At 41.4% G+C, this 101744-nt stretch overlaps 7 protein-coding genes and 1 non-coding gene across 10 annotated transcripts; 6 read left to right on the forward strand and 2 right to left on the reverse strand.

Annotated features, from left to right (window-relative positions):
• Positions 1–4508: 4508 nt before the first annotated feature.
• Positions 4509–14583, forward strand: atn1 (atrophin 1). The gene is made up of 9 exons (XM_073486166.1): positions 4509–4535; positions 5001–5102; positions 5480–5599; positions 5768–8610; positions 8760–8976; positions 9119–10628; positions 12888–13031; positions 13196–13376; positions 14415–14583. The coding sequence occupies exons 1-9, from the start codon at positions 4509–4511 to the stop codon at positions 14446–14448; spliced, it is 5178 nt and encodes a 1725-aa protein (XP_073342267.1). The 3' UTR covers positions 14449–14583.
• An 8666-nt stretch (positions 14584–23249) lies between these two features.
• Positions 23250–24808, reverse strand: LOC141012316 (uncharacterized). Its single transcript, XM_073485765.1, has 2 exons — positions 24575–24808; positions 23250–24482 (listed from the first exon to the last, which is right to left on the reverse strand). Exons 1-2 carry the CDS (start codon positions 24735–24737, stop codon positions 23806–23808), a joined length of 840 nt encoding a protein of 279 aa, XP_073341866.1. The 5' UTR covers positions 24738–24808; the 3' UTR covers positions 23250–23805.
• Positions 24809–26920: 2112 nt separating this feature from the next.
• On the reverse strand, positions 26921–31050 carry tpi1b (triosephosphate isomerase 1b). Its single transcript, XM_073485140.1, has 7 exons — positions 30855–31050; positions 28640–28763; positions 28356–28440; positions 28108–28240; positions 27887–27972; positions 27706–27793; positions 26921–27619 (listed from the first exon to the last, which is right to left on the reverse strand). Exons 1-7 carry the CDS (start codon positions 30961–30963, stop codon positions 27501–27503), a joined length of 744 nt encoding a protein of 247 aa, XP_073341241.1. The 5' UTR covers positions 30964–31050; the 3' UTR covers positions 26921–27500.
• A 2487-nt stretch (positions 31051–33537) lies between these two features.
• LOC141012698 (U7 small nuclear RNA) lies at positions 33538–33595 on the forward strand. The gene has a single exon (XR_012180402.1). It is a non-coding gene; the product is annotated as a U7 small nuclear RNA (small nuclear RNA).
• A 2566-nt stretch (positions 33596–36161) lies between these two features.
• Positions 36162–49427, forward strand: lpcat3 (lysophosphatidylcholine acyltransferase 3). The gene is given in 15 exon segments (XM_073485318.1): positions 36162–36329; positions 39394–39501; positions 41632–41738; positions 42245–42302; positions 42305–42337; positions 42557–42594; positions 43742–43810; positions 43812–43921; positions 44045–44153; positions 44238–44324; positions 44584–44747; positions 46531–46678; positions 47018–47173; positions 49050–49193; positions 49283–49427. Coding segments are annotated over 14 exon segments (1392 nt in total). The 5' UTR covers positions 36162–36244; the 3' UTR covers positions 49170–49193; positions 49283–49427.
• Positions 49428–55564: 6137 nt separating this feature from the next.
• clstn3 (calsyntenin 3) lies at positions 55565–83309 on the forward strand. The gene is made up of 18 exons (XM_073485325.1): positions 55565–55631; positions 58843–58965; positions 61271–61481; positions 61668–61876; positions 62997–63146; positions 65395–65580; positions 65666–65953; positions 67585–67697; positions 69718–69877; positions 70557–70616; positions 70739–70887; positions 73261–73409; positions 76550–76776; positions 76962–77123; positions 77868–78013; positions 78196–78331; positions 80078–80262; positions 81332–83309. Exons 1-18 carry the CDS (start codon positions 55565–55567, stop codon positions 81479–81481), a joined length of 2871 nt encoding a protein of 956 aa, XP_073341426.1. The 3' UTR covers positions 81482–83309.
• Positions 83310–85324: 2015 nt separating this feature from the next.
• pex5 (peroxisomal biogenesis factor 5) lies at positions 85325–97586 on the forward strand. Of its 2 annotated transcripts, XM_073485275.1 has the most exons (16): positions 85327–85556; positions 88302–88458; positions 88582–88620; positions 88793–88910; positions 89006–89152; positions 89372–89456; positions 90442–90532; positions 90781–90903; positions 92796–92879; positions 93199–93318; positions 93472–93615; positions 93805–93875; positions 94202–94423; positions 94581–94746; positions 94840–94997; positions 96274–97586. In XM_073485275.1, exons 2-16 carry the CDS (start codon positions 88345–88347, stop codon positions 96518–96520), a joined length of 1929 nt encoding a protein of 642 aa, XP_073341376.1. In that variant the 5' UTR covers positions 85327–85556; positions 88302–88344; the 3' UTR covers positions 96521–97586. The 2 variants fall into 2 exon arrangements, with proteins under 2 accessions (XP_073341377.1, XP_073341376.1); XM_073485276.1 differs by lacking the exon at positions 90781–90903 and having other exon boundaries at positions 85325–85556.
• A 1329-nt stretch (positions 97587–98915) lies between these two features.
• On the forward strand, positions 98916–101520 carry cdca3 (cell division cycle associated 3). Of its 2 annotated transcripts, none has more exons than XM_073485594.1 (6): positions 98916–98997; positions 99651–99801; positions 99884–100004; positions 100085–100987; positions 101061–101128; positions 101257–101520. In XM_073485594.1, the coding sequence occupies exons 2-6, from the start codon at positions 99670–99672 to the stop codon at positions 101347–101349; spliced, it is 1317 nt and encodes a 438-aa protein (XP_073341695.1). In that variant the 5' UTR covers positions 98916–98997; positions 99651–99669; the 3' UTR covers positions 101350–101520. The 2 variants fall into 2 exon arrangements, with proteins under 2 accessions (XP_073341695.1, XP_073341696.1); XM_073485595.1 differs by having other exon boundaries at positions 98943–98997; positions 99647–99801.
• Positions 101521–101744: the final 224 nt, after the last annotated feature.

Below are 101744 nucleotides of genomic sequence, written 5' to 3' on the forward strand. Positions count from 1 at the left end.
CTCCGGCCGGGTTGCCATGGTTACCACACAATAGGAGACGGGACAGGGGGCTGCGCGAGGGGGAGAGAGGGAGAGAACGACAGCAGCGGAGCGGAGGGGAGGAGGAGGAGGAGGAGGAGGAGGTCTGCAGAGCCGCTTGACTGGACACACCGCTGCAAGCTTTTCCCAGACAGACATGCAGACAGACAGACAAGACAGACAGACAGACAGACACACCACGATATAATTGTCTGTTCGTTAATTCATTAATTATCCCAAACGAGTTGGAGCTGTCTTTGTTAAGTCATTAAAACGCTCACACGGCCAGCTTCATATTTTCTGTTTCAGCTCGTTTTGGCGGTGAGGCCTGTGAGAACAAAGACCTCCAGGACATTTCTTCCTCCTCATCGCGAGAAAAGCCACATATTCAGCGTGAAGCCGAGCCTCTCCACACAGTAAAGGTGACTCTGGAGGGACCAGGCAACAGACACACACACACACACACACACACAGAGAGAGAGAGAGAGAGAGAGAGAGAGAGAGAGAGAGACCCTCCCTCTTGATCCCCTCCCTCTTCAGAGTTTTGGCCCTCTCTCTGCGCCTCTCTTCCTCCTCCTCCTCCTCCTCCTCCTCTTCAAGCCTCCCCCCTCACTCTCTCTCTCTCTCTCTCTCTCTCTCACTCACTCTCTCTCTCCTCATGCAAATCACGCCCTCTCCTCTCTCCCTTTCTCTCACCCGACGTGCATCCCTCTCTCCGGCTCACCCCTCCGCTAAAAAAAAAAAAATTGTGACTGTAAGACCGGAGAGGGGTAGCCTGTAAAAAAAAAAAAAAAGTGCAAGTCGTCTTAGAGGAAGAAGAGGGGGAGTAGGTAGGGTGGGAGAGGGGGGGCAACAAAAAAAAAAGAAAAAAGGGGGCGAAAGGGGGTGGGGAAGAGGCGAGGGTACGCATCAATTTGTAGTCTTCAGTTGGCACCCCAGTTTTCTCCCTGCAACGAATAGAAAGAGATTTTCTTCTTCTCCTCCTTCTCCTTCTTCTCCTTCTTCTTCTTCTTCTGCATTATTGTTATGATCGGAGCCCGTTGCAATATGAGCCAGCCCGAGCCTCTGTTGACAGACGCCTGGGCTGTGAGGTGTGCGTGTCAGCGTGCAACATAAAACGACAAAACAGAGGGAGAGAAAGGAAAAGGAAAGCAAAGGGAGAGTGAGAGTGAGAGCACGCATCGCTGGATATCATAGGTAAGGAGAAGGGGGGAAAAAATGGATGCTTATACTCTTGTGTTTTGGTAGCTATTCCTGCTGGCCACGTTTGTGCTCTCCCTCCCATGTTTTTTTTTTTTTTTTTTTTTTTTTTCCCTTTGTGCGTTAATTATCAGCATACTCCTGCGTTATGGCTAGATTATGTCCCGGTGAATTAATGCTAATAGAGTGCACGACGCGCACCCACATTCCTGCGAGCAAAAGGGGAGAGAGACACACAGAGAGACAGAGAGAGAGAGAGAGAGATTCGCCATTCCATATCATCTTTCTTTTTTAAGGTCTGGAAGAAACAGCCCTGCAGAGGCATCCATTCTGATTGTGAACATGTATGTGCTGCTGAACACGACTCCCCTCCGTCGTAGGTGGACCGTGTTCCGCCGAGGCTGTGCAGCAGCAGCAGCAGCAGCAGCCTCGGCCGGTCTCCTCTGCATGTGTATCAATAACATTCGCAGGAAGAAGAAAGAAGAAAGAGTCGTTGCAGTGCCCGCTCGCTGGTGATGTAAGCACAGCAACTGCATGCTGCTGCTTTGCATCACATGCAGTGGTCAATTTGTTGATAATGCATGTGCAGTGTAGGGCTGGTGTGTGTTGTTTACTGACCACAGACACCACAGACAGGCCAGTAGCTGCCACCTGTAACTGAGATGCATGATGTGCACAGTAACCCACCGGGCTCTGACTGTTTTCTACTCATTAAGCCGCTGCATCATCGCCTGTAAAGACATGTGCCATCTTCCATGCATATGAAGTGTGAGCAGTGATTGTGACAGTTAAGGTTCTGCTCTTAAGACTGATTGAATCGGTCACTGCAGCATGCACTAATAATTAATGCATAGCCATGTGTAGTGGAGCAGGGAGCTTGTCTGTAAAAATCTGTGTGTCGCTACTATGGAGTGTGCATCAGCTCACTAAATATATCCTTTTTTCATCCAGTGGTGTGCACTATTTATATCCTCATTCAATATACATGAGCCATTTTTTCATCATAGTGGTCCATGAATGAACGGATTAGACGAGGCCTCGCAAAGTAGTCCACCTATGTTGTCAGCATGGCACACCCAAATGGATAATGGATCTTGACATTGTACATTTCCCTAATGGTTGGCTGGCTGGGTAAATAAGCATGTGATTCTGGCGGCCATAACCAGGTCATGTGGGTTAACCACAAGTGGCTGTGGGTTTGGGCTGTTGTGGTGAAGGTGGAAGGAAGGAGGGGGGTGTGGCAGCATGTTCCCAAGATGTTTGCAGGAGTCTTCTGCAGACTGCCAACCAAAATGCAGTCCACCAATCAGCACCTTTTCTCTATCTGTTGTTTCAATGTCATACCACCCAAACCAGTGCATTCTCTTACTGTGAGTGGGCTAACCTTTTGTGCCTGTCGGTGAAGACAGAAGGCAGAGAGGAAACTGTCTTGAGTGCAGTTGTGCCAATACAGTGTGAAGCATGCTGGGAATTTAAATATTGTAACAGTGCTTTTGCAGTTCTAAACTCTGATCTTTTTTATAGTGTCACAAATTCTTGAATGCCACACTCGATGCTCGGCATGGGACAAAATGAAAATTTCATGTCACGATTACCCTGTCCAACATAACTACAATTCATGATATTATCCAGATAATCATCAAAATATTCTTAAAACTCTTATCAATTGTACTAAAACACACTGGAATCACTTTAACCTTACGTTTAGTTCAGAGACAAATATTTTTTTTGCATCACTGATAGGACACCAGGGTTCAGGACTACGACCATTTTGTCTCATGTTGCTACCATTTTTTTTTTACCATTTTTTACCAGTGCACTAAATTTTATAACTAGGACCACCAGTGCACTTGCATGTATGCCCCCTGTGATTCTGTTTTTAATATCATCATCATATATCATGTGAAACGGCAGTGTTTCTACTTTTGACGGTTTTTCCATGGCCGCCAGATCATTACATTTTTTTTTTAAATCACAAAAGAAAACAAAAGATTTCGTGACCAATCAGTATACAGTCATCAATACATAGTCTGTTAGTATATGTTGCTGCCCAGCGCTACTGAACTTTGTGAATTCATCCTCTAAAATGAAGAACATTGTTATTTCTGGAAATTGTCTATTTATTACCAAAGCATTTATCAGTGATTAAGTTAAGATGGCGGAGAATATGTTATGTTGCATGACGATTTAAGTGGTGCTTCTAAATTTTGTGCTGGTGCTCCTGAAATTTAAAGTAGAGAGCACCAGTGCTGCTAGTGGGAAAAGTTCGCCTGGAGCCCCTGGACACACACAGTGAAAAACAAACAATCAAATAATCTTAAATAAATAATCAGAGATCTTCCTGTGCAAATAAACCTCATCACCCTGTCGTTATTTAGTTTGGAATTTAACTGCAGGCCATGCCTTCAGCCATTGTGACAGGCTTAGGCAATTCAACATAAATCATGAAAGCAATATAGGACTGTACTGTACGCCGTCAGTGAGCTGGACGGCTTTGCAAGCCACTCGTGAGGATACTCACAATTACCGATCAACCTGCTGTGAGGGTTTTTTTATCACGATCCACGATAAAATCTTTTATTTTCCTATTCCTACTCAGTGCGGATAGCAAACGATAATGCTTATTGCTGCATCCTTCCATGCACTGATGAGTCATCTGCAGTTGGTTACACTACCTAACGTTACTAACGCTAGTTAACATTAACGTCGCTAATGCTAGCTAACATTAGGGCAGTACAGTATGCTAGGTGCATACTGTAGAACCCATTTTTTTTTACTTTTTTTCCCCACAAACTGGCAACTACCAAGACTTTTGATGCTGACAAAACATGGATACCACATGATTCCAACTGCCTTAGAGGCTGACAGACCTTGTCAGAATACTTACACAGAGATAAACAAAACAATTATTTCGGATTATTCTTTATTATGTCAGTGGACTTCATTTTTAAACTAACGTTAATTACTGTTGCTTTCTGAGAGAGGCACTGAGACGAGACACTCAAGAACGTGCCTTGTCCGCAACCAAGAGAGACGGGGAAGGTCTAATTTTTTACATGGCGTTACCCACTCACATGTGATCAATAAAAAAAAAGTGATTACTACATGTAAATTTCTACAAATTCTGCATAAAGCCTCTTTTTATTTATTAATGCCTTCTTTGTTTATGCTTCTTTACAGGTTTTGCTAGCTCTCATGGTGTAACAAACATCCCAGTCAGTCAGCAAACGGAACCAGTTCAGTCCTGGCAATGGCTTGTGTTTTAAAATGGATGTTTTAAAGAAGACATAATGAAAACACGGACACACAAAGAATCGGTATGAACAAGGCCTACGTCTTTTTTTTTTCACAATGATGTCAGGGAGTGTACCTGCTTCGTTCTTGTACTTTATGTAGTGCATATGGGAGTATGGCTGCATCATAATTAGTTCAATATGTGATAGTATTTCATAATGACCAGGATGACTAAGGTGTAATTTATTTGGTTTTGAGATTCCAGGTTCATATTTTGCTCTTTCTCCCTCTTCTCTCTGTCCTTCTGCCTTCTTTCTATTATGGCCTGTTCTTCTTTTCACCTCCCTCCCCTTTTTATTCTTGCTCTTCACTTGTTGTTGCCGCTGCTACATTCTGCCTTCAATTGAATGAACGTGACATTTCTTTGGCTTGTGTTAACTCTGTTTTTCTATCACTACATTTCTCTCTAACTCTACCCTGTTTTAACATTTAATTCCATTTCCCTCCCTTCCATATCTTCCTCCTTTGCTGGACTCTGGGTTCTGCAGATGCCCATGCGCAGTGGGCGACGGCGGGGGGCAAGCGAGGAGAGAAGGGGTAGACGCCCTCACCCCAGCCCCACTCGCCCCGAACGCAACGATAGGCAGACGGTTAGCGCCTTCCTCTTTTGTCTCCTTTCTTTCCTGTCATTGCTTTGGCCTTAAGTTTACAGGATAAGTGTGTACATGCAAGTCCAGGAGTCATTTAGAATAAAGAGCTGCCTCTGTGTATTGAATTTTGTGTGTGTGTGTGTGTGTGTGTGTGTGCGCTGTCGTATGAGTCATCAGTATGATTGCCACAGACATACCCTTGCAGTGTCAGTATTGTTCGATAGTGTGTTTTACAGCCTAGCACTTTGAAATCTTTTATGTTTGACATTGATGTTTTGCATGTGTGTGTGTGTGTGGCTTTGTTCTAAAAACAGTCATAGGCCTGTTAGGTATTCAAAGGCATCACTACAGAATTAAAAAGTCTTGTGTTGTTTTAGCAAAGAGGTGCTGGTGAGGAATTGGCTGGAAATCGCTTCAGTCGCAGATCACAAGGGCATGATTCATCAGAGAGTGAGGGGGAGGAACTTGTGTCTCCTCCAAAGAGGCAGAAAGTTCAGGTTTGTGTTACATTTCATCAACCTGTTATATAAAGACTAATTATGAAGCTTTGATTCAGCTAAATCACCCAAAAGGCTCAGTTAAGAGTTATATTCTTTGTTTCTACAAATACAGAAACAGCCAATAGTAGCACATTCACAAAATATACATTTTTACCTCATCCTCAGGATTCGGTCTCTACCCCAAACCCTCCAACATCAACACACTCGACTGAAAGCTCGGCTCCTTCCACTGTCCCACCTCCAACCTCAGTTGCCAGCCAATCACGTGAGAGTGACAATGAAGATGGCCAATCCCAGGGCAGCAGGAGCTCAGTTGTAGGGAGCCTGGCCAATAGCAGCAGTAGTCTGAGCAGTGGGCGAGATATAGACCAGGACAATCGTTCCTCATCCCCAAGTCTCTCTGCATCCCCTCTGGGTAGCCTGGACTCTGATTCTGATGGCCCCGACTCACCAAAGCAAGGAGAGAGGGAGAAAGGGAAGGAGGGAGGAGCGGGGAAGGTGACGGGAGAGGATAGAAGGGCACTACGAGAGGGGAGAGGTGAGGAGTCCTGTGGAGACGGAGAAAAGCGGGAAGTGGATGTACGAATTGAAGACTGTCCGTCTCTTAAGCCCCCCTCCACTCCGTGCTCTTCCTCTGGTCTGACTCCCTCTCTCCGTGGAGCAGGGGATTCATCAAATGACAGCAATAGTGGGAGGAAGTCCTATTTCTCCCTGGACTCCAAATTGATGTGTAAAGTCGAGTACGGTGGACCGGCTGGAGTTGACGGTGCACTCGGTGTCAGCAGAATGAATTCCAAAGCCAACACACAGTGTGTGACCAAGACAACTATCTCTGGAGGAGATTTTTCCCATAACAGCCCCAACCTTCCCCACTCTTTACCCCCTCCTCTTCCTCCTCCACCTGCGCTGAAGCCCTTGGAGCTTGGCGGACAAAACCTGCCTGCTGAGGTTAAGACGGAAAGAGACAAAATAGAAAAGGCAGACAAGCTCTTGGACAAGTCTCAGTCCACTCCTCCTTCTCTGTTGCCGCAGACCGGCCCACCGCCACAGTCCCAGCCTCAGACCCAACCCTCCACCCACCCTCCTCACCACTACGGCTCCACCAGCTGGCAGGGTGGCACAGCCACTGGTTGCCAGGGGAGCTGGGGCTACAGCCGTTACACTGGAAACCACCACCCACACCAACCACAGCACCAGCCCCCAGTGCAGCAGCAGCAACTCCCCTCTGTGTACAACCCTCCGTCCTCTCGCCACTCCTCCTCCCACCCCTCTTACCTCCCCCATCCTCACCCTCACCCCCACAGGGAGTACCTTCCCAGGTACGCTGGAGGGGGAGGGGACAGAGAGAGGGGTGCTGCAGGAGAGAGGGAGAGGGGAGTGAGGGGGGAGTGTGGGGGGAGGGAGATCAACAGGGAGTTCTCTGCTCCTATTGGCAACAGCAGCAACAATAGTAGTGGGGGCAATAGTAATAGTACTTGTGGTGGGATGGCTGGGTCCAACAGCATCCAAGGGAGGGAGTTTGGGGGACTTTCAGTGGGTCAGAACCGGGAGTTTCAAGGTTCTGGGAGAGATGGACCTACCTTGGGTCCTGAGAGAAGAGACTTTGGTCCAGCTTTCAGAGACAGAGAGCGAGAAAGGGAACGGGACCGAGACCGAGATGCAGGGAGGGAGTTTCCTCTGCCAAACCAAAACCAGAGTAGAGACTTTGGCCCCAATGGAACTGGAGGGGGGCATCCCAGAGACAAAGATGGAGGCAGATGGGTTGAGTTTGGGGGCCAGACAAGAGATGTAAGCAACAGTAACCCAAACAACAACTCCATCCCCCAGGGAAACCCCCCAAGTTCAACCAGCGGACTACCTGTCACCCCCATGCTAAACCGAGACCCACCTGCATCACCCCAAAACAACCCTAGTCACCCTTCCCATTCCTCCCTGCCCCCACACCCCCACCCACATCCCCCAAACTCATCCAACCGAGACTTCCCTCCTCCCATGGACCAGGCACAAACCCCCTCCTCTGGAGCAGACCACTTTCACAGAGAATACCCATCCACTGGAGGGAAAGATTTTCCTGCTGGGGCACCTCCTTCCACTGGCACAAATCGAGAGTACCTCAGCCCCCCTGGGGTGACTCCGAACCTCGGACGAGAGTATTCAGGGCCTGGAGGAGCCCATCACCCCCACCCACCTCACCCCCACTACCAGTCCAGGCCCAGAGACACAGAGAGAGACTCAAACCTGCGAGAGTCTGCACTGTACCAAAACCGCGGAGGCCCAAATCAGCCTCCTGCACTCTCTCCTTCCTCCTCTTCCAGCCATCATGGACACCCTCCAAATGCTCCTTATCCCCCTCCACCACCTCAAGCTCCTCTACCGCCACCTCAAACCTCCCACACCCAGCCACCTCCATCAGGTGTGGCACCCAATGTACGTCCCCCACATTATCAGTCCTCTAACCAGACTCCTCCAACACCTCTCTCTCCGTTGCCCAGCCCATCCACAAATCAGATGGGAGGCTTCTCATCTTTCCCCCCTGGCTCCTCCTCTGGACCCAACATGCCACTTCCTGGACAAGGTGTGTCATCCAGCTGTTCACCTGGATGTCGCCCTTCCCCTTTCCATGGCACTTTGAACAACCACCCTCCATTCAGTGGAACATACCACTCCAATGGGAATAGCGGCAGTAACATGGCTAACAGCAATAGCAACAGCAGCGCGCCCAATAGCAGCAATACCAACTCGCAATCGCTCTCGCCTCAGAATGTCTCAAAAGGACCTCCACCTCTTAGTAACTCAGCCAGCAACAACAGTATTTCGACCCCTGGCTCTAGTTCTTCACTCCCTGGTGGAGATGGACATTCGGATTCAGGCCCACTTCCAACACCTGTTATCAAAGAGGAACCAATAGAAGAAAGGGAAGAGAGTGAAAGCCCACCACCCGTGTTGAGAAGCCCTTCCCCTGAACCCAAACTTGTAGACATTCCCATCCACGCCAGCCAATCAGCACGGTAAAGTCCAAATTACATCTTGATTCTTTGTTCGGCCCTTCTTTATGTGATCAGATGTAATTAGCAGTAATGGTAACTGTTATGGTGGTGATTCTGACTCCTGATGGTTGCAGTAATGATCCACTAATTGCTGTGTCACTCTTGTCTAGGTTTCACAAGGTCCTTGACCGTGGCAGTGGGAATTCGTGTGCCCGCAGTGATGTCCTCTTTGTCCCACTGGACGGCTCCAAACTGTGGAAGAAGAGGAATGAGGTGATTGAGAGGGCACGCAGGGAGGTCGAGCAGCGGGCCAGAGATTTAAGAGAAAAAGAGAGGGAGCGAGAGAGGGAGCGCGAGCGTGAGAGGGAACTGGAACGACATCTACAGGTGTGCACATTTGAGCGTGATAATTATGTAGCGTGTCAGATTGAATGGATTTGATGTAGATTAAATTGATCATTTTAATGGATGGGGAGTAAAGCAGATCAGGGCAGATGTGATTTACTGTCTTTTACTGTTTTCTCTGCAGCAGCAGAAGGATGTCAATGCCGCTGCAGGGTGTCGCCAAGGCTCCTCTCTCTTCTTCCCCTCCTCGTCTTCAATCATCCTTGACCCTTCATCTTCTTCCTCGTCTTCTTCTGGGAACTCTGTCTCCCACCCTTCCGTTCACCCCCAGCATCATCCCTCACACCCGCATGCTCACCTTGCTCAAGCACACCATATCCACCCCTCCCTCGCTCACTCTATCCCCCACTCCCTCCTCCTGCCGTCCATGGGTGGGGCAACAACAGTGGTTGGCCCTCAGGGGGCACTAGGAATAGGTATAGGAGGTCCATATCTGGGCCCTGACACCCCAGCGCTGAGAACCCTGAGCGAGTATGCCCGCCCTCATGCTATGTCTCCACTAGGGGCAGCAAGCCGTGCCCAAGCACATCACCAACAAGTACACCACGGCCACCCCCATGTCCACCCCTCATTCTTCCTTCCTCAGTTCCAGAATCACACTTTAGGCCACCCGCACCACCTGCCTACTGATGCAGCTACAGCTGCAGCCATCTTGGGCTTTTTGTATGGTGGCAGCCTTGAAGGTGGTCCAGGTGTTGGAGGCCATGCTGGTGTAGCAGGAGGCCCAATACCTGGAGGGATCGGGGGTGCAGGGTTAGGAGGAGTCGGCTTTCCGCATGCAATGGCTGCACATCGAGAGCGAATAAAGCAGGGGTTTGAATTTAAGAGTGATGAGCGGGTTTACCCACCAGGGTCCATACCTGATCCTGCAGCTCTTGCCCTTGCTCACTCTCATTCTCATCATGCCCACGCCAATGCTCAAGCGCATGCACACTCTCTGCTCCTTGCAGGAGGTGCAGCAGGAGCTAATGAGGTATCACTCTATGGCACTCCTCCCCCACCTGCTCCCGCTGGCCCCCCGCACCTCCAGAACCCGGCTCTGGCACCAATAACTCGACCTCCCAACCCTCCTGCCCCTCAGTCCCTGTCCAATCCACCCCCTTCATCTCTCCTCCCACCCTCTCTCCCGTCTCACCCATCATCTGCACCCCCGGCTGCCCCCCCAGCCCCAGCAGGCCCCACTGCTCCTCCGCCAGCTCCACCTCCACCTCCACCTGCTCCACCGACCTCCAACGCCGCCTCACTCCATCACCCAGTCCCCCATTCTTCTTTTCCCAGCTCCCTGTCCTCTCATCTGCCACCCGCCCCTGCCCCAGCCGCTCCCCCTGAGACCTACCCCACTCCCACTCGCTCTCCTGCCTCTTATGAGCGAGAAAGAAGTGGAGAGAGGGAGCGGGAGAGGGAGAGAGACAGAGCAACTTTGCCAGCATTTGGGGACAGAGAGCGAGAAAGAGAAAGGGAGAGAGAAAGGGGGGGAAGTGGTGGAGGAGGAGGAGGAGGGGGAAGTGGAGGAGGATCAGGTGGAGGAGGTGGAGGAGAGAATCTGGGACGTCTCCAGATGTTAAACGTGACACCTCATCATCACCAGCATTCACACATCCACTCACATCTTCACCTGCACCAGCAAGACACAGGTACCCACTGTTACTAACAATGCTGTCATTGTCACTATCAACTGCCTTGTATTGTGTACTAAAAGTTAAAGGATAAGGTTAGCAATATTCTACAGACTATAGACCTCCATTATGGTTCAAAATCTATTCAAAACAAGTCTCAGAGCCATAACGTTGCACTAGATGACATCTTCCATCTTTACCCATACTGTGTTGCCGTGTACATTGGATTGACACACCAAATGTGTCCATATCTGCATCTGAAAATAATCCCAAAGAAATGCAGTATTTATTCCTCTTTGAGTAATATTTGCTTAAAACTAAAATGCCCAGCTGTTTTAGCATCTAACTAGATTTATGACACATTTTTTACCCATTTACACCTTCAGTTGGCACAGATGGGATTGGGGTTGTTTGCCACAGGAGTAGGAAAGTATTGAGAGACAGACTAACACATTGATGGTTTCAGGCTGCAGTCAAATAGTATTTTTTGCCCAGGAAGCAAATCATGGCAGCCATGATAAGAGCTGGTTCAGTTCTCTAAATGCAAAGGAGAGGTGCTTAAATACTTCCTTAATTATCTCCTTTAGCCAGGATCACACCTGACTTGGGCTGGGCATCAAGTTTCGATAGTTTTACGGCACCGACTGAAGTGCCTTGATACTATTGAGTATCGGAAAATGTCTTGTCATTCAGTACTAAATTTCAACACCTAAGGAGTTAATCTCATCAGCTACAGTGAGCCAGTAAGCATCCAGCATGCTTGTTGTGCCAGGATCTAATAGTGCTGGTGATTGGCTGTCTCGAGGCATGCAGGAAAGACACTCGGCTATGCCCAGAGATGTTGCTCACCACGTGTATGTGTAATGTAATCTTTTGTTAAAAGGTATTTCACAAAATTGGTATTGAAAAAAGTATTGTTCAGGAACAGGTATCGAAGTCAAGGTATCGATATCACACTGGTATAGATCAGCCTTTATGAAAGAAGAGGAGGTAATGCTGTCCCACAATTTCTTGCGGCCTTAATGTAAGTGCAGTCATATTAGCTTTGCACCACAATTGTCTTTTCCTCAGTTCTTATGAATTCTCCTTCACATAATTCCAGGACCTTGTAACATTTTCCATCAAAGTCCAGGAAAATTGTATAGGAAAAGACGTTAGGACGAAATATTTTTGACTACTCAACAGCAGCCTCTGTCTTTTCATCGGACTGTCTTTTGTGGACTGGAGGGATAAATATAAATAATAACACACTAAATGTCAGAGCACTTATCAAACCAAAGTACAAAGTGCTTTACATAAAAAAAACAAAAAGAAGCGCAAAAATCTTAAATAAAACAACATTAAAAAAAAGGAGGCAAATTAGATTAAATCAGGATGTTTTCCAGTAAAAGTACATTTTTAGAAGAGAAGACACTGAAAGAAGAAAATCAAAGAGGAAAGCCAGCCTTATCCTTTAACCGAAATTATTTTTGTGTTAGTCCAGTTCAGTATTGAAGAAATTACATGATTTTGAGTGATATTTTGATTTAGAGTTCACCCATTTGTTTAAGTTTACTCGTTTTATCGCATATATCTATATATAGATGTTTGTTAACTCAGATCTCAGTCTGCTAACACCAATCAACAGATTATGTCTGACAAATAAGAGAAGGTCTTTGTCTCTTTGATCAAACTCAAACATATTTGAAGTATAAATGTGCATATAATTATTGATGTTGCATTCGACGGAGGACCAAGAATGACATGGAAATAGTTATAAAGCAGTAATTTAAATCTGTAGTCTTAATTCAATTTGTGAATCCAGTTATCTAAAAAAGTTTTAGATAACTGCCATTATTTATTTATGAATCCATTCATGTATTTTAAAATGATGCACTTATTGGCTGTTTTGTGTTGTTTTTGTAAATCCCTTTTTAATAATGGATTCGTATTTAATTTGAAATTCTTTTTATTGCCAGTTTTCTTTTTATTGTCCATTAAAACAATAAATAATGAATTACTTTGTAATTTCTCGCTATTTTTTATTGCACAGTAAGTTAATAATTAATAAAAAAGGCTTTATCACTATTTCCTTGACACTTGTGGTCCTCTTTAGTAAACTGAATCCAGACTTCTGTAACTGTTCAACTGTTTATAATTTGTCAGCAAGAGTCTGACATCAATTAAATGCAGCATTAAAGTCTTTTCATGCCATGTTAATCATTGTTGTTTTGAATTTCACTGCTTGGACTCTTATTGAATATATCCTGTATTTCCTATTACATCATTGGCATCCAGCGACGGGCGGGGTTCACCCCCTGATGGACCCGTTGGCGTCGGGGTCTCCTTTGGCACGCCTCCCTTACCCAGGAGCCACACTAGGCACCCCCATCCTGGCTCACCCCCTCACTGACAGCGAGGTGCTCCGCCAACAGCTGTTCGGTGAGGAGAAGGCTCCTCGTCCATGTACTTGTTCAGTTTTTTTCTCTAAAAACTCCAGTGCTAAAAAAGTTTCTGAACAGACTTTTTGAATACGATGATGATGACTGACCTTGGTGCCGTTTTCTTTTTGTGTCCCCACCTGCTGTTTTTTCTTTTCTTTACAGGCGCTCCTTTCCGTGACCTGCCCCAGCCGTCCTCCCTCACTGGTCCAATGTCAGCAGCCCATCAGCTCCAGGCCATGCAGCAGGCCCAGAGCGCAGAGCTGCAGATCCAGAGACTGGCCCTGGAACAACAGTGGATCCATCACCATCACCACCACTCCCTCACCCAGGACGAGTATTACAGGTACAAACACTCTGTGTGTTTGTGTAACTGCCACTGTTAATGCAGTAGAGATTGAATATAGTCTTTAAGGTTTCCACTAACAATTGTTTTCATCCTCGATTCATCTGTGGATTGTTTTTTTCGATATCTGTTCGTACAAATCTTGAAAGTTTGGATAATGCGTAAGTTATGTTTTCAAGGTTAGGAACACACTTGAATTTGAATATACTCTTTGAAAAATGCTTGATTGTTAACATAAGCTGTAAACATTTCTACACAGCCACTCAAGAAGGGTTAGGGTTAGATCCAGTTTGTCGTCTCCTCCCATTGAAATTAGCAAAAATTAAATAAGCATACAACCAAAGTTAATATGAATATCTGGTCCAATAAACCAAGCTGCAACACTGCCCAAATACTGTACTTTTATGCATCCTTCACGTCAGCATGGATGTTAAGCAATACAACCACTAGAGGGCGCCGCTCAGAGTCAAATCAGTCACCTCCATTTTTCCTTCGCCACCGTCCAACCTCCTCTCATCTGTTCTGTTGTAAGTTTTTTTAAAAGATCTCACCAACTCACATAACTTTTAAAAAGAACTTCTTCCTCTTGTCCTGTGGTCCTGTCTTGTTTAACTATTGGCTACACTGCTACACTGCCCCCCACGACTACCGGAGGTACTGCTCCGAAATAAACGCAGAAGGCTCTGTTGGTATGCGTAAGTGTATCGAACGTTGACCATAAATGAGTCTTAAGATGTGACATTAAACGCTTCATTTTTTATTTGGGTACCTTGAAAGTGCTTAAATTTTGCTCTTAAAATGCTGTACAAACCCTGTTGTTAGAAAGCTGATGTAAGTTCTGATGTATTTAAGCTGTAAAAGGCAGCTTGGCTCCACGGCACAGGGGATGTTTTCTCTACTCATGAGTGAGAAATTTACATAATCTCTGTACATATTGGAATCCAACAAAATGCGATCTATGGATTCAAATAAAGCTTTCAAAGTGTGTCCCAAACTTTAAATTGCACTCTAACATTGTTTCTCCTTTGACCCCTCCAGTCACCTGAAGAAAGAAAGTGACAAGACCCTGTGAGGGAGGGGCACGACAAAGAGCAGCATGGAGAAAACCGAGGGAGAATGTGCGCAAAAGTAATACAACAGAAGCACTGAAAAACAATGAAGGAACAAAGACTCGAAACAAAAGCTGGACTAATGGACGGGGAACTGACTGAAGAAAACAAGAAGATTTTAAAGGATTAACAGAAGAGGGAGGAGGGCGTGAAAACGTCGCACACGGTCCCTGCTAACTGCACCATGTTGAAGGTCCAGGCTCCAGCGCTTCCCTGCATCATGTTCTCAAACTCCAGTCCTGTTTTGTATCGTGCACTGTACAGTATATTAGATGGGGGCGGCAATAGTGAAGTATGTGTAAAATACTTGATGCCAGAAGGAATGTGTAAATGAGTCTCTTTTATGTCATTGCATGTAGCTAGGCGCTTATTCTGAACTGGTGGAACTTTTGGTTCTATTTTTAGTAATTCCCCCCTCTTTTGTATCTGAGGGGCGTTCTATATGCATGAGACCAGCAATTTAGTGTTATGTTTATGATCAATAGTATTGTTATTATGATTAATGTTGTCTGTTTGTTGATAATGATATAATTATATATACAGTACATATTATTTGTATTATTTTTTTACATTTTCATGGTATGGCAGTCGGTTTTTATTTTTATTTTTTATTTTCAATTTACCTTGTGAAACAAGATGCAAATGAAGGCAAAAAAATCTGGAAATAAATTATAATCTTTTTTTGCTAGTCTCTTGCGTATTCATACTATTTTTTCCCGTTCTCTCACATACATTCATACTATTTGCCCTTTCTTTGTTTTATACAAGTCACTCATGCACAAAGCATATCAAATTCCTCACTCTCCTCCCCCTCCCCCTCTCTCTCTTCTCTCTTTCTGACTCCCCCTCTTTCTCTCCGTCCCTCCTCCTCCTCCTCCTCTCTTTGCTGAGTGTAGCTAATAGGAGACACATGGGATGAGTGTGAGACATGGGAGTTGAGTCGCTCCACTGAGCACCAGCCACCCTGTAGAGCGAGCATTCCTCACCACACTGTAAAAATGAAAAGAAACGAGAAAAAAAAAATATAAAGAGAGAAATGAAAAGGAGAAAGAGAGGAGGAGCTGTGAGAATGTGATTTACGGAGGCTGCTGAAGGCTCAGGGCTGTGTGTGTTCTCACCGTGTCCGGCTGGAGGAATCTCCTTCAAACGGACACGGATCAGTGATTACGGCCTTCGCGTTGCAAGACAGAATCACTGCTGGCTCGCACATTTGGCACATTTGGGGACACGTCGATCTGGATCAACAAACTTCACAATAATGCAGCTTTAATTTATTGTTTTAATGTCACACTTTGTCTGTTTAAATCATCTCACAGGGTGCCTAAAGTCTGTATCCCTTTTCTTGTAATAAAAACTCCTCACACAGAAGTGGTGTTGATTGATAGACCTATCTGTACGAACCGTCTCAGTCAGGATGGTGATATTAGACGTGCTTCAGTATGTGAAATATATACTGCACAGGGCAAGCCTTTGAGTTGGTATGTAGGTTGTGTGTCATTAAAAGTCACCTTGAATAAGTGTGTCAACATAATGTAAAGTATCTTTCAGCAGGACAAATCTGATTTCCCCCTCTGGTGACATCACATCTGGGGGATATTCTTAGCACCTCATCAGTCCTTCCTCAGGATGTTGTGAAAGGTGTGGATGAAAGATGAAAGACATCTGAACAATGCATTTCACCACAGCCTTTTCTTTTTTGGCAATTTTGGTGGGAAATGTAAAATAAAGGTTATTATTAGCAGCTGTTGTTTTCAAATCTGGGACAAATTTCTGCAAATAATTCTTATTTCTTTCATTTTGACCTACATATGAATGGTTTACTGCATAAGAATAATGCGCAGTGTCAAACTTTGAATCACAAGACCTCTCGGTACACCCCTGTGGTTTATGAAATAATGGCTAATTAATTGTGTGTCACTGGTGACAGACCCCGAGCTGATTGTAAAAACTACAGGTTGCCAGCTCTTTTGGTCCAACATGTGATACTAATTTGTGCAGATCAAACAAACAAGGCCACAGATCAACACCCGTCTTTTATTTTACAATGATTAAAGTCACAATCTCATCTGATCAGGGCCAGTTTTTCTCTGCAAGAGTTTCTAGTAATGTCGAAGTCATACAAGCCTAATAAAGTCTGAAATGTTCCCCCCAAACAATATGTACTCACCCATGGCCGTAATGATAATATAGATAGGTGAAGTCCAACATTTGTAATGTGGTCAGTAGAGTGTTGTAGGGATGATGAATTTTTGTTGGCTAACCTGGAAGTTAGCATCGCCCAGGTTCCCTCGACAATATGCCTATGGGATTTTTGAATTGGATTTTGGATTATTGCTGAAAATAATGTCTGTGACGAACACAAGTTTATGTAGTTACATGTTTCACTAGAAGTAAAAAGCTAATATTAAGCTACAAACAGATTACACTGCGGTCGCATGAATAACAAAGAATACCATGTCAGTTACGCAGGCAGTGATTTTCGTGGCCCTGTTAGCCTGCTGGACAAGAGTGGGACATGCGTGTTATTTTCTGACTGTGTGTTCTTGTCTGGTGTTAATGAGTTTTGCTTGTGGTTTTCTTGCGGTTGGTTTGTAAAAAAAAAAAACAGCAAGCTGTGGAGCTGATGCGGCGGATTGTGAGCCAGTGGCACTTTAGCTATAGAAAGTCCATTTACTCTGGCTGTCCTCCCGCTGCTCTGCCACCCAGCCTGTTTGCTCTACCTTACCTGCTTAACCTTAAGTGTAGCAGACAGGCTGAGTGAAGAGCAGCTCCGGAGGATGAGTGACCCCGACAGGAGCAGCAGAAGACCGTGGGAGAGGCATAACACAGCTCAGAAGGAGGGGAAGGAAAAACATATTGCAAGGGAACGCAAAAGTATTTCTAAAAAAAATTATTTCCTCCTTCGGGCTCTGTGGTATTTATTTCAGAATGATAGCAAAAAAGTTGTCTTTTGCTAGTTTAAACATGCCCAAACACTTAGCATGTTGATGCATTATGTGTCTAGGTATCATGTGCCCTTCATAGCTGCTGATAACTGTAAATGTATGAAAGCTCCGACAAGCTGTTCCAAATAAATTTAGAGTAAAACAAAAGTAACAGCAAAACGCCCTCACATTCATATTAAATCGTTGGGAGATGTACAAAACAAGTTAATACGAAGCTGATGGGATTCAGCTTTCCTCTTGTGCCATTACCCAAAGCTTCCTACAGACACGATAACTTATGTTTGGGTTTGATGCTAGCAAAGCGTACCTTGCACAAACGGTGATTCATTTAGCTCAGTCCCTGTCCCACAGCTCCCTCCAGCAAAAACATCTTCCTCTCTACACTTCCTCTTTTCCTTCAAGCTCTGTTCGGCCTCAGAGAGTTTTACACACTTTGCTGCCTCTTCTAGCGAACATATTTGTTCTACACCCATCTCTCTCCTCCTGCAGGAGCTGTCATACTTCATAAAGTTTGCCCTATAACCACCGCTAACCTTGTCCTGCTCTTGTGCGCCGACTGTAGCTGCTGCTCCGCTTCTCTTGTGGTCCATTTTAGCCCGGCTGACACAAGTAGCTGCTCCACTCCTGTTAGGCTGTCATCTCCAATTTTTACTGTTTACATTTAAGCTCTTCTGTTTGTGTCGTTCACTTAGATGCAGAATGTTGTCTTTGAGGGATACTTTCTCTGGTCAGTGAAACATTTTCTTGAGCAAATCTTCCATCGACAGACAAACTGCAAAGTGGCTCAAGTGCCCGCTGAGAAATGTCTGTTGCCTTTTTTCACCTCCTCTCACCCGCACAATCAATCCTCTCTGACCTCTTGCTCACTCAGCCTGGAGAAGACGATCTCGCAGGATCATCACGGGGAGCATTGCTGAGCATTCTGAAGTGGTTGTATTCAACATATGTGAGCAGAACTCTCTGCCCACAACTTGACGCTATAAAATGGTAGTCCACAAACCAGTGGGTGACGTCAGGGTGGTTACACAAATAACCTGCATGCAGCAGCTCCTTAACACAAGGAGGTGATGACTACGGTTTAAAACGAGTCATGATATCTGTTACATACTCATCTGCCGTGTGTTGAGGATCCCACTTTGAATTCCCTTGCCTTGTAAGTTTTCTTTTTGTCTTCTCTGGTGTCAAAGACACAAAGTAAGCTAAGCTAGGCTAGTCTAGCATGTTAGAAGAGGTGGGAGGCAACCGCCATTCCGACATACCGCCATTCCGACATTAGGCCCTAATTGTTGGAATGGCAACACTTAACCCTTTAATTAAACGTCCCATCATTCCGACATTTTTTGCCTCCTAAGGTCGGAATGGTGGTATTTATTTCTTTTTTAAACGTGTTGCCATTCCGACAAATCTTTTAAAAGGGTTAGGGTTAGGGTTAGGGTTACGGGTTAGCCTTGTCGGAATGCCGGGACAAAACTTTGTCGGAATGGCGGGACGTTTGCATGTCGGAATAGTGGTAAGTCGGAATGGTGACATGTCTGAATAGTACAATGTCGGAATAGTGGTATGTCGGAATGGCGGTCTGTCAGAATGGCAGCATGTAACCGAAGAGGCCCCCCAAGTGTAGAGAAGTATGGGTGGATGTTCTTGCAACACAACATTTACAATTAGAAAGAAGAACTGATATCTTCGGTGGGAATCTTCCAGCCCAGTCACCAGAAAAAAAGCTTGTCATTGTACGATTCTGCAATCTGCAGATGTGTTAAATTTGTACGTTTCATACATATCAAAGCACCATTTCTACAATATGTATTATTATTACTATATGGACTGACATTGGTATCAGGAGGAGGAGATGGTGGTGTCGTAGCAGCTTGGCGAGACAGCTGCCATGCAAGAGAAGAGTCAATTGTCAAGACCACTTCAGCGGGGAATTTTAGTGACCGGTCAGAATATTTTGCAGCCGTCTTTGGGGCAACAAAGCCAGATATTTTTAACCAAAACCCTAACCAAGTGGTTTTTGTGCCTAAACCTAACCAGGCCATAAACACAGCATTGTCACATTAAAGGAAAATGGAAACTGTACAGATTCATGATATCTGCATGATATAAAACATCGGATTTTAACACATGAAACATACAAATATCTGTGGTTTGCAGACTAATACAGTGCCAACATTTATTCTGGCAATTGGGTTGGGTCGACCAATATGGCTTTTTCAGGGCTGATACCGATTATTAGAAATCAAGGAGTCTGAAAACTGATATTTGGAACCGATATTTATTTGCGGTAAAAATTTAAATCTTTGTGTCAAAATTTCAAACAACCAGTGATGAAATAAACCAAAGTTCAATTTATTCAATATTTTTCAGCATTTCCATTTTCTGCTACTTTATACTTCCTCTCTACTACATTTATTTGATACATTTAGTTACTAGTTACTTTGCATATTCAGATTATTCAGTGTTTATAGGCTATTAATCGTGATGTGTTACCAATCGGATATTGTTACACATGCAGCTGGTGCCCCCTGCCCCTCAGACAGCTTGAGTCCGCCCCTGGTGTCTGTGAAGCCACACGGATATTTTTGCTCAAACTGAGTATAAGAGCACTCAAATTTGAAAACTCAAGACTATGGCTGTGTGGATCATTAACGCTTCTGTCATGTTGGGTTTGAATGTGGCGGAAAGTTGTCCGAGACTGTGTAGTCAGACATGAAAAACAGATGAAACCGAATGAATGTTTGGATAGCCTGATGTGCTTCTGGATTTGTGCTGAGGATGATAGGAACACATCGGAAGGTGAAAAAGGGATTTAATGCTGATGAATCCGTTCACAATCGCTCCTAATGAGCAAGGCCTGGACGATTCAAACAATCACAAGCTCAAGGTCAAAAGTATATTTATCAGACAAAAGCTTGAATAAACTGGTAAAGGAAAGTGTTAAAGAATGAATGTGATGAATATTCTTGATTAGAAAAATGAGACCATCCGTTCAAGTCATCTTTGCTTTTTTCCACATGATTTTAGGATGTTTAGAGCAACATTATTTGTTTCCTCAGATACCTGAAACGTTCTGTACCCATTTAATAGGAACACAGAGTGAAGGAGCCTCTTGGCCACAGAGTTAATGGGAAGCACATTGCTCTTTTGGAGACTTGATGTAAAGTCTATCTCTGGTATTTTCTGAATCATTCCACCAAACAGCAGAAGCTTCAGACTGGGTTGTGAAATTATACATTAAGGTCATCTCCCCTTTAAGGACACTTAACCTTTCAGTGTCTCCATACAGCCAGAGGTGAGCGACACTCCTGTCCTTGGTCTGGAGCACACAATTCATCTTTAATTTAATCCAGTTATCTTGCCATCATTTTAATTCTGCACACTTGTGGTGAGTGGTTTACTGCACAGAGCACCTGCAGGTACGACATGAGAGCTCTCAGAAAATCTCTCTTCAACGAGTGAGTGTACCCTGAAATAATAATCCAGTTCAACAAGATGTCCTACAACACTGTGAGATGTGAATGGAGTGTAAGCGCTGGCCACTTACCACGGTCATTATCTGCATCTCAAGACTAACATGACAAAGGAGTGTGTGAACTGTTGAAGTGTGTGTACTGGCTCCTTAAACCTGTGACCACAACCAGCTCTGTATACTGTATACCTTAACAACACTTTCATACTTTTACCTGCGAATGAGATTATTAAAGACTTGTATTTATACCACAAAACATTCATCTCTTCCACTTCAGCTGCTGCGTATATGAGCGCGGTAACCTTTCATTCCCAGTGATGGATGAATGGATGGATGGATGGATGGATAGATAGATAGATAGATAGATAGATAGATAGATAGATAGATAGATAGATAGATAGATAGATAGATAGATAGATAGATAGATAGAAGGAATCTGCTTTTCATATTGGTGCATAACAATAACATAGAAAATAAGTATGAATAGAAGATTGATAATAATATGAAAATATGAAATATGTCTGCAATTTTCAAGACTTTGAAACAGTTGTAGGAAAATCACAGGTGTTAAAATGGACTTGCATTTCTATCCAGTCTACTGAGCTCTTAAAGTGCCTCACAACACTTCACACATTCACACACACATTTATACACTGATGGCAGAGGCTGCCATGCAAGGTGCCGACCTGCTCATCAGCAGCAAACTATGGTTCAGTATTTTGCTCGAGGGTACTTCGACATGCAGCAGGGGGGATCAAACCAGCGACCTTTCAGGTACCAAACGACCCACTCTGCCTCCTGAGCTACAGTCACCCCCGTGTAACTAATAACATCTATGATGGCTCTGTTGTATTAAAGTCTTCCAGGGAGCAGCAGCATGATGGCGAGCCAGCGTGCTCATTACCAGGACCCTAAAACTAAAGCAGCTAAATGGAATTAACTCATCATTCATTCTGTCATTTACACTTGTTGCTTTTCCTCCTGTGCCATATCAAAAATATCTTCTGTTAAAAACACCTACACAAACCCAGAGTCTGAGCCAGTCAAGAGCCACGACTTTTAGGAGAGAAAAAAAAAAACTTTTACAGCCATGAGAGTATCGGCCAAGTGTGCCAGTGAGTTTGGACGTTACTGCAGGAACCATCAGCCAGGACAAACAGAGTGCTGCTACCAACCCACCTCCCAGAAGCTGCCAAGTTAAAATTAATTCATACTAATTAATACGACTGTGCTCCTTCAACCACCTGTTTCACTGCCTGCCCAAACTCATTAGCTCATAACTCCTAATACTGTCTGATGTGAGCCTTTCAGCAGAAGAGACACCGCTGCCAGCTTTCCCTTCAGTCCATCCACCACCGAGACCTTCAGAGGGTGGTGGGTTCACTGTCATATTTTTATGGCTACTGGGACACTTGAACAGAACACAACCACTGTTAATGTTGATAGTTACACTTGTGCCTTGTCATGTGAAGATTACTAACAGGACTATTTTCTGTCAGATTGCCGATAATAAAAACTAATTTAAAAATGTGCTGCTTTGGCTCTGATGCAACATCCTCTCACACAATGTCCCGCCCACAACCATATCTGATTGGTTACACGTCACAATTAATAGCCTATGAACACTGAATAATCTGAATCTGCAAAGTAACTAGTATCTAAATGTTACTAAAATGGAAATACTCAAATAAAGTACCTGAAAACTGTACTTAAAAGCAGCACTTGAGTAAATCGTATTTAGGTTTATTCCATCACTGGTTGTTTGAAATTTTGACACTAAGAATTTTTTTTCTTTCAGTGCAAATGAGTATCAGTCCCAAATATTGTTTTCCGTCTCCTTGATTTGTAATAATCAGTATCGGCCTTGAAGAAGCCGTATCAGTCGACCTCTTCTCCCAACGCTGCGTAATCTGAATTAATACATGATTTTGTATTTGTTGATTATATTTTGTGTTAATAAGATGAATCTGTAAAGTAAATAGAGCTGTCAGACAAATGTAGTGGAGCTTGTAGTGGAGACGCAGTATTAGCTAGTAGAAAATATACCTCAAAATTGTAAAGTACAGTACTTCGGTAGCTGTACTTAGTTACTTTCCACCACTGAGAATGGGGGATTAATGCCCTCATGTTTTACTATATTTACTGTAATATGTCCACTTATTAAGTGTACTCTCAGTTCCCAGTACAGGCTCAGTACATTCGACACTACAGTCTGTACACTGACAAGTACTCGAGATTGATGTAAAATTGTGAATGAAATGCTGTTACTGCCACCTACTGGATGACTGTGCTACTCCCCCTTCCTTATGTCTCTGCAGCAGCAAGCTGAGCACATTACACAACACCAAACTGAGTGTTTCGACTATTATTGGCATTTTTATTTTGTAAGAAAAACATTTAACGTATAAAATGTACTCATTCATTCATTTTCACATCATTTCCTGGAGCTGGTGTTAATGAACACAAGGCTCGATGAGGTCCATGCACATTTACCCACACGACAAAACATAGAAAACAGACGTTACATTCTTTGTTCACTTACACTGAAATGATAAAGGACTAACCTACAGTAACGACATTAACGTGCTGGACATTAGAGCTGCAACGACTGAGCGATTAATCGGCAACTATTTTGATAATTGATTAATCATTTAAATTTAATCTTAAGGGAAAAAAATTGCTTCCAGCTTCTTAAATGTGAACATTTTCTGATTTCTTTCCTCCGATATGACAGTAAACTGAATATCTTTGGGTTGTGGACAAAAGAAGACATTTGAAGATGTCATTTTGGGGTATGGCAAACACTGATTCTGACATTTTATAGACCGATATATGTATGTATAGATTAACTGACATTGAAAAATTAGTTACAGCTCTACTGGACATTAGAGTGTTTTCACTGAGAGTCATACAGGGATATTGTCTCTCTTGTGCACACTTCTCATGTGCCTGCCAAGAGACTCCATCCATTTGAAGGACTTCCCGCAGTAATTACAGATAAAGTGTTTCCCCTCAGTGTGGATCGTCTGGTGTCTGTTCAGAGCGCTCGTGGTGATAAAAGTCTTCCTGCATATTTCACATCTGTAAGGCCTCTCTCCTGTGTGAGTCCTGATGTGAGCTGCGAGGTGTGAGCAGTTACTGAAGCGCTTCTCACACACAGAGCAGCAGTAGGGCTTCTCTCTGCTCTCCTCGCCGCTGCTGCTGCTGTTGTTGTTGTGGTTGTGGTTGGAGTGGAAGGGTAAGGTGTGGTCCTGCAGGCTGCCTCTCAGACTGGAAGGAGATGAGATGAAGTCTTTAATGTCTGATTCGAGGCTCTCCAGCTGCTCTGCAGCATCATCGTGACCCATCCAGAAGTCCCTGTGGCTCTTCTGCTGCTGCTCCTTCTTCACCTGTGAGGCCTCTGGGTGCTCCTGTTCCATGCTGCTGCCTCCACCGTCCTCCTCCTCCTCCGGAGCCTCCACTGCAGGGACTGATTGATGGTGCTGCTGAGGAGGAGGAGGTGGTGGAGGAGGAGGAGGATGGTGATGGTGGTGATGGGTGTGCTGCTGCAGCTGGGCTCCGAGGCATCTATCCAACCTGGGCTCTGGGGAAGACAGATCATAAACATGCCATTTAAATAAAATCAACACAAATCTGCATGAGGTTTGGTTGCAAGCAGATTCAATTCAAACCAACCTGACTTGAGAAGCTTCAGCTGCATCCTGAGACGACTGATTTCTAAATCTTTTGACCGAGAAAGCTCCTCTTTGTACTCGGCTATCGTCTTCTCCACAGCTCCAAAGATCTCCTCCGCCGCTGCCGTCAGTCTGTCGGTGAGAAAAGCTCTCAGTGAAAGCATTTTTGCACGTTTCTAATGAGAATTAATAGCTTTTGGTTGCCCGAGGAGACGTATTCTTGCGGGTCCCTGAACGTCACGCTTCACTTGTAAACACGGACATGAGACAGAGCCACACTGAGGGGTCAGTGTGAGGCAGCACCGCCCTCTGCCGGACCGGCGTGCAACGGGAACACCCTTCTTCTTCAGTGGTGTTCAGGCTGCAGAGGGCCAAAATAACAGAAACACCTTACAAATGTTTGAACAGGCCTATAATATACACTCATCAAAATTAGTCAGGGAGATTTTAGTGCTTCACTTGATTGTGTATTCTGTGACATATCTGAATTTTTATGTTGTGTTTTGTCTCATTTGACTCTTATTGCATATCCATGCTCATGCATACATGCACCAATATCCCAAATAATTTTGAGTAGTGTAGTTTAACACGTTAACATAATATTTTTATTAAAAGCCTTACAAACTTTGTATATTTGAAGGGCCATTGTTTATAAATGAGGTTCCCAAATGAAAACTGCTTTGTGGCATCCACAAGGTTGAAATTGTAGGTTTGACATTACGGGTTGAAACAATCTTCCAGTGATATATATCCTGAAGTAACTAGGTTGCCAGAGTGGCTATTAATTTGTAAAAAAAAATTAATAATTACAAATGTGGCAATATGATAAGGTATTGATAAGGGTCCAATCCAATACTTGAGGCATTGTCTCATATTATTGAAGGGCCTTGTGTCAAAATCTAACTTAAAGACTTTAATAATAATAATTCATTAATAATTCATTCATTAATTTTAAATCATCAGACACATACAGCTACCCTGTGCATTTACAAGTCTTTGTAGGATTGTGTATGTATGTTAGGCACTCTATCCTAACTGATTAATGCTGTTATATGTGTTTTTGCTTGTTTTTTACGTGCAGTACAGTTTTGATGATATTGTCATCTTTTGCAGTGATGAATGTAACTAAGTACATTTCTTTCTTCGCCCAAAGGATACTAAGAGACAAGACCCACCCAGCCACAGTCTGTTCACCCTGCTGCCATCTGACAAAAGATACAGAAGTATCTGCTGCCATACCATCAGACAATCGAGCAGCTTCATCCCCCAGGCTGTCAGACTCCTGAACTCATCCTCAACACTCCACTGTCTAAAAATAGATGTAGCAGGACTCAAGGACTTTTTTTTCCTTCTTCTATTCCTGATTATTTGTGTAAAGTATAAGACATTGTACGCTATTTTCCAAAGGACTATTGTATTGAATTACATCACATCATATCGTATTTGTATTACATTGTCCCCCTCCTGCACATGCCTACAGCACTGTGCTGTTTCAACACAGTTGGAATATAAAGAAGACAAAGACACTGGGACGGACAAATATTTGGTTGAAACCAAGTGTTTGCTGAAGACAGACTGCAGACTGTGAAGGAAATCAAAAATGAGATTTTGACCTCAGCTCGGGCTGAACTAACCAACTGGTTGATGCTTCAGGAGAACAAATGGGAAAGACTGTTTTTGCTGGATCAATCTAAAAATCTAAATTCCTCATACATTTAGACCTAATAACACTTCTGAAGTGGGAATAAAACTGTTCCAACAAACAGGATGTGGTGATTAATATGCTCAGCATGCTCTCGGGTTTTATGTTACAGACTAATAAACATTGGTTTCTGTGTGCAAGTTTGTAATTAGCTGAGCTACAAGTTTCCCCTGAGACGTGAATCTTTCACTGCTGCTGTGCTTCTATTTGAGTTCAGAGATGAGATAAAAATAGCAGTTGAATGCTTCTCTGCATGGCATTGTCTTAACAGGAGTTCACTACTGTAACGAGACACTCTCTCCCCACCATCCTGGGAATACCACTGGGATTACCATCATCTGTATGTGAGCAGAGCAGCCTGAAGAGCAGTTAATAGTAGGTATTTCTATTAAGAAGGGTTCATTTATGTAGTTCAAGGCTAAAAGAAAATGTAAGAGCTGTTTCTTCTTTAAAATCCCTCTTAAAAATGAACTTTTCTCATGTTTTTATGTCTTTGTAAAGCTATTTTGTAAATTCTCCTTAAAAAGTTATAGATAAATAAAGTTCTTATAAAATATAGGGAATATGGGAGAGTTTCTGTAGAAGGTCTTGGGATAAAACTCATCGAGACAGAAGCAAAAGCAAAACAAGACACAACATACTACATCAGTCTCTAAACTGTTTATTATAATGTTTCCTTACAGCCTTCCCACCCTTCAACTCTTCGGCCAATATGATTAACATGTAATGGACACTTCCCTTCTCGGCAAAACAGCCAATCAGAAAGTGGATCATGCACGTCTACAGGGAGGTAAAAGCCACAGAACATCATAATCACACAAGAAAGAGACACACAGATATTAAAAAGACAAAATATATCTGATTGACATGAGCTGTGACACTGCTTACAAAAAAAAGTTCGTAAACTTTTCAAGTAAAGGCGCGGACTGGCCGTCCACCTCAAGGTGTAGTTGTCAGTCTTTGCAGCTTGAGCACTTGGTGTGGAAGTTAGTACGCACACGGGCTATTTCTCAGTGGGCTTAACTCTTTTCAGTGCAGTACAGTGTATGTGTCAACCTGTCCCTTTTCTTCGTGACAAAATATACCCAAGAAAGACAAAGGAAAAGGAGGGAATGACGTCATTACACGAATACTTTGAATAAAAAGGGGAAGAGGACTAAGTGCTGAGAGTGAGGGATGAATGGAGCCGGCCTCTGATCTCGCCTTGCTGCAGCTGCCGGAGTTTTTATGCCTTGGCGTTGATGATTTCGATGAACTCTGGCTTGAGAGACGCTCCGCCCACAAGGAAACCATCGACGTCCTTCTGGGAGGCAAGCTCCTTGCAGGTAGCACCGGTCACAGAGCCTAAAAAAAAAAAAAAACGGCTTTATAAAATTTGATGTGGAAAAAGAAAATGAGAAAATACAACTTATCTCATCATGCTGACTGACCTCCGTAGATGATCCTCACGGAGTTGGCTACAGCCTCAGACACATGTTTCTTCAGCCAGCCCCTCAGTTTGTCATGAACCTCCTGTGCCTGAAATCCCACACAGAAAACACACATTATGATGGTTTATAAGAGAAGATTGCCTTTTTTTTAAAATCATTTCCAGTGGTTTCTTATATTTACCTGCTGTGGGGAGGCGGTCTTGCCGGTGCCAATGGCCCACACAGGCTCATAGGCAAGCACGACCTTGCTCCAGTCCTTTACATTGTCTGTGAAAGAGACGTGTGATAAGACTCGAATTTCACAAGATGTCTGATATCCACCACACTCTCGCTTGCACAAACTATCCCTGAAAAGAACATTCAGACTCGCTTGTGAACATGGGGTTGTCAGGTGTCACGTACCTGCGATGACCTTGGTCTGTTCGAAGACGACCTTCTCGGTGATGCCGCCCTCCCTCTCGTCCAGCTTCTCGCCGATGCAGGCGATGACACCGAGACCACTCTCCAGAGCGTGGGCTGTCTTCTGACCAATGAGCTAACGCGACCCAAAAGAAAAGTGATGTGATTTGATGTGTTTCTTACTCATTGGGCACTCTTGCGTCAGCACAAACAATGACGAGGTGATAAAAGATAATATCGTCCAGAATTACCTCATCGCTCTCTCCGAAGACGTGGCGCCTCTCAGAGTGTCCCAGGATCACCCAGTTCACACCACAGTCCTTGATCATCGCAGGGCTGCAGACAGATTAGATTCAAACAATAAACACAAAATAATCAAACAGTTTTAATACTATGATATGAAATATTAACAAGATTTCATAGATGTGATTCAAGTCTGAGTCTTTTAATCTGCTATATGATGAAATTATCTCATCGATCCATCTTCATCGGCTCATTATCTTGTTATTTTCCTTCCAAAGGGAGAAAAACGCACCTGATCTCCCCAGTGAAGGCACCCTTGGCGACTTTGTAGCAGTTCTGAGCAGCCACGCCGAACTTGGCGTCCAGCTTGCTCCTGACAAAGTCCAGGTAGATTGAAGGAGCACCGCACACCACATCTGTGAACACAGAAGAAGAAGAAAACAAATGAGTGATATTCGTCATAAAACCAAATACGAAGACATTTTGACCAACGTAATTAATATCAATGATGTGACAGTAGTTTGGGATTCACTTTTGGTGTAATTCAGATGCAAAATGTGTGCTTTAACACCGACCTCTCAGTTAAAATGACAGCCTGTATAAACATTGGACAACCACCCTGAGCTGCTGCCAAGTACACAACTAAATATGCACTTCTTCCCACAGTAAGACAACACCAGGGGGACTAAAGGGACAAATTCGGCTCAGTCTTTTCCAGGGATGGGAGAATATAAGATTTTAATCACAGATTGCAATAAAATACACTCAGGATTAGTTAACTGTGGTGCTTGGGATAATCGTGAATATCTTCACATCAGTGACTTGAAGAAGCTGTCTAGTCCTATAAGGTCCTATATTATTTCTATCCATTTTATTTAAAACTGCACTCATTTTGCAGCATGAAATCTGCAAAGTAACTAGAAACTACAGTTATCACATAAATGTCAGGGAGTAAAAAGGAAAATATTTGTCTATACAGTGGAGTGGAAGTACAAAGTAGGAGAAAATGTGAATACTCAAGTGAACCATGAGTTCCTCAAAATTATACTGAAGTACTGTACATGAGTAAGCACATTTAATTATAATCCATTGCTGCTGACGTGTATTGTAGTGTCAACAGTTACAAAATGTTTGCCCTCATGTGCAGATTTCAACAGCAGTACAGTCTGCATAGGTCAAGCAGAGTACAGTACAGTCAAGACACTGACATTCAAATTGTAACTATATCTTGGGGTCACGAGAGTCTATATCAAAGGCCTCCTGTTATTATTGGTTTGGTAAAGGTCATACCTCTCCGGCCACACTCAAGCCTCCCTGCATTAAAGGTCTGAGTTCAGCCTCCTAAAGGTCGCCTACATGACTGCATTCTGCAGAGGTCGGAGGAAAGTCATGAGACTGCGTTTAAAAGGGTCAAACATAAGGAACATGTGCAGAAGAAGAGTCTGGGGAGGAAACAGCTGAACTTTGACTTTAAAAGCTGCACGGAGAGGCCAGTGGGAAAGGTCTGCTTGAGTTTCACACTGGCACTGTAAGGGGGTGGATTCATTAATGGAGCAAGGTCCAAGGATAGTCTGAACTGTGAGTGAGAGTTTGCTCGGGAGCAGATCAGACCTGTCACTGGTGTGCATGCACAACATTATGGTTGCATAACACCAGTTTGCAGGAGGAGCACACAGGAACAAACAGGCCAGGACACATTCAATGACTGCCTGTTGATGTTAACTTCCTGCAGAGTATCATGCACTGAATGAAAAAACAGCCCAAATTAAAAGAGGAATAGCAGCAGGAGTGTGAGTAGTCTCCAGTCTGGAGGAAGCAGACAGCAACAGGGCAAATGTCCCCTGCTGCATTCAAGTAGCGCTGGAAAATCGTAGACGAAACAAAAGAACAACTAAACAATAGATTTATCTGTTTTTTCCTGCGGCCTTCAGAGTGGTTTAACACTTCCGTGACCATGAAATTTGAAAGTTGGACAGCTAGGAAACCAAAACTTCCCATGAAGCTAACAACAGGCTAGTGTATCATCAGTCTGAGCTGTTAACGAGGAGCCTCACTTGAATGCACCCTACACTGTCACAGCAGAGGCTGAGCTGGCTGCTGGACTACGTGCCGCTGTAAACGCACACCCACCAGCACCACCATGACTGAAAACCCGTCATTTCTATTCATACATTTCTGTCTGTCCCGGGTTTGTGCCTCTTCAATGTCTTAGCTCGGTGCACAATCGAAAAACAGACAGAAGCAGACACTGAATGCAACTTCACGAGGGTATAAAATGGAGAAGATGTGAAGTGTGTGATGCTAATGGTGATATTGATTTATTGAATGACCGAGCCATTTTGAGTCTGGATGGAAAATCGGTTTACAAAAAAAAAAAAAGATGAAACAAAAAGAGGAGGAGTGGCTGTAGTAGCTAACAATGTGATTAAGACAATCGGAAAACAGGTGGCTAAAATTGTGAATTTTCTAAAGGAGGTTTGGTGAGGCGGTTGTCAAAATCCACGTACCGACATTGGGGTCCACCTTGGCTGCGTTCATGGTATGCATGAGCTCCCCAAGGCTCTTCTTGTCGCCGTTCAGCTTCCAGTTTCCGCCAACGAAGAATTTCCTGGTCATGATTGCGGTGTTGTTTTTTTTGCGGGTTTTGCTGAGAATTAAAACGGTACCAAGAGCCCACCAGGGTGCACTTCGTCTGGGGTAAGAGAGCGGACGTGAGAGAGCAGCTCAGAGTATTTATGATCATGGGAGAGTTGACCCCTCCTCTCGCTCGGCTCCATTGGTTTATGGCGGCACGCCCGCAAACGCATCTCCCCCTTTTGAGGAAGGGGAAGAGCAAAATGTCATGCTGCGTTCAGGTGCTTTGCGTAAAGCTTTCCCACATATGGATTAACCTGTTGGGAGGAGGGGGCTGAAAGAAGATTTTCTACTTAAGTAAAAGAAGTAATACCTCAGGGGAAAGTTCTGCGTTCAAGATTTTACATCTTAACATCTTCTTATCGTCCTTTATTGATTTTATTCTTCAATGTATTTCTATTTTTGGATTACTTTTTTGTTGTTTTTTTCCTCTCTCTTTCTTTTTCTGTGATTATGCCTGTTTTATCTCTTTTATTCCTTTTACTTGTAGTAATTCATACTGACATTTTACATTTTTACATTTTCTGTTCTTCCTCCTTGTTCTAACTCACCTTAGACTAGACTTCCTTGTGTTTGGCTTGACTGTTGAGTGCTTATTCTGTAATATCGTCCTGAGTTTCCTGCTTTTGCTTGTTTGTCAAAGCACTTTGTAAACTCTGTTTTTAAAGGTGCTATATGAATAAAGTTTTATTATTGTTTATTAGATTCTGTCTCATTTCCATCAGATTTTTTTTATATATGTGCAAAGTTACTAGTAACTACACTACTCAAAATGAGTTATGGATATTGGGATATGGGTGTATATACGCATGAGCATGGATATGCAATGAAAGTCAAAAGGAATGTGTTGCATTATCTTTGGGGACCAAAAATACATATAAAATATAAAAATAAAATATAAAATATAAAATAAAAATTCAGATATGTCACAGAATGAACAATCAAGTCAAACACTAAAATATCATAATATATCCATAACTCATTTTGAGTAGTATAAAGTTATGTAATAAATGTTTGCTTGCTCCATCATCATTGCACAAGACCCTCAACCCCAACTACCAACTGTGGTTGTACTACTGGGCAGCTTCCTGGTGCAAATGTGATTGCATGTTCCTGAAAGAGAGCATCACTCTCAGCGCCACCCCCCCACCCCCAACACCACCCCAGCCGCTGACCCATTTATAGTTACAGTGGGATTGGACCAAAGGTTGAGTTGGAAAGAAAAGAAAAGAAAGTTAACCCAATGGCAAATGTTGGCTGGGTACTTATTGCTGTTAAAAGACAAATGGCAAACGTAATTCCTTTTCATTATTAATCAACACAGACTTCAAAACAAATTGCATCACCGGTGTATAAAACATTTTCTATTATGCCCCTCACCTTGATTTTACCTGAAGTATCTATACTAGGCCAGTGACACATGCAAATCTTATTTTTATTATAATGTCAAAGGAAAGATTTTTTTAAAAACTGAAACATGTAGTAGCAAAAGCACAAAGGATGCATGAAAATGTCATGGAGAAAATGTAACTGGAGGGTATAATTGCAAGTACTTTTGCTTTCAAACATTAAAATAGTATTGTATTATATAGCATTGTATTTGTGCATGTTATATTATATTACGACGGGGATCTCAAATTCTCATATTCAATAGGAATGGCCTACAACAAAACAGTACAGTATGGTGTGTAAAGTAGATACAAGAAGTGGCCTCTTGCCAGCTGGGTCTGCTTTCTCTGAATGGCTGAGATGACAAAGTCTGGCATAAAGCCTAGACAACACAAACTGTCTTTGTTATGGTGTTTCTGCATCCGTGATTAACAGTGTTGGATTTGTTGCTCATATTAAATTAACATTCTTGCTGTTTTGTCATGATTTGGTAGACCTACAAAAGACAATTCAAATGGCATGTTAAGAGTTATTATTAAATAAGCAGCTATAGGGAATATTTTTAAATGATTGTCTGCCTGTCCTGCAACTGATGTCTGATTGTTGTGATGTAACCTGTGGTTATCAATTGACCTCAAGGGAAAGTAATCGAAGTTAATGTATTTCTGTTCACTACTCAACACTCCCTGCCACAGTGATATTGTATAATTTTAGCCGTATTTTTTTTGTAATATAACTCTTTTGACATTAGTATATCAAATTTCAATGCCAAACACAATAACACACGTTTATCACTAAAAATCGATCACAAATGCGATTGTGAGCCATGGCTCGATGCGAGAGCCACAATGATGCACGGTTTGATTGGCTGAAACGAAATAAATCCCGCCCCTTTTTTTCTCCCTGATCTAGTATGACGCCTTCTGATTAGAGGACATTCAGCCGAGCTTCGCATACCCATCCTGCACTGCGGTAAAAATGTCGGTTTTTACACAGATAAAGTTACATTTTATGAAGTTTGACGTGACGTTTGACAAAATTATACATTGAGTTTCGTTCAAATTGTTGTAAATTCGTCCACTTTCTTAAATAAATACAACTCAACACCATGACAAACAGTAGTTCGTTCCGTATACTAACACTGCCATTGGACATTGAACACATCAGGAATAATTTGCTCTTTTTAGATATTTCTCTAGCAGGTTTCTCTTAAAGAGAAGCCCCATATAACTGTTGAAAATAAAACTCATCCTATAATAGGAAATACTAAGATTCCTGTGCTCAAACTTTATGGATTAGATGTATTGACTGCGTGAAAGCACAGATCTTCCAAAACAACAGCAGACAAACAACCAAGTTATTTACAGCACAGTATGCAAAAACAGACATAAGCTTTATCTTTAAAACATCATCCATTGTATCATATGTTGTTAGGTGATAGTATGCATTGTATGTAAAAACTTTCTCTGTCAAATAGCCATCGACTATAGTACCCAACAACATGTCCTCTTGAAATGTAGTAGAGTACAAGTACAAACAATTATCTCTCTTTATAAGTCTTCTATTTTCATTATCACACAGACAGTTTATGTTTTGTCTTGTAAGTACTTTAAGTATTGTTTGTTGCTTTGCACCTACAGACCACAGCAAATTCCTTGTATGTGTAAACTTACTTTCCAATAAAAGCAATTCTGATTCTGATTCTGACATGAAATATGTTTTATTATTGGTGTTCTTACTTTCATGAGATGATATTTTATTCATAAACACATATAATCCAGAACTATTGATAAAACACGGGAATCAAAAAGCTAAAACTAAAATTATGTCATTGCATCCCTTTTAATGTAAAGTTTATTTAAGTTTTTGTTTTCTGTTTTTTTTTTTTACATTTTATACTGTATGTGTAAGTAGCCTATGACTATTTACACCTGTTTGACACAACATTAGTGTTAAAGGAGCACTATGTAGTTTAGGAGAAGAAATCAAAATTCAGAATTTTAATATTTACTATATTAATGAGATGATAATACAAACTCAGAACTTTTTTTTTTTTTTCTGTAAGTGAATAAACAAGCTGTTTCTCAGAGGAAAATAAGGTCCCAAGAACACTGTTTAAAGCTAGAAAGGTGGCAGGGTCCGCCACATATAAACAAAGTAAAACAGTATGAAACTGTGTTGTCCTTTAAGGTCAGTTTGTTTATTCAGTTTAATCAGTCATGAAAACAAAGGGAGTTTGTTTATGTAGTTTGTTTGGGCGTAAAAATAGAGCCTACAGAGAACTTATTCAGGACAGAGCCTACAGAGAACTTATTCAGGACTTTGTGGACTGGTGCCAGCGGAACCACCTCCAGCTCAACGCCGGGAAGACCAAAGAGCTGGTGGTGGATTTCCGCAGGCGCAAACAACCCTGCACACAAGTGGACATCCTGGGAACAGACATTGAGATGGTGACGTCTTACAAGTACCTGGGAGTTCACCTGAACAATAAACTGGACTGGACTGATCACACTGCAGCAACATACAAGAAAGGTCAGAGCAGACTCCATCTGCTGAGGAAGCTCAGGTCCTTTGGGGTGCAGGGGGCACTCCTGACAACTTTCTATGACTCTGTGGTGGCATCAGCCATTTTCTATGGAGTAGTCTGCTGGAGCAGCAGCATCTCGGCAGCAGATAGGAAGAGACTTGATAAACTTATCAAGAAGGCCAGCTCCATCCTGGGATGCCCTCTTGACCCAGTGCAGGTGGTGGGAGAGAGCAGGATGATGGACAAGCTGTCATCGCTGCTGGTGAAGGAGTCCCACCCCCTGCAGGTCACTATCACTGCACTGGTCAGCTCCTTCAGCGACAGGTTGATACATCCCAAGTGTGTGACGGAGAGGTATCGCAGGTCCTTCCTTCCTGCTGCTGTCAGACTATACAACCAGCACTGCTCCCAGTAGACCTCACATGTGCACTGTGCAATACTAAACTCTACACATATCCACACACTTTCTGGTTTGCACTAATTGGACAATTTTTTAATACCCATATTTATTATTTAATGTTTGTAAATAAAATACAAAACTGCTTATACTTACACTGTTCATATTATAAATACTATGTCATATTGTAAATACCAAGTTCATATTGTAAATACTATGTATATACGAGTTAATTCTATTTCTTATCTCTATTATATTCTTTATTTTTTACTTTTTATTATTGTTTAAGTGTGATACTGTCCTTTGGCTGCTGTGACTAAGGAATTTCCCCATTTGCGGGACAAATAAAGGATTTCTGATTCTGATTCTGATATAATTCAATGTAGATCTTTCTCTTCTGATTAAAATTTCTTCCCCAAAAGTAAATTTTAAAGGTGCTATTAGTAAGAAAAGTTGATTGTTGGTCCAAAGCGTCAGCATTTGACGAGCTGGGAACGAGACTTAAAAACAACTTGTCTTACAGATAGGACCTCTAATTAATGTTGTTCCCGCAACAAGCCACACGGAGGCACACTCACACCACTAACTATATCACATTTATGCTGAATACAGGGTTAATCTTCACACATTATCACGAACTAGTTAAGTGGGTTGCTAGCTGTATCGTTATGGCTGTGCTGCTACAGATAGCCTGCCTGTCAGCCCACAAGTCTAATCTTTAGCCGCGAATAGCGATAAAAGTGTGGTGCAGTGGGCCGGAGACGGGCGGGAGGGGAGGTGAGGTAGGAGGAGAAACACACGGTGTAACTTTCAAGGAGGTTGAACCGCGGAGGGGCTTTAAAAAGAGGAGTGTAGCCTGGATGTGTGTGTGTCTGTGTGTATGTGTGTCCGCCGTGAATCAGTAGAGTTCACTGAACCGTCGCGAGGAGACGTTTCCGCCCACAAGAAAGATGGCGGCTCCCTTACTGGAGGGTCTGTCGGAGTCCTTAGGTTCCCCGGAACCAGCGGTTCGACTCATTTTATCTATCTTAATCGGTGAGTTTCGCCTCACGAATCATTTACGGGTTGTTCTTCTAGCTAGCTGAGGTGACATGTGTCCCGGTGACACGTTTGAGTACTGAACCGCTGTCATAGCTGTGTGCAAGTGTTACACTCACTGCTAACATAACGCTCAGTCAGGTACTCACTGTGACACAGCTACAGGCTGCAAACCAGTTGTTCCGGTCCACTACTGTGTAGCTAGCTCAATAAGTATCCTCATAAATCAATGGCGGGCTTCCCTGTACGAACATATTGATTTCCAGAAAGCTTGTGACTAAAACGCCACTCACCTTTAGACGGCTAAGATTGTGTTTCCTGCAAAACATCACTACCAACGGCTAACTTGTGGTTGTTAAGTGTCATGATGACGGGATGAGGCTCGGTGTGGTGTCGTGTCAGCCAAGACTGCCATTAGCCCCTCATTGTGATTAATGTCCTACATGTTGGTGTTTGTGTAAAAAAGAAAAAAGACTATTAGGTCAAGTTAGCTTGGCATTTATAAAATGCAGACTAGCACAACACGCCCTCCTACATTTTGATGAAATAGTTTGTGGGCAGTAGGATTAACGTTAGCATAATTGTATGAGACCGGTGTTGCTGAAAATAATAGCTCCAATGTTGTTGGGGGAGGGAGACTCTTTGACAGGGTGAATGAGGACAGGCTGCCAAAACATGTCCCCCAACCCCTCCATTTTCCACTCAGTTGAGCAGAAGGGGAGACACACTCTGACGGGGTTAAAAAAAAGTTTGAAAAAAGGCCACAATTTGCAGTGAGTTTTCATGAAAGTGTACCAAGGTTAAGCTTGGGTCTCTGTTGTTTTATTGTAGTTTGTGACATGTAGTATTATGTGAGGACTACTGGGAGTCAGGGGTGTGGATGTGTGTGGTGGGGGAGGGTGTCCTCCATGCTGTCCTCTCTGAACTTTGTTCTGACACATGGACACGTCTTCTCACACACACAATACAACACACTGAGCGTAGCTATTCTAATCAGACTTTGGGCGGCTAATGCCTGAAACCTCTGTCAGCCCTGTTGCATGCAATTTATCCTAGTGTTGCCTAACGTGTCTTACACAATATTATACTCGTATAGTAACTGCCAGTTGCGGCCAAAATATCAGGTGGGTTTCAGTGCTTCCTCTGCTATAAATAACTTTGGTCCCCAACAGCTTTGCAAGAGCCACTACATCGTAATGCTCTGTGTGGACCTGATATTTGATACTAGATAGCTGCTGTACTATTTATTTAGAATAGGGGTCGACCGATTTGGCTTTTTTTTTTTAGGGCTTACACTTATACCGATTATGTGTGTCAAAAATTCGACCAGCCTGTGATGAAATGAACAAAGTACAATTTAGTCAATTACTGTTCTTAAGTACAATTTTCAGGTACTTAACTTGAGTTTTTCCATTTTCTGTGACTTTATACTTCCACTCTACTACATTTATTTGATAAGTTTAGTTACTAGTTACTTTGCAGATTCAAATTATTCAGTGTTTATAGGCTAGTAACTTTAACGTTTTACCAATCAGAGACTGTTAGCACACTTTTAAATTTGATTATTTTATCAACAATCTGACAGATCACGGACAGAGACCGATAATCGGAAAAATGCTGAATATCGGCCCGATAATTGGCTGAAAATGCACCACTACAGCCACCAATCAGTTTTAAAATAAGCTTGCTAGACTCTGTATCCAAGTCACTCAGATGATTAGCCCTGAAGCTACTCTGTACTTGTTAATTGGATTGCAAAAGTTTTTACAGGATAAGACTGGTGTAATTCTGTAATTCTCTAATGTCCACAAATCCCACGACAAGCAACATGGGGTTAAAGGATTAGTTCACCCAAAAAGGAAAATTCAGTCATCATCTACTCCTACCCCATGATGGAAAGTCTGGCAAAGTTTTGTAGTCCTCAAAACATTTCTGGAGCTTCACAGCAAAACGGCGTTGCAGCATTCTCCAAAACAACTGAAGTAGATGGGGATTTGTTTTAAAACATAAAAAAATACAACAACAAAAAAACAAACATAAAATGGCTCTGTACGGCTTATCTGGTGTAATCTAAGTCTCAAATTGATTTGAAAAGATGTTACCTTTAGGAGACTGCTGCAACACTGTTAGCTGTGAAACTCCAGAAATGTTTTGTATACGAAAATACGTCTACAAAACTTCACCTGACTTATGTGTGAGTTTATCTTTTAATCTGTCCCTCATTAATTTTGGACTTCCCTGGCCTGCCAATGGCATTCGCCCAAAAACGGATCATTACTACAGTATGTAGTTTCATTTTTCAGGCGTCTCCTAAAATAGCAGATCACTGCACGCAAACATTATTCAAGCAGGAGTTAGTGGTTTATTTACAGCTGAATATTTATAAACTAATATTAATATGCACTAGGGAATATTTATGTCAGCAGGATGGTGCATGTGGTTCGACGCCACATGAACTACAGTGCCCTCTTTCATCGTAGTGAAAGGACACGTCATCCAGTGCAGTGGTGTGACTGTGGCGTGCAAATTATGTCTATGGCAAAGAGGAATAAGGAGCTATATCAGGCTCTGGCTATGCTGACGCTGCTCATCGGATCAGTTCATTGTGTGATTTCATGAGATTTGTCGTCAGTAAGAAAAAATATAGAAAATGCCTCATCCTGTTTAGCTAACCCCAGTAGAAGAAGATGGAATTTGAAGAAGGTATTCAAATAAGTAATTACATTATGATGAGTCAAAATGTGAGTCAGACTGAACTGGCTGACCCTCTGTGAAAATAACTTTCACTGTGATCACTGGTGAGTGTTTGCCATTTCCACAATCCTTCTTAGAACAGTTATCTTTCTCCTTGAGATGCCAGATTTACAGCAGCACGTATGTACCAGTGGTGCTAATGTGCTAATGTGTGTGTGTGACAATAGGTTTCTACCACAAGGTCAATGTTGTTAGTATCAGGAGGTGTCAACAATGGCTCACATAGCTGATATGAAGACATGCTGTGGCTCCATTAACATTTTTGTTCTCGCTCTCTCTTTTTGTTCTCTCTTTTTCTACTCTGCAGGGTATCCCTTTGCTCTGCTGTACCGTCGGTTCTTGTTTTACCAGCCTGCCACAGTTATACACTTGTTCCATGCGTTCTCTGGACTGGCTCTAGCAGCATTCAACTTTGGTGAGATGAAGAGGGAGATTAAGGGCGTGTGTTTTTATTCAGCTGTGAAAAACAAAGAGATGATTATCACTTAGTATTTATTCCTTGAATTCTGTTCTGTTTAAATTCACAGCTACTTATAATAATGCATTGTGTGTATCAGTTCCTCCCTCATGAAGCATCTGTAAAGTCGAGTTTTATTTCACATTTTGAATTCTGCCTTGTGGTGCATTGCTGCATTTCTCATGTGTGTGCACGAGGCAAACAAAATGGGGAACCACTCATTAAAAACCTGTTTCATAGCACTACAAGCAGTCAGAAACTCCACAGACGGCCTTTAATTTAAAGGTCATATACCAGCTACACACTCTGAAGCTCAGGAGCTTTGCCCTACAGAAATGGGATAAAGTCATTGTTGTGCAAGTCTCACAAGTAAGTCTCAGGTCTTGGCTATGAAGTCCTGAGCCCCTAAACTTTGTGTTTTGAGTTCTAAACAAGTCAGTATGCGGCCTTCACCAAAATTTAATGCCCTTTAAACATGTTTAAACAGACTATCTGTGTGATAAATTTAAAGAATACTTAAAAAAAAAAAAGATTTATTACATTTAAACGAGCTATGTCATTTCTGAGCTGAAGTTTGTCTTCAGATCCGAAATGTGATAATCTGAGGTTTCGTCTTTTCTTTGTCTGCTGGTCTTCACTACCAAAACTCTTTCCCCTGCTGCTCGCAAAACACGATTGAAAGCTGTCAGATCAAGTCAAACGATATCTGTGCTTAGGAAAATGAACAATTCTCTGCACAGTTTGGGCTTCCGGAGGATATCAAATACATCCTACTGATATTAATTGCAGCATGAATACATTGCTACAGCTGAGTAAATCTTTTTTTAATGCTTCTTAAAGTGCCACCAGTTATCCAGACTTATTTTCATTAATGCATAGACTTTTTTGTTTTGAATCATGTTCATGGATTGCTTAGGGTTGATAAGTGAAGGATATGTGATATATTTGCAAGTTACATATTTAATGAAAAACTGTCTAAATGAAATGCTGGACTTCAACAGGAAGCCCTTTTGAATCATTTATTTTGGGATCATAAATGGCGGAGAGAAGTCTGTTTCACTTGGGTGAATCATCATCATCATTGTTGAATCATTTCGGGGAAGTGAATGTGGTGCTCTTTGACAAACTACGCCAGCAGGTTTGACAATTGACAAAAATTTTTTGTTTTTTGCATGTAGCTCAGACTCTTCCTGTTTTGAAGGCAATGTGATATATGTATGATCTTTCCAGATTTCCTGTTTTGTCCAACCAACAGTCTGAAAACCGAAAATATTTAAATTAGCGCTGCAAAGATTAAATAATCATTTTCCGAGAAAAATATGGCGTTTGCTTGTTCCAGCTCCTTTCTTTTTCTTCCTCCTGCTTGTCTTGCTTCATATTATAGTAGAAAGGATATCTGTGGGTTTTCATCTGTTGGCTGAATAAAACAAGCACATTTTGAATAGATTTCCATCAGCTTTCATGAATAATAACAGGCATATCTCACCGTTTCCTCGTATTTCATAGACAAAACATTTAATTGGTTATTCTGCTTTTCATTGTTTAGCTAAATCATTAGTTGCACCCCTGCATTCAGTTCAATTTACTATAATAGAGGACAGCAAATATTCCCATTTGAAAAGCTGAAACCACTTAAAAATGACATTTATTGTCAAAATAGTTTTCATCCAAACGACTATGATGACTAATCGCTTCATTAGAGTACACTTGTATTTGCCAAAGTGAAAACAATAGATGGGATGAATGGATGGAGCTTCCCCATGGCATGCTGGAGTAAACACAAACTGCTAACATTGATCTCTCTCTCTTTCCTTTGTTCTGTTATGGCTGCACTTGGATTTTACAGCAGGTCTGTTGCTTTATCTTTCTCCTGGTGGAATACTTATTTTGTCCTCCAAACCCTCTTTGAAAGCTCATTTTCAGGTCGCATGCGTATCGTGGATTTGCCTTGTTGTCCTGTCTCCATCTATGCTGATAAATACTGAACCGTGCAGGAAAAATGCCGTTGTCATGTCCACTCCTACAGGTCACACTTGACTGCACTCACCATCATCCCCACCCCCCCCCTTCTGTCCGTCTCTCTCCCAGGCTCTCAGCTCTATCACTCCGCAGTATGCATCCTTGTCCAATTCCTGATGCTGAGGCTCATGGGAAGGACGGTAACAACTGTCCTATGCAGCTTTACCTTTCAAATGGTGAGGAGTGCTGGTGTTTCCTCTCCCATTGCACCCAGGCTTACTTTATAGCCTTAGTTCCCTTTCGTCAGACTTTTACTGCAGTGGTGCACCTACTGCCCGCCAATTTGTCTGCACAGTCTAATATCTGATTTCTGCATCTGCATTCTGGGACTTTCTATAATTGCCTTGTCAAAGCCTGCACACTGTTTGTCTCATATATTAAAAGAGGCCACTTATAACTAAGGCCAGAAATGTTAAGATGTAGTCACATGCTTTCTGTGAGAATGCTGGAGCCATTATTTTTGCATGTATTTATTGCTTAGACTTTAAGAAGTACAGAAATGAAACCAGAAATATGCCCACTTGAGATTCCCTTGATAAGGGTACACTTCCTGTGGTTTGTTTTTGCAATTTCCTTGTTTTCTCCTAAGGTTTTCTGCCATGTAGAGCTGTTTCAAACATCTGATAATGCATAGTTTTGTTTATTGGATGTATTTTAATCCTCTCGTTCCATCTTCCTGTAGATATACCTGCTGGCAGGTTATTACTACACAGCGACCGAGGAGTATGACATCAAATGGACTAGCCTCATTGTGTCCTCACACTCAAACTTGTTGGTGAGTTGAATGCAGCTCCTCTTACGCTCCTCTGATGTTTCCTCATTTTGTTTGATTTGCCGTTGTTGCAATTTCCCTCTGTACTGTAGTGAACGATTAACACACTGATAGACTGCTCACATGGCCTTTAGCATGCTTTAATGTGTTCATTCAAGTGATCATGACAGCGTTAGTCACCCTAACATAGTTTCTGACACCAGTTGCATTTTCTGATTACAGGTTTGTCATTTGATTACTATGACGGCGGGAAGGAACCAGTGAGTTGGTTGATCTCTCTTTGCTTTTGCTTGCATGATCATCTGTCAATATGTTGATGTCGTCAGTCTTGGATTGCTGCTTGTTTGATTTTTACTCATTGTTTATTTGTTTATCTCTGTTAGTCTTTCTTATCACCATTTGTTGCTTCTTTTTCATTCTGTCATGTGTGAAAGAGAGGTCAATGTTTTCTTTGATTGAAAGAATATTCAAAAGTTTTCACCACCGATAAGTAGATGATCACTATGTATAAATGCACAGCAAGTACAGTCAGTATTTAGTTACCTGTGAAATACGTCACTTACTGCATAAGTGACGTATTTCGGATTATTTGGTTTGTCTGACCGCCGTTTCACAGCGCAAAGATATTACGTTTACTATTGGAGAAAAACAAAGAAAAGCTGAAAATATTCAGAAGTTGGAAGCAGAAAAATCTCATTTTTGGTTAAAAAATATATCAAAAGGTGTGTAGGAGAATAAATAAATTGCTATGTTGGCATGGAAACATAGCTATTAGCATAAATTGACAGTGTGTGGGAGCAGATTTTTGCTACTTTGACTGAAACGGCTCTGTGAAATATTAAAAGTCCTTCTCTAAACAATGCTTTATTTCAAAGACCAAAAAACTCAGACACTAACATAGCTCATTTTGTTAGAATAATAACTCTGTCTGTTGAACAGCTTCTCCTTTTTCCATTCTTTCACTCAGCTCATCTACAGTATGCTCGGTTCTTCTCTACTATAGCGAGTGTATCTGTGACAGCTGTTAATTTTCCCATCGGGTGCTTTATTTCATTTTTATTCTAATGAGTGTTTGTACTGTGCGTTTCTGTTTGTTTTATCTTTATCTGTTTATTAAATGTATATAAATCTGCCCTTATCCGGTTAATATTATCACTGTATCTGAAGTGTTTCAAATGAATGCTAAGGGTCACTCTTCAGCACACAGTTTATAGTCGGCAGCTAAATTCCAGTATTTAGTGCAGTCATGTTAAGATTATGGTCAAATGCTAAAAGAGTCCTTGTAACTAGAGTTCATCAACATGCTTTTGAAATGACTCCACTCCCTCCATCCATCTTTCATATTGCTCTTCTTGTTCTCTCTTGTTTTTCAACGTCTTCTTTTCTTCTCATTTCCGTAAACTCCAGTCCCAGCTGAGTTCAGAACAAAAGAAATCAGCCCTGCCGTCTGTGCCCTCTCTGCTCGAGGTGTACGGCTTTCTCCTACTTCTATGGAGGCTTCCTGGTGGGGCCCCAGTTTACACTGCGCAGCTACCAGAGGCTGGTGGCAGGGGAGCTCACTGACTGCCCTGGAGAGCCTCCTAACAGGTAAAATGATGGAACGAAAAATGAGTTGAAAGACTATAGTTATTATACTTCTGTCCCGTGTCTCTGCCCTTAACATTATTACCTTCCTCTCTCTCATCCTCATCTTGTTCCTTTCTCTTCCAGTGTTATACCGGCTGTGAAGAGGTTTGCTCTAGGTTTTCTCTGCCTAGTGATTTATGCAATATTTAGTCCCTATTATTCAGACAGCTACTACTTAACAGATGAGTATGAGGTGAGAACGACAATATGCTCAAAAAATAATCAGTGTATGCTTACTTTATTCGTCTGAAATGTAAATCTGTGTCCCTCTCCACAGGCTCAGCCCTTCTGGTATCGCTGTGTGTTTATTCTGCTTTGGGCTAAAGTCATTTTGTACAAATATGTCAGCTGTTGGGTTATAGCGGTAAGTAGCCTCTCGATCTGCAAATATGTGCTTGAAATGTGTTTTGAAAAAGTGGAGTTGTGCCTTGATGACAAACAGTCAACAGCCTAATATAAAGGAAGCTGTAACGACTATTAACAATGAAACACCGCCCTTTACATACCTTTGCATACACTCATCACACACACGTAATGGTACGGGCCCAGTTTTTCAGGATCGTGTGCTTCATGGTGTGACTTGGAACAAATGATGAGACTGATGTGTGTTTTGTGTGTTACAGGAGGGTGTATGTATATTAACTGGATTAGGTTACAATGGTGTCGTCGATGGAAAGCCCCAGTGGGACGCCTGTGCCAATATGAAGGTGTGGCTGTTTGAAACCACGCCACTTTTTGGAGGAACCATTTCTTCCTTCAACATCAACACAAATGCGTGGGCTGCCAGGTCAGTGTCGAGCCAGAAATCTGTGACGCTCTCTGGCTTGTATTCGAAGAGCGGCTGTAATGGTTAAATATTTACTCAGATGATAACAGTGAAGTATAGGGCTATGACAGTTCAGTCCAATATGCATATGTGCCCTCACAAGGGAGGAGTAGCCTGGAATCACACACGGCAAGGCCTCGCTTCATGGTTTGTTTTCACACCACAGGAATCACCACAGGGGAGGGAGCAGACATCCTCAGAAGGGTTTAAAAGTTTTAACTTTTCAGACAATTAAAGTTTTCCAGTAGGAGCATGTGACTCCATTTTTATGATGACTACAGTGAGCAAAGCAATTTATTGAACATACAGTTTATTACATGGTCCATTTCAGTTGAATGCATTAGCTACCTAAGCTCACTTTTACTTTCTATTATCCAAAACTGCATGAGAAATGGAGAGTGGAGGAGGGTAGTGATATCTTTCCAAAATGGAAATAAAATTCTCTCAAGTAACTAATAAGAACTTATATTTTATATTGTAAAGCTGTCATGCTCTTACTAGATAAAACACAGGCTTGACACTTAAAATGCTCCAATTGTTTGACCTACAAAGAAAACTATTTATAGTCACATATGCGCCACATTGGAGTTGTTATTCTCTCAGCACACATTTAAGCAGTTTAGCATTAAATGGGTAAAGTTAGGTTTTATATTTTTCTAAGCCTCCCTCCTCTGGAAGCCTGGTTGGAAAGAATAATAAAAATGCAAGCTTTTTATGAGGCATTTAAATTCATAAGACATACAGTAAGACAGAAGCCAGTGGGAATCTGATAAAGATGATGTTGGATATGTGGAGACGTTACATAAGAGGCAGGGTAATTCCAGTATTTTCAAACCTGGGCCTTATTTTTAGGAATTGGTAGAGCAGAAATGCAAAATGGCTGCCAAGTAATCCGTGAGGGTACCTGTGCCCGCCAAAGTATGTCACTGATAGGCTATGTTATGGAAAGGATCCCTATAGAGAAACCCCAAATTATGTTAAAAAAAGAGAGAAATAAAATGTGGCCCAGGTTAAAAAATACTGGAGGTTACCCTTAAAGTTTTCAGTATGCCTAGACACACACTAGTTTTGTCTGAAATACATTTAGAGCCGTTCCCAGTGGCCACTTGGTCAGGTGAAAGTCAGTGCTCAGCAATGAATTGTATAATCGACAGTCTCTACTCAAAGGCATTCATCGTGCTGTCCTCGGTTGTAAACTCGAAAATTGGCAGTAGTAGTTGTGTGAAGCATGAAGGAAGAGAGCTGAGAGGTTCAAATCCTGCACACTTTCGCACCTCAGCACCTGGCCAGCTGCTGCATTAAGAGAGGTTTGTCAGCGGCTCAGAGCTTTTCAACAGTAGTACTTCATGCACTGATTTGTCCGACCCTGCTTTCTGGAGCTAATGCTGCAGCTCATCACCAGTTAGCTGTTAGAAAAAACAAAACAAAACAAAAAAAACACCGTTTCAGTGATTGAACAGATAATGTGTGTATGCTCTTGTATAAGATATCATAACAGAAAGTTAGGGCCAGCACTGACTTCATGAGTACCCTCATAGAGGATGCAAAGTTGTTGAAATGTTTTAATATAACCTCAGTTGCTATGCAACAACAACTCCCAGGTAAGTGAGTGCTTGCCTTGTTGGCAGTGATAGCTGATGCATTGAGCATTTCTGACTGCCATTATCTAGATTCTGAGTAAAAAAGAGATGAGCATAACTCTGGGCTTGTTTTTCTCTCTTCTCGCTCTTTTTTATTTTTAAAGAAATGTCTTCAAGCGATTGAAGTTCCTGGGCAACAAGACCCTCTCCCATGTGGCCACACTCCTCTTTCTAACGATCTGGCATGGCCTTCACTCTGGATACATCCTGTGTTTCTCCATGGAGTTCTTCATCATCACTGTAGAGAGACAGGTAAGCTACAGATACAGAGCAAAAATGTGGGGATGAGTTGTCTAAAGATAATTATGTTTAGGAAGCTCAAACCATCTGGGTGTTTATTTCAGTAGGTGGTAAACTTGTTATTGCATTAATTTTATTTTCTTCATATAAACCCATTGTTCACTTTTTGAAAAGACAGTCTCTTGTTATTAAATAGCATATCACTATTGATCAAATGCACCTCACTGCTGAGTGTACCTGTAATTAAATATTGACTGCAGTCACAATCTGGCATCAGTTTATTATATAACCATTCTTTTATTGTATTACTGAAACCACTATGGGATATATTTCTGTGTTTGTGTGTGACAGGCCCTGGCACTAGTGAGGGACAGTCCCTTGCTGACGAAGCTGGCCAACAGCCCGCTCTACCCTCTCATCTATGTAGTCCAGCAGTTTTTCCACTGGCTCTTCATGGGCTACCCCCTGGTGCCATTCTGCCTCTTCACCTATGACAAATGGCTCAAGGTAACTCTCACGGATGATGTTGGTCATAGGATAAATATGGTTGGTCTCACTCATAAGCTTGAGTCCAGGTTGACACATCAGGGAAGAGGACCCTGTGTTAAGATAATATCCAGCGGTTGGGGTGTGTTGAAATACAATCCAAGGGCCTATTAAGTCAAATTTACAAAATGCAACCTTTGATTTGTAATATGAGATCATTTTGATTTGTTCAACTAGTCTAAACAAACACCGTACTTGCTTCCCACATAGGAGCGTTTTAGGAATCATTAACGTTCCTGTGGTTTGTGAGCGACAATCATTTGTGAAACAGGATGTTGCCACCATTTGTGATCTGAGTGTAAGTGGTGCTTCAGTGAGTTCGAATAATGGATGCATCAGTTAAAAGGCTTATCAGGCACCAAAAAAACTGCAGAGCTGTTTATGATACTATGAGAGAGGATTTAACAACTCAACAATGATTTTATATTTCGTCATGACGGATCAGGTCAAGTCAATTTTATTTATATAACCCCAAACTGCAGAGTTGGCTCAGTTTACAGCAACACCCTCTGTCCTTCATTCGAAAAAGAAAAATGACCAAAAAACGCCTCAGGAAGAGCAACAGGGAAGGCATCCTCCTTCCAGACATGCCACGATGTCATGTGTATAAAATCAAGTCAAATAGCGACAGTGAAATCACTACCATCACTACTTAATTACTAGCATGTATTTCACCAGGTGCAGTCAACATCATAAGTACGGTGTTCATGTTACAAAGCAATCTACCAGGATTGTGCACTTGCAGGCATTTGATTGGACAACAGGGCTTTGTTTTTGTTTTGTTTTGCTTCAACACTGTTGTGTTCAGTGAAAACAATGAGGGGGCTGCGTTTTTTTCATGCAAAGCTTTTGTCTTTTGGGACGCGGTTAAAGTTAGCTTACAAGAAAAAGCAACAAGAAGGGAGTCTTAAACATGGAGAAAATATAACAGGCAGCTTCTCAGGAACTGGAACAGGAATGGGTGGAACAATGTGTCGGGTTAGCTACTTCAGATGACCAGAGTTGGGAAAGTGGCTGGTATTTACAAACCGGGGCTTGCTGAGGGACCTGTGTGACCTGACAAGGGATTGAGGGACAGAAGTGCAGAGAGAAGCTGTGACAGGTGATTGACATGGGCAGGAAACTCTCTGATGGCAACTGATGGTGGACAGGTGGGGTGGAGACGGTCAGCAAGGGATTCAGACAGGACCCCGTGCAAATACGACAACTTGGTGGGCACATCCATAAAAATTCATACAAAGTCCATTTTTTTAACCACCCATATCTTACATACTGTAGCTACAACACACACACAGATATCTCTGTTTAAAATGTTTATCTCAAAGTAAACGAATGAGTACACACCTCAACATGCTTTCCTAGGTGGGACGGTGAACTCTTGTAGGCTGTGATGAAGTTTGTGTGCAGTAAACACTTCAGACATTTAAACAAATATGAATCTTTTGTCATTTCAAAATCTCAAACACTTCAGATATGGCCATAGACGCTCTAGTTGTGAGGAATCGTCATTTTCATCTGCCATTTCCATCATTAGTCATCATCAAGTTCAAATTAAAGTTTTCAGAAAATGCAGCAAACACTCTGAACTTGACTGACAGGCGTAGGAGTCGTTTACTGTGATTGTTTTTTCTCCTGTGATGAATGCAGTGTATAACCAGTTGCATTTTAGAATAGGAAAAAAAATGTATCTGCTGACTTCAACACTATGAGTAATGAGAACCTTCATAGAGATACTTGAACATTTTATTTTAGAACAGTATTCAAGTTGATGTAATTTGTTGCTGGGATGTTTCAGTGAGGATTTTAATTTGACTCTTTGTCACCTTTTGTTTTTCAGGTGTATTCGTCCATCTATTTCTGTGGACATGTATTCTTCCTCGTAGCCTTTTTAATCATGCCATACCTCCGTAAGGCGCTGGTGCCTAAGAAAGAACGGAGCCAGATAAAGCAGGATTAAAACTTGGTACTCAGACTTGGCATGGTAAGCAGTCAATAAAGTTGTTGTAAAGACAAATGATGAGCTGTGAATAAATGTTTTTAGTGTTTAAATATCTCCGTCTTTCCTTCCAGGTCCGTCTAAGGCTGTATATCCACTGAAGGGAACTGTGACTTTCAAGGAGCAGAAAGGAAAATATTTTAAGGCCTTTAGTAATATATATATCTATATATATATGTCCATGTAAAAATAAATTTCTATATATTTTTGTGTTTTAAATGGGAGGGTGTTTTTATAAACATTCGGAGAAATGTTTACAGGAAATGACCATCGTGCCACATGGGGTAATTGTGAGCCAATCAGGGGCGATTTCCTGTTTTTCTTTTTTTGTTGTTTCTCTCAATCTTTTTTTTTTTTTTTTAAAGAAATGTTGGACTTGTAGAACTTGAGAGACTTTACATGCTGTCGACACAGAATTGCACTCACCAGTCACGGGTTCAGAGTCTGTCATTGGCTCTGATGCGTTTTCTTTCTTTCTTTTTTTTTTTCATTTCTCTGTCTCACACCTAGCACCCACATTTAGCGGCAGCAGCCAGACTTCACAGGGGGTTTAAGCACAGAACCAACGTATGTGGCACTATAATGTAATAATACAAAATGCATACAGCTCTCTGCAAAAGACAGGTGATAATAATGATAATAACAATAATAATAACAACAATAATAATAATAATCAGGGGGGTTGTTTCTTGAAAATGGCTGCCAGTGGTTATACAAGCACTGTAAATCACACACTCGACACTAACCCCCAACTCAAAATGGCCTTGTATTAATGAATGTTTTTACAATTACATTTGTTTGGGTTTTAATTTGATTTGTGCTGGAAAAAAGACTTGATTTTATAGAGTTTTAGCAGCTTTTATGAAAAAAGAAAATTTTGTAGCTTTGGATAAGATTTCATGGAAAGAATTTGCATTGTTCTCCTGCCTTTCCTGGTTTGACGTTGCTGTTTATTTTCTTGCCGTGTCTCCTCTTCTCCCTCTGTTCAGTCCTCCGTCGGGCCTTGATTCAAGCCCGGCCCTTTAGAAAGAGACTTGCACACTGCCCAGCCATACAGTCACTACATTTAATCATTTTGGTTCATCTTATATTCATTCTGATCTTCATGAATACTTTTTGAAGCAAGGAACTGTCTCATTTTGAACTGGAAGCAAACAAAAAAAAAAAAGAGTCCACTTTTTTTTCACCTATGGCCTGTTCGAACAGCAGGTGGAGATTAAAAGAAGTGTGGAGAAGAAGCATCTCATCCAACTGTGGGGATGCCTCTTTATTTGTTTATTTACATTTTTTAGGGGGCTGGATTACCTGATCCATGACATGCTGGAGGAAGGCCCAGCACTGCTGCTGCTGCCGTCCTCTCGCTGACTAACACACACATGGAGAGGACGAACCTCACTGTAGCAACAGCCTAAATTTTAGTAATATTTATACATGACATGGTGATTATTAATTGATGTGAATTGCTATTTCAAGAGACTACTTTTTTGCCTTATTCCTACCAAATGTACAAAAGAAGACATGGGATTGAGGAGGAGAAGGGAGGGTGGGGGTGGGAGTGATTTTCAAATACAATTTTATAATGTTCATTAAAATGCTGCATTTCAAGCAAGTACCCTGTGGTGTTACTGTGTGTCTGGACAACTGTCATGATATCTACAGGATTTATATACACTATTTTTTCAGCATAGTTGTATTTTGTGCCTGCACCATGTTTCTTTGACTGAATGAAATGCTGCATTTATGAACCATGTTTGCATCGCGGGGAGGAGATTGGTGTGGATGGCGGTTGTACAAAGTCTGAGGTCGGGACACGGGCATCCAGTCAGTGATAAGCTTCAGGCAACAAAAGCTCTTGAAGGAGCAGATGTAAGAAATGTAAAGTAAAGGTGCAGTATGTGAAAATTGGCCACCTGTCAAATCCAATAAGATGAGTGGTGGCATATCACCAGAGTAACCGCTAACTGCTGCTGCATTAGCTAATAAGTGCTGTCCACCATGTAGCTAGCGGTCGTATTAGCCGAATGTTGGTTTCATTCACAATCATACTATCACCTCTCAAGGTACCGATGTGGCTATGGGCTAGCTGGTTAGCATGCCAACTTCAACAGATATCCCTGCAACACAATACATACCTCTTTGAGATGATGTTAAAGCTGTTATTTGGTCACATTCTGTCAATAATGTTGATTTTTGAATGTTTTAAACTAAACTATAACTATCACACCTTTAAAACACTCAAAAAATTAGCTAAAAATATCAACAGAAGGTGATCGTGCTTTACAGCAACCGAACCGGAAAAAATGTCAGCTTATTGGGTTTATGCACCAACGCAAGCGAGATTGCCAAACAGTTTCAAACGATTTGGTGCCGCTGCAAACAGCATTCTAATAAATATCATAGAGGAGGATATCACGCTAATACACAGGATTACCGAGAAAGGTGTGGTTATTCAGAAATGAGTTGTTGAACTCACATTTTTGTTCAAATGCTCTGGTGGGATGACCTGACGACATCATGTTGCGGCACTCTATATCGAGCCCTAAAAGAAGTTGGTGTTGTGAAACCACGTGCAGTAGAAGTAGAACCTGGGGGGAAAGGCATTTTAAATGTTTTTAAACCTTTATAAGTGTTTTTTAAAATCAGATTTGATGAGCGATTCTGTCTCTCTGTCTCTGTGATCATTAAAGTGAAGTTCTGGCTCTCTCCCCATTCATTTAGATAGGGGCCTGGTCTTGTTAGCTTGTAATAACTGCCCGGGGCTGTTATTAAAATGGCTGCCGAGTGGAGAGTTGCCTATTAGGACTTTGGTGATAGTCCGATAGTAAACAACACTAACACTCCCCCAGTGCTCCAAGCTCACACAATTAATACATCCGCATCGATTAGGCCTGATTGAATAGTTATCGACTAAATAAATTCAGATTCAGACAACGTCTTTAATCCCTCCAGGGTCAATTTGTTTGAACAACTTGCCTTGCACAAAATAAATAAGAATAAAATACAATAAATTATGCTAAGGAGTTCAGTGGAATAAAGAAATCTGTAATAAAGAGAAGATGCTAATAAATAGCTTGCTCATTAATTAAAAAAAATAAACATAAAAAACAGTAAAATCAATAAGAAATAAAATTTAAAAAAACATCTCCAGCGAATTAAAAAGACGTACCACAGAGGGAATGAAAGATTTGGAGTCGCGGTTAGTTTTACCAGCAGTAAAACGTAATGGCGCCGTGACGGTAACAGGAAATTCACCAACAAGAACATGTCGAGGAGAAGCTAAAACGCTTCCTGGAGGATCTGTTGATTGCAAAAAGAGATCAAGTCCCTTTGTGTCTCTTCTGTGATCATACAACAGATTTTAACAACGTTGGTCAGACAAATGCCAACGACTTTCAGGCCCGGGGCTAGCTGGTTAGCATGCTAACTCCACTCCATGCTGTGGTAGTGGAGGTGGCCTACGACATTACTTATCACCCACCTACAGTGCTGTACTGAGTTCCCTCCCCAGACAGCTTAACAACCATTCACACCTGGGCTCACCTAGCCTAAGCAGCCCACATGAAGGACAGTTGGGACAACGACCCACAAGTGGCCCTAACGACTCTGAAACTTAGAGTGCACAAGTGTCCTTAACGACTCTGTAAGGACACACTCACACACGGGTTAAAAGCCTGCAACTCCCATCCAGTTAGTTGGAACTGAAGAGGTGAAACGTCTTCAAGAAACTGTATTGCCTACGATACAGCACTTCGAATTATCATGACCTGGATTACTGAGAACCTTCATCAACTCTAAGCCTGTGGTAACAACAGAGCTTATTTCAGGCATTTAACTGAAAACCAATTAAAAAACTCAAAGACTTTGAAACGAGGGGAGCAGATGTACAAAAACGCTAACCAGATTACCGGGTTTTAGGACTAGAAACTACACCACAATTTTTAGGTACATTTTTGAATGTTTTGAACAAAAAAAATCTTACATATTGCACTTTTAATCTGTAGGATTTACTTTGGTTAAGGTAGGTTATAACCAGTGTTGGGGGTAATGCATTACAAAAGCGGTAACGGAGTAATATAACGCGTCACTAATAATATTTCAGTAATATGCTACAGTAATGTCACGTAATGCGTTACAATCCACTTTACTGACCGAAGTGAAGCGTTTATTGTTGTTTTTTTAAGAATCCATCCACACCAACATGACGATGATGTTTCTGTGTGACTGAAATGAGCCGTATTTCATGGCCTGATGACGAAGCCTAATCCTCTGATGAGCATTTTAATTTACATTCATGAATCACATATGCCCATGCACCCCTTAGTCTGTGGATTATAATAAAAAGGCATAGAAAGAGATTTTTGTCTTGTCATGTCATTATAGGGCTGCATTATAGAAGGTATAGGTCTGTTGTGTTTCATATGGCTGAGCCTACAATTAAAAATATTTATTCCCATCTCATAATATATCAGACTTTGATCCTTTGTCTGCCTGCTCGTCCCTGTGTCCAAGGCCATTTGTTTATTTAAAAAGATCTCGGCTATTTAATTGTTCTATATCGATTATTTGTCACAAAAAAGTAGTGTTTTTGTTATGCAGACAGTAATTTTGTAAAGTAATGCATTACTTTAAAATGAAGGTAACTAGTAATATATAGTGTATTGCATTTTTAACAACACTGCCCAACACTGACTGTTAAAAATCAGTTCTTGAAACAGTGATGAAATGTGACCTTTAGGATTCACGAACCAGGACGCGGATGTGTTCACGTCGTGCTCGGTGTCACGAAATGATTGCAGAAATCGTGCAGATGTGCACGAAATCCTCCGCGTTACATCTCTCCGCTGCTTTTTTTAACAAGCTGCCCGTCCCGTTGCGTTCATGTGCCTGACAGGAGCACGGGGCGAAAAAGGGGTGATATGACGTCATTTTGCAGTCTGGTTGATTACGGAGAAGCCTGAGCGCGAGGAAGTAGAGACAATTAATATTTAGGAGGGCAAAAAAAAAAAAAAAGGTGTGAAATGTGTCGTCAAACAGGCCTGGACCTGTAAAGCAACGTGATGAGATGAATTGCTGTGTTGAGGTCTGAGTCACTCTGAATGTGCAGCAAGAAATAAAAAAAAAAACTAAAAAAAAACTAAAAAAAAAAAAAAAAAACAGCCAGAGCAGCAGTCTGGTGCTGAGCTGGTGGGGGCCGGGGGAGAGAGAGAGATAGAGCGGGAGAAGGACGCAGTGTGGGCGGGTTAAGAAACGCCGAGAGGGAGGGGACGCCAGCGTAATATTCCCACCGTTTTCTCCTCTCCTCCGTAGAGCCGAGAAAACAAGGGCATCCATCGCGTCTCTCAACCTTCCTCACGTCCAACACCGGGCTGAAACGCAGCTACACCTTCCTCTCCTCCGACTCTCCGTCTTTTAGGAGTGTCCGTGTGTCCTCTCCTCTCCACCTGGAGGTTTTGTTTCCAGCCTGCGGGGGATTGCCGAGCCGAGCGGCAGGGGCGTGAGAGGCGGATGCTGCGAGCGTAGAGGCAGGGTACCAACCAGGAGCATCACCGCACTCACCACGGTAATGTGAAAATAGAGAGACAAAATGTCAGGCTCGAGCTCCAGCTAACCTTCATTTCTGCGACATGTCCTCTCCCGACTTTGGTATCAAGGCTCTCAACATGGCTTTCATGGAGGGAAGCTTGGTTATGTGTGTCAATACCAATGGGCTGATTATTGTCGCATAGCATGTTTCTACTGTGTGGCCTGAGCAACCTGTGCACAGATGAATCTCCTGTTATGTGTATTTTTTTTTCTCCACGTATTCTTCCTACAGTGTATGTTGTCCTGTAGCCTACCAAGGACTGCAGCACTGAGGTGGGGGGGAAAAAAACGTAGAGGCTTGTTATGTCAATGAGAGCTGAAAACCCCCCTTAGGATTCATTTTTCAGCTGTGGCCACTGCCACCAGACAGCAGCTGCATTTTTCTTTTTTCTTTTACAAACCACAATTAAAACATGGGAAAACACCCACACAGCCACATTGCAAAACCTACTCTAGCATGCTCCATATATTCAAGGCTCTGGCCGCCTGACAGAAATCCACAGAGCGGGGACAATTATGGATTATGCTGATTGAATCTGCAGCTGCAAAATTTCATTACAGGGGCCTCTCTTACCTGTGTAGGGTGCACACATGTCACATGTGTTTTTTTGCGCAGACAGCGAGGTAAAAAATGTGCACCATCAAATAGGCCTGATCTGTTTCTGTCTCTCTCTCTGTTTTGTACCTGATCAGTTGTTGATGCATGTACTGTGTTCCTCCCCCCTTCTTCCTCACCCCACCCTTCTACCTTTTCCTTTCCTTTCCTCCCTCAGATGGACAGAATGAATTTTCTCTCCTTCTTCCTCCTTTGCTTGACTTCGGTTGCAAATGGCAACAAAGGTCAGTTCCTCATCCTTTCGACTGTTAATTGTGAAGTGTTGAGATGATGGTTCAGATTGCCATGGGAGCACGCAGATCTGGCTGCTTTGCCCTGAAATGCTCCTGATGACTGTATTTCTATCCCTCATGATCACATATATGTTTCCACATTTTCTGTTGCGTGACCCGGCGTGTGTGCATGTGTGCCTGTTTCGCCAGTGCTGTGACTCTGAGAGGATGATAAATCTGTTTCCTCCTCCGTAGCAGATTTATCATCCAGGATAACCGTGACTCTGATTCAACATCATTGTTCCAATGATTATCATGCCGGGCGAAGGCGAACGAGACAGACAGCGTGGAGGGAGGATGTCAGAGGAGGAAGGTAGAGGAGGACGAGGAGATTGAAGGAGAGATGGGGTGTCAGAGAGAGGAGGGAGAGAGACAGAGGAGAAGGAGCTGTGACAGGAGAGGACGTGGCCGAAAAGACGCAGGCTGATAAGGAGGGAGGAGGAGGAGGAGGTGGTGGTGGTGGTGGTGGAGAGGTGGTGGTACGTGAGATCAGGTGACATGAGGGGAAAAGAAAAGCACGAGATACCGGCGCATTTGTGTGTAGATACATATGTGTTTGTGTGACGAGGAGGGGTGGGTGGAGCCATAGAGTGACAGAGAGAGGAAGAGTGCCAGGAGAGACAGACAGAGATGGAACGGGATGCCTCTCAATCTGTAATCCCGGATGTAATCCACGGGCCTGATGCTCAGATTAATGCTATATAGCAGAGCAGGGGAGGGAGGGAGGGAGGGAGGGGGGGAGGGAGGAGATCATCCGAGGGGACGGAGAGAGGGAGATAAATGACCAAAAAAGAGACATGGCAGTGGACTGTGGTAATAGAGGAGGAGGAGGAGGAGACAGTGTCAGGCTAGACCTTGAGAGGAGACGATGAATACCTCTGATTAGGGCTGGGTATCGACCCTCAACCACTTTTTGATAGCAACAATAATTTGGCCGTTCATCAAAAGCATGAAAAGCGTGGTCAGTTTTGATTTACTTATTCTGTGATCATGATTTTTTTTTGCCAATTTCAGAGCGTTTTATTCAGGCCAAGTTCTTGCATAGTCATTCTTTACTCAAGGAAAAGAAGCAAGGACTGCGACTAAGAGTTATCTACTAAATATTTTCCATATTAATCATTTGATTTATAAAAAGTCACAAAATAGGGAAAAATGCCTGTTAGAGCTTCAGTTCACAGGGCTGCAGATGAACTTTTGGTGCATCAAATAACACATTTTAATTTAATGTAACAAATTATGTAAATTTGATTTGATTGTTAACAAGACTAAATGTTCAGAGATTTAAATCACAGCGCGCACAACAAGAAATAAACAGTAACAAAAGTATTTTTTTACATTTGGTAATCTGACTTGCTGAATATCAGGTGCACCGGTGCGACCAATGACAATGTGTGGTCACACTTGACAGATATCTGGGCGCCTTTGCAACCAAAATAGCGGCACCCCGGAGCCCTGGTTAATGTCCTCAACGACCAAATGTACAAAAACCCAGAGATGTTTACTGAATTATCACAAAAGATGAATAAAAGCAGCAAATCCTCACTTCTGAAGAGAGTCAGCTTGCTTCAAAAAATACTTAAATGATTTAAAACCATGAGATATCATTTTCTGTCAAATCTTCTCGATCAATCATCTATTTGTTTCGGGTCAAAAACTGGCAAAACCTAAATGTAAGACAAACCCATTACAAGTAAAAGTCCTTTATCGAAAGTTTTACTTTTTAGTCTTATCAGCAATATTTGCTTAAAGAGCAGCTTAACACCCCATTTTAGATTCAACTAGCACTCATTATGCAGCAGAATGGCCTCTTTCAGAGTGCTGTATTACATTATTACACTATTAGATTTTTATTACTGATTGTTACTCAGTAAGGTTTAAATTAAGCTAATTTAATAGCTATGTCAGTCAAATAAATGCTGTAGAGTACAAAGTACAATATTTTCTTCTGGAATGTGATGGAATAGATTTTTAAAGTAGAATTAAATACTCAAGTAAAATACCTCCAAAGTGTGCTTAAATGCAATACTTTAGTAGTTGTACTGGTATGAAAAGGGTATTAAAGGTATCAAGCTATGGTACAAGATCGTCAAAAACTCATATTGTGATTATTGTGACAAATAATTGAATTGCGATATGATTCAAAATTAGTTGAGGTGTCTGTTCTTATGGAAAAATACATTTGTCGGTAAGGACGTCTCTGCAGCTCTATAGTACTTCATTATAATGATGTTTTGTGTTACATTTTACATTTACCAAAAATTGCTTGTGTTTTGTATATTGCACTCGGTCATATTGCAATAATATTTCAATTCACTGTGCAACCGTAAGCTAAGGTATCAAAAAAAGTATTGCATCGACTCTATAATTGTAACAATTCAAGCGATACCCAGCCCCGTCTTTGAAGAGATAAAAGTTCGATCAGATTCACAACTTGCAGTATTTTCCTCTGTTGACTCTTTCCTCACAGACGAGACGTTGAAATTAGTTCCGGTCTGATTTTCTGGAAAATTCACTGTGTAGACAACAAAGCAATTGCTTAACACAAGTCTTGTGCCGCTGTCTGATTTCAAACTCTGTAGCTTCAGCGTTCAGAGATTGAGGACAACAGAAGGGAGGCACTCGGGCTTTTGTTTTTGCTCTTTGCTGGAGTGTAAAATCGTCATCCTTCTGGCTCATTAACTTGGCCTTTGATCATTCAGCACAGAACATTCAGCACAAGGATGAATAATTAATCCGCAATTAAAGGTTAAATTCACAGTAAACCTCAGGCATTTGCTTTTTGACTCGGCTGTGTTTCTATTGTGTGGCGCCTGTGGCAGGTCAGTTTGCATGATTGATATGAGCAATACACCTCTCTGTGTGTGTGATAAGGTGAAATCTGACTGGCTTTAATTACACTGCCAACCAGGGAGGTGTGCAGAGTTGCGTTTGACATGAGGTCTACATGGAGAAAGGAAGAAACGGGGAGATTCTGTGAGGGTGTGAATGTGATTAAACAGTGTCTTCGTGGTCACACACATGCATACATTGTGTTTTTATCCCACTCATGCACACTCTCACCACGTCCTCGCCCATAATGGAGTGTTAAAAATAGACACGTTGGTTCCTTCTAATTGCTCCATTTAACCCGAAGCCTCTTTGGTCTCTTCTCTGTGCCGTTCAGCCAATAAGCACAAGCCATGGATCGAGACAGAGTACCAGGGGATCGTCATGGAGAACGACAACACCGTGCTGCTCAACCCCCCTCTCTTTGCCCTGGACAAAGATGCTCCACTGCACTACGCTGGTAACACCAACAGCAACAAACAGCATGGAAGAATATAGGATGAGAGAGCTGGCAAGAAATATGCTCACAAATATTTGACCTATTCCGTGAACATCCAGAGAACTGTGAAAAATAGGTCAAATCGAGTGCTCGCCGAGCCAAAATTGAAAATTATCTCACCAGGCCGCGCTCGGGCTTTAATAGTAAACATGAGAGAAGTTTGGAGCTATCAGACTGCTGCCATTTGCAGCCATATTTCCCAACAGACGGTCTAAATATTAAAAAGGCAATGTATTCAGTCACAGAGTCCACTATTTTTAGACCATCATAGTGTAATTCAACCCTTCATCTCAGCAGCGCTCTGCCTCTGCAGCCTGATGAAATAAGGTTATCGCCTTCGTGCTCCTGGAAATAACCGTGTTCAGTCAAATTATAATAGATCAACTAGAATTACTCAAGCGCTCCCTGAAATTTATTGGGCTCGTGTCAAGAAGGAAGTAGAAAATTAGGTGTTTGAGCAAAGAACTTTCCTTACCTTCAACCTATATGTCAGCCGGGAAAGATAAGCGGCTACACTGAGGGTTTTATTTTGAGTCTCAAATGCAATCTATTTTATTCTTTTCTTATTATAATTGCCACATAAAAGGAACCCTCTAGATATCTGTCTGCCCTCCTCTGATATCCTGAGGAGAATGATATGACTTTAAATCTACTGAATGTAAGAATAAATTGTCACGATAAGTTCAATAATGATAGATGGCTGATATTTCCTTCTTCTCTGCTCAAACTGTGGGCATTTCGACTGGACTGTGGGCTGATTGGATTTCTGGTGATATGTCACTGGTTGCTGTAGCTGTTATAATAATGACAGTAACCTTTATTTTTATAGCACTCTTCTTCACAGAGAAAAAGTGAAAAATAAGTTTAAAATAGCACAATGAGTGGGACAATAAAAAGAGGAAATTTCATTGCACAGAAAGACAGAAAATACTGGATTTTTCAAGGAATAACTGAGGCAGCGAGATGAATTTTAATAGGAAGTTCCAAAGTCTAGGAGGCGCTGACAGGAAATGTTTGAGTCTAGACTGCAGAGTTTTGCAGCAGGATCTAAGGTTGAGTGCAGGTATGTTTGGGCACAAACTCAGAAATGTTTGCTGGATCCAGAGTGCTTTAAAAATAATGAGGAAAAGGTAAAAAAAATCAATTCGAAAGTCAACTGGAAGCCGGCGCAAATAGGGTTGTATAATCTCTCTCAGGCAGGCTTTGCCACTTGAGCTACAATAATCAATTCAAAGGAAAATAAAAGAATAGGCGAGCAAGTTTATGTATATGGCATCATTCAGACACAAAGCAACTCAAAGCGCTTAACAGGGCCACACATACATATTGAAAGACAATACAAAGACAAAACAATAAGCAAAAATAAACAAATAAATAGTAGAAATTGCATTTATAAGACAATAAAAACAAAAGTAAGCCAATTAAAAGTTACACAAAGAAGTTATGAATCGTATTACTGGAGGCCCCAGTAAACAGTGTTTTTTAAGCTCCGATTTAAATGAGCCAATAGCTTTTGCAGATCTCAGGCATTCAGGAAGATTGCCTCTCGGGTGGGGGGCTTAAAAATTAAAAGTTGCTTCACGTTGCTTGGTTTTGATCCTGGGAACACAGAGTAAACCTGAAACCTGTCCCAGGTGACCCGGTGTTTGAGTTAAAGAATGATAAACAACAGCAGTGTTGTAAAAAGTACCCAAAAGTTATACTCAAAATATAACTGAAAGTTAACCTTCCGAAAAGTACTTGAGTCTTAAAAGTACTCAAGAATCGAAACAAAATTTTCTGGTAATTAAAGGACTTAATTATTAAAAATACAAATAAAAGTAAATTAAGCTTATCTTTACATGTATGCATATATGTAATGCTCAATATGCTCGAACGATAATCAGGTCGAATATCCAGCATTTTTATTATCGGAATTATCTGAATCAGTGCTTTCTTTAATCTGATTGTCAATAAAAGTAACTAGAAACTATCAAGTTAATCCAGTGAGTAAAAAGCACAGTATTTACCTCCAGAAGGTAGTAGAGTGGAAGAATAAAGTAACAAAAAGAAAATACTCAAGTACAAGTACCTCAAGTACATCAAACTTGTGCTTAGGTACAGTACTTGAGTGAATATGCTTTGCTACTTTCAATCATTGAACATAAGAAAGTTAAGACAAAGTTGTATTATTAGACCGGATATTTTAGACTATTTATTTAAAACTACAATACAAACGAACTTGGAGTCATTGTGTTTATATTTCCTCCCTCACATCGTCTTCCAGGTGAAATCTGTGGCTTCCGGGTTCATAATGGCCCCTCGGGTTCAGGGTCGGTCCAGTTTGAAGCCGTGGTTCTGGACCGCTCTACCGGCGAGGGTCTGGTCCGCTCCAAGGAGCCACTGGACTGCGAGAGCCAGCGGGAGCACAGCTTCACCATCCAGGCCTACGACTGCGGAGAGGGACCTGATGGAGTCAACAGCAAGAAATCCCACAAGTCAGTCTCGTCTCTGTCCTCTGAAGATATTTAATGTTTGAAACAATAATTACAGTTTCTATCTGAGGTTTCTCTGGCTGTGCGCTACAAAGACCATCCGGCCATCTCTACTTCCTGTTGTGACAATCATCCATCTCTCTCTCCCCCCTCTGCTTTTGTTTTGCTTCCCACTCCTCCTCCCCTCAGGGCCACCGTTCATGTTCGTGTGAACGACGTCAATGAGTTCTCCCCCGTGTTTGTCGAGCGTCGCTACGAGGCTTCGGTCCCAGAAGGGCGCCTGTTTGACCGAATCGTGCGTGTGGAGGCTCTGGATGCCGACTGCTCCCCGCAGTACAGCCAGATTTGCTTCTACGACATCATCACTCCCAATGTGCCCTTCGCTATTGACAACGATGGTGAGATATGTTTTATCTTGTAGCACTAAATCAGCGGGCGTTGGGAGTCGCAGACCTATTAATATTTCTCTCTCTGTGCTACAGAAATACAATAACCCCACCAGTCACAGCTTTATTTTTCCTTTTATGCCGTCTGTGCTATCAGCTCTCTGTAGAATCACTAAATTCAATATTCAGTTCAGTATTCAGCAGCGGATGTCCTCTATACAAAAAACACACACACACACACAGCAGACACTGCTGAGATATTGATGTCTGCATTGAGACAGAGTGAGTGTTTAATTCCTCTCACAGGTAGAAACCAAAAGATGTTAAAATAGACTTGGCGTGGGCGGACCTTTGTTCTGCCTCTGCATAAACTCCGCAGCAGCTGGTTGGTTTAATATAGCATCCTTTTGTTCCTACCTGCTCGTAGATTCCCAAAATTCTTCCTTGTGGTTGTGTGTTCATTGACTGGCTGGTGGGAGATCAATTGTAATGTGACACAGCAGCAGAGGGGGTCCCTGCTTTAGGATGACTCTGCAGAATCGCCCTGTTTGGACTTGGAGAGTTTGGCGGATTGAGGATGAGCAGCTCCTTTCTGTTTTTGGGTCAGGCTGGCACAGCAGCACAGAGACCTTTTGTTCCAACCTTGTTCAGATGCTGTGGGCTTGTCATTGTCTATTTTCTTTTTCTCCATACTTTGTCTCTTCTGCTGCTGCCTCCGTCTCTTTCATCCTTCTGTTTCTCCTCTCGCCATGTCACAGCATCTTCTGTCTTACCTATTGTTTGACAGCTGGCATGCTGAGCGCTGTCAGCCTATCACAGTTACTCGCTGTTACCTTTATCTCTTTAAAACAGGAGAAGCCCTTCAGTTTTCGTCTTGTTCTGCACAATTCATCTCCCACTGTTTTTGCTTTATCTCTTTCTAATCCTGAACATAGTGCGCCGGGCAGGATAGTGGGTTTTTTTAATGTGTTCGTGCGGCGTGAGATGCTTTATCAATGATCTTCATTTGTTCTGGGCTTTCAATTACGTAAGTGTGTTGTTGATGACTAACGCCGTCTATTTCTGTTTCCCTTTTATTCTTTGTTTCATTTTTTCCTCGTCCTTTCTTTCTTTGTCTCTCTCTGTCTCCTAGGTAACATTAAGAACACCGAACCATTGGATTCGAAGCGTCAGCGTGTTCACACCTTCTGGGTGACAGCCTTCGACTGCGGAAAGAACCGTGCTCAGGCTGATGCTCAGGTTGTTGTCACGGTCAAGCCGTCCTGCAAACCCGGCTGGATGGGTAAACAGTGTTATATACATATGGATAACTCTCATGAGGCTTCAGGAGATGTGTTTTAGTCTCTTTATCTGTTGTTTCTCCTTTCAACTATCACTTTTAGCTGGAATGTGCGTGGGCTGCCGGTTGGATGATTCACCTTTGCATGTTTATATCAAGAGCTGAGTTTTAAAGCGGTAGCCATGCCACCAAGTTATATCAAGGGGAGGCAATTAATTAAACTGTGATAATGTATTTATACATAAGCATACATACGACTGCTACACTTCCCCTGACACTAGATTCCTCTGCAGGATGAGCAGGCACCGTTTATTGGCAGCCTTTCTGGTTTGTGGATCTCATTCTTTTTTTTTTTTTTTACTTACCTTTTAATATGTCAGTGACCAGATGCTTTGACATTTCATCTGGGGGGATGAACGAAAGATCTTCTTTTCCTCAAGGGTGTTATTTTGTAGAAAAGTGGTGGGAACGTAAGTGCTAAGAACATAAGTGCTTAAGAGAAAATAATCTCTTAAAATAATCTTCGACATATCTGATTTTAGAAAGAGAGAGAAAAAAGGAGACATTAGAAACTTCTTAAGCAAGCTACACTTCAGCCTGAAAAGCTGCTATAATTGTTGTCTTAGCTAACTTCCTGTCCGTTTTGCAGTTAGCAAACCCGTCCTTCCTCTTTACGTCACCACATGAACAGGCAGTGATAATCGCAAACAGGAAGATCCTGCTCTCTGCATGTACAGACTCCGTCCTGATTTGATAAAGTGACCAAACACTCTGTAACAGTGATTACTGTTGGGATATAGAGCTATTTCACACTTATTTATTTGAAATTATATCACTTACAGCAGCTTTAATATGTCTGCAAACCTCAGGCTATTCTAGCTAGCTTGCTATCTGTCTGATCAGTCCATCCAATGTATTAGGTTGTGATTTAACAGTATATGTTGATCGCATCTATTATCTAATGCACAAAAACAGTTTTCCTGGACATGTTGTCTCGTAATGTGATTTATTAATTTTGTCATAATTTCACACCACAATCAGCAGCAGCCAGTTACAAATGAAGGTGCTGATAGAGAGAGCTGAAAAAGCATTCTCATAGTTGACATTTCTTGGCGCTTGCGAACATTCTTTAATAAATTATGTCTTTAAAAAGGGAAAATCAGCCATTTCCTTTTCATTTCTTTTCCTGAATTGTCAGTTCTTAGAGAATGAGAGACTGTATGAATATGTGTCAGGTAAGTTGTTTTAGTATGAAACTGACTGAATAACTTCACATAATCTGATGTCGCCATGTTGGGGTTGTTTCTACATCATAATTAATGTTGCTCCATAGCCGTCATTGCAACTGACTAATCAGGTTTTTATAATGTCAAAGCTTTGCAGCTCGGGGAGTATTTTAGCTGCCTAAACCCAACCAAATTGCAACAGTAAACTGAAAACAAAAATGAAAGCGAATGTGGTGTTACAATTTAGTTAAAGGTTGTGAGGTCCCAGATGAGTGATCCAAAAACCAAGAATCACAAAAAAAACAACAACCAAGAAGCGTAAATCCCAAAAATACAACAAAAAAACTAAAACAAAGTATCAACCAAGAGGAGCAAAGTACAACTCAGGAAAAAACAAGAGGAACAAAAAAACAGAAACATACCACGAGGTAAAACTGGGTGACGCTGGAGAACACTGGTGGGAACAGGCTCAAGTGAAACACACAGGACGAACTGACAAAGACAGAATGGAGCACACAGGCTTAAATACAGACAAAACTAAGGGGGGGATGAGGTGCAGGTGGAGTGAGGCGGAGAAACATAGGTGAGGGAAATGAACGGAAAAACACTGGAAGGAGGGAAAGGCTAAAGAGGGAGATGAAGAGCAGGTGTGGAGGGAAAGCAAACTGGTGAGGACTGCAGGAAAATAGGAGGGGGAAACAGAACACTGGAGAAAGGGCAAAAGACAACACAAAACCAGAAAACACCTATGAAACACACACACACACAATGAAACCAACATCCTCGCTACAACATCATACTCCTAATGTGTACTTTGTTGCTTTTATCTAGTTGAAATGATGGTCCTGGAGCAACACTAATCATGATGTCATTGGAATAACACCAACACACCGATATCAGATTAACCGAATAACCTCATCGCAATAACAGGACTCCCATACTTCATAAATGTTGTCTTTGAAGCCTTAGTTTATGCACTATATGCTCCCTGTCAGGTTATGATTGTGTCATATCAAATTTTCCAGGATGGACCAAGCGTGTGGAGTACACTCCTGGGTCAGGGAGCATCCCCCTGTTCCCCAGCCTGCACCTGGAGACCTGTGAAGAGACAGTGTGGAACATCCAGGCCACCGTAGAGCTCCAGACCGGCCACATCGGGAAGGGCTGCGACAGAGACAGCTACTCTGACAGATCTGTGCGACGTCTGTGTGGTGAGTTCTGTTTTATAGATGAAAACGTGAATATTCAGCGGGCAGGATCATTTTCTTATGAACATCCTCTCTCTGTTTCCTTCAGGTGCTGTCAGAGGTGAGGTAGACCTCCTCCCACCTCCGTCACCTGCTGCCAACTGGACCTCCGCTCTGCCCACTCTGCCTTCTTCTGATTCATCTCTGGTCTTCTCCTTCAACGGGTCCAACCACGTCGCCGTGGTGCCGGATTCGGTCGTCTCAGCGTTATCGGGCGACCACTTCACCCTGCAGCTGTGGATGCGAAGGGGTGGAGCCAACATCCAGCCTTCGACCACTCAGACCCGAGGAAATCGCAAAGAGGAGGAGACGATTGTGTGCAGCACCGTCAAGAACGGTACGTGATATATTAGAGGAGACAACAAAAGCTTTTACCTAATAGATATTATCATGAAGACATTAAGACAAGTATTTTTTGTATTACAAGTTTTCTGAAATTTTATTTTTAAATATGCAAATGTAGAGCCCGACCAATACTGGATTTTTGGGGCCAAAAGTTCTCACAGACAGAATTTGATATCTCTTTTTATCAATTTATAAACCAGAGAATATTGTCAGCAGCCTCAAAGAATCAATGTTTGCCATGTTTTGAGGTATACAATGTAATATTAATCAGGCTATACATGATGTATGAACAAACCTCTCTGTAAAAACCTCCAGAATATAGATAGGAATAAAACTTTCAAGTTTGGTTTATGTAAATAATACGAGGGCTCAGCCCAAATATTCGACTATTCGGATATTTGTTCTATAGGTAGATATGCAGTTAAATAAAGGGCAAAATACAAAATAGCTGTTATCAAACCTTGTTAAAACCAAACCGTTCGGGATTATAAACATAAGTAAAACACACAAAACCTTTTGGAAAATTTATTTTTATTCAATAACAAATAACACTGGTAACAACAATACTATAGGAATCCTTCACAATCAATGCCTTTAATTAAACTGAAAGCCACCATCTTGGTTGAGAACAGAGAAATGTCTTGCTAAGTCCTTCTTGAGTCTTTCGCAGCACTCCCTCCCCTCCCACCGGAAAATTTGAATATTCACTTTTGATTACGACTAAAGCTCCAGAGCCAAAAAAGTGGTCTATGGGACAGCCCCAAATGTTACTGAAGTGGAGATTTCTGTCTCAGAAAAAAACTCATTTTGAGAAAACAGCCTTTAAAGATAAGTTTTGTAAAATTCCACAACAGGGTAAAAAGTGTCATTTGTCGATGTCACTGTGAAACAGTGAGGCGATGATTTTTTGTACTACAAATGTTCTGATATTTTGTTTTTTTTTGATTTGGCAATATGATTAAATAGGCACTAACTTACATAAATTCCCAGAAAAGAAATCTGAACTAAAATGGACACATGAATGTGTATTTTGGACGTTTTATTTCCACTAGCCTGACAGCAAAATATCCTAAAATTTCAAACTTGACCATTGCATGAAAAAACAATGTCTTCACCACCGTATCTTCCTTTAAAGGAGCGTTTTTGAGAATGTAGCAGGCAGTTTCAGTAAGGAAAGTTAAAAAATGCAACTTTTTCAATCTCATAGCAAACTCCCAGAAGGTTACCCCCCCCTCAAATCCTCAGAACAGCAGGAGGGAAAAAAGTTTTTAGTTTTAAGAACTACTATAGTATCAAGGTGCTCTTGAGAGAGACACTAAAACCCAGCTGCTCCACTTGAGCAGCCAAGTGGACAGCAGAAGAACAGTAAAACACTGTAATTGTGCCAGGCAGAATATCGCGTGCATCACATGACTGTTTGACTTTGTTGGTTGCAGAGCTTCCTTCGGTAAATACGGATACAAAATTCACAGGTGAGAGAGATATAACAAAGATTAAAATCTATATTAAACTCATTTTATTCCTCACTGTGGTTATTCTCTGAGGAAATGCCTGCTGAAGTTGAGACGGTTTGACAAGACCGCACTGACCCACCAATTATTTTCTGTTCCTTTTGCTCTGCAGACGACTCGTTCTCCCACTATTCCCTCTCCGTCCACGGCTGCCGCCTCTCTCTCTTCTACTGGCCCGACGTCTCCGCCGCACGGCCTGTCAAGTTCTTGTGGAAACTGGAGCAGGTACTGTGGGAACTGCAACTCTGAGCTTTGATGTTCTCACACTTGCACTTGTTTCTTCTGTATTTACACCTTGAAATTAAGCTGAAATGGAGGCAATGCAACATCATCCAGTAATACAAAAACATGGGAACAACAAAAGAGCATCAATTGCAGCATTATAAGTACTTTCATCTACTTTCAAATGATATATTTATCTGGAAAACATTCATTTTATCCTGATAAACGGTTTCTTTTCTTACTAAATTCAGTGATATTTAGTTCCCAGGAAGAAGGACAACAATAAACAAAATGGGATTCATTTTCTTTATAATTCAGACTGTGTCAACATCTCATCCGAGCACATTAAGATGCTTCTGACATGAATTATAAACAACACAGTTCTCAGCCTCATATTTGTATTTTGTCATCCGAAACGTGTACGTAAAGGTTAACAGTGATTCATGCATGCAGCGGTGCAGAATACAAGAAAAATGTGCATGTAAAATGGTTCCAAGTGACCTATTTTGAATATTGCTCATGTGGCAAAGTTATATACCTGCATGTGTGTGAGTGTGTGTTGTTTGTTGTGGGGATTTTTTTTTTTTTTGGGGGGGGGGGGGGGGTTGGTTTTAAAGGGGGTTTGTTTTGACTGAAGCCACTGGTCCCAGACATATTGAGGCAGCATGGATTAAAGGATGCTGAGCTGATACAGAGAAGATTTGTCAAATCCGTCTGTCTGATATCTTATTACCCCGGTCCTCCTCTTCTGCCCCTATGTCAGATTAACTCCCCCATCTTTCCTCTTTGTATTGCTTCTGATATCTATAGAGAAAGCTCAAACAAATGTGTACTGGGATTAACACTGATGGTGGAATTCAACTGAGTGCATTTACTTAAGTGCAGTTTTGAAATACCTGTGTTTTACTTGAGTATTTCTATTTTATGGTACTATATACCATGGGCTTCTCCTTGTGTTACAAAGTGGTGAGGACAAAAGGTCTGTGTTGAAATGGTCTGTGCAATTTTAGGGGGGATTTAATAAGGTCCGATGTAGATGCATTACATCTACAGCTACAACAGCATCACAATGTCAACATCATGTCTACTGTAGAGAGCACAAGTGATTTCCAATATCACTGCCCTAAAATATAAAAAAAGAAACAAATGAGAAAGTCCACACAATTAATACATACATGAAAAAAATTCAAGTAGTTTGTAGTGTACTTCAAATACCAGGTTAGAATTTTGTGCTAATTTCGCACCAGAATCAGCAGCAGCCAGTTTCAGCAGGCACTGATGGAGACGAAAGCGTTTTCATTTAATAACTTAACATTTGTTATAACGAGCTGTTCAATTCGTTTCGCTCATTTTCAACAAAGTGGTGGGTCCAGTGGAAATTAGATCTCCGTCAAACAGGTGTATGACAGTAGGCTACATCCATACACCGTATTTGTCTGACTGCTTCAGTAACATGTTACATTTCAGATTAAGATGTAGTATAAGAAACAAGATCAGTTTGTAAAATGCAACATATAATAAAAGACTAAACTCGTGGGGTTGTGTGAATATTTAGTCAATAGTCATCCCTACAATATTGTCGCAGTATCAAGATCGAGGTATTTGGTGAAGGATATCCTGATATTTGATTTTGTCGGCCAGTCTTAGCAATAATGAGGTGCTTTTGAGGTGATTTCAAAATATTGAGATCCATATCTTGTATTGCGATATAGCTTGAAAACATTGTGATATTATTTTAAGGCCATATCGTCCAGCCCGAGTATGAATGCAGGATTTGGATTGTTTAGATATTTTCACATCGTTGTCTTCGCATTTTTAAGTAAAAGATCTAAATACTTCTTCTGATACCAGGGCTCCAGGGTGTGACTGTTTTGTTTGCACATGCGCCCAAAAATCTGTGCAGCTCCACATTTTCATTGGTTGCACTGGTACCACTGGTTCTTGTCTTGAGCCCTGAATACTGACCACCAACTGTTTCCTTTGTTCAGTCTCACGTTGACCTCATCTTATCTCCGTCAAACAGGTGTGTGACAGTGAGTGGCATCATCTTTCACTCAGCGTCCAGTTCCCCTCGGTGACCCTGTACGTCGATGGCGTGACCTTCGACCCTGCCCTCATCCATGACAACGGAGCCATCCCCAACCCCGCCCCCCGCCAGAGGATGTTCATCGGCGCCTGCTGGGGTAAAGAAATTCATCTTCAGTGAATCCATGACTGACATACATTTTATCCCAGCTTAATGATGGATTTTGACAGAAATGAATGCAAGCAGAGCAGAGACACACATCAACAAAGATAGCAGGCTGACATTTTCTGGCATAAGCACCAGCAACTCATAAACCCTCACAAGGCACCTTAAGACAATCGTCCGAGACGTCTCGCCCTTTGCTTCCTCACTCCACTCCTTAATTTTCCTGATGCATTTTGTCTTTGAGGGCTAATAATATAACTGACTTATCAATTATTCAGGGCAGCAGAACAACACGAGGGCCAGACAGCTATCAGCCACTTATACCCAGACCGCTGGTTAAACTGGGAAACTCTGGCTGCCAATTAGCAGTGAAACACGCACACACACACATATTTACAGCCTTTCACTCCACATTGGAAGTCGCTCTGCTGCCTGCTTGGCAACAGCTGCTGCTGGATAATGAGGAGATGGTGCATTTTTGAATAACATCTACAGTTTTTCCTTGCTTGCATTTTCTCACTCGTGCCTGCTGGTGTTATTATTATATATTTCATTATTCCTGTCAATCTCTGGCACTTCCTCTCACTTTCTTTTCATACCTCACTACATTTTCCTATTTTCCTCTGTGTGCCTTACTGTTTTCTCTTTGTCTGTTCCCCTTTTCCCTGCAGAGCCTGAGGAGAAGCAGAAGGAGATACTAAACAACACCATCCCAGAGGGTAAAGACTCAGGTGACCTCCCTGTTTTCATGCTGTTGTCAGTGGCAGAGTTGATGTTGCTGTGTCATTGTTTCCAATATTTGCATATTGAAATATTAGTGTGGTATTCATGCTGGACTGTCTCTGGTGTTTAGTGAAGTATGTGGGTGGTTACCACGGCCTGTTGTCCGGAGTGACGGTGCGTCCAGGTAGCGTGGAGCCTCACAGTGTGGTCGAGTGTCTGTACGCCTGCAGGGAGGGCCTAGACTTCGGAGACCTGGAGACTCTGGGCTCTGGCATGAAGGTAAAGCCTCAGAGAACTAAAGACTGCCTCACTATAGAGAGTGGATGTGTAATGAGTCACTGAACATTTGTCTCAGACATTCAAAATGAAACCATGTTGCACCACTCTTTTCTAGTACATCGTGCTTTATTCACCAAACATTTTGAGCCATCTTCAAAACCAAATTACTTTCTAGAATAAAATAAACCAAACACAGTGTTTGCTTTAGGGGATATATGTGTGTGTATATATATATATATATATATATATATATATATATATATATATATATATATATATATATATATATATATATATGTATATATATATATATGTATATATATATATATGTATGTATATATATATATATATATGTATATATATATATATATATATATATATATATATATATATATATATAGCTGCACATTGGTGGTAGCTGCAGGTTTCTATCCTTTATTTGTTACCATGCAGTGGCTGTTAAAAATATCTAAATCAGCTAGATCGGGATTTTTATTAAAATCCGCATCTCACTCATAGATACCAGCCACCTAATTATGCCTGATTTTTTTTTTTCATCAAGATCCATTGATTATTCCCTAAGATATTAACAAAAATGTCGAAAAATGCCCAAACTCACAATGTAAACTACAGTGAGAAAAAAATTCTGTATCCTTTCCTTTATCCGGATCCGCATCAAAAGTTAATGGGCTCTATTCTGGGCTGAGACTCATCCTCCATCCAAGTTTCATGGAAAACCGTTCAGTAGTTTTTGTGTAATCCTGCTGACAAACCAACAAACAAACAGAGATGGGAGAAAACTAATAACCTACTTGGTGGAGGTAACTGTAAATACAAAACATACAATATTATAACCAACTATTCAAAAATTGCTCTTTACAAAATAGAATTCACCCAAAGATCTTAGTGACTTAAATCAAGTAATATAGCATAGCAATAGTGTGTTAAGAATAATATGAACAATTGCATGAAATTCATATTTGTATGACAAATGTGTGTGTATTCAATTCTTTTTTATTATGGATAACCCTTAAACAATTTGGTTTACCATACCACACCCCTCATTTAAAATGTGTATTACTGCTGAGTTTAAGATCTATGGGTTCAGATATAGCTCCTCATTTAACTGACTGAAAGAGCCCAATCATAGAAATCCAAATGCAAACATCCCCGCATTGAGAACCCCTGTAAATTGAAATCTCAATTTTTTTTTTATCATACAGTATACACATCATCGCTTGTTCCATATCTGCAAGCAGCTTTGAAGTCACAGTTCAGTGTGTTTTATTATTTTAAAAGTCAAGTCGCTTCGCATTTGTCTGAAGTGAGCAATTTGTGCTTCAGCAAGCTTAAAGGCCAAATTTGTTAGAAAGTAGATTTTTGAGTCTCATTCCCAACTCGTCAAATACTCTGTGGGATTGTAGGGCGGGTCAGTTTTTGACGAGTTGGGAATGAGGCTCCAAAATCAATTTTTGTTACAAATAGGACCTTTAAACATACACACACATATGTGTGCACACACACACACACACACACACACACACACACACACACACACACACACACACACAAAGCATAAAAACATGCTATATTAAATAGAGACATACATCAGTTGACATAAACTGGGGACTGTTGCCTTCCGCCTCTGATCCACCAGGGAAGGTAGTAACAGAGCCACAACAGAGGCAAGACGACCTCTGTGCAAATGGAAAAGCCGGAAAAAAGAGAAATGTCCCACACTTCAACCCACAAGACAAAGTTACAAGACCAAACAACAGTAATGTGGTAGGGCCAGGCGGCTCCCGCAGTTGACTGGCGATGATCATGTGAGGTGAATTCGAGCAAGAAAACTTTAACTCACATGTTTTTGTCGCTGTGTTGTTGGAAAAGTCACCGCAACAGTCAGCCCTTCCGACCGAGTCTTCAGTGATCTTCCCCCAGAAAAACAGCATCCCTCTCAGCGAGTGAGAGCCAGACAGGGTTACTGATAGCAATTATGTGATGCAATTGAGAACAGTCCAACGCTACAAATATATATAACTGCAGCTCGATTTTAAAAAAAGAGCATGATTGTCACTGGAATGCAATGTTTCAACCTTCATTTGAACACCTGATTATTGTATAAGACAGAAATAAGACTTCAACTGCAGCACAAATTGTTTTGTTGCCAGATGTGTTTCTAACCTCCTCTAGTGGTGACTTATATTAATAGTGTTTCAGCTAAAGCTATCATTTCTTTGCTGTTGATTCAAGGAGATTAACCCTTTCCTAAGTTTCCCTTTCTCTTTTATTCTCTTGTATTTTGGAGCCTTGGTAACATGATGTGTTTATGTAAATGAATGGGAACTTCAAGCTTGTTCTTTGTCGTTGCAGGTCCATGTGAACCCCAGCCAGTCAGTTTTAGTGCTGGAGGGTGACGACATTGAGAGCTTTAACCGTGCGGTGCAGCAGGTCACCTACAGGAACTCTCTACGCTTCGCCACCCCCGGAGTCCGACCCCTCAAACTGACCACCTCGCTCAGGTACAAAAACACACACATACATAAACACGAATAGATATGAGCTCAGCTATAGAAGAGGCGGAGATGCTGATTCACATTAACTCATTTATGTTGATTGAAAGTCTTTCTGTGAAATGCAGGAAACTAACTAAACCAGACTTAAGGAAATATAAATGATCACACTGTAAGTCACAAATCATCCATCAGACACTTGCTAACAGTTTGCTGAGAATCTGAGAGTCACTCTGCAGCAGTCAAATCAGATCTCACACTCTGCCGCTGCGCACCCTCTGACGCCTCCTCTTGAACTCATCAAACATGGACCTTGCCTCAGTGGTGATAAGAGCTGGTGCAGCATGAAAGAGGTGATTATATAGAGAATATGTCAAAGCAAGAGATAACAAGGAATATCTTATCTCTTGCTCATTCAGTCAGCAAGACAGAGGTGAAAAATTCAATCAGCCTGGTTTTATAGTAACTCAGGTTGTTGAAGGATTAACTTCGAGAAGCTGTTTCGCTGCCGTCATCTGTCATCATCATGTTAGTCTCTCACCTTCACCTGGAGAAAAAACATACTCTTCCTGCTAAGATGTTTTTTCTGTATCCTTAATGGTGCCGGACAGACTGACAGCACCAGGCTGTTCAGCTCCTAAACAATCCCTGACTCCCTGCTTCTGTCTGCATCACACTGAATCACATGGCTGTGAAAATAAAAAGCACACAAACTCTGTTTCCGGGTCAGTGCTCAACCATGCTTAACAACTGCGAGCTGGCTCTCTGGCTTTAGCAGTCACTTTTAGCTGATGAAATATTAATTCACCCTGGGAAGCACAGCGAGCGCATATACTACGTGCTATATTGTGTATTTATACCTAAACTAGCTGCATGATGACAAATCAGATCTCGTCAAACTCTCAGGCTGTGCAGATATTCTTGTCTTTGTCTTTAGGGGCTGTTGTTTTTTTGTCGAATGGTTATAAGATAAAGATGATTACCAGGCTACAAGTCGGTGCTGGAGGGTGTTTTCCCCACCTACTTTTTTTTTTTTTTTAAGATCTCAGCAATTCAAGGTCATGGACAGATTTTTTTCCCTTGGTTTCAGCTCAAGTGTACCAGAGTTTTTTTTTTCCTCCAGCGTGTTTTATTGCGTGTGTGAAGATTAGACTGATTTGTGGCCAGGAGTTACCCAGATGGCTGAACAGCAGGCCCTTCTGGAGAGGCCGATAGAAGCAGCTGCTCACTCTGATAGTGGAAATGTAACACACAAATGCACACAAACACACACGCACACACACTTGCACACACTTTGCTTAATCCCCTTTCAAATGCGATGCTGAATTATAGTGCAGATGAATAAATATATGTAAGCAGCCTGTTATCAATCTGATTTGCTCTCCCTTTTCTGGCAGGAAAATTAAATTTGTAACAGCAGAGCTACTGGGGTTTGACATTTGCTATTTCCAGTGTCGCAACGGAGCCGTTGTTCGCCACAGTTATGGTGAAATTAGGGAACTACATTGAGAAAACACTGCACTGGATTTAGAGCTTTTTGTACACGATCATCGTGCCAACTTTCCTTAGTCACTCAGCCACAGTGTTGCTGATTTGAGAGTCTAAAGGCATGCAAGTGGTACTTTGAGTTAAACGCTAACATCAGGATGCTAACACTGAGAATAATGGTGTTCAGCATGTATAATGTTTTAATGTTTTGATAACATGTACGGTGCAGTTGAGGCTGGTGGAAAGTTTGGACAAATCTAAATTTTGACCAGATGATGGCGCTAGATGACAAATGAAAAGGGGAACTGAGCCAGTTTTACACATCAAAGTCTGGTTACAGATTTTTGGGATTACCCATAGACAGCTAATAATGGTCAGCAGGGGGCGACTCATACTGGTTGCAAAAAAGAAGTCTGACTCTATGTAAGCTTATGAGAAAATGACCTTACTTTTAACTTGATTTATCACATCAGTAAACAGTTTCCTGATGACTTTATAGTCTCAATCACTAATTTCAAGTCATCTGCAGTACAGCATGATGTTATTTTTTAAAATGTATAGTAGAGTAAAACTTTAATGTCCCAGTGGGGCAATTTGCTATACAGACAGTTGTCACACACAAATACATAATACATCAGCCACATAAACAAGTCGAGATCCACATCACTTGCACTATCACCATAGATCATGGAGGTTATAGTTTGTTTAAAAAGCCAATAGCCGATGGAATAAAAGATCATCTGTATCTGTAACTCAAAGTATAAAGGATGCAGAGGGTCAATTTAGAGTAAAATAGATGATAAAGCAGGGTGTGCTTTAGCGCTATGATCTACAATTTGCTACCACTGTCAGATCCAATCAGGAAATCTTCCCCAGCTCCACCCTCTCATCCAAATATGGTCACTTAGGGCTCCAAAAAAACAAATGGAGACGCTGTAATGCCAAACTATGGCTGATGTTTTCACCAATGGCTTATACTTGGGATTACCGTGTATGTGTAAAAGAAAGTTGCATGAAAATATTTTCTTAGCTCCAGATAAAGCTGCGCAAAGTCTGATAAATTGACAAGTTTGAAAACAGGGTGTTGATGTAAAAAGAAGTGAACTCACTAAACCTCACTAAGCCTGCTCTTCTTCTCTGCTTGAGGCTACGTTAGCTGACACGAGCGTAACTCACCCGAATCTCCAGCCGAACAGTTGGAGGTCGACAGGGTTGTGATAAGGAGGAAGAATGCGTGGGATAATCTCTGCTTCTGCTGCACTGATTTAGATTTTTTTTTTAAACTGTCCTTTGTGAGTCTGACGATGTTGTAGAGGTGCAATGCTAATCAGTAAAAAAAATATTGAAAGGATTACCAAAGTTGTTTAATTCACCCTGAGGATTCACTGGAAAACAAAATTGCCAACCTCAAGATGGGGCTGGAGGAAAACCCAGGCGATCACCAAAGTCAGTAAAGTTCATGGCAATCCATTTAATAGCTTCATAGTTATTTTAGTCTGGACCAAAGTGGTAGACCAATCTTAAGAGCCAGATGGCTTGCATGGCAGAAAAACTGCAAAGTTGCTCCCACAGACACCGCAGACAGCTGAGTGATCAAACCAATGACATTTTTCACATCTCCTTTGTCTTTCTGACACGCACACTTCCTTCCTCCCTGCCAGATGTTTCAACGAGGAGAGCTGCCTGTCCCTCAAGCAGCTGGAAGGATACCTGGTGGTCCTCCAGCCTGACGCCCCTCAGATCTCTTTGTCCGGCGTCGGCCCTCATCTGGCCCGGCCTGCCCCTGAGTTTGAAGGCCCCCGTGGCGTCCCCCTTTTCCCTGAGCTCCGGATCGTCTGCTCCTTGTCTCATGCTGTCAACACGGCTGCACAGGGGATGGAGGGTGGAGGTGAGTCAGGTATTAAGTAACCCCAGTGCTTCATCTATGAGCTAATTTAAGAGATTTTTTGTCTCATATCACCTGTTCTTACCACTTTCTGTATAAGGAAATGAGAGACCATCTGTGGTCTGCCTCCTTTGCTCCTTAAATTTGGGTAATGAAGTCCTCATTTGTCTCCTTTCACCTCCTCTTAGCTCTGATGTCCGATGCCGTCGCTCACACTTTGGATGGCTGTGAGGTCCAGCCACTGGGGGAGGAGCTAAACCCAGAGAGGGAGGAGCTTCTGGTGGACATGGATGTTGTGCGAGAGAGGGGACTGGAAATCATCAATACCACAGCTTATATTGCCATCACAGGTACTCTGCATGAAGACGTTCTGCACATTTTAAAACTGTCATAGAAAACCACTCCTTTTTCTAACTAAGAAAGCATCATCAACATCAGAATTATCTTGTCCTGGAAAAGACAGGCAGCAATAACAATGAGTTGCAGATAAACAACATAAAACAGATGCCACAAAATATGTCTGAAGAATCTGGATTTAATAATTTGCTGTTGTTTGTTTGTGTCTCTTCTTTATGAAGCCCCTGAAGTATGACTATAACATTAAATATTCATAACTTGATGAGCGACAATGAGAGTTAAAGGTCAGAAAAACATTTTAGTTTAACAATCACTCAAACTTTGCTTCATCAGGAGCGTGTGGATGTGGTTTTATCAGAACTGATTAACAGACAGAAGCAAACAGCCCCATGAATGTCATCACATTAGATTCAAATATCACTAAATAGGTGACATCGCCTTCTTCCGATGAGTCGGGTCCAATTAAAAAACTGTGAGGAAAGCAAAATCATTTACAATGACTGAAACTAGGTTTTCAAGGCCTTTGAAACTTCTTCACTCAGTTCTTTAAAAGTCATGATAGATTCCCAATGACCTCAAACAGTGATGTGATCCATCCCAAACAGCCACTCCCATCTGTCAATAAATAGCTGCAGACTCCTTTTTCCTCCTCCTCCTTGTGTCCACAGTTTTCATTTCAGTATTGACTCCCTGTCTCCTTTTTTATTCTATTCTCTTTTGTTTCTGTGCTCCTTCAGGTGCTGAATCCATCTCTGTGTACGAGGACGTCCTTCGCTCAGTACGCTACCGACTGGCCAAAGGCTCAGCCCGCTTTGAGAGGCGGTTCCGCCTGTCCTGCTCTGAGATGAATGGCAGATACACCAGCAATGAGTTGACTCTGGAGGTTAGAGGACTCATCATTCACACAACACCTCTGGGACTGACAGAAAGATAGACATATCCTTTAGTTTTGAGCATGGAACTTCTTGACCGGAGCAGAATATGCATAACCTTGGATTTTTTAAGTACCATATTCTTCAAGCCACAAACCCAGTGAGGTCACTCTTGCTTCCTCTCTGTTTTAAGGTGAACTTCCTGCACTCTCTGGACAGTCTGTACCACCCCTCCCACCTTCTGGCCTCCCAGCAGCAGTTTCTCCATCCATCCCACCATGCTGGAGAGCTGAGTGGACACACCCTGCCCAATCCACACCGCAACTCAGGTGACATTTCCCTCTCATCAGCTTTTCCTGACCTGTTACATTTGTTATTACGGCACCTTCCTAGAACAGTGGTGTAATGTGATGTCACAGTAAAACTCAAAGGAAAGATATAAAATACAGTCACAATGTAAGAGTGATGGATTAGGGTAGCCTAATGGTTGGGGCTCGTACCACATGGCTGCAACGTCCGCCTTTTGATTCCCAACCAGAGACCTTTACACAATGTCCCTCACATTGTGTCCTGTCTCTTGCTGAACTGTGACTATCAAATTAAGGCAAAAATGCCAAAAAGATTATCTTAAAAAAGAAGGAATTGATAGAAATGAAAATAAATAAGTAGCTAAGTCCAATATCTTGAGCTGCTTTTTGAAGGTGTTTGCACTGTTTTATGTTATTAAAGCTTTAGACCTCAAATAGCAACATGGAGCTGTTTTTCTATGAGTGGGTTCATGCTTTGTTTATCTCATGCACACACATGCACACATGTGCTGTGACACACAAGCCTACCAATGATGTAACACTATTCCACTGATCAACAGGTGGCAGTAACAGGCAATGATATGCTGCAATGCACCAGAAGACTGCACACCAGTGACTGTGGATGTAAACATGTCAGGATATAAAATACTTAAAGAATCAGCTTTGACACATTTGTTAGATCAACACACCCACAGTGACTTTGTGTGTGTAACACTGGAAACCAAACTTTAACGTTTGTTCGCAAGAAAACTCCAGTGTCCAAAGGGAGAGTTCAGAGATTGGGAGCTGCAACCTCAAATTTAATGTCTTCTTCAGTTGCCTTGGGCAAAGAACAACCATCAAACCCAAATCAAAAGACCACAGAGACCTACTGGTGATAAATGGCTGCAGCAGAACTTTAATGCAGTGATATCAATAGTTGTGTAATGTCCTGCTACACCTCTGGTGTTTCATATGTGCAGTAACTGCAGCTACGCAGCTGATAGGATTAACAGGTTGAATAATGTTCTGTCTTACAGCAAATACTAGATTCAAAATGTACCCTTAAACAGCTGGTTAGTTCAGATAATTGTGCTATTTTTCATACATTAATACTTAGACTGGGGCAATTTTTTCTAATTAACTCATGAATTGGGTCAACATATGTTTAAACTTCACAACGAGAGGAAAACAGTTTGGATTCCCATTGGATATGAAGGAAAATTAGAGAGAAGTTTACTGAACAAAAATGTCCTTTCAAGGACTTCCCTACATTGTCAATGTCACTTAGCCCCAAACCCACTTCATGCTGTTAATCCTTAAAGATATTCTCCACACATGTATTAAGACACGCATAGAAATTCTCTCATTTGTGCCAGACTTATTTAGGGAAAAAGTATAATTGCCACATTAAAATCCTCAAAATGGCACCTACTCCTTCTCTCTCATTAAAAATTCCGATATATATGTAATTATGTTTCATTTCCCAAGTTTCACTGCAAGATGAACACAAGATGATTTGCTGAAATAAACTGCAGTTCTTGAGTTGGTTGTAATAAGGAACCTCTCACCAAGTGCAATGATGTGGCTCACTTGTGTATTTAATGTTTGTTGAAACACAATGGAGCTCAGAGTACAGGGCAACAGAGGAATACGCTACATCAGGCTTTCACTGTCCAGACAATACTTGTAGAGTCAATACATTGTTGGTTTTGTTATTTTAATTTGTCAACAATAAGATTGTTTTATGACATAATAATCACTGTGTTTTTGTTGTTTTTTGTACAGTGGTGCCAGGAGCAGCCACCGTCATCATAATGGTGTGTGTGGGTTTCCTGGTTGTCATGGTGATCCTTGGTGTGTTCCGAATTCGTTCCATCCATCGCCGTGGCGAGGGTGCCAGGGGCGGGGCTAAGGAGGGTAGCAGCCAATGGGATGACTCTGCCCTCACCATCATCGTCAATCCTATGGAGGTATAAAAAAAACAAAGTTATCAACCTGAAAATGATATGATCGTAATAAATGACCACACCTGTCAAACGGTGATTCTGGTGTTTTTACACCTGGGCCTTATTTTATTTTTATTTTTTTTACATATTTTGGGGTCTAATTGAGAAATAGAAGAAGTTTTGGAATTGCTGCACCAGAAAACAGCTGTTATATCGCTCTGTTCAAAGCCACCAAACTCCATTGACAAAAACAGTTATTTTACCTCGCGGAGAGTTGTTGTTTTAAACACCAAAGTCACACAACAGATTTAGATGTTCTGTAAGGTAACATCTTAGAAAGGTAATATTGCTGTTTTTGTTAATGGAGTCTGGTAGCCTTGAACAGAGCGGTCCAACGGCTGTTTCGGGTTACAAAAGGGATCTTACTCTTTAACAAATAGGTCTATCTCTGTAGGGATTCTTTCTATAGAATAACAATCTTTTAACCAGAAAACAGCTGTTATATCGCTTTGTTCAAAGCCACCAAACTCCATTGAAATCATTGGTAATTTTACCTTGCAGAACACAAAAGTTGCTCATCCATCACTGCCTCGATTGGTTAGTTTGTTGGTGTTTTAAACAACAAAGTCAAACAATAACACAACAGATTGTGCTGTTCTGTAAAGTAAAATTGCTGTTTTTGTCAATGTAGTCTGGTGGCCTTGAACAGAGGGATCCGACTTCTGTTTCTGGTTACATATACGATCTTACTCATTGCCAAGGACTATCTCTGTAGCGATTCTTTCTATAGAATAACAATCTTTATGCAATCAGAAAACAGCTGTTACAGTATATCACTCTGTTCAAAGCTACCCAACTCCATTGACAAAGACAGTAATTTTACATCACAGAAGACAGGAGTTGCTGGTCTGCCCTTCCTCAATCGGTTAGATAGTTTTGTGTTATTGTGTGACTTTGGTGTTCAAACACGATAGCTATCACTTCCGAGTACTGGCTTCCAGCTGCAGCATTTAGTCATTTAGACTTTAGTTCAAAAATGCCAGAATTAGTCTTTAACCTCCTGTTTTCATCCACACGTCTCTCTTTCTCACAGTCCTATGAATCTCGCATGGGCATCTCTGCTGACACGGAGGGGGAGGGGGAGGAGGACGAGGAGGTAGCGGAGTCACCTGACGATGCCAGCGACGACCAGAGAATCATCATCAAGAAGGAGGGGAGGGACGGCAACGCCCGCCGCTACTGAGCCACACGTGTCTCTGCACCAGTTCTCATGGAAACCACAAACCGGATCACCAGTCACACACTCCAACACTTCTAATATCAACGACTGCTGACACCACTAGTATAAGGAATGTATGCTTACAAACACTACGCACAACACAGTCACTGTAATACTCTTGACACTCAACGCCATATGTGACCTATAGCCAACAATGGGCTGTTGTTCTCCACCTAAATGTTCAATGGCACAATGTATACAGTTAATGTAATTTAATCGCCTGAGCAAACCCCACCAAAATTGTTTGTGGTGCACCAGTTCTAAATCACAAGATGGTAATGTGTCTGTATAGTGTAATACTGGTTGAATGAGACTACTTTTGTTTAAAAAAAAAAAAAGATTGTATTCTATCTTTTGTTATTGAACACAGAATGAAATCTTTACAAAATGAAAACAATCCACAACATGCCGGCCTTGAACAGATCTGTAGGCAAAGACACAAAGCCTTGATCCCGACACGTCTCCGCACTCCCTTATTAGACTGACTCGAGAAGTCTGTGCACAAGCTCTTCCCTCCGTCTTTGCATCCTCTCGCCGCATATTCCTCAACCAGAGTGAAGACAGTGAGGTCAGGCATTACGGCCACTCATAAAAAACTAAAATCCACTATGCTTGCAGGTATTTTTTTGGTATTGTGTCTACTTTAGCGCTTCAGCTCCTGACTATACTTTACATGGGGCTGATGATAAGATGAGAAGATTTGAGGACTATCAACCATACACCTCATAATTTACACAAGTTGAAAGAGAATAAAAGCCTCCAGGTGTTCAGCCAAATTGGAGTCTTTGCAAAGTTTCAGCTTGTGCCACTAAATGACAAAACATCACCATCTACAATAAACCAGACCTCTGACTCCCTCCCCTCACAGTGACCGCTGGAATGTGACTCTCACTGCACTGTTTCACTCACTGCACACTGCTCTTACAATAACTACAAGACGTCACATGCAAACACACACAGAAAACACACACAAACACACTCCATGACGCTACCCCTGCTGTTTCCAGAATGTCAGCTCAGCTTGGGCAGTTTTGATTGTATTGATTGTAATGAATTTTTCTGTACATACAATGATGAATATTATGATATTATTGTTATTACTATTATTATTGCAGCCACTCTTTTTCTGCACACTTTGCGAGGGAGCAGATTCTGATTTTCTTTTCCCCATTTGAGTAAATCACCTTTACAGCACCAGAAAACAGTATAATAATAATAATAATAGTAGTAGTGATAAGGATGATAATCCCTGGCTTGATGAGTGTCTCTTAATTTGTGTGTAATATTGTTGTAATTTAAGAACTTGTCAATATCTGAATCACAGAAAAAGGAGGGCACATTGTTGTGATGCTTAGATACGTCTCACTCATTTTATCTCTCACGCTTCCAGGTCATTTTTTTGACATTTCAAAACCTTTTTTTTCTTCTTTTTATTCCCTCCATAAATTATCTTTGGTTCAATGAATGTACAACTGTGTGCTTCTCCTCACCTTCCCCTCCTGCCTCCCGCCTCTTTCCTTCACCTCTCCCTCTGTGTCTCTTGCTGTCTGTCTGTGTAGCCTATCAATGTGCAGTGCTAAACCTGTCAGTAAATAAAGCCTGTCGTTTTTGAGTGTGATGTTAAGAAGGAATAAACATTGCATTGATTAATAACTTATATTATTACTATGTTACTATCGAAACATTACCTGTAATTATTGATACGATGATGACATGGATTATGCTGACTAATTGTTATTGAGAACTGTCAGAAAACATTACAAAATTCATAATAAAAACACTATATGACGTCTCCACGAGAGAGCTTTCTTGTCAGAGGGTTCTCACTGAAATGACACTAATAATGTAAAACTGTTAAAAAGTGATCATATGTCATATGTGAAAAGTAACTTAGAAGTTCACATATTTTTTTAAATCTACAATATCATGATATCACGTATGATTAGGCCCATAACAAATGTCATGCAACTTTATTATATTTCAGTATATGGAGTACAAAATGACTAAATGTACAGTAGCAGAATGCAGCTAACAAAGTTTACTCATTTACTGCACATATGTAAAATTTTGAGGTACTTGTAGTATACTCAAGTATTTTAATTTTTGCTACTTAATACATCCACTAACATTACAGAAGGAAATATTGTACTTTTTACTGACAGCTGGAGTTACAAGTTACGTTTCAGTTTAAGACACCAACATAATAGTCTTATAAAGTATAAATCACTGTTTTAGATTGAACTAACAAGGTTTATATGAAGTACCTAAAACAAACTCTACTAGGTTGAGCAATAAAATGCTGCTTATGTTAGAAGTTTAACTAAAGGTAACAACAGCTACAACATTATACGAATACGTAAAGGTGTCACTTGCGTTGAAGAGCGGAGGCGACATGAGGGCTAAAGGCTATTGACAATCTACAGTAGTTAGAAAAACTTGTCACAAGTTATGTTTCAATATAAGCAGGGTTAGTAGTACTCTTATGAAATTATACAATTCAAGGACTGTTCAAGCACTTTTCATGGGCAAAATATTTCAAATAATTTACACAGATATTCACATTTACTACTCTAACCCAGCACGGTACTCAAGGGGGTCACTATGTTGAAAAGCGGTGGGGGACATAAGGGTTTGATAAAAAAAGTGTGGTCTTCAACACACACGATTTTAGGCAAAGTAATGAGGAGATTGCAGGTCAGAGTAGATAATTAAAGCAGTTAAAAACTGCATAATGGTGCATCAAAATTAATTCAGTCTCATTTGTTAGTTTTTTTGCCTAGGGGTTCAGGTCCACCCTGTGGCCCTTTGCTGCATGTCGTCTCCTCTCTCTCTCCCATTACCTGTTGCAGCTGGTCGAGTTAAAGATCATTTTAACATCTTTTTATATCTTTTTCAAAATGGCCATTTTGTCATAGGCCATTCCTATTGATTATGAGAAATTGAGGTCCCAGTCATAATATAATATAACATGCACAAATACCATACTATATATTTATTTTTTAATGTTTGAAGGCAAAAATACTTGCAATTATACCCTCCTCATTCACTATTTCCCAAGATGTTTTCATGTCACCATTGTGCTTCTGCTACTACGTGTTTCAATGATTTTTTTGAATCCTTCCTGTGACATTATAATAAATTAAATTAGCATGTTCTCCATTAATAATAATATATTAATACTAGACTTTTGACCTTTAAAGATTTTGCCTTGTATAGATACTTTCAAACATGTTTCTTTAGGTAAAATGCGGTGAGGGAAACAATAAAAAATGTTTTTATACACCAGTGCTGCAATTTGTTTTAAAGGAATTAAGTTTGCCATTTGTCTTTTAACAGCAATAAGTACCCAGCCAACATTTGCCACTGGGTTCACTTTCTTTTCTTTTCAACTTAACCTTTGTTTCTATCCCACTGTAACAATAAGTGGGTCAGGGGCCCGGGGTCATCAATGGCCCAGAGGTCCAACGTGTCAAATGGGGAGACTGGTAGCCTATTTTGATTTTTGCATTCAGGACTTTTACTTACAATTACTTATTTGTACATCGTTGAATAATGAATGAAAAGAATAAATGAAAAAAAGAATAATAAGAGGTTTTTGTTTGTTTCATTACGGGGGGTTTCTGGTTTGGCACCTGGCAACTGCACGCCTGATTTGTTGGACTTTGATCGCCTGCGCAATATCTTTTGTGTGTTTTTTTTTTACGTAGATCGGTCTGCGTCTGTTTCACTACGTTCTGTTTTTTTCAAGCCCCGACATCTTCTTACGTAAGCACGTTCACGAATACGAAACCGGCGTACGGGTACGAGACACTCCGGGCGAACGGTGAAGGGTTTTGTGGGTCATGGAGGAGGAAGGTAAATAAAAAGAGACGCGCTTGTGACACGCCGCGGCTGCTTTTGGACGGTTACCGGGAGGTTTGACACTGCGGCAACTTTTGCTGTGATTCGGTGGTTTAAAAAAACAGACGGAGGAGGCAGACAAGCGGAGCGGAGCGGAGAGGAGGGACTGTCGGTTCGGCTACAGCAGCGGCTGTCGGCGGTGAGATGAACATCATGCTACCCCGTCTATTCATGCCTCTGTGGCTTCATACTACAGGAATGATGTCCGCACTTAGCCCTACAGTAGCCAGATAGCACTGTATGCTAACACTAGCCGCGCTCGCTATTGTTGTAAGGGTCGTTATTTCTTAAAATCTTCTTCCTTTGTCTCGCTGTTTAACGAGCTACATAAGGAAATAAACGTCACGTAGAGAGCGATTTACCAAGCTAACGTTGCTGCTCGTAGCTGAAGCCACAGCTTGCTAGCTTCGTGCAAAACAAAGCTACCATTGCTCCCAGTCTGGTTAACTGCTTTGACACATGACAGCAGTCTGACAGTTTAAAAACCTGTGCGTGTGTGTGAGAGAGAGAGAGCTGGCAGGGAGTTGCCTTCAGGTGTGCACGGTGTAATACTTGTACTCACTCAATAAAAGTAGGATATGTGTGAATTTGCGGGACAAAAGCGTACCTTCCTCCAAAGGTAATGTGTTGGGAGGTTTGTGACGCTGAAGTGAGCGAGTAGACAGGTGTCACAGTGGCCTGTCTATCTGTGATAGTGTGCGTATTAATATCTGTGTCTAATCCTCTTACTTTGACCCTAATCATCATACAGCAGCTGTTTGAGTGAGTAGGAATAAAATATCATTTCATCTGTGTACTAAACCATAAGAGCCCACCTGTGGATCAGACTCTTTTATGATGTTTTGTGGTGCTAGAGTAGTCCTCAGTTGAGTGGAGTGCACAGGGAATTAAATCTCTATTCCTGACTGTTCATTATGGAAATTGTTGCTATTACGTATCCCTCCAGAGGGGTTAGAGAAGTTGAGTAGGCCAGCATGTACAGCAGTTTGTCAGCTGTTCATCTCTGAGCCTGGATGTGGGTCAGTGAGTTGAGCAGCAGGATTTCATCCATGACAACGTATAGTTTTTTTTTTCAGTAATGCAGCTAGGAACTAAATCACTGTCATAAGGATTTTTCTTTTGTTATTGTTTTACTCCTGGAAGATCAGGTGAGTGATCATCAGATAAATGAGGACCAAATAGGACATAATGACAGTATAATATTGGTGCTGTGTAATGACGACAGTTTTGGTTGTATGGCTGTGCAAATAATGGAAGCATTATCAAAATCGTAATATGGCCTAGTGTAATATCCAAATCGCAGGAGCTGCAATTTTTTGATTAAGGTAAAACCTGTGACAAAACAGCATTATGATTAAGTACGGGAGTGTTGCAGAGATGCCCTGACCTACAAATCCTGTTCTCCGATTGTGCTTATTTGGTATAGACTATGGAAAAAACAATATGCATTTTTAGAGCTAATACTGATTATTAGTAATCAAGGACACCGATTTACATTTGCAGTAAAAATAAAAATCATATTGTCAAAAACTAGAATAAAGAGTGATGGTATGTAACTAAGTACAATTTACTCAAATACTGTACCTAAGTTCAGTTTTAAGGTACTTTAACCATTTTCTGCACCTATACTTCCACTCCTCTGAATTTAATTGATAACTTAAGCTACAAGTAGGGTTGCAATGTTATGAGATTTTTTAACGTTACGAGAACCCTCAAAGAAAATATCACGGTTTCAAGGTATAAGGGTATTTGGTATTTCACAATTATTATCCTTTTAGGAATGAAAATAGAAGGTTTTTTTTTAGTTGAATAAACAATTATAATTTCTCAAAATATAATGTCCTGACAGACATTAAAAATGTATATAATTTAAGTTTATATCAAGTTTCATAAGATCTATACGTTAAAATTCGATTTTTAAAATTTTAAAATTTTATTTTATTTTTTTCATTCTAGTCAAATAAATACCCAGGGTTTGTCAAGCCATTTGTGACTTGGAAAGATTAAGAGTTTTTTTTCTACAATACTCTTTAGGTTATTTAACAAAGGTGCACAAGTAGATGTTGCCTAAATAAAATAGTCAGAAATTGTCAAAATTGTTATTTGAATTAGGAAATATCTCATTAAAGAACAAGATAACAACATGCCCAGACTTTGAGTTGCAGTTTTTTTTGACACTCACTGCTATGGACATATTTTGTTGGCCGTACCAAAGACGAGTTGAAGTTCAATACCCAGCGCTACATGATAATAATTATAGGCTTGTTTTTAGTAATAACAATATGGTGATGTGAATGTCTTGTTCACACAGAAAAGGCTGGAGTGCAGTCAGAGTGCTAATATGTAATATGCAGTGAATGCCTGTGCCTGCCGGCCCATCACATCCACATTATTAATGGTTCACCCTCAGCTGGGAAATGACCCGAAAAACAGCAGATGGAGCTTGAATTTGGTTACGTGACATGAGCTTATCTGTGCAGTGTGAACACACTCAAGATTTCACCTTGCTTGGCCTGTCAGCTCTTAAAGAGGCCAAAAACAATTACATATGTTTTAAATGGATTATTATGATTATATTGACATGTATTGCAATTGCGATGTGAGTCACGGCTGTAGTTGGAATGGTAATTTTTGCGTTTACTTTTCACTGAAAAGGATGACAATGATGATGTTGTGAGGATCAACACGTTTCCTTACGTCTGGAGAATATGATTTGTAGGCTGGGGCATCCCTGTAGCAACCACAACATAACACTGTGAACTTTACCTGTTGGAGTTTCTTGAATTTATCACACTGTTGACCGATCTGTCTTGAAAACAAATTGGATTTTGCACAATCATCCAAAACAGAAATTGAGAAATGCATCTGCTCATTCTCTTCTCAGTTCTCAGGTGGTCTGATTGGGTTTGCCTCGTCCTTGTGTTGCCATGGCGATGCGGGAGTTGGTGGAGGCAGAATGTGGGGGAGCCAATCCCCTCATGAAGTTGACCAGTCACATGACCAAGGAAGGGGGGGCATGGCGGCACCGCTCAACACCTACAGTGAGTAATTTGTAGATATCCATTTAAATATCTCTATTACAAAGTGTACATATTTGAGTCTTGCTTGACAACAGACATGGCACTAGTTTTTCTGTTACCTCTTTTTTCCATATTTTCTCACAGATTCCCCCCGCTGCTATAGAAATTGCAACTGAAGAAGAGGTCAGTGCTTCTGTTCCTTTTCATATTCAGTGTATTTTGTTGACTACAATACTGTATTGTAGCCATTCAGATGTGCTTCTCTGTGTATACTGGATGCCTTCTCTTCATATAGTCTCTAAAAAGTAGAATAATCCTTCGTAGCTGTTGTAACATGCTTTTATTTTGGCACCAGCTGGTGAATGAGTTCCTTCAGGCGCCCCCACGACCCCCACACACATTTGACATGGGTCAGCTGTTGGAGGAAATGCAGCAGATTGACCAACAGAGCTACAGACAAGCTCCACAGAGAGGCATGTATTTCTGGATTCTAACGTTTCAGGTATTTTCTTTAGTGTTTGTATGACTGTTTTCAGCATTTTAAGCACCACGTATTTCTATGCGATAGCTCCAGATGTGGCAGCGTTGGCCCTCTCTGGTGACTGGGCAGCCGAGTTCCTCTCAGGTCCTGACGCTGCCGCCGCACCGGGGCTCACTGCACTTGGTGATGCAGCAGACGCTGATTGGACGAGGGAATTTATCGCTGAGGCTGCAGGTAGCTTGAGTTTCCTTTAGTTGCTCTTTGTTGCTAACCTGTGTTTCACTCTGGAAACGCACACTTTGCTTGATGTGCATGTCATCATCAATCTGTCATGTGTCATCACTTTCTACTGAGATCAGAGTAAATTTGCCTTGGATAAATCCTTTGATTTTTGCCTCGTATGTCATTTTTACAATCTGCCTATCTGTGTTTTTTTTTTTTCCTATGCTCCAGATCCTGGACGCTGGGCAGAGGAGTATCTGGAGCAGTCGGAAGAGAAGTTGTGGCTGGGAGATCTGGGAGACAAGGAGAACGAATGGTTAGAACAGAGAATGGAGGACATGGATAGAAAATGTTCATAGTACGCAGATGAAAAATAGCTTTTATCAGGGGTCTTCAATGTTTTTCAAGCCAAGGAGCCCTTAGCTGATAGTGAGACGGAGGAGGGATCCCCTGTTACATAAATTGTATACAGTATATTGTATAAAATTATATTTGCATATGGAACTGGGCCTACAATAACATGTAGGGCGGCCTATAGTGCCAAATATAAACAAGTCGGCTTTTATCAGACATATTCTTGTCAAAGAACAACGTTCTTCCATCAAACAATAACTTGGCTGCCCCCCTGCAGTAACTGTTGAAGACTCAGTTTTGAATAATTGGCTACTTCAGTCACACTACAATAAATATGTAGTATACTGTAGTTAAGCCACTTGTGTGGGGAGTGAAAGAGGATAGTAGCAGAGGCAGACAAAGGATAGCAGATTTGAATGCGTGTCTGAACCTTAATAATGTTATTGTCTTCTTGTCGGGCAGATGTTTCTGTTGAATTTAAATTTTTCAAACAATTCATCCTTGTCTGTGACAATATTGAAAAGGCTATCTGAACCAGAGCTGAAAGTTGTTGTATAGAATAACAGCCTTACAGATGTCTAATCATCAGCATAGTGCACTGACCTCAAAAATGCAAAGTACAGCCTTCAGCCTGAATTGATTTGTTCTGGTGTACATATGCAGAATAAATACTGTTTCTTCTTGTATTTATGTAATTTAAGAGAGCATGATGCACATTTATTAACATAAGCCTTTTGGTCCATCATGTAAATGTTCCAGATTAAGCCATTCACGCTAATTTTCATCTGCAGTCCCTGACAGCTTGATGGCATATAAAAACATTAAAGGAAAACACACAAGAGCCCATTATCTCAACATAACTTAACAAAAAGTAAAGAAATGACATGACATTATCTCTGAATTCCTTACAGTATAATATTAACAGTTCTTTGTTGTTAATCTGACAGGACAAAGGAGTATCAACCAGGAGAGGAGCTGAGGCAGACAGCCAATGAGCTTGTCTCAAAGGTTGATGACCCCAAGTTACAAAACACAGAGGTGAGCAACGACTTAATGTTTACCTGACAGCTGTTGGATCCTCTTTTAATCATGTGTCATTCCTTTTTACATATCTATCTCCATATCTTTTCTCTTTTTCATTAACATTTTTGTATAGTAGTTCCCTGGGAGCAACTTGTTGGTTTGGAAAGAAACTAGCAGTATGTTGGTATAAACCTGACCAATTAGTAATGGTTAATGGTGAATGCTTTTTTGTTTTTGCTGTCATTTTTTTCGTTGTTGTGTAGTTCCTGCGATTCATTAGGCAGATTGGCGAGGGCAGTGTGACAGTGGAGAGCAGAACAGACAAACAGCTCACAGATAAAGCTCAGGCCGAGGAGGCTCAGAACTGGGCCTCCAACCTCAACCAGGTACGAGTCTCTGCCCACTGAGGAGGGGATGGTTGCAACTGGGAATACATTGGGGAAGCACATTGGTTCACTTCTGCACAGTATAGGCAACGCCATGTGACTCATCACCCCAGTATCTAATGCAGAGTAACATTTTCCAAAAATCTAACCAAAAGCAGCCACTCAGCTCCCTGTAATATGAAGCTCATGGCTGCACAGCATTGCTGATGGAATTTGTTCAGCAAACAGACGACTCTGCTTTTCTTCTTATGCATTTAGTTTTTAATGTGTACAGTCAAGCTGTGGTTATTCCCATCTTGAGTCAGTTTTCCTTCAGTTTTTTGTTTTACTGGGGTAAAACTCGGGTACTTGTAAGCGATTACTTTGACCTCATTCAGTTCAAGCAGAAAAAGGCTGTTGCCATATATATATGTGGAAGCCCATTTCCGCCAAGAAAAGAAAAAAATAGATCAAAGGTTAGATCTAAAACTATATTTCAGTACTTTCAATAAGTTTAAAATATAACACAATAAGTCACAATTTTAACTTACTAATCAAACATTGTGATATATTAAGTGACGTAAAGTCATTTCAAGTTATTTTGATTGTGATTTGTATCAGAATAGTCAGAATTTTTTACTTTTACTTACTAGTGTAAAGAGGTCAGAACGCCAGCAACACTTGCAGTATATAGAATTAAAGCCTGACTGATACTTGTATTTGTATATCGGCCGATACACACACATTTTTCACAATGATCCCTCAAATGTGGCTATGAAACACCCTCTGACATATGAGATATTTAATGAAGGCAGGATGTTTTTCAGTTGAACAGTTAACTTTAATGTCTAAACATCAGTGCACTGAAACAGTAAACTTGGACTTTAATAATTATAAATGAACCGAAGCATCTTTCTCTGCATTAACATCTTTGAAAAGAGTTTTTGTATTAGCGCCTATAGGGCAACATGCATGCCGGTACGGGTAGATCTGTGATAGGCCAATATTGGCTGATAAGTGTTGCTGGAGTTTTGACCTCTTTAGATTTTTTTCCGTTCTCCCTGAGCCAGAAACCCCTAATCTGAAAACTTGTCATGTCCAACTTTTTATGTATTTTCTTTTTCTCATCCTGGCAGAAATGGGCTTCCATATTATACTATGTATGTGTAGCTCTCAGTCCTGTTTTTGATGAATATCTGTTCACCATGGCTCCATTGTACTTTATTGCCCTCTAACTTTGACATGTACTTTTCCATTTTTTGACCTCCGAACTCTCGGCTTGCCATTCCTGCAATTAAAAACCGCCATTCATCTACTCCTCCTCCTACTAAAATTACTCCTACTCCGCCCACCCTTCCGAAAAAACCTCCTCACCAACTGCTCCTCCCTCCTCAAAACATTGCCCCATTCCCCACTGCCATCCCCTCCCGCCATAGTTCCTGACGGAGACAGGGGGAGGGAGTCTTCCCTTGGAACCCCCAGCGAGGAATGAGAAGATTGAGAAAGTTAAAGCTAAACAAGCAGAGCAGTGGGCCAAGGTCGTCAGGCAGGTAGGACCTCTGTGGTCGTGACAGCGATAGGTTTTTTATTTTTAGCTGCAATTACTGCTATATTTAAGTTTTAGCAACACAAACCTTAAAATAACAGCAACATGTATTTATTGTGTTGCTGTTGAGTGCATTTTCTAAGTGAATGACAATCAGGAGGTAATTAGGAAGAAATGTAAGAAAGGAGTAGGAGAAAATAAGCTTTTTCTTTGTTATTTCTTCTTTCATTTTTTTCCTCCTTTTCATTCACTTCCCTCTATATTTTTCCTGTTTTAAAATCCACATCCGCAGCTCTAATAACAGTTTTCATCGCCAGCAACTGCTGACTCAAGTCAGTCACTGTTACTGCTCTTCATTGCTATTCAGGTGTCAGAGGAATCGGCTGAAGCCTGGGTGGATGAGTTCGCCACATCAGGACCGGATTTCCAAGAAGCTAAAGCTGCTGTGGAGGTGAGGCGAGAATCAATGAGCCAAACCTGAAGTGCAGTGGTATCTGTAGATGCACACCGGTGTCCTGGAAGATAAATGTTTGGGAATCTGGAAACTTTCCTAAACACAAATTGTCTATCAAGGAGCCCTTGAGAAAGTAACTTAATCCTCTTTGAGAAATATACAACCACTGTTTTTCTCTCTTGACTTATGCTACAAAACTCCATCAGTACACTCTCATCAGTCCCTTGGAAAAGTAAAGGTCGAATATGTCTATAATACAGGATGATATATAATGTGAGGGGACTGAAGTAATGATGTATATCTGTCATGTTGTCAGAGTGATGTGGATTTCTGGGAGAAGCTGCAGCAGGAGTGGGAGGAGATGGCTAAGAGGGATGCAGAGAGCCATCCCTGGCTGTCTGACTTCGATCAGCTACTCAGCTCTTCTTATGACAAGGTAGCTGTCAACCCGCTTAGATCAGACATCTGCTAAGAAATCTGTTTACATGTTTGAGGATTTGATGTGTAAAAGTACATGACATGCCGTACGTTGGACAGTCTACATACACATGCTCTGAGCAGCCTGCACGTTTCCCCGTGTTTGCCCCAGGGGTATCAGTTTGAAGAGGAAAACCCCTACTTATCCCACCCGGACCCTTTGTCAGAGGGAGTGAAGAGGATGGAGGCAGGGGACATCCCAGGCGCCGTGCGATTCTTTGAAAGTGCTGTACAGAGAGAACCAGACAACCAGCTGGTGAGCCTGTGGTTTCATTTACATTTTCTTTGATCATCCTAAATCATATATCATAAATTATAAATGTAAGAACGGCCCCTAAAAGTCTTCTTACTTTTGATTTCACTCACGTTTGTTTCCCCACAGAATGACGTTGTAATTACCCTTTTGTGTGTGTGTGCGTACATTTTCTTCTTATGAAAATTGCAGGCTTGGCAATATCTGGGAACATGTCAGGCAGAGAATGAGCAAGAATTTGCTGCCATCAGCGCCCTCCGCAGGTAGGAAATCAGAATTGCAAAATGCTGCCTTAAACCATCCAGATGCAAAACAGACATTGTGTTTGGTAAAATTTGGAGGCAAAATATAATATATAGTCATCTGTTTTCTTTTAGACATTGTTTGGAAGTTATAGTTACCTTTTTAATAGTAGCTTAATAATGATGCTAAGCTGCCTAAAAAGCAAAAAAGTCAATAATGGAAATAAAGTCTATCCTGATACCTAATTAATACAAGTGTACAGTGACCTTAAAGCTCAGGTACGACGAGATTATGTTGGTTCCTGTGATTGTTTCCCTATTCTCATTGCCTCTTCTTCTTTCACTAGATGTATAGAGCTGAAGAACGACAACCTGACAGCTCTGATGGCGTTGGCTGTCAGTTTCACTAACGAATCGCTGCACAGGCAGGCCTGTGAGACTCTTCGCGACTGGCTGAAGCACAATCCTAAATACCGTTCTGTGTGGGAGCAGACTGAGCGCGAACGCCAACAGGATGGTGCCAGAGAAAGGGACAAGGAGAGGGAGAGGTTCGGGTCACTGCTGCCAGAGTGAGTATCACACACACATGTGGGATTCAGAATAATTTGGGGTTTAAAACGAAACAGAGATCCAGCATCCAGTGATCCTCAGATGTTTGTAATGATAGAAATATCTTCTTACTCTCTTGTGTTCACCCCTTTTTTTCTTTTTGTTTCTCCTGCACAGATCTTTGTTCACTGATGTCCAGACCCTGTACCTGCATGCAGCTAACTCTGACCCCGCCCAGGTGGACCCTCAGCTGCAGTGTGGTCTGGGAGTTCTCTTCAACCTCAGCGGGGAGTACGACAAGGCGGTGGACTGTTTCAGCGCCGCTCTCTCTGTCACACCACAGGTTGGTGTAGAAGTGCTGAGATCCTATCATCTGTCTACAAACAGCCTGCTGTTTGTTTCTGAGCGCTCTCTTCCTTTCTTTTGTCTCCATCAGGACTACCTGCTGTGGAATAAATTGGGTGCTACACTCGCTAATGGAAGCCGCTCAGAGGAGGCGGTAGCCGCCTACAGGAGAGCTCTGGAACTGCAGCCCGGTTTTGTACGCAGTCGCTACAACTTGGGAATCAGCTGTGTCAACCTAGGAGCACACAGGTGAGGAAGTCTTTGGTCTGTATGTGTGTGTTTTGTCTGAAAAAGGGTTGAAATAAACAAATGCCCCCCCACACTGCCAGACTCCAATATCCACATATTTAATGCACCAAAGTAGTGACGTTTCAAGCACTACTGCTATTCATCAGTCTGAAGAGCAGCTCACTTTTGACCCAGCTCCAGACCGTTAATGGTTTGGATGTGTTTGCATACTCCTATTTGTATCAGGTTTTAGCTTTAAAAGGGATGTGTATGGACGCAGTTACCATATTTACATTAATTAAATGGATTCCATGAATAATTACACTCCTTTTAGACCAAAAGAAAACATTGGATAAAAGAAGGACACTACGCTACCCATTTCTGTAATAGTTTTATAATTACTGAGTGGCCTGGTAAAGCTTAGGTTGTTGCGATGTGACTTATTTTATACCTTTGTGTAAAATAGGTAAAATGAACATTACATTTGCCCTATGCAAATGGAAAGACTAAAGGTTTGAAGTGAAATTGATCACTTGATGAACATACAGCTGCTTAGATCAAGCCTTTCTTTTTGCAAACATAGGGCATTAAAAATTGAAATCACAAAAACAATCTGCCTTACTTGTGTTACTATTAAGGAACAAAACACCATCATGTTTTTTTCTGTTTTAGTTTCAAATTCAATACTAGCAAATTATTTTTAAACTTGTGTTACTTTGAACTGGACTTGATTGTGCTTTCTTGCTGAATTTGCTGATATATTGGAACCTAACAAACCCTGGTGCAGTGCAATAGCTTTTACTTCCACTAGATGGCATCAGCAGTTTTGTAAAATCGACTCAGTTGCCAGTTTATTTGATAAACCTAGTGTTAACAAAACAACAAAAACAATGCTGTTTAATATTACAGCTCTAAAATAAATCCAACTTATGAATATGTAAATATTTTTGTTGAAAATGTTTCAGAGAGGGGATAATTTATATGATTCCTACGGGTACTGGAAATCCTTGAAAACGCTTGAATTGTAGTGTGGTGTTTTAAGGTTTGAAAAGTGCTTGTATGTAGGATAAAGCGCTTGAAAATGGTAACCGTATTACATTCATAATAAGTTGTTTCATGTTTGCTAATTTTTATGATTATTGTATTTACTTATTACATATTATATTTTATATTATTCGAGCTGTTTAGACAGAAAAAACTGTATTAATTTATTTTAATTAATGTCAGATACTATTTAAATGTAGTCATGATTATCTGTTGTTCATCCTGTCCTGTTCTTTTTCTCCTGTCTCTTCAGAGAGGCAGTGGAGCACTTCCTCGAAGCTCTGTCTCTTCAGCGCCAGGCCGCCGGAGACGGAGCGAGAGCTGCGAGGGGGCCTGGAGGTGCCGCAGCCACCATGATGTCTGACAACATCTGGTCCACCCTGCGCATGGCTCTCAGCATGATGGGAGAGAGCTCTCTGTACGCTGCTGCTGACCGCCGGGACTTGGACACGTTGCTGGCTCACTTCTGCCAGAGAGAGGTGGAAGGTGGGACTGAATGAAGGCCAGCCAGGGGGAGGGGGTTTATTGAGTGTGAGTGTGTTTTGCTGGGCGGTAAATGTTTGGGTGACTGAATGAAGCGGAATCAGAGAGGTAACGGTTTCAAAGATATGGAGGAAGAAGACACTGTGAATTATCCAACATCCTAGAGACATCATCTTGTGGTCGTGTGCACTTAAAGGACTTTTATCAAGTTTGCAGTATTAGTCTCTACCTGAAGGATGCAGCCAGCGGTAATACAGTCATGTCGCTGTATTTTACATGTTTGACAGTCCTCACATTTCCTCCTGAGAACTGCGTTTCATCAAATATCACAATGATTTGAAATGTGTTCTCAATGAAGAAAGTGATGATGTAGAATGAGTGAATCTATTCTGTATTCAGCCGTGTGGACTGTTACGTTTGTCATGACATTCAGTGCTCTTACAGTCTTTCTCAACAGCAGGTTGTACGTTAAACTTAGTACTTAAACTATACTTAGTACGGTTATGTAGATTAAAGGTACAGTATGGCTGTAACATTGAATAGAGAAGAGTACAAGTGCTCCGTAGAGAAGGATTAGGCCGGTCCAGAGATCAGACACTAAACAGAAGTGCTACAGCAGCTTTCTTTTTTTATACTTTATTTAATTTTTTAGTAATCAAATATCAACCAGGATGATGAACTGACAACCAGCGGGACTGTTACTGTTATGAAAAGGTGTGTGTGTGTGTGTGTGTGTGTGTGTGTGTGTGTGTGTGTGTGTGTGTGTGTGTGTGTGTGTGTGTGTGTGTGTGTGTGTGTGTGTACAGTATGTGTGTGTGTGTTTTGGGTTGGGTGGGGGATATTAATCGTGTAACGGATGATAAGATCATATAATTGTAATATCATTGAGAATGATTTCTCTGGGCTCCTCCCTCTCTTTTTTTCATATCGCTCTTGTAAAACAATTTTGCTCCATTGTAAAATAATGCTAAATGCCATATTGTGTATTGTAACATAATTGTTGCACTATAATTGTTTTCAGGCTAGTTAAATCCTGACTGCAATGTTTAATATAATATTCAGCAATAAAGCTTTGATTCCAGACATCTGTTGGTGATTTTTTTTTTTCAATCGGTAAACAAAACAGCTTGGCTCGAGTGACAAAGAAGTATGAGGCGCTGAACAGAGACCTCTTTAACAAATCTGATAACAAATAACAGATGGGATGGCAGATGATGTTTAAAGTTGGAAACACTTGTACTAAGAATGTAAATCAAAACTAGTTTGTTTTGAATAATGACAATTATATAATAGGATTATTAGTTACAGCTGTGCATATATGAATCCTGATGTGTGCCACCAGTTAATAAGTTGAATTTAATTTAAATAAATACATTTTAAAAGGCTTTTACATTTTTATGTGTTATTATAATTATTAATTATTCTATTGCTGCTGTATGAGTTGGGTACACAGGACAGTTTGAGTGGTGGTGTTTATAATATTTTGTCCACCTTATTTATATACCATAAAGTAGACTAAAAAAATGTCAGCTCTTTCAGAAAATGTCCTAATTTGATGATGTATTTGACTGTTACATATTATTATTATTAGAAAAAAAATGAGATGATTTTTTTTTTCATTATGCATTTTGAATAAAAAAGTCGAAAAGTCTAGAATAAACTCTACATTTCAAGTTAAAGTCAACCTTCTGAGACAATATGCTTTAGTGGCTGGTTGATGACTTGAATGATGTTAGATTGATAATAACACAATCTTATTGATGATGATATACATATGTATATATGTATGCCGTTGCGTCACTTCAAAAACTGGATATAGTAATGGAAGAGACCTCTCTTTTTTTTCCTCAACCCTTGGCCCTAATACTCTTCCATACATATATGCATGTGCATGGATATGTGATAAATGAAATGTGTAGCATTATTAAAGTGAAACACAAAAATATCTCATTATCCCTGACTAATTTTGAGTAGGGTAATTCTATGCAATAAAAGTCTATTCCTCTTGAACACTCTAGCCTCCATATTTATGTCAAGATGGTGTCAAAAAGAAACATTTTGCAATATGCTTTTCCACAAATAATGTAGAAAATATATGTTGATGATAATAATATTCTTGATGTATTCTTGTTCTTTGTGGTGTACCTCTATTAAATCTTCAGGCAGTTTTTTCAGGGAGGGGCACTGTTCCAACCTAACATTTCATTTTCCTGCCTCAGACAGACACACGTGATAAACAAAGCATTCACTTGCACGACTGCAGCTTTCAAACTGTGTTATCAGCAGCACACCACGCCCCGTTTAAGAACGCTGCCCTCTGAGCCAATCAGCGCCGAGGAGCCGGAGAGGTCGCGCACGCTGATTGGCTCATTCAAAAATAACATGCACGCAGCCCCGCCATTTAAATGTTTTAAAAGTCGTGTGTGTTTCTCCGTTTAACACCAGTGTGGAGTAAGTGAAAAGAGGTTCAGCATCACCTTTGTCTTCGTGAAAGGTAGGCCAGAGAATATATTTTAAACTGCACACTGATGTTAGTTAACGTAGTCTGAACTCAAATCATATGAAACTCATGACGGTCAGTGTTACTATCACAATGATGCGTCTTGTTTTGATTTTAAGACAGAAAGTGAGAGGCTGGGTTCAGACAAGCTAACGCTAAATTAGCTTGTTGTTGACTGGCTAACAGCTCCTGTAGGTTAAGCTTCGCTGTTGGCGTGTATATTATTTGTTAATGTACATAGACGTGTGAATACAAGTATGTAAACATTTGAATTTATGTTTTGTACCAGTGTTGAACGAGGTGAATTTAGTTTTTACATTAGTTATGTATCATAATATAGGTTTACAGGCACTCATTTAACGCTGCGTTATTAAAAACGAGCCACACGTATTGCCCAACAGTGTTTTGTTTTATTAACTTGTTTTTTTAACTTGTTTATACGTTATTGTATGTAAGTTTTCATTGTTTGGAAATTTGCTGGTTGGATTTTATTCACAAATGACAAGAAAATCCTTTTAGTATCTTATCTGTAATTTTTCCACTAGTGTTGTTTTATACTTGGATGATGTTTTTGTGTGTATTTCGTGACCTTATATTGTTTTTCTCTGTCTAAAAACTGTATTCTGTTTTATTTTCCTCTGAGCCAGTTCACATTTAATAAGAGTCATGGGATCCAGTGAGAGCAAGATGACTGCATGTGCACCAGTAAAACCAGAGCCGGCCATCAAAAACAGTCGAGTCGGTGAGCTGATAGATCCACGCTCTCCTTCAACAGGAATCGACCGTACACCCATTCAGGTAGGTTACCAATCATACTGTAAGCTTTGGGGGAAGGGCGAATATGTAAAATAGCTGAACCATTACAAATAATGTTTCCCAGGTTGGTGTGCTTGTGCCCAAAGCTGTAAATGAAGTAAAAAGTGAATGTCCACTGGCATTCACTGATCCCCGCTCGCCTTCTGTCGGTATTAGCCGCACCCCTGTCAGAGAAGTCATGAGAGGTAATTATTTGTTAAAGAATACTTTCAGTTTGACTTTTCTGACCTCCATAATGTCCTGTAACACTTTCTGTTCTTCACAGCAACAGTTGGGTCCTTTACTCGCCGCCTGGGCATGCTTTTCCATAACGAGACTGAAGGCAAAGCCCCCGAGAAACGCTTCAGTGATGTCGTGGAGGAGGAGGTCTTAAAGGATGAAGAGCTTGCTTCCACTGAGCCCCTCCTGACTCCTCACTCTATCCGCAACTTTGGCTCCCTGGCTGAGCACGCTAACCTTCTGGCCACCCCAGTAATGCCCCCTCTGCAAAGTGAGGGTAGCTCAAGCCCCTTTGTGCTTCTTGGCGAGCCCCAAGTGGAGCTGGAGCTGGAAACTGAGGGAGACTTTAGCCTGGAGGAGGCAGAAGAAGCAAAAGAGTCTCCTCTTCATAAGAGGCTGAGCATGAGCCTGATAACCTGTCATGATGGAGCAACTTCAACCCAGATCTTTGCTGAGGTGCACCGTGACTGTGCTACATCCCCAGTGCCTAGTGTGGTGATGGAGCCACTCAAGGATGGTGTGGATCATTCTTATGCCCTTCCTTCTATCACTGTTGAAACTGAGACCCCTGTTGAGCCTTCCCTGCCCGCTGATACTGATGATTCCCCAGTTCAGGTGTCCACAGCACAGTCGGAGGAAGTAGAGCAAACCCCATCTTCTGAGGAAACGAAGGAGCTTGTTAAAGAATCGTCTTTGCAGTCTGCTCCCGCCCCAGAGCCACCGACTGTCCCCAGCTCAGAGCAGCCACAGCTCCACGCTGGCATCCGCTGCCCCACCATCGACCCAAAGAGCCCCAGTCAGGTGGTGTTCAAGCCCCAGTGGTTGGGCAAAGGTTTTGGCGCCACTGGGCTGAAAACTAGAGGAGGCTCCTCTCCTCTTGCTGTCCGCTTGGCCGTGAAGAACGTAACCAATGAAAACAAAGGCCAGTCTGGAAAACGGAAGCAGAAAGGTGTGTAGTTTGTGGCGTCTTGTGATCTATGATGACATGACGTTTTTGTTTGACATTTCTTTTTCTTTTCAAGGTACTGAAGGCCGCTCCCCACTGCAGATCCTTAAGGAAACAAACTCGCCCAGGGACAAACGTTCTCAGGTACCATATACAAGCATTCTTATTTACAGAATCTTAATGTGGACTACAGTATATCGCTTTGTTTTTTTGTAAGGTGATATTGATTAATTTGGTGTCAGCTGAGGTAATGTTTGCTCCCAACTTTCCAGATGAAGCTGAAGGTGTCCACCCCAGATAAGCAGAGACTCGGACAGATGGACCGCAGGGTGCTGGCAGTGTCTCTGGATAAGGAGAACAGATGATCAACTGCAGCCACGTGTACAGAATCCTGCCACTTTTATATCTCTTAAAACAAGCTTTTATCTGTACAGCTTTCTTTTTTCTGTGTGTATATTACTTTAACTTCCACTTCCAGCTGTTTTCTGCCCTGTTTTGTCATCTTGTAAATATAAATAAAATTATTTGCATACACACTTCAGTTTTAAATCATTTGTAGTGATTTGTTAACTATTGTTTCTCTTGTGTTTTCTCATGTTTTTGAGATACTTTTGAGATTTTTTTATATCTTGATTTCTTCCACACCTAAATTGTAACATTTCTAGTCTTTTATTTATGCACAAAGAGAATAAAGGCTCAAGAATAAATATTTGTTCATTTTGCAGATCTTGTGTGTCATGCAGCTGCACTAGTTTTTGGT

Source organism: Pagrus major, chromosome 17, assembly GCF_040436345.1.
Source record: "Pagrus major chromosome 17, Pma_NU_1.0".
Lineage (NCBI taxonomy): Eukaryota > Metazoa > Chordata > Actinopteri > Spariformes > Sparidae > Pagrus > Pagrus major.

Bases quoted from the DNA above. Each gene is read 5' to 3' on its own strand.
- tpi1b (XM_073485140.1), bottom strand. From the start codon at position 30,963: ATGACCAGGAAATTCTTCGTTGGCGGAAACTGGAAGCTGAACGGCGAC. The intron at 28,441-28,639 runs GTGCGTTTTTCT...ATCTGTCTGCAG, and splicing joins GCCTTCACTGGGGAGATCAG to CCCTGCGATGATCAAGGACT. The intron at 28,241-28,355 runs GTAATTCTGGAC...GGGTCGCGTTAG, and splicing joins TCTTCGGAGAGAGCGATGAG to CTCATTGGTCAGAAGACAGC.
- cdca3 (XM_073485594.1), top strand. From the start codon at position 99,670: ATGGGATCCAGTGAGAGCAAGATGACTGCATGTGCACCAGTAAAACCA. The intron at 99,802-99,883 runs GTAGGTTACCAA...AATGTTTCCCAG, and splicing joins TCGACCGTACACCCATTCAG to GTTGGTGTGCTTGTGCCCAA. The intron at 100,005-100,084 runs GTAATTATTTGT...TGTTCTTCACAG, and splicing joins TGTCAGAGAAGTCATGAGAG to CAACAGTTGGGTCCTTTACT.
- atn1 (XM_073486166.1), top strand. From the start codon at position 4,509: ATGAAAACACGGACACACAAAGAATCG. The intron at 5,103-5,479 runs GTTAGCGCCTTC...GTGTTGTTTTAG, and splicing joins AACGCAACGATAGGCAGACG to CAAAGAGGTGCTGGTGAGGA. The intron at 13,377-14,414 runs GTACAAACACTC...TGACCCCTCCAG, and splicing joins ACCCAGGACGAGTATTACAG to TCACCTGAAGAAAGAAAGTG.
- clstn3 (XM_073485325.1), top strand. From the start codon at position 55,565: ATGGACAGAATGAATTTTCTCTCCTTCTTCCTCCTTTGCTTGACTTCG. The intron at 70,617-70,738 runs GTGACCTCCCTG...TCTGGTGTTTAG, and splicing joins CCCAGAGGGTAAAGACTCAG to TGAAGTATGTGGGTGGTTAC. The intron at 77,124-77,867 runs GTACTCTGCATG...GTGCTCCTTCAG, and splicing joins AGCTTATATTGCCATCACAG to GTGCTGAATCCATCTCTGTG.
- pex5 (XM_073485275.1), top strand. From the start codon at position 88,345: ATGGCGATGCGGGAGTTGGTGGAGGCAGAATGTGGGGGAGCCAATCCC. The intron at 89,457-90,441 runs GTTAGAACAGAG...TTAATCTGACAG, and splicing joins GGAGACAAGGAGAACGAATG to GACAAAGGAGTATCAACCAG. The intron at 92,880-93,198 runs GTGAGGCGAGAA...TCATGTTGTCAG, and splicing joins AAGCTAAAGCTGCTGTGGAG to AGTGATGTGGATTTCTGGGA.
- LOC141012316 (XM_073485765.1), bottom strand. From the start codon at position 24,737: ATGCTTTCACTGAGAGCTTTTCTCACCGACAGACTGACGGCAGCGGCG. The intron at 24,483-24,574 runs GTTGGTTTGAAT...TGTCTTCCCCAG, and splicing joins GCTGAAGCTTCTCAAGTCAG to AGCCCAGGTTGGATAGATGC.